Raw genomic sequence first — 142,803 nt, 5'->3', positions numbered from 1 at the left:
CACATAATTTTTTGCACTGTTCATGTATTCCCTTAGCTGTCTTTTTCTAAAGGAAAAAAGTATGTACAATATGCTTTATCCTTTCCCTATAGGGAAGACGGTCCACTCACTCAATCATTTAAACTGCTCTTTTCCATTAAAAATGAGATGACCAGAGCTGTTACGAAGATGGGCATGGTCTCATCCAGAAAAGTTCTTGGTTTTTTTTCATCATTAGTCTATAATTCTTGGCAAAATTCTCTGCACTGTAATTCAAAGCACCGCCAAAACAATTGTTGAAAGTATGGGTGGTGGATTTTCTAAATTTCCAGTCAGAAAACAAGTTGCAACAGAATTAATCAGGCGTCATCATTAGAGTTGGAGACGGCGACTCAGCATGTCTGGACGTTTGCTAGGGGACTCTAAATCTCTCTTAACTGAGAGAGCAGCAGTGGCGTAGGAGGTTAAGAGCTCATGTATCTAATCTGGAGGAACCGGGTTTGATTCCCCGCTCTGCCGCCTGAGCTGTGGAGGCTTATCTGGGGAATTCAGATTAGCCTCTACACTCCCACACACGCCAGCTGGGTGACCTTGGGCCCCAGATCACAATTCTTGAACTCTCAGCCCACCACCTACCTCACAGGGTGTTTGTTGGCTGAGGGAGGGCAAGGAGATTATGTAAGCCCTTTAGTCTCTAAAGGGGATATAATCCAAACTCCTCCTCCTCTTGTTTAGTTCTTCTTCTTCTTCTTCTTCTTCTTCTTCTTCTTCTTCTTCTTCTTCTTCTTCTTCTTCTTCTTCTTCTTCTTCTTCTTCAGTGTATAAGTGTTTTCTCTTGGGATGTTCCTTTCTTTTCCAGTACCTGGGAGTTGCCCTCTGACCCCTCCTCCTTCTGACTCACACGAGCCATTGCTCTTGTCTTGGTCTTTCTCCACATGGACTTGCACGGAGGCAAATGCTTCTATAGGTCTCTCCTGTAGAAGCAAATGCCCCATACTTTGTTTCTTTAATAATATTTTATTGATTTTCTCATATATAATTGTCTTAACAGAGAAGAAATATAGAAAAGGAAAGAAAGAAAGAAAGAAAGAAAGAAAGAAAGAAAGAAAGAAAGAAAGAAAGAAAGAAAGAAAGAAAGAAAGAAAGAAGGAAGGGAAGGGAAGGGAAGGAAGGAAGGAAGGAAGGAAGGAAGGAAGGAAGGAAGGAAGGAAGGAAGGAAGGAAGGAAGGAAATCAAGAAATCAAGAAAGAAATCAAGAAAGAAATCAAGAAAGAAAGAAAACACAGCTACCCATAAACTCTACATGTATTGCAGGGGGGTATGGGGGGGAGGGAATGGAGCCTGGAGACAACTCCTTCTCTGGGTGCCCCTTCCCACCTGGGGTGGGACTCGGTGGCCTCCATGCTCTTAAAAGCACATCCATTTTAAAAGCTCGGCTCCTGCTCTCTCCAGGCTCTGGGGAGGGCAGAAGCCTGACTGCAGGGGGTAGGGGGCAGAGTACTGCCCCCCTTGTGTCCTTGGAGGCCGGCTTCTCTCCCCAGGGCTTGGGGAGAGCAGAAGCCGGGAGGCCAAGAGGGGGAAGGGTGCCGCAGCATGGAGGGGGCGCACACCATTTTGTCACGTGGGGGGCATCCGGCGCCCCCTCGAGTGACCGAAAGGTGTGCGCCCAGGGACATGGGTTTCCCCACGTCGCTTGGCCAGTACCCCCCTGATGTATTGACTTTGACACATTGGATCTCAAAGTTACAACACCAATATGCATTCAGAGAGAACATTACATCGTTTTAAAAAACAACAATAGTAAGCAGTTTCTTATATCTTAATCATTAAGAAATTAGTATTCTTATTCTTATTCTTACATAATTGACTCTGCTTCAAATAAGTACAATTCCCATTTATCATCAATCTCTCGTTCTGGTGGTCTGTTTACAAGGTTTGTTAATTTAGCCATTGTAGAATATTCTCTAACTTTGTCTTCCCAGAGTTCTGTGTTAAGCTTTCTTTCAGTTTTCCAACAGGATGCAGCTATGACCCTTACAGCTGTTAATAAGTGCCATCATAGTTCCATTACATATACCCCATATTTTGCACTCACATGATGCCACAATAGGGGGCTTCTCGTACAGGAAAGTATGTTCTTCAGATTAGCATTTCTATCTTTCTTTCAACTGCAACAAGAATGTGAACAGAATAGGAGCCAGCGTGGTGTAGCGATTAAGAGCAGGTGCGCTCTAATCTGGAGAACCGGCCTTGATCCCCTGCTCTGCCACTTGAGCTGTGGAGGCTTATCTGGTGAACCAGATCAGCTTGTGCACTCCAACACCTGCCAGCTTGGTGACCTTGGGCTAGTCACAGTTCCTCGCAGCTCTCTCAGCCCCACCCACCGCACAGGGTGTGTGTTGTGCGGGAGGGGGAAGGGAAAGGCGATTGTAAGCCCCTTTGAGTCTCCTTACAGGAGAGGAAGGGGGGACATAAATCCAAGCTCTTCTTCTACTACTACTATTTGAATATTTTTGCAATTTACTTCTTGGGAAGATTGATTTTGCTGCACTCGGCAACATGCTTCCAGGAGTGGGCGAAACTCTGCTATATGAACCAATATACCAGTGGTGGCGAACCTACAGCACGGGTGCCAGAGGCGGCACTCAGAGCCATCTCTGTGGGCACGCGCACATCTATGCTGGCCCGGGCCACTGGGCTCGATTATTAGCATTAAACCTAAGACCTAGTTTTGGGGAAGCAGTGTAGGTAACCCTGTTAAGCGCTGTTAAACCCCACTGATTTTCATGCGAAGAACTAAAGCACGATCCTTTACCTCGGAGTAAGCTTGGTTGCTGGCAATGGGGCTTGCTTCTGAGTAAACCCTCCTAGGGTTGTGATTCACCCGTTGGAAGAGTTGCACGGTTGCTTCAAAGCAAAGCCACCGACTACCACCAAGCTTACTCCTGAGTAACACACGCCTCAGAGCCAACCATTTTTTCTAAACTAAAACTTCAGTATTCAGGTTAAATAGCCGTGTTGGCATTTTGCGATAAATAAGTGGGTTTGGGGTTGCAATTTGGGCACTCAGTCTCAAAAAGGTTCGCCATCACTGCAATATACCCAACAGGGTTATGGTGACCCAAGATGAAGTTCAAATGGATTTTGACTATTTGTTTGCATTTTTTCCCCTCTTGTTTGAACAACTACAAAGGCTTTGCGGCCTGAAAGCAGCAGGATTTTGCCCAACAGCTACTCCCAACCTCTGAAAGCAGAAAGGTATTTTTCCCTCTCCTTCTTTTGGAATGCAAATACGGCCCAGAGAAAAAACCATCCTTGAGAATCTAACCAGCAATAATTTTAATGCACGGCTTTTCAGAATTGCGCGTCAGTTCAAAGAGGAAACAGCTAATTTTTCATTAATTGCTCCACGACCTTCAAGTCCTGAAAATGAGGTCACGAGATGGGAGAATTCAGATGGGGATGCACAACATTTAATTATTAGCACTCTCGCTAATTCCCAATCAGTCTGCACAAAAGGACAAGAAACAGCAAAAGGCATGATCCACACAAAGTATTTGGCACACCAGATCACGGGAGCAAGGCACAAACGATATATATTTCGGGAACTTTTCACCATCAGGCTACAGGAAAACAGGTATGCAGAAATCCATTTAGAAAAATTATTACATCTAATAACAGTGGCGTAGGAGGTTAAGAGCTCATGTATCTAATCTGGAGGAACCAGGTTTGATTCCCGGCTCTGCCGCCTGAGCTGTGGAGGCTTATCTGGGGAATTCAGATTAGCCTCTACACTCCCACACACGCCAGCTGGGTGACCTTGGGCTAGTCACAGTTCTTCGGAGCTCTCTCAGCCCCACCTACCTCACAGGGTGTTTGTTGTGAGGGGGGAAGGGCAAGGAGATTGTAAGCCCCTTTGAGTCTCCTGAAGGAGAAAGGGGGGATATAAATCCAAAACTACTCTTCTTCTTCTTCTCCTCCTCCTCCTCCTCCTCCTCCTCCTCCTCCTCCTTCTTCTTAATTGACAAGCTTGCAATTTCTGGTACAGCTAGAGGAGGAATTAAAGCTCTCTACCTGTTTTTAAGCTCTCTCCCTGAATCTTTGGCTGATTCTGCACAGGCAACATTAATGGGTTAAATGAACCGGTGATGCCTGTGCCACCATTTGCCGGCAGGTCCAGGGGCCCACTGGGATCCTGATGGCAGGAGGCAGCATGGTTTGCATGGGAAACGCTGTGTTTCCCTGTGAACCATGCACCCAAGCATCTTCCCACTCAAGAATCCCCCCCCCCAACTGAGAATCCTCCCCCACCCCCCTTACTGGCACAGTACAACAACCGCCTAGAGAATCCACTCTAATGGCGACCACCTGGGAAATCCACCATAATGGTGGATGGAGGCGAGGTTGGGGGGGGGGGGAATAGAACACTTCCTGCTTGCCATAGTTTATACAGGCAAGCTCAAAGGATCTGAAACCAGGGTTGAAGGGAAAAAAGTCACTAATTTAGCAACTTTCATTTAACCCAGGTACAGGCAAATATATCGGGTTAGAAGCATTTGGGGGGCAAGTTCTGTGGGAACTTCTCCCCCATAAAAGAGGCCTGGACCTGTTATATTTGGTCTGTGTAGATAGAATCACCTTTACTGTGCATTCATTTCCACACTTAATGGAAAAGATTTAAGGCGATTTTAGGACTTATAAACAAAAAGACTTTCGTGAGCAGAACAAGCGCAAGAATGACTCAAGTTACATGGTCTGAGAGGTCAGGTCAGTGGGAACTAAGCCAATTTTACCACAGAAAGCCCAACTCCAGAGACAAAAGAAATATCCCTCTTTGTTTCAATTGCAAAAAGCCAACACACATTCACAGGGAGAGTTTGCTCAATAAAGATGCAAGTGCCAGCAAGCAGTCTCATGCTGCATCACAAAGACAATAGGATTTTTCCTCAAGAAAGCAATTTAATTATTGTGTATCTCATGCAACACAAAGTGATAAAAATCATAACGCTTGGCTAATTGATAGTGGTGCTTCCATACATAGGACATCAGATATTAATTTATTGAATGAATTGGACACAGATGCTGCAGCGAGAGTCCCTTAACAAATAGAGACCAAGTCGAGATAAAAGAAAAAGGGGAAACTACTTTACATTGCCAGATGGGTGACAGTGCAACTGATATTGTTGCAATAAGGTCTTATATATTCCTGACTTGAAAGCAAATTTGCTAAGCATGCCCATGCTTTCAGAGAAAGCATGCTTTCAGAGAGAAAGGATTTGCTGTACACTTTGAGAATAACATTTGTACTGTCTCATGCCAAGGTGAGCTGATCTTCCACAGGTGCTCTCAGAAATGGAGTCTTTGACCTGGATTTCCAGGAACCAAAGATTTGTACAGCCAAGACAACCTCTGACCAGAGGCCTCTGGAGCTTTGGCACAGGAGATTTGCTCATCATGATGCAGAAGTCATCATAAAACTACAAACAGGAATTAATATCAAAGGCTGTTCCAGTAATAAACAATTGTGTGAAAGGTAACTTGGCCTACAATTCTCAAGCAAAGTCAGAGATGCTCCAAGCAACTCCGTGAATTAATTCACACTGACTTCTGTGGGCCTATCAAGCCAGCATCAATGATAATAACATTTATCTGTTATCTTTTTTTTAATGATTTTTCAAGATATACAGCGTGTTATTTGCTGGAAGAAAAACCGCAAACTGAGCAAAAACAGACTACATTGCCATGGTTTCCAACAAGTTTAACATAAACCACCAATTTATCCAGTCTGACCACTACGGTGAGTACACATTTGGATCAGTGCAGGCATTCCTAAGGGAATATGGGATCCAACACAGACTTATTGTACCCCACATGATGGAACACAATGGAACTGCTGAACTCAAGAATTGCTGTATAATGGACATGGTCAAGGTGACCAGACGTCATGCTTTTGGCGGGACAGTCACACTTTTGAGCAATTTGTCCCGCATCCCACGGGGTTTTTTAATTCTCCCAATTTTTGGAAGGCTGCTGCACTGCCTTCTGGGGCGCTCCCCTTTTCAGCCCTGTCACAGGGCGGGAAACAGGGGAGAACCCCAGAAGGCAGTGCGGCAGCTTCCCGCGCACGCGGCCGCAGGAGCGCACTGCCTTTTGGGGCCCTCCCTGTTTTCCCGCCCTGTCACAGGAGGCTGCCGCGGGAGGCTGCCACACTGCTTCTGGGGTGCTTCCCTGTTTCCCACCCTGTGACAGGGCGGGAAACCGGGGAGCGCCTCAAAAGGCAGTGCGCTCCTGCGGCCATGTGCGCGCACGCGCGCACGTCCCGCATTAAAAAGGTGAAAATCTGGTCACCTTAGACATGGTCAAATGCATGCTAATTGACTCGGGGGTCCCTATAGACCAGTGGTGGCGAACCTATGGCCTGCGTGCCAGAGGTGGCACTCAGAACCCTTTCTGTGGGTATGCATGCACAGAGTTCATCATGTTGGGGGGGCGAGAAAAACTAAAGTGCGATCCTTTACCTGGGAGTAAGCTCAGTTGCTGGCAATGGGGCTGGCTTCTGAGTAAACCCTCCTAGGGTCGTGATTCACCCATTCGAAGCATTGGACGGTTGCTTCACTAAGCTTACTCCCGAGTAACGTGCGCCTCAGAGCCAACTGTTTTTTCTAAACTAAAACCTCAGTATTCAGGTTAAATTGCCGTGTTGGCACTTTGCAATAAATAAGTGGGTTTGGGGTTGCAATTTGGGCACTCGGTCTCAAAAAGGTTCGCCATCACTGCTATAGACACTGGGGAGAAGAAGTGACGACCACCACAGTTTACTTGCAAAACAGATTACCAACCAAAGCCCTGTTTCCTTTATAGCATCTGATTTATTGTTAATATCGTTGCCTGAACCACCTACCAGGTGGGGTGTGCTATGTGAAGATGTGTTTTATGGTTGCCATTGGTAAAGTACTATATTTTTTAGAACTTGTACAGTTTATTATTATTTTAATTTGTTCTATTTATTGATGTTTTAAAGTGTTTTAGCACTGTACACCGCCCAGAGCCCTTCAGGTGTGGGCGGTTTAGCAAATCAAATCAAACCAAACCAAACCAAATTAATTAATTTAAGTAAATAAATAAAACTCCTTATGAGTTATGGCATAGCAGAAAGCCAAGCGTTGAAAACATTAGGCTATTTGGATCCAAGGCCTATGCCCATATACCAAAAGAAAAGGAATCCAAACTCGAACCCTTAGCTCAAGAAGGCATACTTGTAGGCTGTTCTCCAGAGAGTAAGGGATACAGAATTCGAAACCCAAGTACTAACCAAATTACTACACGCACACTGGTATAGTTTGATGAGCAGCTAACCAGACTCCTGCAACAGATGACCATCCAGAGTGAGACGGCGACAACGACCAACTGCTGGTGCGTCAACCAGAGCCCATGGATGAAATCATTACTCAGATGCAACTGAGATGCTCAACCAGAAGAGGAGGTGAAGGAAAAAATTCCCGAACTGGCAGGTGAGCCAGAGGAACCAGAGATGGCTGCAGATGGGACTCTGGGCCTCAGCAGTGGCGTAGTGGTTAAGAGCAGGTGCATTCTAATCTGGAGGAACCAGGTTTGATTCCCCGCTCTGCCGCTTGAACTGTGGAGGCTTATCTGGGGAACTCAGATTAGCCTGTGCACTCCCACACACGCCAGCTGGGTGACCTTGGGCTGGTCACAGCTTTTCAGAGCTCTCTCAGCCCCACCCACATCACAGGGTGTTTGTTGTGAGGGGGGAAGGGCAAGGAGATTGTCAGCCCCTTTGAGTCTCCTACAGGAGAGAAAGGGGGATATCACCCCAAACTCATCGTCGTCGCCTTCTTCTTCTTCTTGTTCTTGTTCTTCTTCTTCTTCTTCTTAAGAACATAAGAACATAAGAACAAGCCAGCTGGATCAGACCAAAGTCCATCTAGTCCAGCTCTCTGCTACTCACAGTGGCCCACCAGGTGCCTTTGGGAGCTCACATGTAGGATGTGAACTGGGTGGGGGGGGGGGGGGGTGGGGGGGGGGGGGGGTGGGGGGGGGGGGGGGTGGGGGGGGGGGGGGGTGGGGGGGGGGGGGGGTGGGGGGGGGGGGGGGTGGGGGGGGGGGGGGGTGGGGGGGGGGGGGGGTGGGGGGGGGGGGGGGTGGGGGGGGGGGGGGGTGGGGGGGGGGGGGGGTGGGGGGGGGGGGGGGTGGGGGGGGGGGGGGGTGGGGGGGGGGGGGGGTGGGGGGGGGGGGGGGTGGGGGGGGGGGGGGGTGGGGGGGGGGGGGGGTGGGGGGGGGGGGGGGTGGGGGGGGGGGGGGGTGGGGGGGGGGGGGGGTGGGGGGGGGGGGGGGTGGGGGGGGGGGGGGGTGGGGGGGGGGGGGGGTGGGGGGGGGGGGGGGTGGGGGGGGGGGGGGGTGGGGGGGGGGGGGGGTGGGGGGGGGGGGGGGTGGGGGGGGGGGGGGGTGGGGGGGGGGGGGGGTGGGGGGGGGGGGGGGTGGGGGGGGGGGGGGGTGGGGGGGGGGGGGGGTGGGGGGGGGGGGGGGTGGGGGGGGGGGGGGGTGGGGGGGGGGGGGGGTGGGGGGGGGGGGGGGTGGGGGGGGGGGGGGGTGGGGGGGGGGGGGGGTGGGGGGGGGGGGGGGTGGGGGGGGGGGGGGGTGGGGGGGGGGGGGGGTGGGGGGGGGGGGGGGTGGGGGGGGGGGGGGGTGGGGGGGGGGGGGGGTGGGGGGGGGGGGGGGTGGGGGGGGGGGGGGGTGGGGGGGGGGGGGGGTGGGGGGGGGGGGGGGTGGGGGGGGGGGGGGGTGGGGGGGGGGGGGGGTGGGGGGGGGGGGGGGTGGGGGGGGGGGGGGGTGGGGGGGGGGGGGGGTGGGGGGGGGGGGGGGTGGGGGGGGGGGGGGGTGGGGGGGGGGGGGGGTGGGGGGGGGGGGGGGTGGGGGGGGGGGGGGGTGGGGGGGGGGGGGGGTGGGGGGGGGGGGGGGTGGGGGGGGGGGGGGGTGGGGGGGGGGGGGGGTGGGGGGGGGGGGGGGTGGGGGGGGGGGGGGGTGGGGGGGGGGGGGGGTGGGGGGGGGGGGGGGTGGGGGGGGGGGGGGGTGGGGGGGGGGGGGGGTGGGGGGGGGGGGGGGTGGGGGGGGGGGGGGGTGGGGGGGGGGGGGGGTGGGGGGGGGGGGGGGTGGGGGGGGGGGGGGGTGGGGGGGGGGGGGGGTGGGGGGGGGGGGGGGTGGGGGGGGGGGGGGGTGGGGGGGGGGGGGGGTGGGGGGGGGGGGGGGTGGGGGGGGGGGGGGGTGGGGGGGGGGGGGGGTGGGGGGGGGGGGGGGTGGGGGGGGGGGGGGGTGGGGGGGGGGGGGGGTGGGGGGGGGGGGGGGTGGGGGGGGGGGGGGGTGGGGGGGGGGGGGGGTGGGGGGGGGGGGGGGTGGGGGGGGGGGGGGGTGGGGGGGGGGGGGGGTGGGGGGGGGGGGGGGTGGGGGGGGGGGGGGGTGGGGGGGGGGGGGGGTGGGGGGGGGGGGGGGTGGGGGGGGGGGGGGGTGGGGGGGGGGGGGGGTGGGGGGGGGGGGGGGTGGGGGGGGGGGGGGGTGGGGGGGGGGGGGGGTGGGGGGGGGGGGGGGTGGGGGGGGGGGGGGGTGGGGGGGGGGGGGGGTGGGGGGGGGGGGGGGTGGGGGGGGGGGGGGGTGGGGGGGGGGGGGGGTGGGGGGGGGGGGGGGTGGGGGGGGGGGGGGGTGGGGGGGGGGGGGGGTGGGGGGGGGGGGGGGTGGGGGGGGGGGGGGGTGGGGGGGGGGGGGGGTGGGGGGGGGGGGGGGTGGGGGGGGGGGGGGGTGGGGGGGGGGGGGGGTGGGGGGGGGGGGGGGTGGGGGGGGGGGGGGGTGGGGGGGGGGGGGGGTGGGGGGGGGGGGGGGTGGGGGGGGGGGGGGGTGGGGGGGGGGGGGGGTGGGGGGGGGGGGGGGTGGGGGGGGGGGGGGGTGGGGGGGGGGGGGGGTGGGGGGGGGGGGGGGTGGGGGGGGGGGGGGGTGGGGGGGGGGGGGGGTGGGGGGGGGGGGGGGTGGGGGGGGGGGGGGGTGGGGGGGGGGGGGGGTGGGGGGGGGGGGGGGTGGGGGGGGGGGGGGGTGGGGGGGGGGGGGGGTGGGGGGGGGGGGGGGTGGGGGGGGGGGGGGGTGGGGGGGGGGGGGGGTGGGGGGGGGGGGGGGTGGGGGGGGGGGGGGGTGGGGGGGGGGGGGGGTGGGGGGGGGGGGGGGTGGGGGGGGGGGGGGGTGGGGGGGGGGGGGGGTGGGGGGGGGGGGGGGTGGGGGGGGGGGGGGGTGGGGGGGGGGGGGGGTGGGGGGGGGGGGGGGTGGGGGGGGGGGGGGGTGGGGGGGGGGGGGGGTGGGGGGGGGGGGGGGTGGGGGGGGGGGGGGGTGGGGGGGGGGGGGGGTGGGGGGGGGGGGGGGTGGGGGGGGGGGGGGGTGGGGGGGGGGGGGGGTGGGGGGGGGGGGGGGTGGGGGGGGGGGGGGGTGGGGGGGGGGGGGGGTGGGGGGGGGGGGGGGTGGGGGGGGGGGGGGGTGGGGGGGGGGGGGGGTGGGGGGGGGGGGGGGTGGGGGGGGGGGGGGGTGGGGGGGGGGGGGGGTGGGGGGGGGGGGGGGTGGGGGGGGGGGGGGGTGGGGGGGGGGGGGGGTGGGGGGGGGGGGGGGTGGGGGGGGGGGGGGGTGGGGGGGGGGGGGGGTGGGGGGGGGGGGGGGTGGGGGGGGGGGGGGGTGGGGGGGGGGGGGGGTGGGGGGGGGGGGGGGTGGGGGGGGGGGGGGGTGGGGGGGGGGGGGGGTGGGGGGGGGGGGGGGTGGGGGGGGGGGGGGGTGGGGGGGGGGGGGGGGGGGGGGGGGGGGGGGGGGGGGGGGGGGGGGGGGGGGGGGGGGGGAGGTGGGGGGGGGAGGGGGTTGGGGAGGGGGGGGGTGCGGGGAGGGTGGGGGGGTGGGGGGGGGGGGGGGAGGGGGGGGGGGGGGGGGGGGGGGGGGGGGGGGGGGGGGGGGGGGGGGGGGGGGGGGGGGGGGGTGGGAAAAAAAAAAAAAAAAAAAAAAAAAAAAAAAAAAAAAAAAATTATGCTTCTTTTTGTGAAGGGGGTGCTTTCTGGTGGTTTTTCTCTGTTGATGACCTGTTAAAATGGCAGATCCCCTTGCCCCCTTTTCCCTGCAGTTTCTCACCTTCTTTACAGCGGGGCAGACTGGTGGGCTTAAGAGGGCAAGGGGATCTGCCATTTTAACAGGTCATCAACAGAGAAAAACCACCAGAAAGCACCCCCTTCACAAAAAGAAGCATAATTTTTCCATTGGCATGCCCCATTTATATTGATATATTGATATAAAAAATGTTTGAACGAGGGATCAGTGTTTGTTCAGCGCCATATTCTTCTAAGGGAGGGGGGAGTAATGGTGGAGCGCCAAATGCAAGGGAGGGGGGAGGGGAGGGGGGAGTAATGGTGGAGCGCCAAATGCAAAGGGATCATGTGAGCTGCCTTTTCCCAAGCTCACTAGATTCCTGATCATCTCTTCCACAATGTGCCAGAGAAGCCATGGCATTTAATATAGTTAAAAGGAAGGAGTCAGCAACTGGGAGGGGGCTGAAAGGAAAGGCGAAAAGGACAGCACAAGGGATTGGGAGGGGTGAAGTTAGGTAAGTTGGCTGTGGGCGAAGGAAAGATGTGTAAGACAAAGCTAGGCTCTCTGGCACATCTGCCTCACTCTGGCCACGAAGGACATTAAAGTCATGCTTGCCGCGTGGAGAATGGAGAGTGAAAGTGGGGCTTGGGAAAATACATCCATACAAGAAATCTTGCCGTGACAGACATTCACTCCTTTCACACGGCAAAGACTTTGTGCGTAATGTGCTCATGTGTGGCAAATGCTAAGAAGGATAGCAGCTAAAATAATGATACTGTGACTGTCTTCTGAGTATCTTTTCTGTTCTGCATTACTCTGGTAATCAACGTCATGCTGTTCACCACAATAATAAAATGTATGAGAAATCATGTGAACCAGATGGAGGAGGACCGCAGATGCTGGCATAAATTACGTTCTAATTTGCTCTTCCACCCAGAACTCTCTTACTCAAACTTCATTTTCCGAATGCAGAGTTCAGTAACTTTGTAATACATTTCTAGGCCAGATCGAATTGACAATACTTTTGTTTTCCAAGTTGTTTCCATGGCTGTTTCTAAACTGGTCCAATCCTAGTCCTTAAAAAATGCCAAGAAGCTGTTTATGCAAATGGAGAGGGGAGGGTTTCAATTCTTTAATCTCTGCTGTTTCATATTCAAATCCCAGTTTTGATTTCATTTCTCCTTTATGCAAATTTAATCTGGGGGGTTGGGGGTTGGGGGGGCTGGGGCTTCATTCTGTTCTGTTCCTTCATATGTAACTTTTTTTTAATAAAATGCCCAACATTTTCCAATATTGATTGTATCTCAATAAATCAGTAGTACACTTTCTGTACATGCAGCATAGATGGTGATTTGAATCCAAAAATCTGCAGCGTGAGAACACAATACAGAAGGAATCTATAAGATCAACAGTGAAAATTAAAGACTTGAAAGTGTAGACAAAAAAAATATAAACAAATTAAATACAGGACATGTTCTCATCGCTAAAATTGAACCGGTGTATAAATACAAATGGATCCCACGATCGAAACTCCCCTCATGATGAATGCAAAATTGAAGCAAAGATTGGGGTGCTGTGTGGTTTCCGGGCTGTATGGCCGTGCTCTAGCAGCATTCTCTCCTGACGTTTTGCCTGCATTTGTGGAAGATGCCAGCCACAGATGCAGGCGGAACGTCAGGAGAGAATGCTGCTAGAACACGGCCATACAGCCCCGGAAACCACACAGCACCCAAGTGATTCCTGCCGAGAAAGCCTTCGACAATACATTGAAGCAAAGATTCATTTGCATCCGTGGCATCTAGCCATGTCCTGATAGATGGAAATGCAAGCTATCAAAGTATCCGAGTCTGTTTCTCATATTTCTAAATAACGTGTGGGAGTTTGGAAAACGTCAGATTATTTATAGGTTCGTGGTTATTTTCTTTTATGTGTGTGATCTGTGACTGGATGGGCATGAAAGGGATTTTGAAATCACCTCAGCTTTGCCCTATCGGAGAGCCAAAGGGAGTGGAAATTTCTGCATCAAACACATTCCTGCTATCATTTACAACGCCATGACTAGCACTGATCACAGAAAACATGCTCTTTGACTATAGAAGAACCAGAGCTTTCCAGATTTTTACATGCCTCCATTATGGATGAAGTATATTATTTGCTAGGTGACTTCTATTTTACATTAGAGAAATGTGATGGAGAGAAAGAACAAGAAAATGTCCGGTACTTAATATATTATCGGAGAAAAAGGAGAGGTCACTGGCCAGCTACAAAATAATATATTTTGTACACAATCCCGAACACTGCAAAATCACATTTAATTTACACCTCCCCAGAGACTTCTGGGGTTTGATTGTGTTGTTCTTGTTTCTTTTTTTTTAAATTCCAGTTCTGAAATGGGAAGAGGAGAAAGAGGGCTTTGACCATGCCACAAAGGAGATGCAGAAGGGGAAAACTGCTTTTTAAGTCACAGCGGAACCTCGGTTTTCATTGCCTTCGGTTTTCAACGGTTTTGGTATCATCGATTTTTTCAGTGAAAAATTTGTCTTGGTTTTCATTGATTTGCCTCGGTTTTCATCGATTTGCAGTAAGGTGCAGGGGTTTGTGGAGAAAAATCACCCTGACAAATCTGTTGCAGGCCGTGTCTGCAACTTGTTTAATGACAATGTCTTGCCCCATTTCAGACAAATCTTAAACAGGCGTCAGAAACAGACCTCTTTGGACAGCTTTCTGGTGCAGAATCCACTGGCTCTGAAGCTGGTCCCAGTGTTGTTGTTTGTTACTGTTTTCAGCATTAAACACTATGTTTATTCACCAAAAAATGTGTTTTGGGTATGTTTTTTGGAGTGCCTAGAACGGATTGATTGGATTTACATTGATTCCTATGGAAAAGTTTGCCTCGGTTTTCATCAGTTTCAGTTTTCATCGATTCTTTTCGGACGGATTACCAACAAAAACCGAAATTCCACTGTAGTGGCTTTTCTTATCAGAGGCTAAGAAAACAGAATTTTTGGCTGCGGCTCCACTGTGCTGAAGGTTGAAGCTGCGTGGCTCCACATGGCATGGTTGCAAGCAGAAACTGCTCGTCCTGGGAGGCACAAAACTCCTATCTCTCATCTGATACAAAGTTGTTTAGTTGTCCATCAATATACGCATGGAGATGATTAAAACTCACCCTGGTCTTATGTACTAAGACTCTTTCAGGCATTGTGACACCCTATGCCCGTGGTGGCGAACCTGTGGCACGGGTGCCAGAGATGGCACTCAGAGCCCTCTCTGTGGGCACGCGCAAACAGAGTTTGTCATGTGGGGGGGAATCACTCCCCCCCCCAACACATCTAGGCTGGCCTGGGCCGCTGGGCTTGATTATTAGCATTAAACCTAAGACCTAGTTTTGGGGAAGCAGTGTAGGTAACCCTGTTAAGCGCTGTTAAACCCCACTGATTTTCATGCGAAGAACTAAAGAACGATCTTTACCTGGGAGTAAGCTCGGTTGCTGGCAATGGGGCTTGCTTCTGAGTAAACCCTCCTAGGGTTGTGATTCACCCGTTGGAAGAGTTGCACAGTTGCTTCACAGCAAAGCTAATGACTACCACCAAGCGTACTCCTGAGTAATGCACGCCTCAGAGCCAACCGTTTTTTTCTAAATTAAAACCTCAGTATTCAGGTTAAATTGCCGTGTTGGCACTTTGCAATAAATAAGTGGGTTTTGGGTTGCAGTTTGGGCACTCAGTCTCGAAAAGGTTCACCATCACTGCCCTATGCATTGCATCCTGCCATCTAAAGCAGTTTAGTAAAAACCCACTGTCTTTCTGGACTTGCCAGTTTTCTTTGTGTTGGCTATTGTTCACCCAGCTGTGCACCTCGTATAATGCAAATGCTATTTTATCTCACATGATTCTATGGGGATCTATTAATGTTTTATATCATGGTCTGTGTTCAGTTAACTTGAGAGAGTCATCTGTTAGAAGTTACATACTTGCACACTGTAAAGGATACAGATCAAAGATACCAAAGGTTTTATCGGAATCCATGCTCTGATGATCTCCAGATTAGGTCCTTGTAATGAGCTTTATGGGACTCAATTTGGGGGATGAAGAAGGCTTGGAAACTACAGCTGGACTCACGGCTGAAACCCCCTGTTAAGAGGAGAAGGCTCTGAAGACACAGAAGCGGGTGAGACTTGCTACATGAACTATCTCAGGAGACCACTATGGAGCAATGAAAGCTCACCAGAACCATATGGCTTCCCCCTTTCCTCCCAGAGGAATCATTCTCAAAACTATGGGGATTCATTCTCAAAACCATGGCTTATGAAGTAGAAGCAAATACCCTGAAAACCCCAGGAATTCTTTGAGCACCACCAGAATACATCTCTCAGGTTGCCAGGTCCCCTCGGCAACCAGCAGGGGACGGGAGAGGACGTAACTAGCTGAGGAGCAAGACTGGTGCCGATGTCCCTTCTGGACATCAAATCAGTAATGGTGGAGGAGATCCTCTGGTATTTGGGCAAAAACTCTATGGACAAGACTATTTTACCATAGAGTTTTGACTAAATACCAGAGTGTCTCCCTTGACATTGCCAATAAAATGATACCACTTTCAGAAGTCATGTCAGAGGGGCTGGATCAGAGGTGGGATCCAGCAGGTTCTCACCAGTTCCCGAGAGTGGGTTACTAATTATTTGTGTGTGCCGAGAGGGGGTTACTAATTGGGTCTGCTTTTCCGTTAGAAATTCCATTAGGTCCCAAAATCATAAAGTCCTGTTGTTTCCTATGTGGCTGCTGGTTAGCGAAGGTAGAAAACGGGATAATTCTCCCTGTTGGGCTGTTTTAAAAACATGTTTTAGAAATATGGTAAAATCCCTTGTTTAAGGAAAGTATCCTTCTTTTGATTTCTAGAAACAAAATTAAGTATTTGAATTAAGTATTTGACAGGCAGTCAATTCGAGGAGAAGTAGTTGCTTCTGTTGGCAGTAGACGATAGGACTTGCTAGAATGAGTTTAAATTATGGACAGAAAGATACCAGCTGGAAATTAGGAACTTTTTTTTACAGTAAGAGTTTTTTACAGTAACAGAGAAATTATTAATGCCCCGCCCCGTAATGCCTGGCCATGCCCCCGTCATGCCCCGCCCATCCCCATTGGTGCTATGCCACTGTTTGAATCCCACCACCATGGGAACCTGTTACTAAAATCTTTGGATCCCACCACTGGGCTGGATCCTCATTTTAAGCCTGTTAAGATTCTTGCCAGCCAGCTGTGAACCCTGCCAGCCAGCTGGGGGGGAGGGAGTCCAAACTGGGGGACCCCTGCTCCCACGGGGGGGGGGGGTGTCTGTCAATCTTACATCCTATCCAGAATCAGTCATTGCCTACCTCCAACTGTGGCAGGGTTGATGGTGGCCGTCTGGAACTGACCAATTGATGAGGCTCCAGGAGTCCTCACAGCCTGAATATGCACCAAAGGTTGGTACTGTCACCTGCGGCAGCAGGCAGGTAGACCAAAGAGAGGCCAGGCAACTTTGTGAACCAACTCCACACACCGATGGCACCTTCATGAAGTTTGGAGGTCTGGGAATGTGGAAACTGCTGGGAGCTATATAAGCTTCCATGGCTGAGAAGGACAAGAGAGCTGGCTCCTCTCTTGTGACTGAAGAGAGAGAGGAAAGGGACTCCTACGAAGGGAAGTTTCAGAAGATAGCTGCATTGGTTACAGTAGATCAGACTGATTCAAATCCAACAGCACCTTGAAGACCAAAACAATTTTCAGGGTATAAGCTTTCTAGATACTGGCCCTTTCTCCACAACACAAACAAAACGTTCTTGGGCAGGAAATAAAATGCTTTCTCCATGGAATTCTGCATAGTTTTTAACCCAAAAACGTTTTATTTCTAGCCTGGAAACATTGGCTGTTTCCGCACGGGCGGAATACAGCAACCCAGGGACACTAAAAACAGCGTCCCTGGGGAGGGGTTCGCACGGCTGCCACCGCATCGCAGCAGCGGCGGTCTCGCAATCCCTGAGCGGCGTGAAGCCGCTGTTTCCGAACCTCGCTCCCTGGGCGAGGTATTTCAGAACCAGCGGCTTCCAACAGCGACTGGAAGGCACCATTCCCCCCCCTTTCCCGAACGCCTACCTTGTCTCCTGGCTTCCGGCTTGTCGCAGAGGCCAGGGGACACGCCCCCCTGGCCTGCGACTCCAGAGCCGTCGCTCCAGGCTGCGGGGGCGTGTCCCCTGGCTTCTGCGACGAGCTGGAAGCCAGGAGACAAGGTAGGCGTTCGGCGACGGCGCAGCCTGTGCGAAGGCTGTGCCGCCGCCTGCCGCCCTCCTGGGACCGTCCATGCGAACGGTCCCAGGGGGGTGCATCAGCATTGTTTATGCCGACGCACCCCCGCACCGTTGCAGTGCGGAATTTGCATGCTGCTCCCTAGCAATTCTTTTTGTAACATCTTGAAAATGCTTTCACTAGCTGTGTGATCTCTTTAAAATGTTTCCCACGCCTCTTTGCAGTCCCGGGACTTTCTCCACCATAGCCTTTCCAGAGGAGAGGGTTACCTGATGTTATTAAAGAGTGTCTTCCCTTGGAACTTTCTATCTTGTCGAATTGCTGCTATCTGTCTCATCATATAGATTTTAGTGTTATGCAAACTGCTTTTGATCCTGATGGGTCAAAAGAACAGGCTAAACAAACAAGTCATGTTTGCAAAGCCGATGCTCGTTCTCAGACAGATAATAAAGACTCTCAATTTGTATTTACTAGCCGGCTAAAGATTTATGGGCCTGCCACTACACATGAGATGCTACTGAGACTACTAAAAAAATAAAAACACCCAAGCATGTGTAATGAGTTCAATGAAGACTCTGAGCAATTAAAACAAGTTGGAAGCCTGCAATACATCACCACCACCCCAATTCCTTTTTGGAATACTCCAAGGTCTGAAGAGTGCAGTGGCTAAGGTGTTTTGGACATGGACTTGGGAAACCCGGGTTCAAATTCCACTCATGCCTTGGGCCACCAAGACACTCTCAAACTCGACTTTGGCTACTAATTGGATAGGAAGAGAGGAGGAGGAGGAGGAGGAGGAGGAGGAGATGATGATGATGATGATGATGATGATGATGATGATGATGATGATGATGATGATGATGATGATGATGATGATGATGATGATGATGATGATGATGATGATGATGATTTGGGTTTATACCCTACCTTTCTCTCCTGTAAGGAGACTCAAGGTGGCCTACAAACTCCTTCCCTTCCTCTCCCCACAACAGACAGCTTATGAGTAGGTGGGGCTGAGAGAGTTCTGAGAGAGCTGGGACTGGTCCAAGGTCATCCAGCAGGAATGTAGGAGTGCAGAAAAACATCTCTTTCACCAGATAAGCCTCTGCCACTCAGGTGGAGGAGTGGGGAATGAAACCCGGTTCTCCAGATTAGAATCCACCTGCTCTTAACCACTACACCACGCTGGCCCTCCAAGTAATACTGGGGGCACGATGTAGAGGCAAGCAATGGCAAATCACCTTCTAATCTCTCTTGTTTTGAAAACTCTAAGGGATTGACATGGGGTCAATTGTGACATGATGGCCAAAAAAGTGGGAAGGGCTTAAGCAGGCACCTCTCCCTCTCCCTCTGTTTTTCTTTCACTGATGCTCACCTGCTTTCAACATTCCTGGAGGGCAATACCCAGGTTATTGTTTATTTCCTCATTCTTTTAAAAACAAATATGTTCTCCTTGGAGAATCCCCAGCCTTTTCTGCAGGGGCCCCAGCTTTAATGTATTGTCGAAAGCTTTCATGGCCGAACTCAACGGGCTGTTGTGAGGTTTTCAGGCTGTGTGGCCTTGGTCTGGTAATTTTCGCTCCTAACATTTCACCTGCATCTGTGACTGGCATCTTCAGGGGTATGCCACAGCTTCTCTTCACATTGTCATGGAAACAACACATCATACTGCGACATACTCCTGAAGTTGCCAGCCACGGATGCAGGCAAAACGTTAGAATCAAACATTTCCAGACCAGGGCCATACTGCCTGGAAAACCCATCCCTGCTTTATTTTATTGGTAATCCTGGAACTGTTAAGGTTGGGGGAAAGGCAGAATAAATATATTGTTAGTCATTAATGCTGCCATGACCTAGATGACCAAGAAGCAAAGCAGATTTTGCCCTGGCTAGTATTTGGATGGTAGATTAACAAGGAAATGTAGGGTTACTACACAGAGGCAGCCAATGGCAAATCACCTCTGAACATCTCGTATTTTGGAAAACCCCACAGGGCTGCCGTAAGTCAGCTGCAATTTGACACCAAATTGGTTGGGAATCAGCTTTTCTATTTTGTCCGTTCAAGAACTTTGCTGTTTTCCAAATAGCCATGCCATTTCCCCTCCCTTTTCCGTCAAACGTCAAGCCGTAGCACCGAGGCTTCCGATGCAAGTATCTGAATTGCCCATGCATCCCACGGACACAGTCTTCTGAAAATTCTGCCAGAATTAAGGTGGCAGAGAGGATGCCAGCATGACTACAAAGTCACAGCGCCTTTGTAACTGAACAGAGGAATGCCAGATTCTTCCGAAGAAGACGGAAGTTTCAGAAGTCATTAGGAAAAAATGGATCTGACAGTTCTTGGGATTTCGTGCTGCCACTCAAAGTTGCTGAAAACCAAACCGAGCAAATAGTTAGGGTAAGGTATGTCGGCCCATAATTTGGGCTGATTCTATAGGAGGGGCAACCATGTTGCCAGGGAAACCGTTCCTCAATTTACACTTGCCACAGAGATTCTCCAGTGTACACAAAAATCTGTTTCTTGACTCCCAACAGCCATTGTTTCCCTTTCACACCAGACGTGACTTCCACCCCCTCTCCATTGTTGTGCTGCTGTGATTATTTTTCCACCCACCTTTTTTAAAAAGTTCAACACTAATTCAAGGGCTTGATGTTGACGTACAAAGCCCTAAACAGCTTGGGCCCTGCCTACCTGAAGAAGCATCTATTCCCATATGTACCTGCCTGGGCACTGGGGTCATAGGAGGAGGCACGCCTGGGGGTACCTCCCCCCATCGAGGTGCGGAGGACAGGTGCGTGTGGGAGGCCTTTCTCTGTGATTGCCCCCAGCAGTGGCGTAGGAGGTTAAGAGCTCGTGTATCTAATCTGGAGGAAGCGGGTTTGATTCCCAGCTCTGCCGCCTGAGCTGTGGAGGCTTATCTGGGGAATTCAGATTAGCCTGTGCACTCCCACACACGCCAGCTGGGTGACCTTGGGCTAGTCACAGCTTCTCGGAGCTCTCTCAGCCCCCCCCCACCTCACAGGGGGGAAGGGCAAGGAGATTGTCAGCCCCTTTGAGTCTCCTGCAGGAGAGAAAGGGGGGATATAAATCCAAACTCTTCTTCTTCTTCTTCTCTTGGAGAATCACCATGCGCCTACCCTTTATGGGTTTAGGTGCATGGCAAAGACTTCCTCTTCACCCAGGCTTTTGGTTAGCCTCCCTGGAAGCCGCCTTCCACAGCTGCTGGTCTTGGGAGTGGGAGAGTCAGGATTGGGATCATTTTTAGGCTATTTTTATTGTAGTTTTAATTGTTATGTTTTATTGATGATGTTTTTATTGTGGTTTTTAATTGTTTTAACTTACATAAGATACTTGGAGATGCTGTGATGAGGTGGGGAAATAACTACTTATAAACAAACAAACAAACAAATAAAAGTCGTTCATGCATAATGATGCTTGAGAGCAGCACAATACTGGCATCCTTTGGCAATGCTATTTGCTGGAAGAAACCAAGTGTCCCGTTGTGGCCATCTTCATTGAAAAGACTAATTGGCCTTACTACTACTTGAGAGAGAGCATAGAAAAAACACTTGCTACTTTTATTGTTGTAATATAGCAATAGTGGCGAACCTTTGGCACTCCAGATGTTATGGACTACAATTCCCATCAGCCCCTGCCAGCATGGCCAATTGGCCCATTAGCAGGCGAGGCTTTAATCAGAAATTAACAATCTATAACGTAGAGTGCCAATAATCCAACCTAACATCTGGAGTGCCAAAGGTTCGCCACCACGGTAATATAGTAACGTTGCTACAACATTGTGTGTGTGTGTGTGTTGTGTGTGTGATGTCAAGTCACAGGCGATTCACGGCCCATAAGGGTTTCAAGGCAAGGAATTTTCAGGGGTGTTTTGCCATTGCCTGGCTCTGAGTGAGCTGAGAGAACAGTGACTGGTCCAAAGTCACCCAGCAGAGTTCATGTGGAGGAGTGGAGAATCAAACCCAGTTAACCACAACACCACACTAGCTTACTTCAACCTTACTCGACGTCTTCCTCCAAAATCCTAATTTTGTTGGTGTCATCAATGACACCAAGGCAGTTCACTCTGAAAAGACAGAGAAAGGGGACCATTTCATTCAAGCACAAGGTGTATCTTCCCTTCCTGACACATTGTCCAGGTACGACCTCACCCTCTGCCCCAGATTAACCCACTAACCCGAGTTCAGCTGCCTGCCTAGACCAACCTGCCGCCCACTGCCTACTGCCCAAATCTTGGCTGCTGTAGGTGGGAACTCCTCCACCCCAACCCAATTCATCCAGGAGCGTGAGACAGTGGGATAGGAGAGGCCAGCTGGCCATGACGTTGAAGTGGTGCTGCAGCTGGCTGGAGACAGGAAGCATCCCGCAGGTCGTCCAGTACTATCTCTACCAGCAGGATCAACTACCATGGGGGACCTGGCTGATGGGAGAACCCTCAGAGTGACTATCGGAGTCCCCTTGTTCCACAGGGTGGTGGAGGCACACCCAATGCTGCTGCCAACAGGCAACGTTGTCCCCTCCCTTCCCTAGCATAAAGGAGGAGGTGGGCCTGCAGACAGGAATCCCAAACACTGGAGCCGGGCTGGAGCCTTAGAGAGGTGCAGGAGCTACCAGGGGAAGAGGTGTGTGCCACGCACTTTTGCAGGCATACGCATGGTTTTGGGTCACGTGGGGGGTGCAAAATTCCCCCCGACATCTCAGAGGGAAAGAACTCCAAGTCATGCAAGTGGCTATTAAGCATGTAAATCTGTCATAAATCACCCCCAGCAAAACATTTACCAAACAAATGTCAGCATCATCTCTCACAAAACACCTCCAGTGGAATCCACCCCCAAACAGCACCACTTTCAATGGTGTTTTTTTTAAAGCTGTATATCCACCTCGGCAACCAACCCATGAGAATGGTCTCTAGTTGAAATAACATTGAAAGTGATGCTGTTCTAGTGGATTATCCCCACCCTGAAACAGCATCGCTTCAGAAGAGTCCAAATTAGAGAGCTCACCCTTTTAAATCCATGCCGAAGGGTGGGTTAGTAAGGAAGGAGAATCTGGGGAAATTGGGGGAGTGCCTGCTGTCAGGGAGTGCAATTGTTAAACTAGCAGCGCCAAACTTTCAGGGTATCTTTAGGAGATTCTTCTGGATGATACCACCCAGGTTTGGTGAAGTTTGGTTCAGGGGGTCCAAAGTTATGGACCCTCAAAGGTGTAGCCCAATCTCCTATTAGCTCCCACTGGAAACGATGGGGGATTGGGGCACCCCCTTTGGTGGTATCATCAGGAGAATTTCCCAAAAAATCCCTGAAATTTTGGTGCTGCTAGCCCACAAGCTAAGCCCCTGCAGACCAAAAACTGAAAAAAACAGTAAAAAAAAAAAAAACACACAAATGAACCCGAATTTTTTACACCCCCCCTCACTCGTGACCAAATGGGGGCGACTTTACGAGGGACTATTTGACTCCCCGTGTCCCATGGCAAGATACACCCCTGGGTAGTACATTTTTATTTCATAGAATAGGGTAGGTGTGGCAGGGCACTGTAACTACTTCACATAAGAAAGATGGAGTGAAGTTTCTCTATTTTATCTGTTTCAGAATTTTGTGTAAATGAAGAAATGGGGCCCTTCAACAGAGGTTCCCTTCTTACTTAGAATACATTTTTTATTCTCTTGGCCAGCAATATAGCAGTTGTTTACATACTTTAGATGAGATCTGTATGGCCTAAAAGCATTAAGCAAAGTAAGAATGACAATTGTTGCCAAACCCACTTTTATCATGCCCTTTTCTTGGAGGATTATATCTATAAACATGTATTAATATCCAGCTCCTAATCATAACAAGGCTAACTCCTTTAAAACATTCATTATAAGACAATAAGCTGAAAGATATATTGTACCTTCATGCTGCCAATGTTGAAATGGAAAGTCTTAATTTGTGCTTACAAGGACTCAGTCCCAGAGCCTGTTTTCATTGAAGAAAATGAGAATAAATAATAATGGCATGTATCCAACCATCTGTGGACTTCATATAACAGGACTTTCTGGCATCTCCTTCTGCAGCTCGCTGAGCCCCTCTGAATTTTATTCTTGGAGGTCACTGGACCTTCAAGAACAGCATATGGACAAAGTAGGGGGCTGTATTGGCAGGAGAAAATCAACAGGCCCCCTTCCGAAAATTCAAATAAGGGACCTTTCCGCACAAACTTTACAAAAAAAATTGAGGCAGGAAATAAAATCTTTCCTCCATGGCATTCCACATTGTTTTTACTCCCACACATTTTATTCCTAGCCTCAAAACGTTTTAAATGAATCCTTTTAAAAAAAAACAACTCATGCTGAAACATTTTGAAGATGTCTTCAGTTGCTGTGCAGTCTATTGACTACATTTTCCGCACTTCTGAACTTCCTCCTCGGTGCCATTTTCTGAGCTCACTCTGTTCTCTCTTGCCTGCTTATTTCAACAATCTCCACTGCTTTGGTTTTTTTTTAAAAAAAAAAAAAAAAAAATCGAGAGGGGCCTGACACTTTGATGGTTAGGAGGTGTACTTGAGGGAATACAGAATCGCTGCAAGAACCTGTTAGGCATTGAAGTAATGAGTCAACACAGACCTCAAAAAAAAGGAAGGAAGGAAGGAAGGAAGGAAGGAAGGAAGGAAGGAAGGAAGGAAGGAAGGAAGGAAGGAAGGAAGGAAGGAAGGAAGGAAGGAGGGGGGGAGGGAGGGAGGGAGGGAAGGAAGGAGGAGGGAGGGAGGGAGGGAGGAAGGAAGGAAGGGGGAGGGAGGGAAGGAAGGAAGGAAGGAAAGGGGAGGGAGGGAGGCAAGGAAGGAAGGAGGGAAGGAAGGAAGGAAGGAAGGGGGGAGGGATGGAAGGAAGGAAGGAAGGAAGGAAGGAAGGAAGGAAGGAGGGAGGGAGGGAGGGAGGAGGAAGGGAGGGAGGAGGGAGGGAAGGAAGGAAGAAGGGAGGGAGGAGGGAGGGGGAGGGAGGAGGAGGGAGGAGGAGGAGGAGGAGGAAGAAGGGAGGAGGGAGGGAGGGAGGGAGGGAGGGAGGAGGAGGAGGAAGAAGGGAGGGAGGGAGGGAGGGAGGGAGGGAGGGAGGGAGGGAGGGAGGAAGGAAGGAAGGAAGGAAGGAAGGAAGGAAGGAAGGAAGGAAGGAAGGAAGGAAGGAAGGAAGGAAGGAAGGAAGGAAGGAAGGAAGGAAGGAAAAATCATATAATGGCAGCTAGGAATCATTTCAAGGTGGTGAGTGCAGAAGTTCATTGTGGTAAAGGGGGGGTTGGAAATGTTTTCCAAACATTTTCCGTGATTTGTGCAGAAAGGGCCATGGTTCTGTTGAAGAGACTGTGTGGTTGGACACCTGACAACGAATCCAAGCATATATACAGTATCGTTTATTTATTATTTTTATCGCACCAGTCGTCCAAGGAGCTGAGGACAGTGCTCTATGGTTGGGAACTGTTCTCTGTCTTCTGCTAAAATAATTTTCTCATTAAGTTATTTGTTTGGCAGTGCTCAATTTGAGGCGCTGACAATGATAGACCTACTTTGCATGCGCCAGTGCTCTCAAATCATAACCCACTTATGGTGACTCCAATCCAACAAAGGACTCACAAGGTGAGTGAGAAGCAGAGGTGGTTTGCCATTGCCTTCCTCTGCATAGTTTTCCAAGTACTAGCCCTGCTTAGCTACTGAGATCTGACGAGATCAGACTATAACGTGGTGCCTTCCCTCCCTGATGTAATTTAGCTGGGCCCGGGCCCAAAGGAGAAATGATCGTCCACTGTGTATATGTAACCTACTTATCCTTGGCCACATCAATCTCCATTGGAGACTTAGGAAATAATATATGACAGCACCCTGTGGCTTAACAAACAAATATGAAATTGCTTGAACAAATCAACAAAACTTTTAATCTTAACTCAACTTTCTATCACTTAAGGATAAAAAATCGTGAATAGATAGTGAGTATATATATACAGCGCAACTCAATCGTACAAAATCTTCAGTGCTGTTTTAAGAAAAAGCACTCAGAACAGTGTCCAGTAATGAAAGAATAGCAATAAAGTCCAAACTATGAATCAAGCAGGGCTTCTTTCTCCCATCTGGCCTTCTGCGTCTGATGTAGCTGCTGCAGGTCTTCCCTCAATTTGGGCCTGTAAAAAAATAAGTCATTCTCTCAATTAACCTGTAGGCCTTCCTTCTCCTGCTGCGGGCCAGATCAATTGAGGAGGGTGGGGCTCTTGCAGTTGGTAATAAGTAAGCAAGCTTACCAACTGCACATGCTCAGTGAGCTTTTATCCCCTGGGCCCTAAGATCCAACAAAACCAAAAAATACTAAAATGGCATGGGTTACATATATATGGAACTGACCCGCCCAGTGCAAGTTGATGGTACATGGAAGGAGTGTGTGCAAACTGTGAACAAGACTGGTTATCAGACCCCTACAGCTCTCTTTTTTGAAAACCTGTGTTGACATTTACATGGGTCAATACTGACCGATTATCAAAAGCCTTTGCAATGACTTCTGGGTTTTTTTTAAAAAACCCATAATCAACTGGTAAAAAGCAAACACTTAATCACTGCCTTTCAACCCCATTAAATCCATTTCTTTCCATTTAATCCATATGACTCTAATCTGGTGAACCGGATTTGTTTCCCCACTTCTCCACATGAGGCTTACTGGGTGACCTTGGGCTAGTCACAGTTCTCTCCGAACTCTCTCAGCCTTGTCAAGGGGTCTGTTGTGAGCAGAGAAGGGAAAGGAGTTTGTAAGTCACTTTGAGACTCTTTGCTATTGAGAAAAGTGAGGTATAAATCCAAACTCTTCTTCATCTATCATGTCCTGATGGATATTGGATTTAATGGTACAAATGGAATCACTGGAGTGTAACCTCGAAACTCCTACTTCTGAACTGAAACACGCTGGGAAAACTGGACGAAAGACAGTTTCCACAATTTCCTACTGGGTACCGAATGAACATATTATACATTTGTTGGCTTAGGACAAATGGAGTTTGTGGACCAGTTGTTAGAAGCTTCTAGGTGGTCTGTGTAGCCGCACAGTTTTGAAAACATCTTTTCACATTCATGAACTATTTTATGGGGGAGATAAAGGACTTCGTTCTCTCACTCTGGCAACTTTGCACAATGAATTTCATTCCTAAACCTGTCACGCCGATATGTACCTAACAAAATAACACTGCTGTAATTTCCCTTCTAGAACTGAAAGTAATCTGATAGAACTGTCCCAGACTCGAAAATAATGTAGGGTGTGTGCCTTTGGTAGTCCTGGGAAGAACATAAAATGTAATCTGCCAAGTGTGGGAGATCCATGTTGCTTGCTTTGGTATGCATAGCTCTAAACATCAAGCCACACACGCTGTTGCAAATCAAACTCAGAACAGCTAATGGGAAAAGCAAAAGACAGATGTCAGAGTAGGGCTGAATTATGGATGATACGGAAAAAAATATTTTTGTGGCTCTGAAGGATTTATACTAGGTGGCACTCATAAGCAAAATGATGCAGGAAGCCCCTTTTATAGCTTTTGCTTGATTTAAGAATTATTCATCACAGAACATTTCCCGAGTCTAGGGCCATAACGAACAGCAATAAAAGGAGGGAAATGGCGTCTGAAAAAAAAAGAAAATGATTGGGCTATTCAGCAAACTAAGTCTAGACCAGAGAAAATAGATACAATGAACCAGTGGAATGTAGGGAATGTGTGCATTTGGCGAATGGCTCGTGAGCGAAGAGGATCTGAAGAGCGTAGCGCATACAGAAGATGGAATTCCAACGACTGGAAAGTAAGGAGAGTTGGTGCTAAGCAGGTCGACTTGGAAGTTTCATTTCACAATGGGGCCTACTCAATGGTGGGATTCAAATAATTTAACAACTGTTTGTTTACAAGGACCATTTTAACAACCGGTTCTGCCAAAGTGGTGCGAACCTGCTGAATTCCACCACTGGCCGCCTACTCCAAAGGAAGTAGGATTGTAGGCTATTGCCTGATTGTGCACTGGTGGCTTCAGATGGATAAAATTCTGGTCCCTAGGCAGGGCTCAGCAGGGTGAAACAGCAACAGCCATACATTATAACAAGGCCAACAGAGCACAGTCCAGAATCCAAGGCTGTCCCAAGCACAAAGCAGAAACTGGAAGTGCCTGTTAAACAGCCCAGCCTACAAGTCAAATCACATCTACATCCCACCAACATGAAGCATCCTATTAGGGACTTAGGTGCCTAGAACATTCTAAGAAATCATTCACCCAGGTGGGAAATATGGAGACTGAAAGCTTCAAAACAGGGAACTCAAACCCCACATAACATTCAGAATATTCAAGAAAGCAAGCCAATACTCTAATGGAGGATTATCTAGGGAATTCAGTGTGTGTACTCCCACACACGCCAGCTGGGTGACCTTGGGCTAGTCACAGCTTTTTGGAGCTCTCTCAGCCCCACCCACCTCACAGGGTGTTTGTTGTGAGGGGGGAAGGGCAAGGAGATTGTAAGCCCCTTTGAGTCTCCTACAGGAGAGAAAGGGGGGATATAAATCCAAACTCTTCTTCTTCTTCTTCTTCTTCTTCTTCTTCTTCTTCTTCTTCTTCTTCTTCTTCTTCTTCTTCTTAATGCATATACACATATTCTTCTTGATTTATAGTAATTTCGTATTTCAATCCTGCTTTCCTATGCATTGAAAACACAAAGTAACAACAAAAAACCAAAAAAAAAGGAAGGAAGGAAGGAAGGAAGGAAGGAAGGAAGGAAGGAAGGAAGGAAGGAAGGAAGGAAGGAAGGAAGGAAGGAAGGAAGGAAGGAAGGAAGGAAGGAAGGAAGGAAGGAAGGAAGGAAGGAAGGAAGGAAGGAAGGAAGGAAGGAAGGAAGGAAGGAAGGAAGGAAGACAGAAAATATGCAATTCCTGGGCTACTCCTGCATTCACTGGCCTGGCTCACTCAGGGCTATGACCTGTAAGACCAGTAAGCCATGGTGAAGAATCAAAGGCCAAGACTCTTTTTGGTCTTGCCCTTCAGCACACACCAAAAGACTCATACCTGTAAACAGAAGAGATACAGAATCTCAGTCCAGCTCTCAGCCCAGATGGTAAAGCAGAGATGTCAGCCTACAGGAAGGACTGGGCAATCCCTCAGAACTACAACTCATCTCCAAACTACAGAGATCTGTTCTCCTGGACAAAATAAATGCTTTGGGAGGTGTCTATGGCATTGTACCTTACTGAGGTCCCTGTTCTTTCAAGTCTCCATTCCCAAATCGTCAGGAGATTCCCAACCTGGATCTGGCAACCGTACCCCCCATCCCCCACCAGTGGCCGGGGGGGACCTGCTAATCCTATGGCAGAGTAATGTGTCCAGCCTTCCTCAACTGAAGTCAAATTCATCCACTTTGTCTCAATTTCTGTCTCTCGTTTACTCAGTCACTTATAGTCTTAACTTCTAAGTCTTTCTTTTATTTCAAGAGGTCTCTCATGTACACTCGCTCATAGACCCAAACTCAAACATTTACCCAACAAGTTCCCACCTCCCACCCTTTCTCTCATGCAGAGGCGAATCTAGGCAAACTGGAGCCCGGGGACAAAACCTGAGCTGGCGCCCCCCCCCCCCGCCCCGGTATGGGCGGCAACCCTCCCCCACCATGACCAAACAAGATTTTTTTTGCACCAGCTCACAAAACACCTCCCACCCCCAGCAAAACATACATGGCTCTCTCCCCACCAACTCTCTTTCCTAATTTTGTCCTCTATCTTCAAAAATGTGCAGCCTGCTCACACACTCAGAAATTCCCCATTGGCTACAATGAAGCCAAGGCATTGCAAAACAAAGAATCTTGGGCAAATTTATTGGGGTGCCTGTCAGAGGTGTATTTTTAAATCTAGTGACACCAAAATTTCAGAGTATCACCTGTTAACTATTCTTATGATACCACCCAAGTTTGGTGAAGTTAGGTTCAGGGGGGGCAAAGTTATGGACTCTCAAATGGGTCGCCCCATCTCCTGTTATCTCCCATTGGAAACAATGGGGGATGGGGCACCCCCTTTAGGGTTCCATAACTTTGGTCCCCCCAAACCAATCCTCACCAAGCTTGGGTGGTATCATCAGGACAGTCTCCGGATGATACCCTGAAATTTTGATGCCGCTATCTTTAAAAATGCACCCCCTGCAGGCCAAAATGCAAAAACACTAAAAAATGGAAAAAAACACAAATGACCCTGAAATTTTGGCGCCCCATGTGACAAAATGGGGGCGCCCGGGGACATGGGGCCTTGTCCCTAGGCAAATACGCCACTGCTCTCATGCACACATGCACATACATACAGATATGTAAATATATACATGTATACACACACACATATACAATAATGTCTACCATAATGTCTACCACCAGAGGAAATCTGAATCAAGACAGGCCAGCTTTCAAGGCACAGAGAACCTTCAATTCGTCGTCAATTAGATTTAATTCTGCAGGTTAGAAAGAAAATTGAAAATAATTTTAACAGGCAGCATCTTTTCCTCCAGAATGACCTTCATTAATATACATGATGATGCTCTGCAGATAAAAACGAAAACAGATTGCTTGACGGAATAATTGCATCTGTCTCGTGCCAGCTCCTCTCAGAGGCCTCACTGCAAATTCAGGAGCAGGATTTGACCTGGAGCCAGCAGCAAAACCCAGTTACCAAACCTTTCCCAGCCTTTGATAGCCCTGCCAAGGAAAATATAGTTAGGCATGTGAATCTGGACCCGTTTCTGTTTTCCTTTGGACTGAAGCAGAACTAACTCCGTGCAGGTTTTGTTTACGTGGCCCAAGATGTTGAGGTTATTCTTTCTCCAGCTTAAACAGGCAGAGAATCTTGTGGGTTTCACAGCAGACTTTAAGGATACTTTCGTGTCAGCTTAGGGTCACTTTAAGGCCATGCAACTTGCACCACGCAACTGACAGCCAATGGGTCACTGATGTCCCGCGAGGTGCTTTTTCCCAGAAACATCTTCCAAGTTTTAATCTGGTACTCTGTTGTACTCATATGTTGGACTACATGTGAGGAGCAGCAGTGGCGTAGGAGGTTAAGAGCTCGCGTATTCAATCTGGAGGAACCGGGTTTGATTCCCAGCTCTGCCGCCTGAGCTGTGGAGGCTTATCTGGGGAATTCAGATTAGCCTGTACACTCCCACACACGCCAGCTGGGTGACCTTGGGCTAGTCACAGTTCTTCTCTCTCAGCCTCACCTGCCTCACAGGGTGTTTGTTGTGAGGGGGGAAGGGCAAGGAGATTGTAAGCTAAGGTGACCAGATTTTTACTCCTGTAACGCGGGGAGCACACTGCCTTTTGCGGCGCTCCCCGGTCAGGAAACAGGGAAGCGCCCCAGAAGGCGCTGCCGCACTGCCTTCTGGGGCGCTTCCCTGTTTCCCGCCCTGTCACAGGAGTGGATTGCCTAATCGGGACAATTTTAAAAACCCCGCGGGACGCGGGACACATTGCGGAAAAGCATGAGGGTCCCGCCAAAAGCGGGACGGCTGGTCACCTTATTGTAAGCCCCTTTGAGTCTCCTGCAGGAGAGAAAGGGGGGATATAAATCCAAACTCTTCTTCTTCTTCAACATGGAATGTAAGTGACCTCTTCAGACAATCTTAATTAATGAATAATAATAGTAGCAGCAGCAGCAGCAGCATTTACAAAGTAGAATTTCCAAAAAAATTGACCCACTAGTATAATAATAATTTGTACATGAAGACAGTGAAGGTCAAACAAATTGAAACTTAATCCAGACAAAACAAAACTGATATGGATTGGGGGTAAAACTGATCCTGGCAAAAAAGTGTTCAACCCCCTGCTCCAGGTGGGGTTGTACTTCGCTTGAAATAGGAAGCTCGCAGTTTTGGAGTGTTTCTGGATTCTTTCTTCATCGACTCTGGGTATTAAGCTGAAGGAAGTGGCTAAGGTGGTTTTTCATTAACTCACCCTGATTTGTCAACTGTTGTCGTTTCTGAACAACATGAATTATTTTTGCCATGCCCCAAAATAATTACAGGAGAGCAAGCTCTATTTAACAGTAACTATAGATCACCTGATGAAGATCAGGAAATGAAAGATTCTGCCCAAGGCACACACTCATAAGGGTCCACATGCCTGGCTAGACTGCTGTAACACACTCTGCAGGGGCTACCCTTGCCTGGCTAGACTGCTGTAACACACTCTGCAGGGGCTACCCTTGAAGATAAGATTAGTAACTATAGCTTGGGAAAAATCCTGGCTGTTTGGGGGCACTGCTTGGTTCTGGACAGCAAAAGTGTCAGAGCAGGCAAGAGGTTTTCCTCACCTGACTGTTTTGCTCTCTGGTCAGTTTCACCCTTTGCTTGTGCCCGACATTTTGTGCTGGTGGAGGAATTCTCCCTGTCTCCATCATTGGGCAATGCTTCTCAATGGGTGGTAGACCTGTCCTCTGCAGTCTCAATGCTTTTCAATGGGAGTCCTCCAAGTGGTGAAGATTCTTCTATGCGTGTCTGCATATCTTCAAAGATAGATCCTCCAATATTTTTTTTTAATTAAAACTATACATTGCCGGAATTGCAGGAAGAGCTGAGTACAACCATGTTGCTGAAAAGGCAACCAGGATCGGAGCCTGCAGAGCAAACTTCCTGAAGCAACCTTCTGCAAGCGGAGGCAGGGAGAACCCCTTCACCAGCATACAAAATGTCAGGTGGAAGCGGCAGGGGAGAAACTGACCAGAAAGCAAAACAACTGGGCAAGAAAAATAAGACACTTCCTGAGCTCTGCATTCCGTACAGCCAGGCAGGGGACGTCTTGCAGGTGTCTTAAGCCTTAAGGGAAAAAAGGCACACTTCAAAGCGTTTTCAAAAAAAGATGCCCTGAGCTGAAATAAGACATCTTGAGGACATCTTGGGAAGAAAGTTTTGCGGAGTGCCTTCCCAGGATGCCTTTTTAGCATCACCAGGACACCTTAGGCTGTGTGGAACGGACCCTTGTGAGATAGGGGGGCTAAGCGTTCTGAGAGAACTGTGACAAGCCCAAGGTCATCCAGCAGACTTCATGTAAAAGAGTGAGGGATTAAACTTGGTTCACCAGATTAGACTCCGCCCCTCTTAATCACGATACTACGTTGGCTCCTGCTAGAAGAACAACTAACGAAGTCTATAAAATTATGCATGAGGTAGAAAATGTCGACAGAGAGAAATTTTTCTCTCTTTCTCACAATAGTAGAACCAGGGGGCATTCATTGAAAATGCTGGGGGGAAGAATAAGGACTAATAAAAGGAAACACTTTTTCACGCAACGTGTGATTGGTGTTTGGAATATGCTGTCACAGGAGGTGGTGATGGCCACTCACCTGGATAGCTTTAAAAGGGGCTTGGACAGATTTATGGAGGAGAAGTCGATCTATGGCTACCAATCTTGATCCTCCTTGATCATAGATTGCAAATGCCTTAGCAGACCAGGTGCTCGGGAGCAGCAGCAGCAGAAGGCCATTGCTTTCACATCCTGCACGTGAGCTCCCAAAGTTATCTGGTGGGCCACTGCGAGTAGCAGAGTGCTGGACTAGATTGACTCTGGTCTGATCCAGCAGGCTGTTTCTTATGTTCTTATGTTCTTACCGGGGAAGACAGTCTATGTGCATGAACCAAGTATCTGAGATCAGATTCGAACACTCCCACAAATTATCATTGAGTCAGCCCAATGGTCAAATCTAGATTAGAAAGACAGGCAAGATCTCCCTCAGGCTAGTCCACAGGGTGGTCTCTAAACCTGGGCCTCTTCTTATGTTTCCTTCATCAAATATGTATGCGTGCCTTCCTCCGCTGAGAAAGCAGAGCCGCATGGATTGACATGACTTTAAGCTTTTGAGGAACAACAGCCCGAGCTCCGCATTTGCATGCCTTTGACACGGCCGCATTAGCAAAGAGCCCTGTCAGTTCAATGGAGTGTTATGAATTAAAAGAGCCACTTGACTTGAAAATGCTGAGAGCACTTGTTTCCTTTCCAACGCAGCCAGTAAAATACAATTGCACTGCTGAATTAAAATGGGTCTTCTCGGGGAACAACGGAAACCTACATTTTTCCTAATGAGAGTCGCTATTCAACTCCTTCTAAAGATCTTGCTCGACCCTTTTTATTGCCCCTGCTAACCGCCGGTAGTATCGAAGTCACTCAGAGCACTCGAGAGGCAAAACTGAACGTAAGAACGCAACGTGCATCATCCAATCCATGCAAAGTAAGTTGCAGCCAACACCTATCCAAGGCGCCGCACATATTTATTTATTTATTTATTTATTTATTTATTTATTTATTACAACATTTATATCCCCTTTCCCAGTACATTTATTAAAACATCAAGCAATAATAAACCCTCAAACTTCACCCCAGCCTACTAAAATGTAATACAATCTTACACAATGCACTACAATGACTGTAATGTCCATGTTGGAATTCCAGGATCTTGGTCCCTTAAGAACTAGTCAGAGTCTTGATTCAGTAATTTAGCAGAGTGCAGAAGGGTTTTGTCCATGCAGCAGAATCCCATCCAACCTGGGCGTTTGCCAGGTACAAAATCACGTACAGCCTTTTGTCTGTTCAAATTAATACCCTATGTTTATTGTAAGAACTCCATTTCTAGATGAGCTTGAGTAAATATAGTTTCTGAATCTAGTCTAACTAGGATGGAGCGAGATAGAGGACCTATGTCCTGAGCCCATGGTTTCAAGATGGAGAAGTGTGCATGAATGTGAGCGGAGGTGTGAAGAGAAGCAGGAAGGAAGTGTCCCTGAGAGTACCCATCTACACCTCACAGGGATAGTGTCTGAGCAGTAGAGAAGGGATGCCCGGTGTCTGGACCTCTCTATCTGTCTGACTAGTCATATCCCTCTCGGAAGTGTGAGGTTAAGAGGCAGCACAAAGTCCTGTGCTTCCAACACTTCATTGCCCTATCCTGGATGGCCTAGGCTATAATTCAGAAGCTAAGCAAGATAGGCCCTGGTTAATAATTGGATGTTCAGAGTTGGTACTCCGAGGAAAGCAACTGCAAACTTTTGCCTCGGAATCCCTATGGGATTACCATAGATCAGGGGTCTGCAACCTGCGGCTCTGGAGCCACATGCGGCTCTTTCAGCCTTATACTGCGGCTCCGTGTGGCCTGGAGGTCACAGGGTAGCATGGGTTTGTCCCTCCAGCCCTCCAGAGCAGCACTGGAAGATCTCCAGCTCGGTAGATCTTCGGGCCCGTGGAAAACGGATCCAAATGGCTCTTTGGGTGGTAAAGGTTGCCGACCCCTGCCATAGATCAACTGAAGAATCTCCACTGAAGAAAACAGCCCTCACAGGGCCTCCTCAACATTTCCAAACTTGCTACTGAAGAGAAACAGACTGCAGGTGTTACACTTGCCTGAACTACAATGAAGGTTGTCAGTTCTGGGTTGGGAAATAGAAGGGGATTGGGGGGGGGGAGCCTGGGGAGGGGAGGGTTTGGGGAGGGACCTCAATGGGGTACAATACCATAGAGTCCACCTTCCAAAGCAGCCATTTTCTTCATGTGAACTGGTCTCTGTTGCCTCGAGATCAGTTGTAATCTCGGGAAATCTCCAACAACCACCTGGAAGCTGGGAATCCTACCTATAACATAACCTGTTTTTTCCATGTTGCTACACTGGGCAGGACATCCTTAATGAAGGAACGGCTAGAAGGTGGCCAGCTGAAGACCATACTTGGCGAAAGGAGGCATATGGAGAAAGAGGAACTCCATGTGGGACCTGGACCATGAAGAGCATTAAAGACATTACCAGCACCTCCAACTGGACTCAGAAATTAACTGTCAGAAATTCAAGCTGTTTTAAAATACGCAAGATTGTAAAACAGTACACCCCCTGTAAGATAATATACCCTCTGGTGTGACCCTGGCTATAGTATCAGCAGAGTTTAAAGCGGAGTCACTCTGGTAAGATGAGAAGATCTATAGTCTTCTTGCACTCACTGCAACCTTCTAACACACTTGGAAAAGAATACTCTTCACACAAGATGTTCTTTCCATAGGAAGGTTTTACTTTAGCAGTTGCAAGGTTACACAAGTCTATTCTATACTAAACTATAAAACTATACAGAACTCTTCAGCAATAACAAAGTTCAACATACACAGAACTTAAACTCAGACTCAACTCTATCTATCTCAACTTAGCATACCATATACAATACATACATCAAGGATACTTTTCCCTGCCCATGCAACAGCCTCTCATTGGTCTAGAATTACAGTTGAATTCACCAATCATGTTAAAGGTCAATCTTTGCTACTTTTGCCCCTAGACTGACTGTCTCCGTCCTCTGGGTTTTGCAAACCTCTGCTAACTTAGAAGATGACCTTTTTATGAACCTTTACTTTCTTTTTTATATGTCATGACATATAGTCCCTTATTTGCACACAGGGAATCAACTACCAAGTGGCATCTACAGATCTCCTGCTGTTACGTTTGCTATTACATCCAGACAACCTAGGTCAGATCCCTTGGAGAAAATGAGTGCTTTGGAGGGTGGAGTTTATGACATTGTACCCTGCTGAGGTCCCTCCCTTCCCCAGAACTTACTCCCAGACACACAGACACCAAATCTCCAAGTATTTCCCAACTCTGGGATGACAACCATAAAACTGATCTCTGCAGAAATACAAACGTGCACATTTCTTTACTGTGTTTATGTCACACGTTTATCCCCAATGGAGATCCAAATGGTTTACGATGTTCTCCCCTCTTCCATTTTATATTTGAGGTAGGTGAGGCTGTGTGTGTGTGTTGTGTGTGAGAGAGAGACTGGTCCAAGGTCATCCAACAATCTCCCATGGTAGAGCAGGGATTCGAATGTGAGTGTCCCAAGTCCTAGCCCGGTGGTGGCGAACCTTTGGCACTCCAGATGTTATGGACTACAATTCCCATCAGCCCCTGCCAGCATGGCCAATTGGCCATGCTGGCGGGGAAGCTTGATAGTATGAGCCAATAGTCCATAACTTTATCTGGAGTCCCAAAGGTCTCCTGCTAACCAAGCCCAATAACCTAATCAATATACCAAATTATACATCTAGTTCACACCTCTACAGATCAGATCTAGTATTTATAGCACTTGTTCCTAATAACTCCCAGATGTAGCTAGAAGCCCCAGGTCTGTCCCCTACTCTTTCATTCCAGTGGAGACCTTCCAGAATACAAAAGACGGAAGAGTGGGAGTAAATATACTAACGCTTGAGGAAGTATGCCAATTTGAACTCCAACCTGTTTTGAAATATAGCTACCAGTGCTGCCTTTGCTGTACATATTCTTAGGATTTTCTTGAGGTAATGTGCTAATACTTAATTGTTCACCCAATTAAGATAAACTTTGCCAGAGCAAAACTGCTTTAACAAAGCAAGAGCCATCCCTTGACCAGCTCTCGGCAAGTTAAGAGCGAGGAGGTTAGCCTTATTAGATGAACGCCTATCCAATAAGAATTCCGTTTTCTCTGCAGGTTAATTAAAAGAAGAGTGATGTTTGAGAGAGGTCATCTACAAGTTAAATCAGGTTCTAATTTAGAGAGGGGAGCAAGAACACTTTCATCTGTGGCTGCGAGAAAAATAGGGCAGCATGAACAAACGATAATCCCATTTATAAAACAGGATTTGAAAGAGTGCATTTGGGAATGTCCACTTTTGTGCTTGTAACTCCTCGGGATAAATCAAAACAGAAAGAGGCTTTGGGTTTGACTGTATAATCAGCAGCTACCCAGGGGCTTGCTATTCCTGGGCAAGCAATCCGCGAGTTGTTTCAACTCAGCACCAAAAAATGGATTGGCATCCACTTTTAGTCACTATTTACAGCTTAGAAACCATCTTTGATTGCATTTTTTGCAAGCCGCTAAATATGCCTCATACTGAGTCAAAGTCCTTAAACCTATAAAGATCTGTATTCTGGCTGGCAACGGCTCTCCAGGGTCTCGGGCAAAGTTCTTTCACAACACCCATACCCTGTTCTACATAAAGACCTAAGTAAAATTGCAACTTCATCGGCCATGTGCTCCACATGGAAGGGGGGCAGGTGGAAATGGCCGATGAAGTTACAATTTTATTTAGGCCTTTATGTGGAACAGTGTTTTCCATCTAATCCTTTTAACTGTGGATGATGGGAAATGAACCTGGGTTGCTCTTCCCCTGAGCCACAACCCCAAGCCACCCCTTGACAACCTGGGCCCCTTTTGTACGCACCTGGGGGAGAGCCAGCATGGTGTAGTGGTTAAGAGTAGGTGCACTCTAATCTGGACAGCCGGGTTTGATTCCCTGCTCTGCCACTTGAGCTGTGGAGGCTTATCTGGTGAACTAGATTAGCTTGTGCACTCCAACACATGCCAGCTAGGTGACCATGGGTTAGTCACACAGTTCTTCGGAGCTCTCCCAGTCAGTGGCAAAGCCACCAGGGGGCGAGGGGGCGCGATGCACCAGGCACACCATTTCTAGTCATGTGGGGAGCGGAAAAATCCCCCTCCCCCCCGAGGCGCCCCCTGCAGTGCACCCACCCACTCATTGGCAGACCTCTTTCACCCCTCTACTTACTTTTAGAATGGGAGCAGGCCAAGCCTGCTCTGCGTTAGCCTGGGCCTGAGTGGAGAGCCCCATTTCCCAGGGGCTCCTTGGAAACGGTCCGTTCCCACCAGGCCAAGTGAAACACAGGCAGACTTCCGGGCCTTCTCCATTCCTAAAAGTGAGGTGAAGAATGCCACTGAGAAACACCATGGAGGAACCAAGTCCAAGTGGGGGATGAGGTGCCCGGGGCTGGAGTGCGATGGTGAAAAAGCCAGGAGTGTGCAACTGGTTGGTCTAGCCATGCCTGTAAGCCACGGTCCCACCCACCTCACTGGGTGTTTTAGTTGTGTGGGGGAAGGGAAGAAGGAGGATTGTGGGCAAAGGGCCTCGTCTATCTGGCATGTCTGTGGAATACAAACAAAGATACATCTGGCGTGCCTGCAAAAGTGCCAGCAATGGTTGACAAGGAACATAAAAGAAAACGGGGAGGGAGAATGCCCAAGTAACCAGAGCTTTAAAAAAAAAATAACATTAAAATCCCCTCAAGGTATGGTCAATTCATCTTTTCAAAGCTGCAGAGGCAAAAGGTTTCGTGGCCCCTTCTGCGGGCAAGGAAGAGCTGGCTAGTGGTGAGAACATGAGAATATTTTATCACTGGAAGACAAAGATGTGCTCTGAGAGTCGTCCAAGACTTAAATCAAAGCTCCGAGCTATTGGCAGCACACACTTTATGTCAATATCCTCAATGGACAGACATCCAGAGGCAAGGACGGGACACCTGGTAAGGATGGACCAAGAGAAGGGTTTTTTTTTGTTTCCACTAAAGCGCTGGGAGGCAGCTAAGCTTCTGCTGCTGCAACTTCCTCTTCCCAAGGCTTAAACCGAGCAAGGGGTGGGGGGACTGTGCAAGTTTTACCAGCTGGTTCAGATGCTGTTGCACGGTCACTGGATCTGTAGATATCATGTGTTCCTGATTACACATATGCAGGCCTTTGAACATTTGGTGCAGGAAAGACCTTTCCGGCCATGCTTCCCTTTGACTACGCCCCCATAAGACTTTGGGGTGCAGGGGGGGAGCTTCAAATCTCTGAGTCCCTGCTAATGCATGTATGCCTAGCAGAGCTTTGCAGTGACCCATGCAGCCACCCTTCAGTTGGTTGACCCGTCAATGTTTATCTGACACCACAGAAATAATGTCCTCTGATGGGTTTCACAGGGGTGTACAGAAGATGCTTTCTCCAAGGCGGCAGCTTGTTGGGAGAAATGCATAGGCAGAGCCACCCCATGGCAACCTTTAAAGCCCAGGGGAGCTGCCCTTGATCTGAGCGCCTCACACCCTCCTTCTGCTGCCCACGAGCTGGGATGGCACTCCTTGGCTCCCAGTTCTGCCTTACTCCAAGCCAGGACCCAATGCTGAGTGTCCAACCCAGCCTCATGGGACACAGGATTACGCTCTGGGACCTGACGGGTTCCGTGGTGGAATGGAAAGAGGGTTGCTTATACTCAAAAACCAAGACAGCACCATCTATAATAAATGTGAATTGAAAGGGAAGAGGGATTCCTAATTTGACCACCCCCCAAAGAAAATGAAGTAAGAAGAAGTAGCTAAAGAAGAAGAAGCAAGAAGAAGAAGAAGAAGAAGAAATAAAGCAAAGAAGCAAGAAGAAGAAGAAGTTGTAGGCTAAATTAAAGAAGAAGAAGAAGAAGAAGAAGAAGAAGAAGAAGAAGAAGAAGAAGCAGCCAGCAGCGAAACTGGCTTAGCAGGTGAGTGGTGAGTGGTAGTGGTTGTTGGGATTTATATCACCTTTCTCTCCTCCTGTGGGAGACTCAAGGGGCTGCAGCCTCCTTTATTCCCTTCACCCCTCACAACAAAACACCCTGTGAGGTGGGTGGGGATGAGAGAGCTCCGAAAAAGCTGTGACTGCCCAAAGGGCACACACAGCTGGTGTCTGTGAGAAATGCACGGGCTAATCTGAATTCCCCAGATAGGCTCTCCACAACTCAAGCTGCAGAGCTGGGAATCTCAAACCCGGGTTCCTACAAGAACAGAGTGCACCTGCTCTTAGCCACTCACACATGCACTGCTGCTCCCAAAGCACTATGCTGGGGACTATCATTGGACCTGCATGGGCTGACATCTGTGTGGGTTGGGACTGTGATGAGAAGGACAATTGCCACAGCAACACGTGGCCGGGCCCCGCTAGTTTTTAATAAATACTTTCAAACCTTAGATGAGGAGAACAGTTTTCTGTACCACGAATGTCCCACCGTCTTGGATGTGCTATCTAAATAGGAGGGGGGAAGGCTGGCAGCTGGCGAGCAAGCTTCTTCCCTCCGGGACCTCCAACTCTGCCCTGTGGAATCCAGGAGAGGGGGAACCAAGGGAAACTGAGGCTAGGGCCTCACGATTGGAAAGGAAGTTGGGGGAACCTCGACCTTCCTTCCCCAGTGGGCAGTTCCCTCAAAAGCTCAGGGGTGGTGGCAGCTGGGTTTACCGCAGAGCTTAAAAGCCCCAGCCCCTCCCCAGGAAAGTTGGCAACCCCTGGAGAGCAGGCTTGGGAGCTGGAATAGAGCCTGCCAGGCAAAGAAGTAATCCCATTCCGCCACAAAACTCTATTAATACATTGACCTTCCCCCCCCACCCCACAGTATAAGTTTCCTATTCAAACAGTCTCCTTGTTTGAATGACCACATTCTTATTATCTGTCTATTCCTTGTGCTGAATGTACTCAAGAATATCTATATAGATATGAGCACCGCCCATACTCACCAAGCACACATAGAGGTAGGAGGATTCCCCCACTTCTGGGGACCCCTCTCCTGGCATTACTCTGCTAGTCAACAGACACAGCAGAAGCAAACTGAGGCCTAGTGTGTCATGTCAATGTCACTTCCAGTGCACACAAGAAGAAGAAGAAGAGTTTGGATTTATATCCCCCCTTTCTCTGCTGCAGGAGACTCGAAGGGGCTTACAATCTCCTTGCCCTTCCCTCCCTCAAGCAACAAAGCACCCTGTAGGGCAGGTGGTGGAGGGGCTGAGAAGAGCTCTGGGAGAAGCTGTGGACTAGCTCCAAGGTCACCCAGCTGGCACGTGTGGGAGTGTGCAGGTGTAAACTCCCCATGCCCAGGAATGGGTTGGGTCCCAGAATGGGTTGACCCAGTGCAAGGCAAGTGGAGACTTCGAGGCAACGAGAGAGGCTGCAAGAGCTCCTTTTACCCAGAAGAAGCAAAGGCTACCAAGGACTTGGACCTTGATTTCCTATATAAGCCCACAACACCTTACTGTTAAGAGTAATTTCAATATTGCTTGGGAACTACTGGGAAGGTAGTTGTTGTTTTGCTATCTTGTAAAATGTTGGAGTTTATTGTTTCAGGGTTTCTTGTGTGGTTGGCTTGTAATGGGGTGAGAGTTCCTCCTGAAACCTTCATCATGTTGCAACCTTGTTCATCAAGCCCTTAGAGTCTTCAGGAGCCAAACTCCACTTTTGCAAAGAAAGAATTGGACTCTAGCAGTAACACTCAGTAGACTGTAAATAGAAGGACTTGAAAATGCAAACCTTGAACATGGACCTTGATTTGTAACGTTAAATGTTGATGTCTTTTACAAGTGTTAATTGTAAAGAAAAGTAAACCATTTTGTTGTTGTTAAAAATTGGGTTGGTCTTTTGCAACTCCTTCCAAGTACTGCCCCACAGAACCCACAAGCTGAGGTTACACAGGCTAATCTGAATTCCCCAGGTAAGCCTCCACAGCTCAGGCAGCAGAGCTGGGAATCAAACCCGGTTCCTCCAGATTAGATACCATCGAGCTCTTAACCTCCCACGCCCACTGCTGCTCACAAGAAGTAATCATCATACTATTCACTGGGCAACTATCTGACGGATGTTCTTGTATTTGGGCAAAAACTTCCAGAGCATCCCCACGTCACCAGTGACATCACTTCTGGTGCACTTCTGATGACACAGGCCTAGGCCTCAGTTAACTGCTGGTTGGCAGGGTGTATCTGGCAACCCTACAAGTTCCTAGACAAGTGAGCAACGGATAAAATGGATAAAACGTGGTTTATCTTATGCTCACTCTCCTTGGGACGGGTCCCCCAAAGAGAGTAGTGATGTATTAAAGAGTTATCTCTCCGAATGAAATCACGGCCACAATCTTCAATGACAGAGATTCACTTCAGAGCTAGAGTTATCCTGGACGCTTTGGTTGCAGTTGTTTATCTTGCTGCACAGGCCGGCCAACTTCAAGGGAATATGCACAGCTGGCTGAACAGCTGGAAGAGAAACTTGGAGAACATCTTCAGCTGTGTATATGTATACTTGTGCTTTCCGCTGTGAAGGACTGTGGTCCCCATGATCACGGCTGTGAATGTTTATACTGCAGTAATCATACTATTGAGTGGAAGGTCTTCCATAACAAAGCTACGGGTGAGCTGGTGCATGGTGAATTTCATTTTGCAAGGGCCCAGAGTGTACACTGTAGGAATCGTAACACGAGCCATCCGTTATGATGGCAGTCGCTGTTGAGAAGCAAAGGAATAAAACGGCTCAGCTGTGCAACTCATTTACTTTTGGAAAGTAGTCCTGGCATGAGTAGAAGTTTGGACCTACATTGTGGGAGTAGGGAACGGAGGCCATGGAGATGGGTAAATGCATACCCGTGCACAATGATGGAATGACAAGAAATAACTCCAGTTGCCAGCGGGAAGATTGTGCCAGGGTGTGCAGTGTCAGTGGAGAATTTTTTAATACAAAAAATACAGCCCAACCCCTGAGGTCCCATGTTCTCACCACAGCCCAAGCAGCGAGCAAAGAAAAAATCGGAAGTGGGGAGAGAGCCTTTGTGTACTTTACAGGAACTTCTTTACAGAATGTAGCAAAGGTAGCCTCTAGGAAATCATTGGAAATTCTCCCATGGCTTTTACCCATAGAGCAGTGGGTGGCGAATCCCATGGCACGAGGTGCCAGAGGTGTGGCACTCAGAGCCCTCTCTGTGGGCATTAGCCACAGAGTGCCCCCCCACCACACATCCTAGGGCTGGCTTTGGGCCACTGGGCTCTGATTATTAGCATTATTATTAGCATTTCAGCCAAATTGATTATTAGCATTATCATAGCATTAAAACCTAAGACCTAGTCCTTTTTGGGAAGCGGTGTAGGTAACCCTGTTGGCCATGTTAGCAACCCCACTGATTTTCATACCTGTAATCCAAAGCGCTGCCATCCTTTACCTGGGGAGTAAGCTCAGTTGCTGGCAATGGGGCTTTGCTTCTGAGTAAACCCCTCCTTAGGGTCGTGATTCACCCGTTGGAGAAGAGTTAACGCGGCTGCTTCAAAGCAAAGCCACAGACTACTCACCAAGCTTACTCCCCAAAGTAACGCTTAGCGCTTACCGGAGCCAACCCTTTTTTCTAAGCTAAAACCTCAGGTATTCAGGTTAGAAATTGCCGTGTTAGTACTTTAAGCGATAAATAAGCTGGTTTTGGGTTGCAAATTTGGGCACTTCGACACACCGAAAAGGTTCGGGCCATCACTGCCATAGACATAGGTATCAAAGTGTTGCGGCCCTCCAGATAAGTTATGGACTACAGTTCCACATCATCCCCTGCCAGCATACATGGGCTGGCGGGGATGATGGGAACCAGAGTCCATAACATCTGAGGGTCATTGAAGCCTTGAGCACCTGTGCCATAGAGGTTCCAGCAATTCCTAGAGCTACATTTATGACTTCCTAAAAAAAATGTCTAGTTAAGTACACAAGGACTCCCCCCCCACCCCCCATTTTCTCCCACTGCTGTGGTGAGCAAAGAGACCTGGGGGTAGGGATTCCCTGCCCACCCTTGGGGCTTGGAAGCCCTAAAATAACAATCTCCATTTGTAATTCCATACACTTGCAATGCCCTCCAGAGCAGTTTAATGAAAAACATGTGCGAGTGTGTAAAGTGCTGTTAAGTCTCACCCCACTTATGGCAACCCAGTAGGGTTTTCAAGAGACTGACAGAGGTGGTTTGCCATCGTGTCCTCCCCTGGTAATTCTCTTAGCGGTTCTCTCCATCCAGAAGTGTGGGGACAGATGAGTACTTGTCTGTTTCCTTTGAGAAAGAGGAGGTAGCAATATCTCCTTTGGGATTGTCTGACAGAAAACTTGGTCAGAGAGAGGCAAGGGCTAGTAGCTAAAATGCTTACATTGCAAATGCAATGCTGCGTAAAGCGTCTGGTGGCTTCTATCAGCCCAAATAGATGAGCTTTTTGCAGTGAACAGGGTCTGTGTTCTTTGTCTATTTAGACCAGGGGTAGGGAACCTGCGGCTCCAGATGTTCAGGAACTACAATTCCCATCAGCCTCTGTCAGCATGGCCAATTGGCCATGCTGGTAGGGGCTGATGGGAATTGTAGTTTCTGAACATCTGGAGAGCCGCAGGTTCCCTACCCCTGATTTAGACCAATTATTTATCTTGTTAGAAATATTGCCTTATATGGAGCAACCAATCAGTATGAGCCTCGACCTTCTGGGTTGCAGGAAAATGAAGGAGTGTTTTGGTTCACTCTCATTTGCAAGACACATGCTTTGGGCATTGCCCTGGTGTCTCCACTATTATTGCAATAAAGCTATTGTTACTTCATGTCTAACGCAAGTACTAACCAGGGCCACATTTGCTCAGCTTTTGAGATCTGATGAGATCAGGTTAGCCTGGACAATGAAAAACATACGTTGGGACAAACCATCACGTTTCCAGCTTGTATGGATGTAGACGCTAGTAGCTGCTGGTACACATTGGGGCGGTAGGGCAGGGCAGACAACGGTAGGCAGAGCTGACTAATTCTGGTATTTTCCCCATCTCTCTTTCTTGCAAAGATACTAGGAAACATCTCAGCACTGGTCCCGTCCCAACCTCATGCAACTTCTCCCTTTGCTCCTGTGATGGAAATCTTCAAAATGATTGACGCAGGAAAGAAATCCTCTAAGAATTCATCCCCCACTTAATTCAGCTATGAACACTAATCAGAAGAGAAAGGCAGAACCTATGAGTATTGCAGGTCTCAGTTTGACGCAGAACACTCCATGTCCCTAGCTCAAGGCCTCGTTTTCCATGTTGTAAAGTAACGCAAAGCAAGGAGGCCTTTAGCCATATGAATTAATCCAAAGCATAGCCTATCTATCACTGGGTGATTAAGTCCAGACAACTAACCCTAACTAGAAAGGCTTGCTGGTTCCAGTGAAACAGCCTTAAAGTCAGAGGCATACCAGGGGTAAATGGCACCTAGAGACAAATTGTCTCCAGACGCCCCCCCCCCCTCACTGCTGCCAGGTGCCCTGGACCCTGCCCTTGACACATGGGCAGGGGTGAGGGCGCTGGAAGACGACGAGGCAGCAGGACTGCTGCTTCATCGGCTCCAAGCACCATCGACCCCGCCCATGTCACCATTGACATGGGCAAGGCCTAGGGTGCCCGACTCCCCCCCACTCTACCCTGCTCCCCACCCCCAGCCTCAGTGCAGGTCTCTGAGGCCGGGGACTGCAGTCTCTTCTGGCCTGCCTGGAGGGGAGGTCAGAAGGGACTGCAGGCGTCCAGCTGGAGGGACAGGGGAGGGAGGGGGAGCGCCAATCTTGCCCATGTCCATGACGACATGGGTGGGGTTGAGGGTGCTCAGAGGCAGCAGGAAGTCCTACTGTCTTGTCATTTTCACTCGCTCCCGCCCATGTGTCATTGGCTGCCCTCGAGCAACGAGCCTGATATGGTTAGCCAACAAAATGGATGAGGGAATTTACCTGTTGCTTTACTGTCTACACAGGGCCGCAAGGAAGCGGACCCAGATATGGATCATCGGGCATAGTAACGTCCACTGGGCCGGCATTTATGCACGAGCAACTTGGGGCGCAGACCTGGCCCTTGGCAAGGGCGTGGATATCATCTGGCTCGGCCAGTGGGGTATGCGCTGGGAGGCCTTGTTGCCAGCCATACAGGAGGTGCTTCAGCGGTTTGGTGCACCTCAAGGGCTTGCAATTCACTTGGGCGAGAATGACTTCCCAGCTTTGCGGATGGTGGCCGGCCTCTGTGAAGTCCTGGAATTGCTTCCGGACTGTAAACTGTTTTGGTCCCAACTGCTCCCACGCCTATGCTGGAGGGATGCTTGGGAGCTGAAGAAAGTGGATGTGGCACGCCGCAAAGTGTGTAGAGCAGCAGCGCGGGTGGCCTGGGAGCTCTGTGGTAGCGTTATCCCGTACCCTGCAATAACCACCCAGGAGCGTACTCTCTTTTGTTCAGATGGTGTGCACCTGATTGAACGGGGACTGGAAGTTTGGCTGCGTGCTATGCGGCAGGCGCTCTTGGACTGGTTGGACGGCTTGCAAAGCTGTGGCGGGAGCTGAAGGATCAGCTCGGTGGCGGTTTGGGCAGAGGAGCGCATCTTTAGGGGAGGCTGAGCTTGCGCGCCGGTCCTCCCCGTGGTTGGGGGCCTCCATAAGGGGCTTGGAGTGGGACAGACTCATGGCGCATGCCGCGGAGGCCTCTGCAATTTGAGCCTGACACCCCAGCAGAAAGGGGGCCACAGTGGGCAGGCACCCAGGTGGTTCAGTACCTCTGTCCTCCCCAATATGGATCGGGGTGTGGTGCTGGGGTCAGCCAGGGGTGCTGACCGGCCACAAAAACAGATGCGCTCCTCTTGCTTGCCCAGCTTCTGCCTCAATAAAGGGGTGCGGTCCTTTTCAATTCCAAGACGTGTCCTGAGGTTATTCACCAGATGGAACCTTTGCACATCTGGGCACAAGTGAAGTTTATATTTTCACATTATGACCATATTACTTAATCCATTCATTTATCTCCCTTTTTCACACAAGATAAAATGCATTCTTCTTTGATCATGCCTGTGGTTTCAACCGACAGTTCTTCTGGTTCCCCTTCACTTGAATGCAGTATTGCCAATATATTCTATCCAAGGCCTTTAAAGCAGTGATGGCGAACCTTTTAGAGATGGAGTGCCCAAACTGCAACCCAAAATCCACTTATTTAATCGCAAAGTGCCAACACGGCAATTTAACCTGAATACTGAGGTTCTAGTTTAGAAAAAACGGTTTGCTCTGAGGCACGCATTGCTTGGGAGTAAGCTTGGTGAAGCAACCATGCAATGCTTTGAACAGGTGAATCACGATCCTAGGAGGGTTTACTCAGAAGCAAGGCCAGTCTAGATGTGTGTGTAGGGGTGATTTTCCGCTCCCCCCATGATGAACTCTGTACACGCATGCCCACAGAGAGGGCTCTAAGTGCCACCTCTGGCACGCGTGCCATAGGTTCGCCAACACTGCTTTAAAGTCTTCAGCAATGCTATTTCTATTGTGTTTTGGCACTGTGGGTATTTTGGTTTTTTCTTCAGCTTTATTCAGCTTTTCAGTGTTAACAATTCATGGTACGTACCACAATCAACTTCTAGTCTTGTTTCAGTTGAAAGAATAGAGCTTCTCTACTTTCTGCTTCTAATTTTCCTGTGTATGGGTTCTTAGGTGTTGCACCAGATTGCTAGACTGACTAAATCTCTTTCCATATATTTTTTTGAATTTTATTTTTAAACAATGAAATACAATTTAACATTAACATTAGAAAAAATAATAAGCAGAAAATTTTGTTACAATTCAATGCATAACCATTTCTTACACGTATCTATCAATGTATTAAAAAAGGAGAAAACGTGAAACAATTTCTGACTCAATAGTGAAAAAAAAGAAATGTTTTCTCTAAAAAAGGGAAAGAAAGAAAAAAGGGAAAGAGAAATCACTATGACTGAATCTTTTTCCACACTCCAAGCATTCAAAAGGTCTCTCATTTGTGTGAGTTCTCTGATGCTCTTGAAGATTGCTACTCTGACTGAATCTCTTACCACACACTGAGCATTCAAGAGGTCTCTCATTTGTGTGAGTTCTTTGATGCTGTTGAAGATGGTTACTCCGATTGAATCTCTTTCCACACCCTAGGCATTCAAAAGGTCTCTCATTTGTGTGAGTTCTCTGATGCTGTTGAGGATGGTTTCTCCGATTGAATCTCTTTCCACACTCTTGGTATTCAAAAGGTCTCTCATTTGTGTCAGTTCTTTGATGCTGTTGAGGATGGTTACTCCGATTGAATCCCTTTCCACACTCTGCTCATTGAAAATGTCTCTCATTTGTGTGAGTTTTCTGATGCTGTTGAAGAGTGCTACTCTGACTGAATCTCTTTCCACACACTGAGCACTCAAAAGGTCTCTCATTTGTGTGAGTTCTCTGATGCTGTTGAAGATGGTAACTCCGATTGAATCTCTTTCCACACTCTGGGCATTCAAAAGGTCTCTCATTTGTGTGAGTTCTCTGATGCTGTTGAAGATGGTAACTCCGACTGAATCCCTTTCCACACACTGAGCACTCAAAAGGTCTCTCCGTGTGAGTTTTCTGATGCATTTGAAGAGTGCTACCCTGACAGAATTTCTTTCCACGCTCTGAGCATTCAAAAGGTTTCTCATTTGTGTGAGTTCTCTGATGCCGTTGAAGATTGCTTCTCCGACTGAATCTCTTTCCACACTCTGCGCATTCAAAAGGTCTCTCATTTGTGTGAGTTATCTGATGCTGTTGAACGCTGGCACTCTGACTGAATCTCTTTCCACACTCTGGGCATTCAAAAGGTCTCTCATTTGTGTGAGTTCTCTGATGCTGTTGAAGGTTGCCACTCTGACGGAATCTCTTTCCACAATCTGAGCATTCGAAAGGTCTCTCATTTGTGTGAGTTCTGTGATGCACCTGAAGATTGCTACTGTACCTGAATCTCTTTCCACACTCTGGGCATTCAAAAGGTCTCTCATTTGTGTGAGTTCTCTGATGCTGTTGAAAGTTGCCACTCTGACGGAATCTCTTTCCACAATCTGAGCATTCAAAAGGTCTCTCCTTTGTGTGAGTTCTCTGATGCCGTTGAAGATTGCTACTCTGACCGAATCTCTTTCCACACTCTGGGCATTCAAAAGGTCTCTCATTTGTGTGAGTTCTCTGATGCTCTTGAAGAGTGCTACCCCAATTGAATCCCTTTCCACAGTCTGTGGATTCAAAAGGTCTCTCCATGTGAGTTTTCTGATGCTGTTGAAGATTGCTACTCTGACTGAATCTCTTTCCACACACTGGGCATTCAAAAGGTTTCTTTCCTGTATGGATTCTTTGGTGCACAAGGAGCCTTGATCTACAGCTGAAGAACTTTCCGCATTGAAAGCATTTTTGTGGTCTCATTATACTGTGTTTTGGAATATGTACATTACCTTTTCTTCTACCAGAAAAAGTCATTGTCCTCTCTATGCAGATTAATATCATCTTTCCTGAATGAGTCCTTTGGTGTTGACAACCTGATTTTTGTGAGAAGTTCTTGCCACAGTCTGTGGAACTAGAAGGTTTCTCTCCTTGATGTGTTCTTTGATGCCTCAGGAGCTTTGATCTGCAAAGGAAAGTCATGCCACACTCCAAACATTGATTGGTCTTCTTTCCACTGTGTATTTGCAAATGGATTTCATACTGGTTGTGATCTGAGAAATTCATTCTACATTCCAAGCACTTATACGTTTCCTCTAGTGTCTGGATTACTTCATGGCAATCCCGTCCTTGGCCAGAAATGGGTTCATCCCTCTTCTCAGCCATGTGACTTCCTGTTTGCTTTTCCGGTTTCCTTTGATGCCTGAAGTTTCCTTTCAAATCTCCCTTCTTCACTTTCTCTGGCAATAGCTCATGCACTTGCTCATCGCCCTCAGTCAATTGCTCATCTCTTGCTGGAATAAAAACAGGGATCCTGTTAGTACCCAAATAAGGAAATCTGATCTTTTCTTAAAGTTCCATCCACAGACAAAACACTTCAGTGGCTTTTTTGCTGCTGTACATTAAAGTGTACATTAATATACAATTTTAAAGGACATGAAAACCGCTGAATCAGAACGGCTTGGTTTGCAAACTAGCGATTTATACGCTTCCTGACCTGAGGGAATTCTTAGAAGTGAAGAAAGGGCTGGTTTCTGACTGCAGGTCTTTGCGCACTTCATGCAATCATATAGTTTCTCTCCAGAGGGAATTTGCCTCTTGGAAATAAGACGGATGTTTCTACTGAAGGTCCTTCTAAAGGCACCCCCTCCCTTCCCAATCGGCAAATCCCCCCCCCCCCGTTGCCTTCCCTGCCCCCAGCTGCTCTGGGGGGTGCTTGGCCCGCTCGGCAGGCGGCAGCGGCTTCCACAGGGCTTTCCCTCCTGTAGCAAAGCTGGGAGACTTTCTACCAGCTCTCCTACAGGAGGGAAAGCCCTGCAGAAGACACCGGCACCCAGGCACCCCCTCCCTTCCCAATCGGTGGATCGGGGGCCCCCTGTGCCTGCCCTGCCCCCAGCTGCTCTGGGAGATGTTTGGCCCGCTTGGCAGGCACGAGGCAAGAAGACAACCCACCCATCAGGGACTGCTCATTAATGAGTGAATGTTTCCTTTATCAGAACTTTTCCTCACAACTGAGCTGCTGGACAAACCTTATCCCAGAGGGCAAAGTGGCAAGGAATCCTTCCTCCACCCCAATCCCATATGGAGGATAAGTGTTTCCTTATGGTTGTCCACTGAGAACTTAGGATGTGGCTTCCTTCAGAGTCTTCCCAAGGGCCTTGGAGTCCCACATTGGCCTCCGGCCAGGACACACTCTCTGGCTTGGGTGATGACCACAACACTTCCCTCAGTTCTCCTGGGAAAACCAGGTGGCTTGGGTCACTCTACCTGGCCATGCTGAATCTTGCATTTGCTGCCATCTCGCCACCCAAAAGGGAGCAAGTAGTGGAACAAACCTCAACACAATGTACTGCTGTTCAGGATTTTGATTCATGCCTCATCCCAAAGGGAGAAATGTACACCTATGAAAGTTCCTTACCCAGAGAGGCCACATTCTCGTAGTTCTCCAGCATGATGCCCTCGTAGAGAGCTCTTTGGTCTGGATCCAGTAATGCCCATTCTTCCTCTCTGAAAAACACTGCCACCTCCCCAAAGGAAACCAGAGACTGAAAGAAAAAGCAGATTCCCTCATCAGAGACGGTATGCTGAAAGGGGGTATTCTGGGAGGTTGCATTATGGAGAGCTCAGATTAAGCATCAGGAGTGGCATTTACAGCCTCTTGCCCCTCAGCACCAAAGGAAGGAGAAAAGCTTGCCTGGGAAAGGGAGGCGGAACCCGGCTGTCCCCTGCTCATTTCCCCTACCTGGATTGAAGGTGCAGCAGCTGTTTTCACACCTCCACAAAGAGAAGGGATTCTTGCTTCACTGCCTGTGAGGGAGGGAGAAATGGAAGAAAAAGTACTAGTTTCCACATCCTGTTCTATTTGGTGCATAAATCATTCTTCATGCACTCCGCTCCCAGAGCTGTGAAACCTTGCCCTATGCACACTCAAAAAGATCCGTAAAGCTTTCTGGTCAGCTGTGGGAGAGGCTCTGCTTATTCACAAGACTGAAGAGCTTGCCTGAGATATTTCTGCTTTTTCTGCTGAGCCACCTTCAGTCCCTCTAGGAACGATGTGAATATTGTAACCCTTGTGTGGAACTGCTTCCATGAATGTGTCTAATCCCCTTTTATGAGCATCACAAGTGCTGAACAGTGAGTGTCACCAGTTGGTGAGGAATAATTTCACTTTTTTCCTGACCAGAACTCTCTACACAACAAATTCACTGTGTGTTTCAATTCCACCCGGGAACAATGAGTCCTTACCGCTTGAGAGGGCATTTGGGGGGAGTTCCTGGTCATGCTGCTCTTTCTCCATTGGAGCTCTTTCCCTCTCAGAGAACGTAGCTTTGATCTTCAGGGATGGACCCCACCTCTGAAATAACAGCGAGGGAGACAGGTAAGTGACAGAATGGAAGACACTAAGGAATGCATCCTGCCCCATTCCCAGACTCTGCGCCTATCTATTAGAAGACCTAGTAGGGTTTTCCTTCAACCCTGGGGAATTATCTGGAGGGATGAGAAATTCCCTAGAAGTGGCAAGAAAAACCCTCACCTGTTCTGCCTGCCTCTTCTCCTCGGCTTGACTCAGAAGGAAGCCCTCTGCCAGGGCCACCGCTTGGGAACTGGGTCTCCTCGGGCCAGCACTCTCTAACCCAATGCTGCATTCCTCTTGAGGCAGGATGGTCAGGAACTGCTCCAGGATCACCAGGTCCAGGATCTGCTTCTTGGAGTGCCTCTCTGGCTTCAGCCAGCGGTTGCAAAGTCCATGCAGCTGGCTGCAAACTTCTCGGGGCACATCAGCATCATGGTAGCTGAATTGTCGGAAGCGTTGGCAAAGTTCTTCCACATTCAGGGGCTCTTGGTGCCAGATTTCTGGCACTGCTCTCTCCCAGAATTCAACACCTTTCCCAGCTTGGATGGGACGGGGCCCTTTCCTTACTCGGCTCTTAAGCCACGTCTCACTACCCTCTCTGGTCTCCTGTCTCCTTCCATCTCCCCTTCTTTTGCTCTTGGCTCATCGTCGATCTTCTTGAAAGAAAAGATGTATTTCTCAGATGGCTGTGAAAAAAGGCTTCTCCCGGGCAGATGTGGGGCAGAGAGATACAAAAGAAAGAGACTGGTGATGCTGATGAACACTGAATCAAAACAGAAGTGCTCCAAGGAACTTGTATTTCTAGTTCTTGAAAGATGTTACTTGAGTTCAGTTTTAGGGCCTGTCTTAGGGCTTTGGATGTATCAAGAGGTATGCCCACCCAAATCCACACTGGTCTCCTGCTACTATAGGGCACATGTAAATCTAACACTGGCACAGAGTGAGAGTTTGACAGGGGTGTGGTTTGTACGTAGAATGGGGCGCAACGGCTGCTGGGATGAACAGGAGGTAAGGTGGCAATGGACCCTTCTGAATAGACAAGAATGCACACTTTAGGCTGGAAATTTGGGATGGAACCAGGGGAAGGCAGGGTACAAAGGCTTCAAGTCCACCTCCCAAAGGAGCTACTTTATATATGGCAGTGATGGCGAGCCTATGGCACGGGTGCCAGAGGTGGCACTCAGAGCCCTCTCTGTGGGCACGTGCAAACAGAGTCTCCCACTCTCACACATCTAGGTTGGCCTGGGCTGCTGGGCTCGATTATTAGCATCAAACCTAAGACCTAGTTTTGGGGAAGCAGTGTAGGTAACCCTATTAAGTGCTGTTAAACCCCACTGAATTTCATGCGAAGAACTAAAGCGCGATCCTTTACCTGGGAGTAAGCTCGGTTGCTGGCAATGGGGCTTGCGTCTGAGTAAACCCTCCTAGGGTTGTGATTCACCCGTTGGAAGAGTTGCACGGTTGCTTCAAAGCAAAGCCATCGACTACCACCAAGCTTACTCCTGAGTAACGCACGCCTTGGAGCCAACCATTTTTTCTAAACAAAAACCTCCGTTTTCAGGTTGAATTACTGTGTTGGCACCTTGCGATAAATAAGTGGGTTTTGGGTTGCAATTTGGGCACTCGGTCTCGAAAAGGTTCGCCATCACTGATATATGAAAACTATTCCATCGTAATTCCAGGCTATCTCCAGGTCCTACCTGGATATTGGCAATGCCACATAAGGAACATGATAGATGAGGCGGAGCATAAACCAAAAAAATTACTAGGGCCGTGGTGGCAAATCTATGGCACTTCAGATGTTCATGGACTACAATTCCCATCAGCCCCTGCCAGCACGGCCAATTTGGCCGTGCTGGCAGGGGCTGATGGGAATTGTAGTCCATGAACATCTGGAGTGCCATAGGTTTGCCACCACTGTACTAGGGCCTTACTAGGACCTGAGGCCAGGCCTCCTGTGACTGCCCTTGTGTTTCTCTCTGTTGAGTTGCTTGGGGATCTATAACTCACCCGCCTGGAAAACAGATGTTCCTCCCACTCAAACCCCAGTGCTGGAGGGAGAATTTGGCCTTCTGGGTGTGGTGGGCAGGAGGCTGATACCAGGAGGCGTGGCCTCACCAGCGTGCTCTGCCCCTCTCTTCCTGTCACAGGGGAGTCACCTTGTGTGATGATTGGTGGGTGTCGGTGGTGTTTCCATGGATACTGGGGGTGCTGCTGGGCAGCATGAACCCTGGCAACATGTTTCAGGCAATTTTCTTCTCCTGTACTGGGAAGGCCTTGGACACCAGTTCATACTCCACAAGCATCAGGGTTTTGGGGTGGGGCTGTGGATGACTCTAATGCAGGAAGTAGTTCCCTTCCCCCGTGCCCATTTTTACTCATCAAAGCAAAAAAAAAAAAAAAAAAAAGGCCTGCATCTCACGGTTTGCTCAGCTGGGCCCCTTTCTCCAATAGTAAACAGTAGGTTATGTGGTTTTAAAACTCATCTTTCTACACACGTTCCTAATGTCCCGACAACGACCCCTAAGAAATTGTGTACATTTGTGGTGTTAAAACATAAAATATGTTGCAATAATGCAATATTATGCAACACAACACACAACAACTCGAAATGAGTCGGAGCGGGTGGCAGTGAGTCCTTCTCACCCACCTCTCCTGCATTCCTTCCTTCCTTCCATCCTTCCCTCACCTTTCCCTCAGGGGTTCTCCACACCCATCTCCTTTCCTCCTGGTTGACATCGCGTTCTTTCGCTCTCTTTCTGGAACTCCTCCTACACACCGCGACTCCCCTCTTTCTCCCCCCTTCTGGTTCCCGGGCTCTGGGACCAGGCACTGGGGGGCCCTCCCTTCCTCCCCGCCACCACACCCTTTTGCAGTTCTCGGCTCTCTCCCCTCCCCCTATATGGTTCTTCTCTCTATTTCCTCTTACAACAACCCTGTGAGGTACAACCCTGTGAGGTACAGAATGAGTGAATGGTCCATCCAGCACAAGTATGGAAGCAAGGATTTGAACTGGGGTTGCTAGACCCCCCCCCCCCCAGTCACTGGCAGGGGATGAGGGGTAGGGTTCCCAGATGCAGGTTGGGAAACTCCCATAGATTTGGAGATGGAGGCTGGGGAGGACCTCATTGGGGTAGTCTGAAGATGAGCTGTAATGATGGGAGGCTGGCGTCCCTGAGAGCCGATGTGGTGTGGTGGTGAAGAGCGACAGACTCTAATACGGAGAACTTAGTTTGATTTCCACTCCTCCACATGAGCAGTGGTCTCTAATCTGGGTTTGTTTCCCCGTTCCTGCACATGAAGCCTGCTAAGTGACCTTGGGTGAGTCAAGTTCTTCCCAAACCATCTCAGTCCCATCTACCTCACAAGGTGTGGGGAGGGGAAGGCGATTGTAAACCACTTTGAGGCGCCCCCAAAATAGAGAAAAAGTGAGCTGTAGAAACTAACTCTTCTTCTCATTTGAACCAAGCTTTCCCAGGCCCTCATCCTGTACTCTACCCATTAATCAACACTGGCTCTTATCAGCTGTTCAGGAGGACACTGAACTGGTTCTTTTTCTTTTAATTTTTTAATTGTATCATTTGAATTTTACAGTTTATAATAATATCCTTCATACATTTTCAAACAATACACTTTCCCCCCCCCCCCCCCGGTTCATCTTCTTCATAGTTTTGTCACACAAACAGCCGTAAGTTCATTCTCTGTAGCCTCTTCTCCCATATTTCTTCATTGACTCGAACTTCTTTCACTGAACTGGTTCTGAGGTGGCCGGTATCAACAGATGAACACCTGCTTGGGCTAATTTGGAGAGGGATGTGCTGGAGGACACCTTCAGAGGTGAGCAGCGGTTATTGGCAAAGGCTCACCCACCACACTGAAACCAACAGTGCTTGTTTGCAAAAGAGTGTGTGGAGGGTTGCAGGGCCTTTTTTGAGGCGTCTGTGGATGCAGGCTTTTTAGTTTCAACTGGATGCATGTGCTTCCGTTTCAGTCTCTCATTAATGAAGAAGAAGAGTTTGGATTTATATCCTCCCTTTCTTTCCTGTAAGGAGACTCAGGGGGGCTTACAAAGTCCTTGTTCTTCCCTCCTCACAACAAACACCCTGTGAGGTAGGTGGGGCTGAGAGAGCTCCAAAGAACTGTGACTAGCCCAAGGACACCCAGCTGGCATGTGCTGAACTGCACAAGCTAATCTAGTTCACCAGATAAGCCTCCACAGCTCAAGTGGCAGAGCAGGGAATCAAACCCGGTTCTCCAGATTAGAGTACGCCTGCTCTTAACCACTACACTATGCTGCCTCTAATGAGGCAACCTATGTAATTAAAAGCAGCAAAAGGAGTGTGCCGAAGTGCTGCATCCATACATCTAGGTCAGGACAAAGGTTTTTTTTAAAGCTCCGATAAAATGATTGAGAGCATCTGTGCGCCACGTCTTTAATTTACCACTAATGATCCAATACTATGCCTGTTTAATCAGAAGCAAGTACTTCTGTATTCAGCAGGATTCAGTCTCAAGCAAGCATGTTTAGAATTGCAGACGAGCCTGGGAAAAAGTTTTGTTCTTCTAGAGTTCCAGCTTTCAGTTCAGCGACTTGGCTACTGAAGCGTTGCCTGCGCTCAGCCTGCCTTTTTTTCTTCAGCTTCTCAGAACCAGGGAATAAGGCGGCAAAATTTCACTTTCTGATACATACCTTGGCAGAGGTTTATCTAAGGTGGGGCAGCCAGGGCATATACCCTGGGCGACACTTAATATTGCATACCTGCCTAGCTGCCAAGCAATGTAATTTCATCGTCCCCTCAAGACTCTGCCTCCCAGGAGCGAGTCAAGATGCAGAGGAGTCGAACTGGCCAGGAAAGCTTGAAAGGGTTCCTGCCAATTGAATGCTGCACCCAATGTCACCCTTTTTAAAAAAATAATTATCACTTTATTAAATAAATTAAAGTGTATTACAACAATGGGTCATATATGTTATACATAGATTTTTTAAAAAGTTTATATGTGTTGTACATACTTCTCTCTTACAATCGGCATACTTTCTATAACCTTTTGCTTTGGTTCTCCCTAAATGGGAGTATATAATTGCCAAATAATTAAATAAGGCTTCTCTTCCTAAATACCCTACCTATCCTATAAACATATTTGCAGAAAGTTTAACAGACAGAGCTTCACTTGAATGGCATTACGCTACTAACTTTGTAACATTAAATAATAAGTTTATCTATCTCAGTTCCATCTTCTTAAAAAAAAAAATTTAGAGGTGTCCAAATGTTTTCTCTCTTCTTCGTATCTTCTTCCTGTAAAGATAATGTAATACAATCCATATCCATAAGAATATAATTTTTTTTCCAACCAGTCTTCTAAAGCTGGGACCTTTTTTGACTTCCAATTGGCGGCAATTAATATCCTTGCTGCCGCCGTAAGGTAAGTAATCAGTTTAGTATGTAGTTGCAGTTCTTTTATGTTATATAGTCCCAATAAATACAGCCCTGGTTTCAATGTCACCCTTTAGAAGGAGATGCAAGCCAGCCCCATTGCCTGGTGTTGCTTGAGGCACACTTCTTTCATTCATTCATTCATTCATTCATTCATTCATTCATTCATTCATTCATTCATTCATTCATTTACCGCCCCTCCCTCGAAGGGCTTTGGGTGGTGCACAACAAAATTACACAACAAAATTACACAACAAACACTAAAACACACACAAAATACAGAATATAAAATAAATTATTATCGATAAAATAAAACTTTTTTTAAAACATTAGGCTAGTATAGCAATAGTGTTGGGAATATCGGGTCCATTAAAATCCATAACTATTGAGTTCCCTCCCAAGGAGGGGGAACGGTCCCTAACATCTTGGGACCCACCGTTCCCCCTCCTTGGGGGGGCTTGAATGTGGATTTTAATGGACCCCGATAATTTTGTACTGAACGCTGTATTTTTATTAAAATAAAATATTAAAACAGTACGCTGTATTATTACTAAAATAATAATAATTGTATTATAGGAGAATCAAACGTAACAATCTTGAGAGACTCGTATATATTCATCCACTTTTCCAACAACATAACATTCAGATTTTTTTCTGAGTGTACACTTGGAAGTGGCCTCCCCACCTCCAGAGGGCAGCAGACCTGCCAACATAAGCTGGCAAAAGACCCAGGAAGACGGGCCCTGCAGAAGGACACCAGAGGGGTGGGAGTGCTGAGAATCAGTCAGGAAGACCAGACCATTGGAGAGGGGGCACAGTCTCCCTAGGTTCTGTACTATGCTCCAAAAGTTCATTTTTGTGACCGGGGTGGCCCTCTCTTGAGTTGTCTTGCCCCCATCTCCACGAGGTCAGCAGAGATCAGGCAGCCTCGTATGGGTCGGAAGCAGGTAGGCTTGGTTGTGAACTGAGCATGATCTGGCTAGGTCCAGTGGCCAACTGTGGGCCCCACCTCACCTGGAGTTCCACAGCAGTGCATTAGTTCATTGGTGGGGTTGCTAACCTCTAGGTCACAGGTGTCAAACTCATGGCCCTCCAGATGTTATGGGCTATACTTCCTATCATCCCCTGCCAGAACCTGTGCTCTAGGTGGTGGCTGCGGCAGCCAAGCTGGTGGGTGGTTAACAAATAACATTAAGCAATTCTGGCAGATCATAAATAGAAGGGCCCAAACGTGCAGTATCCAGTTGCCCCATATTTCACTAGACCGATGGTTCAGTTATTTTTCTAATCTGTTCAATGCTAGCCTAACTGAATACCCTGATTCCACTTCAATACCAGAGGAGCTACCAGATTGGCCTGAGGTTAATCCTCAAGAAGTGAGTAAACGGGCTGATACTTGGAGGCATGTTAATGGATCAGATAAAACTTTCACTTTTTATTCTACTCGTCATGGATCTGGTTCAAGAATCGACATGATATGGGCTACTTCAAATCTCATAAAAGATATATCTAAAGTTGAAATTTTGTCAGATTCTATAACAGATCATAGACCGGTGATTGCCTGTTTTAGACAGAAAAACCGGAAATTAGAATATAGATGGGTTTTGAATAAACTGCTACTACAAGATACAGAGGTAGTTGAACAAACCAGGAAGGAAATAGCAGAATTTTTTAAGTTTAATATCCACAAGGAGATGAAATGGGGGATCATATGGGACGCATTTAAGGCATACATCAGAGGACACTTCATACAACAAAATTCTATTAAAAAGAAAGCAAAAGAAGAAAATAAACTAAAATTGATTAAACAAATACAATATATAGAACAAGAATTAATAAATAAGCCAAACAATACAGGGAATGTACATCAATTAAAAATTCTGAAAGCACAACTAGATTTAATGGTGACAGAAGAAATTAGTTTACAAATATTGAAATGTAAACAAACAAATTTTGAATACGATAACAAAATTTCCAAAGTTTTAGCATGGAAATTAAGGCAAAGGAATCAGGATAGATACATTACAAAAATTAAACAAGGTCAAAAAATGATTTCAGAACAAAAAAAAATAAAACAACTTTTTGTCGACTTCTTTCAAAATTTATACAAATCTGTAAAAAGTGATCAAAAAATATTAATTGACTATATTGCAGAAGCTAACTTAAAGGTGATAGATCAAGAAGACAACTTAAGGTTAAACTTACCAATTACAAGAGAAGAAATATTGATAGCAATTCAGAAATTAAAACTTAATAAAACCCCAGGTCCTGATGGACTAACAAATTTTTTTTACAAAACATTCACAAATGACTTAGTAGAAATTTTGTTACAATTATTTAACAACATTGAGAAGGAAGGTGTCCCAGAATCATGGAACATTGCTAATGTCTCACTGATTCCAAAGCAAGGAAAAGACAGATTGGATATAGAAAATTATAGGCCGATCTCATTGTTAGATTCGGACTATAAAATTTTTGCTTCAATTATGGCAGATAGGCTAAAATCAGTTCTTTCCAAAATCATTCATACTGATCAAAATGGTTTCCTACCCGACAGATACCTTAAAGATAATGTTAGAATAATTATTGACGTGATTGAAATATTCGAACAAAAACCCGATAGACAATTGGCCCTATTCTTTATAGACTTCCGTAAGGCTTTTGATTCTATTGAGTGGCAATTCATAACATCTATTTTAGAAAAAAGAGGATTTGGTAAAAGATTCTGCACATGGATTAGTCATATTTATAAGAAGCAATGTGCAAGATTTATAATTAACAATGAGCTTTCTAATGTATGTCAGATCAATAAAGGAACGCGTCAAGGTTGCCCACTTTCCCCTCTTCTTTTTATTTTAGCAATCGAAGTTCTTCTAGAAAAAATCAGAAACCACACAGGCATAAAAGGTGTTAGAATTAAAAAGAATACATTTAAAGTTAGGGCATATGCCGATGATGTAGTGGTCTTATTAGAAGAACCATTAGAATCATCAATACACTTACAAAATACATTAAAAAATTTTGCTGCAGTTTCTGGTTTAATGGTAAATAAAGACAAATCACAACTGTTAACTAAAAATATGTGTGAGATAGATAAGAAAAAGTTGACGGAAAATATAGAATGCCTAATTACACAGAAAGTTAAGTATTTAGGTATTATACTGACTAAATCAAATTTGGATTTATATGTAAATAATTATGAGAAGCTGTGGAGATCAACCCTGAATAACATTAAGAATTGGGAAAAATTAAATTTATCATTGCTTGGACGCATTGCCACAATTAAAATGAATTTATTACCTAAATTTATATTTTTATTTCAAACCATACCAATTATTAAAACAGACAAACCATTTAAAGAATGGCAACAGCAACTTAACAAATTCTTGTGGGGAGGACGAAAACCACGTATTAAATATAAGATTATGACTGAACTTAAAGCGAAAGGCGGCTTAGCTTTACCCAATCTTAAGTTATATTTTGAAGCTGCGTGTTTATCATGGTTGAAAGAATGGATCTGTCTTTCAAACCCCAAATTGTTGGCACTAGAATTAGATGGTTTAAAATTCGGAATTCACGCGTTTTTACACTATAACAAAATCACAGCCAACAAACAATTTTATAATCACATAATCAGGTGTTCTTTATTTAAAGTATGGAACAAATACAAATATAAACTTTATAATTATTTACCACTCTGGACATCACCCCAAGAAGCCTTCTTTGGAAGATTTCATAATATCGAAAAATGGATAACTTACGCAGACCTTCTCAACATCAAGTTGATTGAAGGTAAATATACATATGAATTAAAATCGATACAAACCTTGAATGAACATAACATGAAGATAGACTGGTGGCTATATATGCAGTTACAAAACTGTTTTTCTAAAGACAAAAGTAGATTTCAAACTAACCTGCAACCTGATCAACTATACTTGATACAAAAATCCCCCAAAAAACTAATTGGTAACCTCTACAAATTCTGTTTAGAACTAGACTTGGAAGCAGAATATATAAAAGATTACATGATTCAATGGGCCAAAGATCTTGGCCACAACATAATGTTAGAGGCATGGGAAAGACTTTGGAAAAAAACATTGAATTTCACAAAAAGTAACTATATTAAAGAAAATTATTACAAAATGATGATGCGTTGGTATATTACACCAATAAAATTATCTAAAATATATCATACATCAGACAAATGCTGGAAATGTTCCAAAAAATCTGGGACTTTTATCCATCAATGGTGGTTTTGTGAGAAGGCCACTCAATTTTGGAAGATGATACATAAAGAAATTAATATCATCTTAAACATAAAGATCTCCTTAAAACCAGAAAGATACTTGCTGGGTATGATAGATTTAAAAATGAGTAAAAGTCAAGCGTCATTGTTTCAATATCTAACAGTTGCAGCCAGAATTGTATGGGCTTAAATATTGGAAATCTAATAAAAATCCATCCAAACTTGGATCGGCAAAGTAAAGTATTAGAATTGGCAAAGTTAGCAAAAATAGTAGAGGAAGCTGATTATACGCTAGAACAAAACTTTCAAACAAAATGGGAAAAATGGATGCAATATATCCAAAAACAAGGTTATAATAGTTAGAATTACGTATTAGATAAATAAAAATAGAGATATTTGGAAGTCTGTTCATATATATGTATGCTTTATACTTACTGTAATCTCTTTGTGTGTGTTGTTGTTGATGTTGTTGTTGTTGTTTTTTGTTGGTTTTTTTTGTGTGTGTGTGTTTCTTTTATAGATGTGTATGTAAGGATGTGTGGTGTTGGAAATTTAAGATTAAGGTGAAAGATATCCAAGCTTTGTTAAACTTCTGTCTCATGTCTATGTAATATGTTTACGTTGGATATGGTGCTTGTTACACACTTATGTATGGCGGCTTCACGGTATCTACTGCACCTGCAGAAGCGAGTAAACTAATCCAGTGGTTTGAAAAGCGGTAAGGCACCCCAGGTCCCGATGCAAATAATACCAGAAATACTTTAAACTCCTCACCCGAAAGTGGTGGGCTACAACTCTGGCTTCCTTATTTTACTCCATGTATAATAATCACGGGCCGTGATCCCAAAGATGTGGGTTGGGGTCTATAGATGTCCCAATCTACATAAAAAAAGGGTGGATATATTACAAATCCTTCAAAGTTCTTATCGCCATTCCTATGTTTCCATTATCTGTCCAATTGGTAAAACTATATGCAAAATCTACTCCTTAGGAGAGTGGAAGATTGGGTCAATGGCGTACAAGCAGAAGTGATAGGACCGGAGCAAATTGGATTCACTAAAAATAAATCAACACTGATCATGTAACAGTTTTAGCAATAACTTCAGCTAACAAAAGTATAACTCATAATAACCTGTGAAAACTGTTTGCAGCCTTCCTGGATTCTAAAAGGGGCATTTGACTCCATATCTAGAGCTCCCAACTGTGAGAAAATTGACGGGCGCTACACATAAGGACCCCAGACTACTGTTTCTTATAAAGCAGCTACACACTTGCAATCTTAGCTGGGCAGAATAAGAGTCAAGAATAACAAAAGGACTGCCACAGAAAATATCATTACCACAACCAGGAGGGTCAAACAAGGCTGTACATTGGCCCCCACTTTGTTCAATATGCATTCCTTAGTGATCTAGTGCCAACCCTCCAGAAGGCTGCCAATGGGCATATGTTCCTCAACTAAGCACTAAACACGTGCGTCTCGCTACATCGTATGTGCTGACGACATATCTCGCTCTTCTTTCCCACACTAAAAGTTGGTCTCTACTCGCCTCTTAAATTGCTGTGCTGAATATTGTAAGAGGAACGAACTGGTAATTAACTATGAAAAAACCAAAATAATGGTCTTCGGCTTAGAAGACCCCCCCAGGTCAAGTACATGGGACCATCACACAGACCGTATAGAACAAGCAATCCAGTTCAAATATTTGGGCATAACTCTTACTAGCAACCTTAATTGGGCAGTACATGGTGGAAATTGTGCACTCGGCCATGCAGCTAAATAACAGTGCCCCAGGCAATTCAGCGCTTCTTTTTCACTGTGGGCCACCTGGTATATACCATCCCGTGATTGAAGGTGTGTTCAATGCTAAATGCGGCTCTTCAGCTCCTCTATGGAGTAACCTATTCTGATCGGAGCTTATAAACAAAAAAATATAAATACAGCCCAGTCCCGCCTTCCACAAAATTATGGGCTTACCAAATCAGGCTCTATATGCAGCTCCTAAGGTTTAGAACTCGGGCAAATATCATATGCCACGATGGTCTTTCGTTTGAGAACTGTCTGATACTGGCTACTGCATCCACTATCTGCAGGATCACTCCAGCTCTTGTTACACCTCATGCTGCTTCCGACTCATGCAGTAAATTCTAGGTGGCTGGAAACGAAGTTGAGGGAAAAAAATCAACACTCTTTAGCTTTTCATTAGAGTCATTAGTCCCTCTTTCCCTATCAGCTTGCATATAGCCGCTTTCTGAAAACTGGGCTATTAGAACAAGAGTATCGGGATATGGAGCAACAGCTGCGAGGAAAAACGTGGTTCCCCCCTGACCCTGCTTATTCCAATTGAACAAGGACACATGGCCACCATTTACAGTGGATCACCAACCCTAAATTAAGAAGAGCTTCAACACTGGCCAGATTCAATCTAATGCCTTCTATGCTGCCTCTATGGTAGATACTGCCAAATTGGATGTCAGGAGGAGGCTGCGTCCATGCACATGTAAGTCAGGTGGAGACACTCCGATCATACCCTCTTTCTTACTGTAAGGTTTGGTAAAAATCAGAATGTCAGCAATCTGCACTTCTATCCTACTTCTGGTATAAATAATCTATAACTGATGCTCTTAAGATACCTATGCTTTTGAAATGCATGGATCCCACAGTGTGAGGAAATCGTAGCAAAATTTCAAGCTAATAATAATAGACGCGTCTAGATGAATACTCAACCAATGTCTATGTATTATGACCACATATAGCCAGCAGTAATTTTGCTAGCTTCTGCCAGTAACTGGCGACGCTTAACTGAGTTAACTTAGCTGAAGGAACAAGTCCCATAGTTACAGAAGGACCATGTATATATTTTAGTATTTAGGGCATTTTAGTACCAGTGTCTATAATTGTGAGCAATAATGGGCAAATTTTGTATGCTGATTTTGTATGTTTATTTTATGCCAATAAAGGCTTGTGACTTGAGTCTACTTTGTATATAACCTCTAGGTCAAGCAGGTAGCTTCAAACCTAAGGGCCCCTCCAGATGTTATGGGCTATACTTCCTATCATCCCCTGCCAGAACCTGTGCTCTAGGTGGTGGCTGCGGCAGCCAAGCTGGTGGGGTAATGCCCCTTTTCACCTTAATGAATCAGCCTCCTCTGGTAGATGCACGTTTGAAAAAAAAGTGCCAACCTGGCGAATTCTCGTGCCCCTGCCTCCACCCCTCTTCCTATTTCCGCGTCCCTTTGTAAATAACAGGAGGATCTCCAGACTCTCACCTGGAGATTACGGTAAATCCACCATTGTTAAACCAACTCATGGTGATCCCCCCCTCCATCCTTGAGACATTCCAGGTGAGAAATAAGCAGAGGTGGTTTGCCATTGCCTTTCTCCACATAGCAACTGCAATCCTTGGTGGTCTCCCATTCAAGTACTTACCCCGGCTGATCTTGCTCCGCAGCCCAGCTCTGACAAGCTTGGCCTTTGCTGGGCTATTCTGGGTATACTTGGCAAGTATAACGATGGAATGAAAAGTTTGTTGGTTTTAAAGATGCCACAAGGCCAGTTTCGCAACAGTCCCCGCCTGTTTCACGGAGGGAATGTTTGGTTTTAAATTGTTCCACTCAGTTCGGAGTTTTAAGGTATCATAATGTACACCAAAGCATATTTTATTGATAATTACTGTTGGAAGCCGCTCCTGAGCCCACTCTTGAGCAGGAAAAGCAGGAGCAGAAATAAAGCAGGCAGGCAGGCAGGGTGGTGCAGGTAGGTGGCAGGTGGCAGTGGTGGCAGGTGGTAGGTAGGTAGGTAGGTAGGTAGGTAGGTAGGTAGGTAGGTAGGTAGGTACAACAGTGTGCCTGAACAATTTGGAGAGACTGTTTTCCAATGATAAATAATTTGCAGTGGTGTAGTTAGGGGGTAAGGGGATGGAGCCCCGGGCATGACTTCTAAGCAGAGGCGGGATCCAGCAGGTTCTCACAGGTTCCCGAGAGTAGGTTACTAATTATTTGTGTGTGCCGAGAGGGGGTTACTAATTGGTGATTTTGCTGCGTGATTTTTGCCTTAGTTACACCCTCCTCTCCCAGCAGTAGTTTACAGAACTCTGAAGTAGTTCAGCAGGAGGTGCATGGTATTGAGGCAGTCCCATGCCTGTGCGTATCTGCTTCCCACCTGGCCTTGCTCCGATGAGTATGTCCCCGCCACAGCCCCACTCCATGAATGTCTGGCCACGCCTCTGCACCGCAGTCTCCGCCCATCCCCATTGGCGCTATGCCACAGTTTGAATCCCACCACCATGGGAAATTACTAAAAATTTTGGATCCCACCACTGCTTCTAAGGGTGCACTGCAGGGCCGTATCCCTCCCTTGCAACTACACCCCGATCCCAAACTCTCGCCAGGGCGCAACTGTGTGTGTTTGTATGTGGGGGTACTGCACCCGGGATAAGCCCCAGGTACTGTTTTTAAAGCTCTACCCCTGCATGGGCCACACATGATTCCTGTAGTGGGCACTGCAGACCCTTGCAACCAATATTTTCCATGCGCATTTCCAGCCACCGCTGTTTTCTGGAAGAGCGGTCTATTCTGGGCACGCTCACTTCACTCCTGCATTTCCTAATGTGGGGGGGGGTGGGGGGGGGGGGGGGTGGGGGGGGGGGGGGGTGGGGGGGGGGGGGGGTGGGGGGGGGGGGGGGTGGGGGGGGGGGGGGGTGGGGGGGGGGGGGGGTGGGGGGGGGGGGGGGTGGGGGGGGGGGGGGGTGGGGGGGGGGGGGGGTGGGGGGGGGGGGGGGTGGGGGGGGGGGGGGGTGGGGGGGGGGGGGGGTGGGGGGGGGGGGGGGTGGGGGGGGGGGGGGGTGGGGGGGGGGGGGGGTGGGGGGGGGGGGGGGTGGGGGGGGGGGGGGGTGGGGGGGGGGGGGGGTGGGGGGGGGGGGGGGTGGGGGGGGGGGGGGGTGGGGGGGGGGGGGGGTGGGGGGGGGGGGGGGTGGGGGGGGGGGGGGGTGGGGGGGGGGGGGGGTGGGGGGGGGGGGGGGTGGGGGGGGGGGGGGGTGGGGGGGGGGGGGGGTGGGGGGGGGGGGGGGTGGGGGGGGGGGGGGGTGGGGGGGGGGGGGGGTGGGGGGGGGGGGGGGTGGGGGGGGGGGGGGGTGGGGGGGGGGGGGGGTGGGGGGGGGGGGGGGTGGGGGGGGGGGGGGGTGGGGGGGGGGGGGGGTGGGGGGGGGGGGGGGTGGGGGGGGGGGGGGGTGGGGGGGGGGGGGGGTGGGGGGGGGGGGGGGTGGGGGGGGGGGGGGGTGGGGGGGGGGGGGGGTGGGGGGGGGGGGGGGTGGGGGGGGGGGGGGGTGGGGGGGGGGGGGGGTGGGGGGGGGGGGGGGTGGGGGGGGGGGGGGGTGGGGGGGGGGGGGGGTGGGGGGGGGGGGGGGTGGGGGGGGGGGGGGGTGGGGGGGGGGGGGGGTGGGGGGGGGGGGGGGTGGGGGGGGGGGGGGGTGGGGGGGGGGGGGGGTGGGGGGGGGGGGGGGTGGGGGGGGGGGGGGGTGGGGGGGGGGGGGGGTGGGGGGGGGGGGGGGTGGGGGGGGGGGGGGGTGGGGGGGGGGGGGGGTGGGGGGGGGGGGGGGTGGGGGGGGGGGGGGGTGGGGGGGGGGGGGGGTGGGGGGGGGGGGGGGTGGGGGGGGGGGGGGGTGGGGGGGGGGGGGGGTGGGGGGGGGGGGGGGTGGGGGGGGGGGGGGGTGGGGGGGGGGGGGGGTGGGGGGGGGGGGGGGTGGGGGGGGGGGGGGGTGGGGGGGGGGGGGGGTGGGGGGGGGGGGGGGTGGGGGGGGGGGGGGGTGGGGGGGGGGGGGGGTGGGGGGGGGGGGGGGTGGGGGGGGGGGGGGGTGGGGGGGGGGGGGGGTGGGGGGGGGGGGGGGTGGGGGGGGGGGGGGGTGGGGGGGGGGGGGGGTGGGGGGGGGGGGGGGTGGGGGGGGGGGGGGGTGGGGGGGGGGGGGGGTGGGGGGGGGGGGGGGTGGGGGGGGGGGGGGGTGGGGGGGGGGGGGGGTGGGGGGGGGGGGGGGTGGGGGGGGGGGGGGGTGGGGGGGGGGGGGGGTGGGGGGGGGGGGGGGTGGGGGGGGGGGGGGGTGGGGGGGGGGGGGGGTGGGGGGGGGGGGGGGTGGGGGGGGGGGGGGGTGGGGGGGGGGGGGGGTGGGGGGGGGGGGGGGTGGGGGGGGGGGGGGGTGGGGGGGGGGGGGGGTGGGGGGGGGGGGGGGTGGGGGGGGGGGGGGGTGGGGGGGGGGGGGGGTGGGGGGGGGGGGGGGTGGGGGGGGGGGGGGGTGGGGGGGGGGGGGGGTGGGGGGGGGGGGGGGTGGGGGGGGGGGGGGGTGGGGGGGGGGGGGGGTGGGGGGGGGGGGGGGTGGGGGGGGGGGGGGGTGGGGGGGGGGGGGGGTGGGGGGGGGGGGGGGTGGGGGGGGGGGGGGGTGGGGGGGGGGGGGGGTGGGGGGGGGGGGGGGTGGGGGGGGGGGGGGGTGGGGGGGGGGGGGGGTGGGGGGGGGGGGGGGTGGGGGGGGGGGGGGGTGGGGGGGGGGGGGGGTGGGGGGGGGGGGGGGTGGGGGGGGGGGGGGGTGGGGGGGGGGGGGGGTGGGGGGGGGGGGGGGTGGGGGGGGGGGGGGGTGGGGGGGGGGGGGGGTGGGGGGGGGGGGGGGTGGGGGGGGGGGGGGGTGGGGGGGGGGGGGGGTGGGGGGGGGGGGGGGTGGGGGGGGGGGGGGGTGGGGGGGGGGGGGGGTGGGGGGGGGGGGGGGTGGGGGGGGGGGGGGGTGGGGGGGGGGGGGGGTGGGGGGGGGGGGGGGTGGGGGGGGGGGGGGGTGGGGGGGGGGGGGGGTGGGGGGGGGGGGGGGTGGGGGGGGGGGGGGGTGGGGGGGGGGGGGGGTGGGGGGGGGGGGGGGTGGGGGGGGGGGGGGGTGGGGGGGGGGGGGGGTGGGGGGGGGGGGGGGTGGGGGGGGGGGGGGGTGGGGGGGGGGGGGGGTGGGGGGGGGGGGGGGTGGGGGGGGGGGGGGGTGGGGGGGGGGGGGGGTGGGGGGGGGGGGGGGTGGGGGGGGGGGGGGGTGGGGGGGGGGGGGGGTGGGGGGGGGGGGGGGTGGGGGGGGGGGGGGGTGGGGGGGGGGGGGGGTGGGGGGGGGGGGGGGTGGGGGGGGGGGGGGGTGGGGGGGGGGGGGGGTGGGGGGGGGGGGGGGTGGGGGGGGGGGGGGGTGGGGGGGGGGGGGGGTGGGGGGGGGGGGGGGTGGGGGGGGGGGGGGGTGGGGGGGGGGGGGGGTGGGGGGGGGGGGGGGTGGGGGGGGGGGGGGGTGGGGGGGGGGGGGGGTGGGGGGGGGGGGGGGTGGGGGGGGGGGGGGGTGGGGGGGGGGGGGGGTGGGGGGGGGGGGGGGTGGGGGGGGGGGGGGGTGGGGGGGGGGGGGGGTGGGGGGGGGGGGGGGTGGGGGGGGGGGGGGGTGGGGGGGGGGGGGGGTGGGGGGGGGGGGGGGTGGGGGGGGGGGGGGGTGGGGGGGGGGGGGGGTGGGGGGGGGGGGGGGTGGGGGGGGGGGGGGGTGGGGGGGGGGGGGGGTGGGGGGGGGGGGGGGTGGGGGGGGGGGGGGGTGGGGGGGGGGGGGGGTGGGGGGGGGGGGGGGTGGGGGGGGGGGGGGGTGGGGGGGGGGGGGGGTGGGGGGGGGGGGGGGTGGGGGGGGGGGGGGGTGGGGGGGGGGGGGGGTGGGGGGGGGGGGGGGTGGGGGGGGGGGGGGGTGGGGGGGGGGGGGGGTGGGGGGGGGGGGGGGTGGGGGGGGGGGGGGGTGGGGGGGGGGGGGGGTGGGGGGGGGGGGGGGTGGGGGGGGGGGGGGGTGGGGGGGGGGGGGGGTGGGGGGGGGGGGGGGTGGGGGGGGGGGGGGGTGGGGGGGGGGGGGGGTGGGGGGGGGGGGGGGTGGGGGGGGGGGGGGGTGGGGGGGGGGGGGGGTGGGGGGGGGGGGGGGTGGGGGGGGGGGGGGGTGGGGGGGGGGGGGGGTGGGGGGGGGGGGGGGTGGGGGGGGGGGGGGGTGGGGGGGGGGGGGGGTGGGGGGGGGGGGGGGTGGGGGGGGGGGGGGGTGGGGGGGGGGGGGGGTGGGGGGGGGGGGGGGTGGGGGGGGGGGGGGGTGGGGGGGGGGGGGGGTGGGGGGGGGGGGGGGTGGGGGGGGGGGGGGGTGGGGGGGGGGGGGGGTGGGGGGGGGGGGGGGTGGGGGGGGGGGGGGGTGGGGGGGGGGGGGGGTGGGGGGGGGGGGGGGTGGGGGGGGGGGGGGGTGGGGGGGGGGGGGGGTGGGGGGGGGGGGGGGTGGGGGGGGGGGGGGGTGGGGGGGGGGGGGGGTGGGGGGGGGGGGGGGTGGGGGGGGGGGGGGGTGGGGGGGGGGGGGGGTGGGGGGGGGGGGGGGTGGGGGGGGGGGGGGGTGGGGGGGGGGGGGGGTGGGGGGGGGGGGGGGTGGGGGGGGGGGGGGGTGGGGGGGGGGGGGGGTGGGGGGGGGGGGGGGTGGGGGGGGGGGGGGGTGGGGGGGGGGGGGGGTGGGGGGGGGGGGGGGTGGGGGGGGGGGGGGGTGGGGGGGGGGGGGGGTGGGGGGGGGGGGGGGTGGGGGGGGGGGGGGGTGGGGGGGGGGGGGGGTGGGGGGGGGGGGGGGTGGGGGGGGGGGGGGGTGGGGGGGGGGGGGGGTGGGGGGGGGGGGGGGTGGGGGGGGGGGGGGGTGGGGGGGGGGGGGGGTGGGGGGGGGGGGGGGTGGGGGGGGGGGGGGGTGGGGGGGGGGGGGGGTGGGGGGGGGGGGGGGTGGGGGGGGGGGGGGGTGGGGGGGGGGGGGGGTGGGGGGGGGGGGGGGTGGGGGGGGGGGGGGGTGGGGGGGGGGGGGGGTGGGGGGGGGGGGGGGTGGGGGGGGGGGGGGGTGGGGGGGGGGGGGGGTGGGGGGGGGGGGGGGTGGGGGGGGGGGGGGGTGGGGGGGGGGGGGGGTGGGGGGGGGGGGGGGTGGGGGGGGGGGGGGGTGGGGGGGGGGGGGGGTGGGGGGGGGGGGGGGTGGGGGGGGGGGGGGGTGGGGGGGGGGGGGGGTGGGGGGGGGGGGGGGTGGGGGGGGGGGGGGGTGGGGGGGGGGGGGGGTGGGGGGGGGGGGGGGTGGGGGGGGGGGGGGGTGGGGGGGGGGGGGGGTGGGGGGGGGGGGGGGTGGGGGGGGGGGGGGGTGGGGGGGGGGGGGGGTGGGGGGGGGGGGGGGTGGGGGGGGGGGGGGGTGGGGGGGGGGGGGGGTGGGGGGGGGGGGGGGTGGGGGGGGGGGGGGGTGGGGGGGGGGGGGGGTGGGGGGGGGGGGGGGTGGGGGGGGGGGGGGGTGGGGGGGGGGGGGGGTGGGGGGGGGGGGGGGTGGGGGGGGGGGGGGGTGGGGGGGGGGGGGGGTGGGGGGGGGGGGGGGTGGGGGGGGGGGGGGGTGGGGGGGGGGGGGGGTGGGGGGGGGGGGGGGTGGGGGGGGGGGGGGGTGGGGGGGGGGGGGGGTGGGGGGGGGGGGGGGTGGGGGGGGGGGGGGGTGGGGGGGGGGGGGGGTGGGGGGGGGGGGGGGTGGGGGGGGGGGGGGGTGGGGGGGGGGGGGGGTGGGGGGGGGGGGGGGTGGGGGGGGGGGGGGGTGGGGGGGGGGGGGGGTGGGGGGGGGGGGGGGTGGGGGGGGGGGGGGGTGGGGGGGGGGGGGGGTGGGGGGGGGGGGGGGTGGGGGGGGGGGGGGGTGGGGGGGGGGGGGGGTGGGGGGGGGGGGGGGTGGGGGGGGGGGGGGGTGGGGGGGGGGGGGGGTGGGGGGGGGGGGGGGTGGGGGGGGGGGGGGGTGGGGGGGGGGGGGGGTGGGGGGGGGGGGGGGTGGGGGGGGGGGGGGGTGGGGGGGGGGGGGGGTGGGGGGGGGGGGGGGTGGGGGGGGGGGGGGGTGGGGGGGGGGGGGGGTGGGGGGGGGGGGGGGTGGGGGGGGGGGGGGGTGGGGGGGGGGGGGGGTGGGGGGGGGGGGGGGTGGGGGGGGGGGGGGGTGGGGGGGGGGGGGGGTGGGGGGGGGGGGGGGTGGGGGGGGGGGGGGGTGGGGGGGGGGGGGGGTGGGGGGGGGGGGGGGTGGGGGGGGGGGGGGGTGGGGGGGGGGGGGGGTGGGGGGGGGGGGGGGTGGGGGGGGGGGGGGGTGGGGGGGGGGGGGGGTGGGGGGGGGGGGGGGTGGGGGGGGGGGGGGGTGGGGGGGGGGGGGGGTGGGGGGGGGGGGGGGTGGGGGGGGGGGGGGGTGGGGGGGGGGGGGGGTGGGGGGGGGGGGGGGTGGGGGGGGGGGGGGGTGGGGGGGGGGGGGGGTGGGGGGGGGGGGGGGTGGGGGGGGGGGGGGGTGGGGGGGGGGGGGGGTGGGGGGGGGGGGGGGTGGGGGGGGGGGGGGGTGGGGGGGGGGGGGGGTGGGGGGGGGGGGGGGTGGGGGGGGGGGGGGGTGGGGGGGGGGGGGGGTGGGGGGGGGGGGGGGTGGGGGGGGGGGGGGGTGGGGGGGGGGGGGGGTGGGGGGGGGGGGGGGTGGGGGGGGGGGGGGGTGGGGGGGGGGGGGGGTGGGGGGGGGGGGGGGTGGGGGGGGGGGGGGGTGGGGGGGGGGGGGGGTGGGGGGGGGGGGGGGTGGGGGGGGGGGGGGGTGGGGGGGGGGGGGGGTGGGGGGGGGGGGGGGTGGGGGGGGGGGGGGGTGGGGGGGGGGGGGGGTGGGGGGGGGGGGGGGTGGGGGGGGGGGGGGGTGGGGGGGGGGGGGGGTGGGGGGGGGGGGGGGTGGGGGGGGGGGGGGGTGGGGGGGGGGGGGGGTGGGGGGGGGGGGGGGTGGGGGGGGGGGGGGGTGGGGGGGGGGGGGGGTGGGGGGGGGGGGGGGTGGGGGGGGGGGGGGGTGGGGGGGGGGGGGGGTGGGGGGGGGGGGGGGTGGGGGGGGGGGGGGGTGGGGGGGGGGGGGGGTGGGGGGGGGGGGGGGTGGGGGGGGGGGGGGGTGGGGGGGGGGGGGGGTGGGGGGGGGGGGGGGTGGGGGGGGGGGGGGGTGGGGGGGGGGGGGGGTGGGGGGGGGGGGGGGTGGGGGGGGGGGGGGGTGGGGGGGGGGGGGGGTGGGGGGGGGGGGGGGTGGGGGGGGGGGGGGGTGGGGGGGGGGGGGGGTGGGGGGGGGGGGGGGTGGGGGGGGGGGGGGGTGGGGGGGGGGGGGGGTGGGGGGGGGGGGGGGTGGGGGGGGGGGGGGGTGGGGGGGGGGGGGGGTGGGGGGGGGGGGGGGTGGGGGGGGGGGGGGGTGGGGGGGGGGGGGGGTGGGGGGGGGGGGGGGTGGGGGGGGGGGGGGGTGGGGGGGGGGGGGGGTGGGGGGGGGGGGGGGTGGGGGGGGGGGGGGGTGGGGGGGGGGGGGGGTGGGGGGGGGGGGGGGTGGGGGGGGGGGGGGGTGGGGGGGGGGGGGGGTGGGGGGGGGGGGGGGTGGGGGGGGGGGGGGGTGGGGGGGGGGGGGGGTGGGGGGGGGGGGGGGTGGGGGGGGGGGGGGGTGGGGGGGGGGGGGGGTGGGGGGGGGGGGGGGTGGGGGGGGGGGGGGGTGGGGGGGGGGGGGGGTGGGGGGGGGGGGGGGTGGGGGGGGGGGGGGGTGGGGGGGGGGGGGGGTGGGGGGGGGGGGGGGTGGGGGGGGGGGGGGGTGGGGGGGGGGGGGGGTGGGGGGGGGGGGGGGTGGGGGGGGGGGGGGGTGGGGGGGGGGGGGGGTGGGGGGGGGGGGGGGTGGGGGGGGGGGGGGGTGGGGGGGGGGGGGGGTGGGGGGGGGGGGGGGTGGGGGGGGGGGGGGGTGGGGGGGGGGGGGGGTGGGGGGGGGGGGGGGTGGGGGGGGGGGGGGGTGGGGGGGGGGGGGGGTGGGGGGGGGGGGGGGTGGGGGGGGGGGGGGGTGGGGGGGGGGGGGGGTGGGGGGGGGGGGGGGTGGGGGGGGGGGGGGGTGGGGGGGGGGGGGGGTGGGGGGGGGGGGGGGTGGGGGGGGGGGGGGGTGGGGGGGGGGGGGGGTGGGGGGGGGGGGGGGTGGGGGGGGGGGGGGGTGGGGGGGGGGGGGGGTGGGGGGGGGGGGGGGTGGGGGGGGGGGGGGGTGGGGGGGGGGGGGGGTGGGGGGGGGGGGGGGTGGGGGGGGGGGGGGGTGGGGGGGGGGGGGGGTGGGGGGGGGGGGGGGTGGGGGGGGGGGGGGGTGGGGGGGGGGGGGGGTGGGGGGGGGGGGGGGTGGGGGGGGGGGGGGGTGGGGGGGGGGGGGGGTGGGGGGGGGGGGGGGTGGGGGGGGGGGGGGGTGGGGGGGGGGGGGGGTGGGGGGGGGGGGGGGTGGGGGGGGGGGGGGGTGGGGGGGGGGGGGGGTGGGGGGGGGGGGGGGTGGGGGGGGGGGGGGGTGGGGGGGGGGGGGGGTGGGGGGGGGGGGGGGTGGGGGGGGGGGGGGGTGGGGGGGGGGGGGGGTGGGGGGGGGGGGGGGTGGGGGGGGGGGGGGGTGGGGGGGGGGGGGGGTGGGGGGGGGGGGGGGTGGGGGGGGGGGGGGGTGGGGGGGGGGGGGGGTGGGGGGGGGGGGGGGTGGGGGGGGGGGGGGGTGGGGGGGGGGGGGGGTGGGGGGGGGGGGGGGTGGGGGGGGGGGGGGGTGGGGGGGGGGGGGGGTGGGGGGGGGGGGGGGTGGGGGGGGGGGGGGGTGGGGGGGGGGGGGGGTGGGGGGGGGGGGGGGTGGGGGGGGGGGGGGGTGGGGGGGGGGGGGGGTGGGGGGGGGGGGGGGTGGGGGGGGGGGGGGGTGGGGGGGGGGGGGGGTGGGGGGGGGGGGGGGTGGGGGGGGGGGGGGGTGGGGGGGGGGGGGGGTGGGGGGGGGGGGGGGTGGGGGGGGGGGGGGGTGGGGGGGGGGGGGGGTGGGGGGGGGGGGGGGTGGGGGGGGGGGGGGGTGGGGGGGGGGGGGGGTGGGGGGGGGGGGGGGTGGGGGGGGGGGGGGGTGGGGGGGGGGGGGGGTGGGGGGGGGGGGGGGTGGGGGGGGGGGGGGGTGGGGGGGGGGGGGGGTGGGGGGGGGGGGGGGTGGGGGGGGGGGGGGGTGGGGGGGGGGGGGGGTGGGGGGGGGGGGGGGTGGGGGGGGGGGGGGGTGGGGGGGGGGGGGGGTGGGGGGGGGGGGGGGTGGGGGGGGGGGGGGGTGGGGGGGGGGGGGGGTGGGGGGGGGGGGGGGTGGGGGGGGGGGGGGGTGGGGGGGGGGGGGGGTGGGGGGGGGGGGGGGTGGGGGGGGGGGGGGGTGGGGGGGGGGGGGGGTGGGGGGGGGGGGGGGTGGGGGGGGGGGGGGGTGGGGGGGGGGGGGGGTGGGGGGGGGGGGGGGTGGGGGGGGGGGGGGGTGGGGGGGGGGGGGGGTGGGGGGGGGGGGGGGTGGGGGGGGGGGGGGGTGGGGGGGGGGGGGGGTGGGGGGGGGGGGGGGTGGGGGGGGGGGGGGGTGGGGGGGGGGGGGGGTGGGGGGGGGGGGGGGTGGGGGGGGGGGGGGGTGGGGGGGGGGGGGGGTGGGGGGGGGGGGGGGTGGGGGGGGGGGGGGGTGGGGGGGGGGGGGGGTGGGGGGGGGGGGGGGTGGGGGGGGGGGGGGGTGGGGGGGGGGGGGGGTGGGGGGGGGGGGGGGTGGGGGGGGGGGGGGGTGGGGGGGGGGGGGGGTGGGGGGGGGGGGGGGTGGGGGGGGGGGGGGGTGGGGGGGGGGGGGGGTGGGGGGGGGGGGGGGTGGGGGGGGGGGGGGGTGGGGGGGGGGGGGGGTGGGGGGGGGGGGGGGTGGGGGGGGGGGGGGGTGGGGGGGGGGGGGGGTGGGGGGGGGGGGGGGTGGGGGGGGGGGGGGGTGGGGGGGGGGGGGGGTGGGGGGGGGGGGGGGTGGGGGGGGGGGGGGGTGGGGGGGGGGGGGGGTGGGGGGGGGGGGGGGTGGGGGGGGGGGGGGGTGGGGGGGGGGGGGGGTGGGGGGGGGGGGGGGTGGGGGGGGGGGGGGGTGGGGGGGGGGGGGGGTGGGGGGGGGGGGGGGTGGGGGGGGGGGGGGGTGGGGGGGGGGGGGGGTGGGGGGGGGGGGGGGTGGGGGGGGGGGGGGGTGGGGGGGGGGGGGGGTGGGGGGGGGGGGGGGTGGGGGGGGGGGGGGGTGGGGGGGGGGGGGGGTGGGGGGGGGGGGGGGTGGGGGGGGGGGGGGGTGGGGGGGGGGGGGGGTGGGGGGGGGGGGGGGTGGGGGGGGGGGGGGGTGGGGGGGGGGGGGGGTGGGGGGGGGGGGGGGTGGGGGGGGGGGGGGGTGGGGGGGGGGGGGGGTGGGGGGGGGGGGGGGTGGGGGGGGGGGGGGGTGGGGGGGGGGGGGGGTGGGGGGGGGGGGGGGTGGGGGGGGGGGGGGGTGGGGGGGGGGGGGGGTGGGGGGGGGGGGGGGTGGGGGGGGGGGGGGGTGGGGGGGGGGGGGGGTGGGGGGGGGGGGGGGTGGGGGGGGGGGGGGGTGGGGGGGGGGGGGGGTGGGGGGGGGGGGGGGTGGGGGGGGGGGGGGGTGGGGGGGGGGGGGGGTGGGGGGGGGGGGGGGTGGGGGGGGGGGGGGGTGGGGGGGGGGGGGGGTGGGGGGGGGGGGGGGTGGGGGGGGGGGGGGGTGGGGGGGGGGGGGGGTGGGGGGGGGGGGGGGTGGGGGGGGGGGGGGGTGGGGGGGGGGGGGGGTGGGGGGGGGGGGGGGTGGGGGGGGGGGGGGGTGGGGGGGGGGGGGGGTGGGGGGGGGGGGGGGTGGGGGGGGGGGGGGGTGGGGGGGGGGGGGGGTGGGGGGGGGGGGGGGTGGGGGGGGGGGGGGGTGGGGGGGGGGGGGGGTGGGGGGGGGGGGGGGTGGGGGGGGGGGGGGGTGGGGGGGGGGGGGGGTGGGGGGGGGGGGGGGTGGGGGGGGGGGGGGGTGGGGGGGGGGGGGGGTGGGGGGGGGGGGGGGTGGGGGGGGGGGGGGGTGGGGGGGGGGGGGGGTGGGGGGGGGGGGGGGTGGGGGGGGGGGGGGGTGGGGGGGGGGGGGGGTGGGGGGGGGGGGGGGTGGGGGGGGGGGGGGGTGGGGGGGGGGGGGGGTGGGGGGGGGGGGGGGTGGGGGGGGGGGGGGGTGGGGGGGGGGGGGGGTGGGGGGGGGGGGGGGTGGGGGGGGGGGGGGGTGGGGGGGGGGGGGGGTGGGGGGGGGGGGGGGTGGGGGGGGGGGGGGGTGGGGGGGGGGGGGGGTGGGGGGGGGGGGGGGTGGGGGGGGGGGGGGGTGGGGGGGGGGGGGGGTGGGGGGGGGGGGGGGTGGGGGGGGGGGGGGGTGGGGGGGGGGGGGGGTGGGGGGGGGGGGGGGTGGGGGGGGGGGGGGGTGGGGGGGGGGGGGGGTGGGGGGGGGGGGGGGTGGGGGGGGGGGGGGGTGGGGGGGGGGGGGGGTGGGGGGGGGGGGGGGTGGGGGGGGGGGGGGGTGGGGGGGGGGGGGGGTGGGGGGGGGGGGGGGTGGGGGGGGGGGGGGGTGGGGGGGGGGGGGGGTGGGGGGGGGGGGGGGTGGGGGGGGGGGGGGGTGGGGGGGGGGGGGGGTGGGGGGGGGGGGGGGTGGGGGGGGGGGGGGGTGGGGGGGGGGGGGGGTGGGGGGGGGGGGGGGTGGGGGGGGGGGGGGGTGGGGGGGGGGGGGGGTGGGGGGGGGGGGGGGTGGGGGGGGGGGGGGGTGGGGGGGGGGGGGGGTGGGGGGGGGGGGGGGTGGGGGGGGGGGGGGGTGGGGGGGGGGGGGGGTGGGGGGGGGGGGGGGTGGGGGGGGGGGGGGGTGGGGGGGGGGGGGGGTGGGGGGGGGGGGGGGTGGGGGGGGGGGGGGGTGGGGGGGGGGGGGGGTGGGGGGGGGGGGGGGTGGGGGGGGGGGGGGGTGGGGGGGGGGGGGGGTGGGGGGGGGGGGGGGTGGGGGGGGGGGGGGGTGGGGGGGGGGGGGGGTGGGGGGGGGGGGGGGTGGGGGGGGGGGGGGGTGGGGGGGGGGGGGGGTGGGGGGGGGGGGGGGTGGGGGGGGGGGGGGGTGGGGGGGGGGGGGGGTGGGGGGGGGGGGGGGTGGGGGGGGGGGGGGGTGGGGGGGGGGGGGGGTGGGGGGGGGGGGGGGTGGGGGGGGGGGGGGGTGGGGGGGGGGGGGGGTGGGGGGGGGGGGGGGTGGGGGGGGGGGGGGGTGGGGGGGGGGGGGGGTGGGGGGGGGGGGGGGTGGGGGGGGGGGGGGGTGGGGGGGGGGGGGGGTGGGGGGGGGGGGGGGTGGGGGGGGGGGGGGGTGGGGGGGGGGGGGGGTGGGGGGGGGGGGGGGTGGGGGGGGGGGGGGGTGGGGGGGGGGGGGGGTGGGGGGGGGGGGGGGTGGGGGGGGGGGGGGGTGGGGGGGGGGGGGGGTGGGGGGGGGGGGGGGTGGGGGGGGGGGGGGGTGGGGGGGGGGGGGGGTGGGGGGGGGGGGGGGTGGGGGGGGGGGGGGGTGGGGGGGGGGGGGGGTGGGGGGGGGGGGGGGTGGGGGGGGGGGGGGGTGGGGGGGGGGGGGGGTGGGGGGGGGGGGGGGTGGGGGGGGGGGGGGGTGGGGGGGGGGGGGGGTGGGGGGGGGGGGGGGTGGGGGGGGGGGGGGGTGGGGGGGGGGGGGGGTGGGGGGGGGGGGGGGTGGGGGGGGGGGGGGGTGGGGGGGGGGGGGGGTGGGGGGGGGGGGGGGTGGGGGGGGGGGGGGGTGGGGGGGGGGGGGGGTGGGGGGGGGGGGGGGTGGGGGGGGGGGGGGGTGGGGGGGGGGGGGGGTGGGGGGGGGGGGGGGTGGGGGGGGGGGGGGGTGGGGGGGGGGGGGGGTGGGGGGGGGGGGGGGTGGGGGGGGGGGGGGGTGGGGGGGGGGGGGGGTGGGGGGGGGGGGGGGTGGGGGGGGGGGGGGGTGGGGGGGGGGGGGGGTGGGGGGGGGGGGGGGTGGGGGGGGGGGGGGGTGGGGGGGGGGGGGGGTGGGGGGGGGGGGGGGTGGGGGGGGGGGGGGGTGGGGGGGGGGGGGGGTGGGGGGGGGGGGGGGTGGGGGGGGGGGGGGGTGGGGGGGGGGGGGGGTGGGGGGGGGGGGGGGTGGGGGGGGGGGGGGGTGGGGGGGGGGGGGGGTGGGGGGGGGGGGGGGTGGGGGGGGGGGGGGGTGGGGGGGGGGGGGGGTGGGGGGGGGGGGGGGTGGGGGGGGGGGGGGGTGGGGGGGGGGGGGGGTGGGGGGGGGGGGGGGTGGGGGGGGGGGGGGGTGGGGGGGGGGGGGGGTGGGGGGGGGGGGGGGTGGGGGGGGGGGGGGGTGGGGGGGGGGGGGGGTGGGGGGGGGGGGGGGTGGGGGGGGGGGGGGGTGGGGGGGGGGGGGGGTGGGGGGGGGGGGGGGTGGGGGGGGGGGGGGGTGGGGGGGGGGGGGGGTGGGGGGGGGGGGGGGTGGGGGGGGGGGGGGGTGGGGGGGGGGGGGGGTGGGGGGGGGGGGGGGTGGGGGGGGGGGGGGGTGGGGGGGGGGGGGGGTGGGGGGGGGGGGGGGTGGGGGGGGGGGGGGGTGGGGGGGGGGGGGGGTGGGGGGGGGGGGGGGTGGGGGGGGGGGGGGGTGGGGGGGGGGGGGGGTGGGGGGGGGGGGGGGTGGGGGGGGGGGGGGGTGGGGGGGGGGGGGGGTGGGGGGGGGGGGGGGTGGGGGGGGGGGGGGGTGGGGGGGGGGGGGGGTGGGGGGGGGGGGGGGTGGGGGGGGGGGGGGGTGGGGGGGGGGGGGGGTGGGGGGGGGGGGGGGTGGGGGGGGGGGGGGGTGGGGGGGGGGGGGGGTGGGGGGGGGGGGGGGTGGGGGGGGGGGGGGGTGGGGGGGGGGGGGGGTGGGGGGGGGGGGGGGTGGGGGGGGGGGGGGGTGGGGGGGGGGGGGGGTGGGGGGGGGGGGGGGTGGGGGGGGGGGGGGGTGGGGGGGGGGGGGGGTGGGGGGGGGGGGGGGTGGGGGGGGGGGGGGGTGGGGGGGGGGGGGGGTGGGGGGGGGGGGGGGTGGGGGGGGGGGGGGGTGGGGGGGGGGGGGGGTGGGGGGGGGGGGGGGTGGGGGGGGGGGGGGGTGGGGGGGGGGGGGGGTGGGGGGGGGGGGGGGTGGGGGGGGGGGGGGGTGGGGGGGGGGGGGGGTGGGGGGGGGGGGGGGTGGGGGGGGGGGGGGGTGGGGGGGGGGGGGGGTGGGGGGGGGGGGGGGTGGGGGGGGGGGGGGGTGGGGGGGGGGGGGGGTGGGGGGGGGGGGGGGTGGGGGGGGGGGGGGGTGGGGGGGGGGGGGGGTGGGGGGGGGGGGGGGTGGGGGGGGGGGGGGGTGGGGGGGGGGGGGGGTGGGGGGGGGGGGGGGTGGGGGGGGGGGGGGGTGGGGGGGGGGGGGGGTGGGGGGGGGGGGGGGTGGGGGGGGGGGGGGGTGGGGGGGGGGGGGGGTGGGGGGGGGGGGGGGTGGGGGGGGGGGGGGGTGGGGGGGGGGGGGGGTGGGGGGGGGGGGGGGTGGGGGGGGGGGGGGGTGGGGGGGGGGGGGGGTGGGGGGGGGGGGGGGTGGGGGGGGGGGGGGGTGGGGGGGGGGGGGGGTGGGGGGGGGGGGGGGTGGGGGGGGGGGGGGGTGGGGGGGGGGGGGGGTGGGGGGGGGGGGGGGTGGGGGGGGGGGGGGGTGGGGGGGGGGGGGGGTGGGGGGGGGGGGGGGTGGGGGGGGGGGGGGGTGGGGGGGGGGGGGGGTGGGGGGGGGGGGGGGTGGGGGGGGGGGGGGGTGGGGGGGGGGGGGGGTGGGGGGGGGGGGGGGTGGGGGGGGGGGGGGGTGGGGGGGGGGGGGGGTGGGGGGGGGGGGGGGTGGGGGGGGGGGGGGGTGGGGGGGGGGGGGGGTGGGGGGGGGGGGGGGTGGGGGGGGGGGGGGGTGGGGGGGGGGGGGGGTGGGGGGGGGGGGGGGTGGGGGGGGGGGGGGGTGGGGGGGGGGGGGGGTGGGGGGGGGGGGGGGTGGGGGGGGGGGGGGGTGGGGGGGGGGGGGGGTGGGGGGGGGGGGGGGTGGGGGGGGGGGGGGGTGGGGGGGGGGGGGGGTGGGGGGGGGGGGGGGTGGGGGGGGGGGGGGGTGGGGGGGGGGGGGGGTGGGGGGGGGGGGGGGTGGGGGGGGGGGGGGGTGGGGGGGGGGGGGGGTGGGGGGGGGGGGGGGTGGGGGGGGGGGGGGGTGGGGGGGGGGGGGGGTGGGGGGGGGGGGGGGTGGGGGGGGGGGGGGGTGGGGGGGGGGGGGGGTGGGGGGGGGGGGGGGTGGGGGGGGGGGGGGGTGGGGGGGGGGGGGGGTGGGGGGGGGGGGGGGTGGGGGGGGGGGGGGGTGGGGGGGGGGGGGGGTGGGGGGGGGGGGGGGTGGGGGGGGGGGGGGGTGGGGGGGGGGGGGGGTGGGGGGGGGGGGGGGTGGGGGGGGGGGGGGGTGGGGGGGGGGGGGGGTGGGGGGGGGGGGGGGTGGGGGGGGGGGGGGGTGGGGGGGGGGGGGGGTGGGGGGGGGGGGGGGTGGGGGGGGGGGGGGGTGGGGGGGGGGGGGGGTGGGGAGGGGTGGGGGTGGAGGGGGGGGGGACGGGAGGGGGGCGGGGGGGGAAGGGGGGGGGGGGGGAGGGGGGGGGGGGGGGCGGGGGGGGGGGGGGGTGGGGAGGGGGGGGGGGGGGAGGGGGGGGGGGGGGGGGGGGGGGGGGGGGGGGGGGGGGGGGGGGGGGGGGGGGGGGGGAGGGGGGGGGGGGGGGGTGGGGGGGGGGGGGGGGGGGAAGGGGGGCCGTGGGGGAGGGGGGATTTTTCCACCACCCCACGTGACCAGAAATAGTGCGCCCAGTGTGTTGCGCGCACCCCCTACCCCCTGGTGGCTTCGCCACTGGTAATTAGCAAAATGGAAGGCGGGTCTTAGGTACAGCTCACTTCCCCCTCAGGGAAAAAATGCTTTCTTTCCCCTGCCTTTCTCCAGTTATGCAACGTATCGGCACGGTGGTGACAAAGTTTAATAGAAATCAGGATTTTCCTTTAAACCGTGATCTGAACCTGTGGGTCAAATCCGGAGAGCCTTGTTTAAGAGGAAAGGGATTTATAAACCGCTTCATCATAACAAAAGGCGTTGTGGAACAATTTGTTCCTGGGACGAGAATGGCTGGAGGAAAACATGCACTTCTCTGGCCACTAACCACATTTAACCAGAAACTGGCATTGTGTCTGCACTGGCCAAATAAAATCCACTCTTTTCAAGTTGTAAACTAACCATATAACTCTAGCCAGGGTCGTACTTGGGACTGAAAGGGATTTCCACATCATGCTGTATCTCTTACAGTGTATTGCAGAGGTGGCAAACTCTGGCGACTTCAATTGGCCATGCCAGCAGGGGCTGATGGGAATTGTAGCCCATGAACATCTGAAGCACCAGAATTGGACACCCCTGGTGTATTGGTTTGCCAGTCTTTGCTCTACCATGTTTCCCCCCCCCCCCCCCAGTTTTCCCTGTATCTTTTTTTCAAACTAGACTTTAAAAAGCATGACAAAAATTCAAAGGCGACCCAGGAGAGAAACCATCATCTGTTGCCAGGGAGAGAGAAAACCAACGCAGTTGAGAAGTCAAGCCTCAAAAAATCCCTGTGTAGACAAGTCCAAAATAATGTTATTCCTGCATCAGAGTTCCCAAACATGATAAAACACCTGGATCCCTTTCGGATGTCCCAGGTATAGAATTTTGTTGTGAAAAACCTAATACAAAGATGGAAAGCCACCCAACACGAGAGTTTATAACGTGAAAAAAAGATGTAGTTATAAAACCAGAGGCAGAAGACTCTAGTAACACCCTGAATGCATAGAGCTGGTTCACAGAACTCTCATTTCTGGCAAACATAAAAATCCCACCGAAAACTCCCCTTAAGCAAATACCCCTTTTAATTTTTTTATCGAAAAAGGCTGTCTGGCAATCATGGCATTTTCTGTCATTTTAACAGTGCTCGTCGTCACTGGATTGAGAGAAGAAATATTTTAAAGGAACGACAACATGATATCAGAGTGAGCCTCGTCATAGACAACTTAATGTGGTTTGGTTATTTGTACAAATAGTGGGCGCAACGTAAGTCCCGACTAAGAAAGCACGTTTCCACAATACATTCTATCACCCCCTCAACTACTTTTCTCTATTAAAAAAACAACAAAAAACAAAAACCCGTAACCTACGTACAATATACACATTCATATATCACACATACAGTTTCCCCTCCCCAAATGCATATTTTTGTGTGTGTATAGTATACATACATGCACACAAGATACCTAAGTTCTATTTATAAGTCACAGTGGGAATTCCTTTGTGAGGAAAGGAGGAGAGAAAATTCCTGAATAAGACACCGTGAATCCCTAGATTTAACTTTTTTTGTCATTTTGAACTTACAACTTGCTGAGATAACTGGGAATAAATATATTTAAGGAAGGGGGGTGGGGGAGGGAAAGACTTACACATTGGTTCACAATTCTCAGCTGCAGTAATTAAGATTTCAAATTTCATCTAGTCACCCTGTAACTAAAAACCTCTAACCATCATAGGTACATACCACAGATAAATTATTGCATTTAAACAAGTCCTCAAGAGTGGAAATATATGGGTCGAGAAGAGTTTTGTCTTTTTTTTTTTGTCCATACAAGATACCATTTGTTTTTACCGTATATATTTTATACTTTTATTTATATATTTATATCTGCAAGGTAGCAAAGAATAGCTGTACACCTTGACACGGCACAGATCCAGTGTTAAAAAGGTGCTTTTACTATAAGGGGACGGGGGTCTTCTGTTGTCATTTAAAAACAAAACAAAAAAGATCGTGTATAGTTTTATAGCTATTAAAACACATATGCAACATAATTCATTACACTCAATACAGCTTTTAGTATAAAACTTATAATTTTTGAGGTGATGTTCATAGCATAAATTAATATACCTTTTCTCTTAAAAAATCTACAATAAGTATTCTGAACGCTCATGGTGTGGGCAGGGCAGGAAACGTATCTTTAAATAAAAGCTTAAAGCTAAGCATAATAGAGAGGGGGGGGGGAGGAGGAGATTTTTGTATGTGGGACATGAGCACAGTTTTAAGAAGAGAAAGAAGCCCCCACACAACACGCTACCGGCTACAAAAGAGGAACAGGGCCTTTTCTCTTTCACGCGCTCACGCTTCCGATGACGTTCTACCTTAAAAACTAGTCACTCGATTAAAACTACCTTTCACTGCCCTTATTTCCACAAGGGATCCCTGAGACATGCCCCAAACTGGACAGTGACCGACGTCACCATTCAGAGAAACTGGTTCAGCCCCCCCACCCCCAAATGGGCATAGACACACCCAAGTCTAATTCCAGTGTCCATCTTTTCCGACTGGACCCTTTCCTAGTCCATCTTTTTCTTTTCTGTGTTAAGATAAAGGTTAGTCATTTCAGGGTAAATCAGCCTTCCCCGTAATATATGAAACGGCGTAAAGCAGGGGGCTGTTTAGAAGCCAACTGCACCGAAATTTCGTTAGTGCACATTCGGGGATGTGACCTATGTCATTTCAGCAAAATGGGGCCCCGAGACACAGCCGTACACCAAGCACGTATTAATCCGATTCACCCATTTACGGACTGCGTATGCGTGCAGATGAGAAGGATAAAGATGTTGAGAGCAGCTGCACGGAATATTTTCTCATTTTTCCACTTCGACTTTTGTCTAACTCACCAACGAAAAAGAACGGGAAGCCAGAGGCCGCGATTTCAGCCTGCCTAGATCAGGAGAACCTATCCAACTACTGCCCCCTGGTGACCATACAACGCAATTTTGGTTTCTTTGGCAGTTGTGTGCACACACTCTTGATTCCGAGAAGGCAAGGAAGCTCCAATCTTTACTGCCAGGAAAAGAATGAGGAAAGAAAATTTGACCTTTGCTTGGTGTTACAGAGCAACTGCAATGCTGGGCAAAAATTCACTGGGACCAATTAATTGTTTTTCACATGCAGACATGGGTACCTACGTAAGAACGGCTGATTCTATGAAATTTTGCTTTCATTTGAACATGACCTTATCAAAGAGCACGTGTGGCAAACAAACTCTCTCTGTGTTTGTTATGAACCAACAACCAGAACAAAGAATTGGAATTTTCACATAGGTACCAAACATAAGCCTTCCAACGGAGCTATTCTATTCAATGTGCTGAAAGGAAATAAACGCTCCCCTGCTTCACAACCGGCTGGAAATTTTCTGCGGGATTTACGTTACCAGGAAAGAAATTTGTGGAAAAGCCACTCTTGCGCACAAACTTCCTTTTGCCGCAAGACACAAAAACCATGTTCTGCATCACGCTAGCGGATGATATCACAATTTAAAAAAGGATCATGCACAAAAACAAAAGACGTGGCACGAGACGAAACCAAAAGCCTCCTTCCTGAACGGGACTTTCAAAGCGATTTGAGATCACATACGCGCAACTTAATTGGACCCCCAAACCAAGCAACTTGCCCATGTGTGCCGTGCGGTCCAACGCCTGGGGGAGATTAACTTCCCACGTTTATCTCATGGTGACACGTGCGTGGGCTGCTACCATGTCCCCAGGCAAGTCGTCACGTGGCACAGAAATGGGGCCAATTTCTTTTTTTAATTGAAAAGGGGGAGGCTGTGGACATAGGTGTAAACTAGCAGAAAGGGTTGCCATGACATTTGCAACTGGCCAATTTCTACTCACAACTTTGCTGGCTTTCCATTCAGGCAGCCATTCCCTTCAGCTCACAGAACCCTGTTCTGGAAGGTCCAGTTCTTTCCGGGGGGGGGGGGTGGGGGGAAAGGGGGGGGGAGTAAAAGAAGGCCTCTGGTCACATGCAGGGGTCTATGGGTGGGTTCTTTGGGTCCCAGCTGTTAAGCTGCCTTTTTGGAGACTGGGATTAAATGATGTTTCCTGAAACTCGCTGCAAAATTACTCGGGTCCAAGCCTATTGAAATCAGTGGGCTTAGAGCAGAACGACTCTGAGTGGGACTGCACTGTAAATCGCCAAAGCTTGCTCATTCAAAATATACGGAAACAAAAAAGGCAGAGGGAGAGCTCAGAGCGAAGGATAAAATAAAATAACCCACTTGAGCAGGTGGTGGAGAATAAGGAAACGCCTGGGGGAGATTCACTTAAAGCTCTTGACCTGGCTTAGAGCACTTCCATTAAAACACAGTTTGGGCTGTTTTGTTGTTAATGGGACTGTTTAATCTAAAATATTTTTTCGGGGCACTAATGGGACTTCGTAAGGCTCAAAGCACAAAAACGTCTTCCATTAATATAAGCCTGCAGCTTCGATCCTATCTCCTCTGATCCCTTTGAAAGAATACGCAGTGAAGATTGAGAAATGGCTCGAACTCTGGGGGCTGGCGGGAGGCTTGAGGCCCGAACCACCACGGCATCCTCCCAGACTTTAGGACAGAAACCTCTGATCAGAATTACGCTTCAGCACCATTGTGAAGGATGGTAGGAAATAATCGACTGTCTCTCTGATCCTAAAGGAGCTTCCCAGCTCTCCAACTCTCGAACCAAATAAAACAGCCTGCCTTCTCTCCGCAACGTTCCGAAAAGACACAAATCAGGCGAAACGGCACGCAGTCCAAATTGTTCCCCGTAAAGGATAACAAAGAATTTTCTGGGGAAGATGTGGGAAAGTTTGGCCCTGAAACTAAGAGCAGGGAATTCTGATTATTTCCGCTGAGTAGAGTTTGACTTCTTGAGGGGAAAAAAATAATCTTAATTGGGGGAACGGGGGGGAAGAATTAAAATCACCAGAAGAAGCAATCCTATTTTGAGGGAAATTTTGGAGGGGTGGGGGAGCAGAAGAGAGAGAAATAGCTTATCCGTGCGTTGCTTCGCAAACAACATTTTTCCCCCCTCTGTGGGGAAAAAAAGCCACAAGGGCAGCAGGCCTCATTTTGACAAATGCTTCACAAATTGATTATTGCGGTCCTTCAGAGAGCAAGAAGGGGGACAAATGGAATCTCTTGCATTTCTAACTTATTTATTAGCAAGGTCAGCGAGCGGAGAGTGCCTGTCACGCTTCCAGAACCTTCTTTTCCAGTTAGAAAGTCAGTTAGCTTCCTTTCATGCTTGACTTGCCACTGAAGTTTACTAACATATTATGGAGCGCCACAGTGCAAGAATTTTCAGAAGACCCAGATACAGAGACTGTGACAACCTTCTAAAGTCAAGATGTTCTGACTTCTATTGGTTTGAACCGAAATGGGATTCAAAACCCACTTCTGACTTATTCCGTTAAAATGTGATCCAGATGGGTAGTTCTAGATAATGATCAAGACCAAATCAACGCTACTGTAATAATGAATCAGCTTCTGGAAAAGATGTCTTTCAATACTTATAGCTTCCTTCTCTCTGGGGTGTTGTGTGGTTTCCGGGCTGCATAGTCGTGTTCTAGTAGCATTTTCTCCTGACATTTCGCCTGCATCTGTGGCTGACATCTGCAGAGGATCTTCAGGTGAAACGTCAGGAAAAAATGCTACTGGAACACGGCCATACAGCCCGGAAACCACAAAACATGCCAGCGATTCCGGCCGTGAAAGCCTTCGACAATACATTCCTTCTCTCTCTTCCCTCCTCCCATTCTAATCTTTTTAATAGCAAGCTTATACAGCCTCAACCCAAAACCTGATGTTCTCCCAATCCAATTCTCTACCAGTTTATTAGATTCTGTTGTAAGAAATGACTTAGTATGCAGTTGGAACAGTCACTGGTTTCAGAGGAACTCTTCCGAGGAAAAGAAAAAGAACAGAATTGTAAGGTGCCCACCAAATACACGCACATACACACCCCTTACGCTTGAGGAAGCCAGAAGCCCACCGTCGACAGAATAACTCAACAACGGTCTTGGCGTCATTCTACAGTGCCCAATGACCAAATCGGAAGGATGGTCTTCCATCCCATCTGCGCCTTTAAATATGTAATAAAGCGATTCCCTGCCCCCCCCCCCCCCCGTCTCCCTAAATGCGAGTGGGACTGAAAGCTCTGATCTGAACTTTAGGGAAACAAGAACTTGCATTAGTTTTATCTGAGGTATCTTCTCCTTTCTCGATCTAAGGTCAATTACATCCAGCAACTGTGCTGCGTATTCCTTAGGGGGTATTTAAACTGGGGCATAGTGAACCTGCCAGAAGTAAATGAGCACCAATACATAAACAGCACAAAAGATCGTTAGAGCAGAGCCGAGCAACGGGGGGACCCTGGTCTGTACTGAATCAGGACTTTTATTCTTAGCCCCCTCTTTTTTTTATTTAATAAAAAAATTGTCTCGTAAAAAAAGGGGGATGACAAAAACGAGGAAAGAGAAGACAGGAGCGGAAGGGGGGGCACGCGGGGTCCCCGGTCGTCTGAAATTCACACAGACGAGCTCAACTGGAGGTGGGGAAGGGAGCAGATCCGTTATTGGTACTAGTAGCTGTGGCACCTGTTACTGTGAATCCTGTTGGGGGCGCTATAGAGCTGTGGCTGGGCTGCAGGTCCTTGGGAATGCCACTGTGTGAGCTTAGTTGGTGGCCGAAGGCGGCGCTGAACTGCGGAAGCTGCTGCTTGGGGGAGGTGGAGGCCAAGAGTTCAGAAGACGCAGCCCCCATGCCACTGAAACTGGTCTGCGGTAACCCGGGGAGCACGCTGGAGCTGTTGGGGGTCACAGTGGCGAAGGCAGGCTGCGTGGTCTCTGAGTGCGACGTGGTAGGCGGCGTGGACAAGGAGGTGGAAAGGAGGTGTCCGTCTGCGCCGAGGAGATTGCTGAACGGAGAAGGGTCGCCGAGGTTGACGGGGAGGCTCCCCCAGTGAGTCCTGGGGTTCACCACCCCGCCGAGCGGCACCTCGAGCGGCGACGGTAGCAAGTGCTGTGCTATGATGGGCATCTCCGTGGAAAAAGTAGCTGCCAAGTTGTCGCCGGAGTAGGAGGCGGTGTGGGGGGACGTGATGTGGTCGCTGTAGGGAGACGGCACGTGCTCGCTGTCGTAATGGCTTCCGTGGGGTGAGGAGTGTGAATGGTCGCTGCTGTATTGCTGTCGTGAGGTGTTTGGGTCGTCTGCCTTGCTTAGCAGCTGGGCAGGGTGTGGCCTCTGGGAGGCATGGCTGCCGTCGTGAAGTCCTTGGAACTGTCCGGGGAAGGCTCTCTCCCCGAGCCCACTCTGGCTGATCAGAGTGGCAGAAGTAAGGCCAACGTTGGCTGGGGCAGAGAACTGCCCCTGAATCTGCCCTGACAGGGGCGTCGGTGGATTGGATAAGGTAGCGGAACGGAGCAAGCTCTCGTCCAGGTCCAGGCTCGAGAAATTGTCATTGTGGACGATGCGCCCGTTCAGCAGCTCGCCAAGTTCCGCGTTGACCTCTCGGCTCAAGGACTGCATCCCAGGAGTCCCCGGCCCTGTGGAGAACACCCCTATCCCTCTGTCCGAGAGCTCCTGAACCGGCACGCCGTCGGTCTGTGTGAGCACTCCAATCGTACTCAGGCACTCTAGAGAAGTTACTGCCTGCAGGGCCCGCTCCAGCTCCTCGGCCTCTTCAGTAGTTGGAAGGAGATCTCCATTTTTACCTAGGTTAAATAAAAGTGCACAAAAGAGAATGCTGTTTAACAATCAGGCGAGCAACGACTCTCCAGTGTCTCCAAGGGGCGCTTTCACATCCCACACTACACTCTGTTTCTGATAAATATGTTAGCAGCGTCTGCTGAGGTGCAGCGGTCAAGAAAATCGCATGCTTCCGTATTAGAATATAGTCCAGAACACGTGTGAGAATTATCATTCATTTTTATGTGCTGCCTTCGTCAAAACCATTATTTTGTGCATTACTGAGCATAGTACTTTGATACAAGAACATTTACAGTTCATTGAATGACCATCATCAAACGTTCAAACGGATGGGCTAGGTAGGCACTAGGACCCAGGGGGAGCATCCTACAACAACTGAGAAAGTCCGGCATGTTGAGCTCTGTTTGTTCTTTAATCTGCAAACACAATAAGAGACTGTAGGGGTGAGCCAGCGAACCCAGCAGAGCCTCAGACAGTGCACAGGAACGCCTGCACCATCTGTTGCCCTCTGGGCGAGCACACTCACCTGTCACAAGACCCCCATGACTCACGGGTCACAAGATGTCCTGGACAAAGGGACAAAAGGTGCATACCCCCAGGTATGGATTAGGCCCAGACAGGAACGTTTCCTCCCGCACGTACGCAGTCCCTATGAGTCATGTATTGTGCAACATTCTCCCGCTCTCCCCGAAACCCTTAATAAAAGGTGCCAGGGACCCCAGCTCGGCAGATTAGCCAGATCCATCGATCATGCTATATCGCCACTGGCTTCTCTCCACCGGATGATATCGCTGAGTCTCGTCTCTTCATTGCGTCGCCCGTAATGACTTCAAGAGAGAACTGCCGGCTGAATAGTTAAGGGAGGGAAAGACTGAACAAATTGTGATCCCTAGATGATACGGTCGGAGGCCGGAGTTTTTTTAGTAATGTCACTATAGGTTTTAGCAAGACTGCACAGGCACTTTACAAGTGTAGCGATACTAACTTTTTAATCTTTTGTCATAATCAAATGTATTTTACCTACTACTTGCTTTTTCGCGAGTTGACCTTTTAGTAAACAGTCACCGACTGGGTATATAAGTACAATAGTAATTATATTAGTGTCGCAAATATTCCTTCTTGTAAATACCATAGACTATGTAATATTTCGTATAGTGCTTCTAGTACTCATGGGGAACCCCGAGAGCGCGCCAGGAATGACGCGCGCTGAGGGGGCGCGAGAGTGGCGCGCAGCAGAAGCTGAGTGGGGAAAGCCTCATAATCTACTGACATCTTTTTGTGAGTATATCTAACATTTTTAACTGAGGATGCCAGGAATGGAACCTGGGATCTTCTGAATGCCACTGAGTGATTGAAAAAGAAAACAGTGGTAAGTCAGCCCTGGAGAGCTCCTCGTGCTCTGGCTGATCAGTTCTTTCCCATTTTTATATCAGAACTGAAAGCTGTCTGCAAAACAGCCACGAACAGCCATGCAAAAAGTACCGGTATTTGCTTTTTAGTCGCAAGGAAAACATAAGATGCAAATTCTAGCTTTCCCTCGAAAGTCTCTATTAATTGACCACAGTGGATCACAACGGGCACGGGAGAGGGGGAATAAATTAATTGAAGGTTTGCAGAGCAGGTAATTCCCTTTTACAGCAGATGCCTATTTTGCAATTTAATGACGCTAGATAGAACGTCTGCATAAGACAGTTCCAATTCTGGGAAAGACTGATAGGAGTAAATGGGTCAGAGAGAGAGAGAGAGAGGAGAGAGAGAGGGGGAAGAGAGTGAGAGAGAGAGGGGGGAGAGAGGGGGGAGAGAGAGAGAGGGAGAGAGAGGGGGGAGAGTGAGAGAGAGGGGGGGAGAGAGAGAGAGGGGGAGAGAGAGAGGGGGAGAGAGAGGGGAGAGAGGGAGAGAGAGGGAGATTCAGTCAGTTCTCAGCTATACCTAAAATCATGCAGTCTCTCTCTCTCTCTCTCTCTCTCTCTCTCTCTCTCTCTCTCTCTCTCTCTCTTTGACCTCATTATGTATAATTATCCCAGGCTATGTTTTCATTTTCAAGCAGCAGAATGTCTTGGGAACACACTCCCAGCGTACGTGATGTCAGACACGTGGCCCCTTCAAAGCTAACCGAAAAAAAGGATTTTTTACGCTCCACATTTCAAAAGTTGTCCTGCCCTAACGACAAACTGGAAGCTGTTTTTTCCTAAGCAGCCCCCAGGGCTTCTGAAAAAATTTGTTACGGCATGGCTAATTTGTCCCCCCCCCAGCCAGCCCCCCCCCACTCCCATCAAGTCACATCTGACTTATGATGACCCCGCAGGGTTTTCACGGCAAGAGGGGTTCAGAAGCGGTTTGCTGTTGCCTACCTCTGCGTGACAACCGCAGGATTTCTTGTAGGTCTCCCCTCCAAATGCTGGCCAGGTTCGCCTCTGAGATAAGACAAGGATCAGGCCAGCCTGGGCTATCCGGATCAGAGCAGTTTGGAAATAAGGTTGCGCCGCCCCCCCCCCCCCCTTTAACTAGAGCAAAAATAGAAGAGTTTTGGGAAGCAATTTTTTGGGGAAACCGTTTTTGCCACCTTTCCTGCCGGAAGGGTTGCCCAAATAACTTGCCACGTCTGCAAGAATCTGACCTGCCAAAATCGTATGCATGCCCTCTTTGCAAACAGAGCCAGATCTGTGAATGGAGCAAAAGCTTGTATTGGGGCGGGGGGGAGGGGATTGCGTCAATTCCCCCTTTCTCCTACAGCAGTGGTGGCGAACCTATGGCACGGGTGCCAGAGGTGGCACTCAGAGCCCTCTCTGTGGGCACGCATGTACAGAGTTCGTCATGTGATAATAGTGTAATTATTTCAGGGAGATTCTTAGCATTAAACCTAAGACCTAGTTTTGGGGAAGCAGTGTAGGTAACCCTGTTAAGCGCTGTTAAACGCCACTGATTTTCATGTGAAGAACTAAAGCGCAATCCTTTACCTGGGAGTATGCTCAGTTGCTGGCAATGGGGCTTGCTTCTGAGTAAACCCTCCTAGGGTCGTGATTCACCCATTAGAAGTGTTGCACAGTTGCTTCAAAGCAAAGTCATTGACTACCACCAAGCTTACTCCTGAGTAATGTGCACCTTGGAGCCAACCGTTTTTTATATACTAAAACCTCAGTATTCAGGTTAAATTGCCATGTTGGCACTCTGCAATAAATAAGTGGGTTTTGGGTTGCAGTTTGGGCACTCGGTCTCAAAAAGGTTCACCATCACTGTCCTACAGCCAGCCCTCCCCACCCCCTGCCCGTTCAATGGCATGTTGCTCTACTCTCCACAGCGGCTTCTGGGAGCACCCTAGGGGCTGCTCACGCAAGGCAGTAAAAATTACTTCTGCAATTTTCACTCTGCTAATGGGAGCCCTGGACACAGCCCAAATGTCCCTTTAAATCAGGGGTAGGGAACCTGCGGCTCTCCAGATGTTCAGGAACTACAATTCCCATCAGCCCTTACCAGCATGGCCAATTGGCCATGCTGACAGAGGCTGATGGGAATTGTAGTTTCTGAACATCTGGAGAGCCGCAGGTTCCCTACCCCTGCTTTAAATCCACGACATTCAAAATTCCACTTCAGATGACGATGAAAAAATAACCTGAGCGCAAGACCTAAGCGCCCCTCTGAAAATCCACCAAAAATCACATTTACCATGATGCAAATCAAAGGCATTTCTTGCAAAATGTAAATAAAGTATAAAAAGGTTCACTGTTGTGGGTTTTCCAAGGGTGTTTGTTGTGGGGCGGGGGGGGGGGGGGGGGGAGGGCAAGGAGATTGTTAAGTCCCTTTGGTCTCCTTACAGAAGAGAAAGGGGGGTACAAATCCAAACTCTTCTTCTCCCCCCCCCCTCCTCGACTGGTTATCTTGTCGTCGTTACCAATGTTTCAAGGCACCATCTAGAAATTTCTTTTTAAAAATATTTAGAATTTTAAATAAGGATTTTAAGCATAGGAAACAACGAAGGAGATGACCTTGAGGAAACGCCGCCGATCAAATCTGAGCTCTAATACCTCGAACCAAAAACCTCCTAAACAAAGTAAAATAGATTTTAAGCATAATTTATATTATCTTCGTCAAGATGCCTTATGCTATTTAGTTTGTTGTATTTTTGGTTGTGACGCTGGCCAGGAACGGGCAGGACAGAAATCAAACAATTAAAAAACATCCCAAGACCCAAATCAGAACTGATTTCCTTCCATTTACTGTCTGCCGAACAGGAGTTGAAAGGGGGGAAAGTTACCTTCAAAAAAATCGAAATCTTGCAAGTCATCAGGCAGTCTCGGAAGGACGTCGGAAAAGTCCTCCTGGTTCAGCTCGAGGTCGTGTGGAATGTCTGTGATTTCGTTGGCGATGTCATCGGGCAGCTCGTCCGTACTCAGCTCTGGCGTGGAAGGGCTCCTAGAAATGCCACAAAGCCAGTCTGACAACTTGCCTAGATTCTGGGCAATGGCCTGCAAGTGCATGCATGCTTCTTCTGTCTCCTCTCTCTCTCATGCTTCAACACCCACCCCCCAAAACTAGAAACTGGAGCCACAGAAAGCACACACTTGTGATGCAACAGCACCTGCAGTGCTCCTGTTAAAACGCTCTTGGGTGGCATCAGCTTGCAACTAAGACCCAGCGCACAAAGACTAGTGGCCACTCTCTCTTTCCCCACTTCTTTTGAATCGGCAAAACTGGTGCATGAAGTCTTTGTTTCCCCGAAAATAAGACAGTGTCTTATATTAATTTTTGCTCCCAAAGATGCGCTATGTCTTATTTTCAGGGGATGTCTTATTTTTCCGTGTTCTGTTCGTCGGGCATGCTTCCAAACAAAAACTTTGCTACGTCATACCTTTGGGGGATGCCTTATATTTAGCACTTCAGCAAAACCTCTACTATGTCTTATTTTCCAGGGATGTCTTATATTCGGGGAAACAGGGTAGCAATGCTTTGCACTGAAGTGCCCGGCAAAATTTGAACTCCTGAAATCTAGGATTTGAGAGGATCTTCCCAGCATGCTGAGAAATAATTAAGACTAGGCTGCATCCAGAATTTTGCGGCCCTTAAGGAGAAGAGAGATGACTACGTCGGCACGCGCGCACACCACCTTTCTGCCAACACACGGGCATGAGGTAAAAGATGCACCACAGCTCCCTGGCACTAGGGGGCAACAAGTGCATGGGGAATCCCGGAAGCATCTGCCTGACTGCAGGAAAAGGAATAAAGAAAGCCAGACAAATGGGGGTTTCCTGAAACTGCAATTAGAATGCCTGTCCTTTGCTCTGTGAAGTGATCGAGAAACTATGAACGCATCTCTGAATTAAGAAAGAAGCGTACCTCCAATTTTAGACCAGAAAAATAAACCAATTGTGCCCTTCATATCAAAAATCTGGGAAGTGCCAAGTCGCATGCTGCTTGGTCTGTTTCGTTGCTGTTAGGATTGGCTTGTTCAAAGCTGCTAGAATGAAGCCACTGAAATAGCGTTCTTCTCTTTTTAAAAAGTCAATCTTGGGAGACATTTGTTCCACAAAAGGCCTTTTTCCAGCCCCGAAAACACAAGGCGCCTTTTTTTCAACAGGCTGAAACGTTTAGTCTTAAGGGCCACGAACATTTACAAGAGCAAATCGAAGTGTTTCCTGCTGGACCCGGTACATTTATTAAGCAAGAAAAGCAAGCTTCGGGGCAAGAAAAGATGGTTAAATTTGTAGCAAAGACCAGTGTGGCCAGTGCTAAAAACTGACTGAAATGGCCCCTGGATTAGCTTAATAAATGGGATCCTGGCCATCTAAACAACACCTGGTTAAGATGGCAACGCAATGACGGACAGGAACGCAACCACTCTGCAAGGGTGAGAAGCGATAGGCGGCTCACAGGTGGGCTTTTCTCTACTGTCCGTAAGATGCCTATGCCCTAAACCAGAGGTGTCAAACTCCTTCGTTACGACCGTCAGATATGACATGTCACTTGGTCAGACTGGGCTTCGAGGGAGGGGGTGACTGCCTTGGCTGGCCCCAGAACAGCACTGGGCTGGCAAGCCTGTGGGGAGTGGCTGTCTTGAGGAGGCTCATGAGCCAGCTGAGGCAACCCCCTCTCTTGATCTGCCACTCTGGGAGCAAGGGGGCGTTGCCTCAGCTGGCTCGTGGTCCTGATAAGGACTTCTCAAGGGGCCGGATCTGGCCCCCAGGTCACATGTTTGCCACCCCTGCGCTAGATATTCCCAGACATAACTAGCTCAGATTGCAGAATCTGACACCGTGTGAAAGTACAAAATTTCAGGCCAATCCCAGGCGCACTTACTAAGACATCCTTCTGTGTCCTACAGCAGTGGTGGCGAACCTTTTGCACTCCAGATGTTATGGACGACAATTCCCATCAGCCCCTGCCAGCATGGCCAGGGCTGATGGGAATTGTAGTCCATAACATCTGGAGTGCCAAAGGTTCGCCACCACGGTCCTACAGTATTCAAGACTTGAAGGAAACATGCGCAGGATTGCAGCCCGCTCCATGCACCTAGCATTTCGCATTCTCTCCGCCTACTCTCTTTGCCTACCCCGGCTGAAGAGCTGAAAAAGAAGAGCCCGCCGGCTGCTTACCGTATATGGGAGATCTCCATTGGCAGTGAGACGCTGGTGGGCATACTGAGGTTTCCTTGGGGTACAGCAGGAGGAATCGGTTTTTGGGGTCGCCGTGGCCCCCGCCTTCTCTTCTTCTTGTGTTTTTTGGTGAGTGCAGGTGGTTTTGTTTTTTTCCTGGGCTTCCTCTGCTGCTGGTGCTGAACTCTGCGGGAGCTGTCTCCGCGCAAGAAGCTATCCTTTTGGAGACAGAACGCAAAGGACATGAAGAGCAAGCTCTTTTGGGCCTTCCTTGCCACACCAAAATATTCCTGTATCACATACAGGTCAGACTGGAAGACCTGGCGATCGCATATAGCAAACTATGAATCACAAAGCCGGTTGGTTTTAGAGGGACGAGGGACCCGGTTAAAGCCAAACTGTTTACAAACTGATTCATACCACTCTGCATTTTAGACTAACATTGAATCTGTCGGTTTAGAAACATTGCCAAATACAAAATAATGGTTTGGAGACTCCAAGGAACCGACTCCGATAGAGACCACAGCCCATCAGTGTATATCAGGATGTTATTCCTTTCCAGAACAAAATGGCAGACACAAACACAAAATACCCCCTAACTCCGTGGTGGCGAACCTTTGGCACTCCAGATGTTATGGACTACAATTCCCATCAGCCCCTTCCAGCATGGCCAATTGGGAATTGTAGTCCATAACATCTGGGAATTGTAGTCCATAACATCAGGAGTGCCAAAGGTTCGCCACCACTGCGCCCAACTCATGACGTACTGATTGATGTCCTACACCCTTTAGACACTTTTGGCATGGGTGTGGACAAAAGGATATACTTCTTTACACAACAGTTGATTCAAATAGAGAACTTGCTGCCAGGGGAGGCAAGAATGTTCACAGGCATAGACATTTTTGAAAGGGAGTTAGATCCATGGAGAAGAAGTCTATCTGTAGCTACTAATCAAGATGACTGAAGGAAATCTCCACATTCGGAGGCAGTAAACCTTTGACTACCAGAGCCAGGAGGCAACATCAGGGAAGGCCTCGGCCTCTATGCCCAGTTGTTAAGACAGGATACTGGACTCAATGGACATCTAGTCTGATCCAACACGGCTCTTCTTATGTTCTAATGCTTGTAATTGTGTTACAAGTGCTCCGTTGTGCTCAATAATGTGTTGTGCTGTAAACCGCCTAGAGCCCTCCGAGGATGAGGCAGTCTATGAAATCCAAATAGATAGGATAGGATAGGATAGGATAGGATAGGATAGGATAGGATAGGATAGGATAGGATAGGATAGGATAGGATAGGATAGGATAGGGCTGGGCTGGGCTGGGCTGGGCTGGGCTGGGCTGGATGGTTGGTGGATGGATGATGGGGGGATGGATGGTTGGTGGATGGATGGATGGATGGATGGATGGATGGATGGATGGATGGATGGATGGATGGATGGATGGATGGATGGATGGATGGCGGCTAGGTGGCTAGATGGCGGCTAGGTGGCTGGATGGCGGCTAGATGGCGGCTAGGTGGCTAGATGGCGGCTAGGTGGCTGGATGGCGGCTAGGTGGCTGGATGGCGGCTAGATGGTGGCTAGGTGGCGGCTAGGTGGCTAGATGGTGGCTAGGTGGCTAGAGGATGGATGGATGGATGGATAGATGGATGGATAGATAGATAGATAGATCATCAGTTGGAATGGAAAGTACAAATGACTTTTCTCAGAGCTGGGCAGAGCAAGCAACAACCAACCAGTGACAATGTGTAATCTTGAAATTAGCCAAATTCAATGTTCAATTGTTACCATGAAATTTGTGAAATGCAACCAGTGGTGGGATTCAAATAATTTAACAACTGGTTGTTTACAAGCACCATTTTAACAACCGGTTCTGCCGAAGTAGAGTGAACCTGCTGAATCCCACCACTGCATGCAACCCTTTTGTATTTGACAAAGGAAACAAGCGGGGGGGAAATCCTCAAGTGTAAAAGGAATTAACTGAGAATAAATTCTGAGCTGAAACTACAGAGAAGCATGAGAACAGCCCTGCTGGATCAGACAGGTGGTCCTTGAAGTCCAGTAACCTATTTCACATTGAGCCAAAAAACCCAAAATAAAACACCGCAGCAGCCTCGATGTTGCCTCTCAGTACTGGGCTTCAGGGGTTAACTGCCTCTGAATGTAGAAGTTCCCTTTACTCACTCTCCGCCATGAATGAATCTAACCCCCTTTAAAAGTCATCTGTGCTACTCCGTCCATTGGCCAATTATTTGTTGGATTATTAAGTTTTTCCCTTCGTCTATTGTCCAATTTCACTGATGCCCCCATGTTCTAGTTTTGTAGAAAACAGCAAAAAGCTACCTGATCCACTATCCGCCAACCCATGCATAATGTTATTAGCCTTTACCATGTCCACTATTATTCAGGTAAGAGTTGTGAAGGTGAGAAGCATTTTGGGGAACAGAGAACGAAGCTCCAGTGAAATACATCCCCTTCTGAAACGATTGGAATGTTTTAAGGCAAACTTTCAGTCATTCAGAATTGTGTACCATGAAGATTTTTATATAAAATAGCATAAGAGAATTCCCTGTGCGCACTGTACAATATTTTCAAAGATCTGCTGATTGTTTCAATGTGAATAATTTTTCCTACAGTTAATTGGTTGCAATGAATACAATTAAATCGCCACCACTGGGCTTTCAATATCAACAGCTTAACTCAACATTCAAGCAATCCATTAGCTCGGCTATGACTGTTGAGACTGTTGCAATTTCACACTGCCTATTGCTGGATCCTTTAACTGGACATGCCGGGAATTGAACCAGGGACCTTCCGCAGGGAAACCAGATGCTCTATCACTGAGACACAACCCATCCCTTGTTACCCTGACTTTGCTGGGCAAACAGTTGTTCATTTGGCTCTCCCACATATGCCTTACCATTTTTTTGGCGTGTTCTTCACACAGGGGCGTCTGATGCGTAATGTCAAAAACTGGCACCGAGCATTGCTGTCCATCAGCAAACTTGGCTGTGCAGCTTGAGAAAAGCTGCTGTGAACGGTTCAAGAGGATATCTGGACACATCTGGGTCAGGAATAATATGCAGCAATATATACATATGTGTGTGTGGGGAAGGGGAATCCCAAGACCATTTGATTCGTATGGTAAGTAGAAGAAGAAGAAGAGTTTGGATTTATATCCCCCCCTTTCTCTCCTGCAGGAGACTCAAAGGGGCTTACAATCTCCTTGCCCTTCCCCCCTCACAACAAACACCCTGTGAGGTAGGTGGGGCTGAGAGAGCTCCGAGAAGCTGTGACTAGCTCAAAGTCACCCAGCTGGCGTGTGGGGGAATGCACAGGCTAATCTGAATTCCCCAGATAAGCCTCTACAGCTCAGGCAGCAGAGCTGGGAATCAAACCCGGTTCCTCCAGATTAGATACACGAGCTCTTAACCTCCTACGCCACTGCTGCTCAGAAGTCCTACTTTGTCAAGACCCAACTTAAAAATTTCCCTTGCATCCCGGGAAGATGCAAAGTCAAGTTACAGAGGAAAATCGCCACCTGCAAAATTGCTGATGCCTTTAAAAAAATAATTTATCAAGATGAGTTTATTGAACTGGCTATTTGGCTAAAGAGTTTGTGCATCTGTTTTCCTTGAAACTGTTTAAAATCAATCCAGTCACGGGGGAGGGGGGGGGATGAACGATGCAATCAATTGCTTTGCTCTCTAACCGGCTAACAGCAATCCATACTCGAAATATTAAAAAGAGGGCTTCTGCCACCCACCTATGGGAAGTCGTAACATTTGCAAGACTATTCCTGCCTTTCTGAAAGATGTCATACAGAGAAAGGTCAATAAATCGAATCCTGAAACTGAAATCACATTGCTGAGAAAAAGATAGATTGACACATTTTAGGCGAACGCTGGACTGCATGAGATCTCCTTGTTCCTCCAGACTTATCTGCAAGGAACATTGTTCCAAGTTAATGCCTTCATTTGTTTTAATCTTACACTCGTTTACACTCTGAAATGGTTGCTCAGTGGCATGCGGAAAACAGCTTCCAAAACAGGAGCAATCATTTTGTCTTCAAAACATGAACGTGAACTATAGCATGATACTTATTTTAGATAAAGGTTAAGAACAAGCGTCTGTTGTAACGGATCCTGGATCTCCCTGATGACAGTAAAGGGGCAGGGGCTTGCTTTCAGAACAGGACACATGATGAGGGCATCTGGGACTCATGGTACCAGTGAATGCAACGGAGCTTCTGGTTTATACACGAGGCATTTCCACGTGAGCGACCCCTAGCTGTGAATACAACATTTGCCTATGGTGGTCAAACAGACTTCCTATGACCTTCTGGACATAAGGACAGATGTAGTGTGGTTGTAGTGGTTAAAAGCGGTGCACTCTAATTTGGAGAACCGGGTTTGATCCCCACTCCTCCACATGAAGCCTGCTGGGTGATCTTGACCTAGTTCTCTCAGAACTCTCAGCTTCACCGACCTCACAAAGGAACTGTTGTGTTCGTTTGGAGGAGAGGTGATTGTAAGCTGCTTTGATACTCCTTATGGCAGAGAAAAGCAGGGTACACAAACCAACTCCTCCTCCTCCTCTTCAGGAGCAGCAGTGGCGTAGGAGGTTAAGAGCTCGTGTATCTAATCTGGAGGAACCGGGTTTGATTCCCAGCTCTGCCGCTTGGACTGTGGAGGCTTATCTGGGGAATTCAGATTAGCCTGTACACTCCCACACACGCCAGCTGGGTGACCTTGGGCTAGTCACAGCTTCTCGGAGCTCTCTCAGCCCCACCTACCTCACAGGGTGTTTGTTGTGCGGGGGGATGGGCAAGGAGATTGTAAGCCCCTTTGAGTCTCCTGCAGGAGAGAAAGGGGGGATATAAATCCAAACTCCTCCTCCTCTTCTTCTTCTATATTTACTTGGTTAACAGAGGTCTGTAAAGAACGGCAACAAATTTCCCAACATCCTATTTTCTCCCAGATATATTGTTCCCATCTGATCTACAAAAAGCCCTTCTCTGTACTTCACCATCTTTGCCTTCACAATTCCCTTTGTAATTCCCAGCTCTATTTCAGTGCTTAGAGTGACTTTAAAACCAAGACAAGATTTGTGATTCAGAAGGGTCAGGAGAGCGGGGCAGCCATCAGGGACCCCGGTGAATTTAGAAGCGAAGGAGAAGACTCATCAAAATTCTGAGCAAGGTGAACTTAGCGACTTTTATTTTCCTCTCCTTCCCCTCCCCACCCCCCTGCAATTCCACATACTGGTGTTTGGGTTCCTCTTTCGTAGAGGGCTCCGATCAAAGGACTTTCTTTGTCCCTGACCTCTGCCTCTTACAATGAAACAGCAGGATTATAGGACTTTCATCCCTTATTTATTCCAGACCATTTCACTGTCTTGCGCGCCTCGCACCTGCAGAACCTGCTGAAACTTTTAAGGGTATAAAACAGTGATGGCGAACCTTTTTGAGAAAGAGTGCCCAAATTGCAACCGAAAACCCACTTATTTATCGCAAAGTGCCAACACGGAAATTTAGCCTGAGGTCTTAGTTTAGAAAAAAACGCTTGGCTCCGAGGGGTGCGTTACTCGGGAGTAAGCTTGATGGTAGTCGTTGGCTTTGCTTTGAAGCAACTATGCAACTCTTCGAACGGGTGAATCATGACCCTAGGAGGCAAGCCCCATTGCCAGCAACCAAGCTTACTCCCAGGTAAAGGATCACACTTTAGTTCTTTGAATGAAAATCAGTGGGGTTTAACAGCACTTAACAGGGTTGCCTACACTGCTTCCCCAAAACTAGGCCTTAGGTTTAATGCTAATAATCGAGCCCAGCGGCCCAGGCCAGCCTACGGGGGGCATCCCCCCCACATGATGAACTCTGCGCGTGCCCACAAAGAGGGCTTTGAGTGCCACCTCTGGCACCCGTGCCATAGGTTCGCCATCACTGGTATAAAAGGTACAAGTGAAACAAATTAGGCCTCAGTGTTGATTTTAGGGTAGTTTAGATATTACAATTACACTGGGAATTACAAGGTTGAGAGTGTGTATAGAATTTGTTGATCCTTGACTGTAATTTGCTGTATAGAATTTGTCGGTCCCTGGCTGTAATTTGCTGGTCTTTGACTGTAATAAATTGAAATTGAAAAATTGAAAGGTACAAGATCATTCTGCTTCTCAGTGGAAAAACCTACCAGTTAACTCCATTTGTATGCTGGGACAGGACAACCTCAATCACGTTTCCATATATGAATGCTAACCATGCCATTCAGACTAGCAACTAATAACTTTAACTGGGAAAGATTTACAAGGATGTACCTTTAATTGGCACAAGCACCGCACCAGTCCTTGTTTCTGGACTTCTCTGCTGACCCAAATTCCAGAGTGGAAGCAATTTGCATAGATCTCATAGTGAATTCCTTGGATTTTGATCATCGCAATAAGTTCCTGCAGAAAATCACTCAACGTTTGAGTATTCCCAGGACTGATAGATCATAGGCTGGTGCAACCGGGCAGAGTTGAAAAACAGAAACCGGGGTGCATCAAAATATGGCCTACTGCCTTTGCTGCTGCTATACCAGAGAAGGCAAGCTGAGACTAAAGACCAAATTAATAGTCTGTTAACAACCTGAGAATAGTCCTTGTTAGAATGGTATAGTGGTTAAGAGCAGGTGGATTCTAATCTGGAGAACCGGGTTTGATTCCCCACTCCTCCACACAAGTGGCAGAGGCTTATCTGGAGAACCAGATGTGTTTCTGCACTCCTACATTCCTGCTGGGTGACCTTGGGCTAGTCACAGTTCTTCGGAACTCTCTCAGCCCCACCTACCTCACAAGGTGTCTGTTGTCGGGAGAGGAAGGGAAAGGAGCTTGTAAGCCACCTTGAGTCTCCTTACAGGAGAGAAAAGTGGGGTATAAATCCAAACTCCTCCTCTTCTTGGCGTCCTGAGTCCAAGAACCAAGGAATAAGCACACGTATTGTCACAGTCCCAATCCTTCCTATCAGGGTTCAGAGCTGGTGGAGGGGGGTTGTGTACAGTATTTTAATCAGTGGAACACATAACTGTTTTTCACAGGGTAGCCGCTATATCTATCCTCAAACACAAACTATTTCTACCAGCAACACCGATATCAAACTAATCATGTTTTGTCATACTAAATCTCTTATCAGCAGGAAGTCAAAAGCCCTGGTGCAAACCAGCTGGTCTAGCAAAAAATAATTTATCACTGCAGGGAAGACATTCCTAATGAGTCAACTAAAGGGACTCAGTCGCCTCGGTGTCTTGAGAAACGATGTGGAGAAGATACACACATAAGGGAGGAAACGTACACTGTCCATTCTGAGCACTTTGGGTTTTGTCCCACAGGCTGTTTCGTTAGAGTGTACAGACGGCTAAAAGACAGGAATTCCAGGAGAGAAGATCCACTTGCTAAAATATCCAATCTGCCACATACGTTTTTGGTAACCTATCAGCTATCAAAGGAGTTTGATTGCTAATAGCTGAAATTCTATACATTCCAAGAGTATTGTTACATTAACTAAATAATTTTCCTGATCCATACACATATTACAAGAATTAGATGACGTCCGTTGAATATCACTTTGTGGCAAGACAAGGATACGAAGCAGATTTGCAAAAGAAAAAAAAAAGAATTCGGATTTATCCTCCGCTTTTCTGAACTGCGAGGAATTTCAAAAGTGGCTTACAAACTCCTTTCCCTTCCTTTCCCCACAGCAAACACCTTGTGAGGTAGGTGGGGCTATGAGAGTTCTGAGAAAACTGTGACTAACCCCAGGTCACCCAGCAGGCTTCATGTGTAGGAGCGGGGAAACAAACTTGATTCACTAGGTTAGAGTCTGCCGCTCTTAACCACTACACCTCGCTGGCTTTATATTGGTATTACCGTGAGAGGTTCAGCAGAATCCTGTTATTTCTCTGGCCTCAGCTCTACTTACAGACCCCCACCCCCACCAAGGAATGCGTGGAAGCATAAGGGCATTACTAGTAAGCAAATGGGAAGTGGACCACAGTAACTAAGTACATTTTCAACATGAATATAAAAACACAATGAAAAAAGATACGCTGAAAACAATGTTTCGTGAACGGGAGGGCATTGTTGATGCATGGTTCACCCTTCGTGGTTCCACTACACGGCGACGCGTCCCTCTGCTTCACTTCTCTTGTGCTGAAACAAAAGGATAACAAGAACTATAATATTGTTATGCCAATAAAGGTTCTTTGTGGTGGTGTTGTTGTTGTTGATAACAAGAACATAAAAGGCCTAAGATTGTCCAAGATGGATTAAGGCCTTGTTTATCACCATCACATACAGCTATGTTCTTTCCCAGAAAAAGATCCTAGTATGGTCAATTGAGGTGCAGCAATCTAGAAAACTGTATGCTTCCGCATTAGAATATAGTCCTGAACAAATATGAGAATTATTATTCATTTTTATGCATTGCCTTTGTCAAAAGCCAGCTGGGAGTAAAGGTGTGCAACTGAGTTGTATAATTAAACTGAAGGCCAACATTTATTTTTACTTTCAAATGGGGGGGGGGGGGGGGGGAACAGGGCTAGGTAGGCGCTACGACCCAGGGGGAGTATTCTACCACAAAGAAGGACCAACATATTGAGTTCTGTGGCAGAGGAATATACAATCCTACTAACATCTTTTTCTGAGACAGACTATAGGGCTGTCAGACTCTCAGTTCATAGAACAACTCACTTGAAGTTTCAAGGACTTTACTCAGGACAGTAGAACAGAGAAATAGAAAAGACAGTTCTGACCCATTGGTCCTGTTTTGCTCATGGTTGGCTTCCTGGAATGTCTTCCTAGAAAATTAGGATTTTAAAAAACATTTTGCTCCTTGTACAAAAACCTTGATCCATGGTTCTGAAACCACTGGGAAATCTGTGCGCAAGCTCATGTGTTCATGACCGCCGTGTCGCGCAGCTGTATGGGCGCGCAAGGTGGTTTCTCACCTGGTCCGACCACACGAAGCTCTCTGGAGTTCTCGTATCAACTGTCCAGCGCATTCCGGCTCTCTGCTGGCTGCCCGCAGCAACGCTTTCCGGAACGTGTGTTGGCATTTCCTCTGGCGTGATTCTGCTCGCTCCAGGCGGCAGAGGTGCTTGTATTTCTGCTGGAAGTAAGTGCAAAGTTGGGAAATGCGGGAACGCCGGCCGCTGGCATCGTCGTTGTCATCCAACCTGGGAGTTTGGGGGGAGGGAGGGGAGGAGAGGGAGAGAAGTGGGGGAGGGGTTGATATTCAAAGGTCACATTATTATGAAATGAGCATGTGAGCAGAATTATTTTTAGCTTTTCCATAGGCTCGGTCTGAACATAGAGAGAAATGTTTCCCACTGAGGATTTTCACCACAAGAAGGTCAGTCATTTGTATTACTTGAGAGGTCACACATTTAACACCACAATCACATTTTCCGGGGACACGGCCATATGTTATATATCAGTGGTGGCGAACCTTTGGCATTCCAGATGTTATTGACTACAATTCCCATCAGCCCCTGCCAACTGGCCATGCTGGCAGGGGCTGATGGGAATTGTAGTCCATAACATCTGGAGTGCCAAAGGTTCGCCACCACAGTTACATGTGCTGATTTCAATGCTAATGGCAGGCGTTGTAGAACCACAAATAACCTATGAAGATGGCGTCCCTGGACCTGTATACAGGCTCCTGCACTTGGTGGCCCCTCTGCACACTTGCTGGTGGATCTCGTGATCAGTTGGCAGAAAATGCTGATGCCTGCAGGTCTTCCTTTCCCCCAGCAATTCCTGACTCAGGGAACATTTATTTCTCGTGTTGGGGGATCTGTGTTGAGTAACAGCTTTGCGAGCCAGAAGGCTGCAGTGGGGAGGGGAAGGAAGACAACGTTTCTGTCTCTTGCATGAGAGCCATACAGGTCCCACAAAAACCAGAAATAAATTCTCTGGAGTCAGAAACGACCGCTGCGAAATTGGTGTTGGATCCAACCCTCAATCTGCACACAGGCATAGCCTCAATCTGCATAGCCGAAAAACAGTGCCCTAGGGATGGTAAAAACATTGTCCCGGGGGGCGCTGTTCGCACAGCGATGCAGCAGCACCATGCTCACCCCTCCCAACTGGCGCAAAAACGCCGCTTTTGAAACTCACTCCCTGAGCGAGGTTTTTCAAAATCAGCATCTTCCCACCAGTGCGCAGTGTGAAGCGCACCAGCATGAGGGTGCCGCTTTTGGCCCCTGTGGTGTTCTGGTCACTTACCTCTCCTCCCTGCGCAGCTCTGGACGGCGGGAGGGACACGCCCACGCTGCCCTCCAACCCCCGGAGGTTGAAGGGCAATGTGCATGTGTCCCTCCAGCCGTCCAGAGCCGCTCAGGGAGGAGAGGTAGGTGAACTGGACGAACCCGAGTTCACTGCAGCTTCAGGCTGCCCACACAATACCGTGTGAGCGGTCCCGAGCCTCATCGACAGTAATTATGATGTGGAGAGCCGTTTCTGCTGCTGTGCAGAAATGGCCACAGTTTACAAACATCCAGGTTAGGCTACTGTAATGTGCTCTGAGTGGGAATGACCTTGATGATTGGAATTTTTCAACCAATCCCAGACTGTGGAACTCCCTCCTTTTAGAAGTGGAAAAAACATCAGCAACGACCCTGTGATGACCAACAGTACTTTTATAGCCTAAGTCAGAGATCCCCAACCATTTGGAGACTGCAGATCCATTTGAAATTTTGACACAGCACGGCACAAAATGGCAGCTGCAAGAGGCAGAGGCTGCCACCAAATGCTTGACCCAGTTTAGCTTGGTCAGCACAGGGTATATGTGTGTATGTTTCAGTCTTCCTCCATCCACTGTGAGGCCCAGGTAGCTGGATAGGTCTGACCAGCAGAAAGTACCAAATGGCCATTTTGGGATTAAGGGGAAGAAACAGGACAAAGGGAAAAACTGGAGGTATGGACTAGAATGGGGTGTCCCTTCCCTGCAAATATCACCAGTTCCCCACTATTCATATTTTACTATCAATATGACCTCAAACTGCATTTCGTCTCAAGTTTCTTTTCAAATTCCGAAGGTAAAGTATATTATCAGGCATAAAGGTAAAGGCAAAATTTCCCCTTCAGTCGTATCCGACCCTGGGGTACCACTGCAAGCAGTGATTTTATAGGCAAGCTGTTTTTGTGGGGTAGTTTGCCATTGCTTTCCCCGAACAGGCATATAAATATATAAATAAAAGACCCCCCCAAAATTAAGAAAGCTTAAGCTTTCACATATAACCAATCGTGCCAATAAACTGATTTCAAGAGCATTCCTCAGACCTCTGCCGAGCAGAATTCCAGCAGAAAAGTGCTTTGTCACATAAGGGTTAATCGGAATGCCATGACCGAAATATCAGCATCTATTAGGTGAGATTGAATCATTCGGTGCCGCTAACAGCACCTTCCCCAGTATCAGAGAATCATCAGCTAGTGGAAAGGGGACCTGGGCCAGCGAAAGGCACTACTGGTAGCAGAATGGACCTGCGGGACACAACAGTTCTGAAGGGCTGCTCATGGAGTACAGGATTAAAACTTACGTGATAAAAAGACTTAATTTCTTCCTCTTGATCTAGCAGTGTCTCCTTTCCCCTGACTCCCTTCCAGAACAGCATGAGAGGTTAGAGCAGTGATGGCGAACCTTTTCGAGACAGAGTGCCCAAATTGCAACCCAAAACCCAGTTATTTATCGCAAAGTGCCAACACGGCAATTTAACCTGAATACTGAGGTTTTCGTTTAGAAAAAACGGTTGGCTCCGAGGCGTGCGTTACTCGGGAGTAAGCTTGGTGAAGCAGCCGTGCAATGCTTCGAATGGGTGAATCACGACCCTAGGAGGGTTTACTCAGAAGCAAGCCCCATTGCCAGCAACCAAGCTTACTCCCAGGTAAAGGATCGTGCCCAGGCCAGCCTAGATGTGTGTGTGGGGGGGGCATGATTTTCTGCCCCCTCCCCACATGACAAACTCTGTGCACACGTGCCCACAGAAAGGGCTCTGAGTGCCACCTCTGGCACCCGTGCCATAGGTTCGCCACCACTGGGTTAGAGGTTGCTACTTACAATCCCATCATTCCTCATTCTTGTACAACGCAGCCATATGTACTTACTGACTCCTTTCATATCTGAGGGCTTCTCGGATAGACCAGGCAACCTGGTACGGTGAACTTTGCTCCCATTCTTCCCATTCTTCGCCACTGTCTTCAGACCAGTCCAACCCTGGGAAACATGAAATTAAAAGCACACTCTCAGCTGTTCCCAAACATCCACGGATTTCTTGGGGGGCAGTTCACACAAAATAGGTAAAGGCTGCCTTCACTGGATAAACTTTATTCGACTTCAAATGCTTTCTGGAGAGCCAGCTTGGGGTAGTGGTTAAGAGAGGGCGGATTCTAATCTGGAGGTTTGATTCCCCACTCCTCCACTTGAGTGGCACAAGTCTTATCTGGTGAACCAGATGTGTTTCCCCACTCCTATGTTCTTTCTGGGTGACCTTGGCCTAGATCACAGTTCTCTCAGAACTCTCTCAGCCCTACCTACCTCACAAGGTGTCTGTTGTGGGGAGAAGAAGGGAAAAGAGCTTGTAAGCCACCTCAAGTCTCCTTACAGGAGAGAAAAGTGGGGTATAAATCCAACCTCCTCCTCCTCTTCTTCTTCTTCTTCTTGTATTGCTGTAGTGACACGCAGAAAAGGTCTCGAGATGTTCTGGAAACTCCAGCTCTGCCATGTTGACCTCAGAAGTACTGATCTATTTTGTCAGTTTGGAGGGATATATGATCTGTCTCTGAATGGAAGAGGGAAATGTACCAGACAGCATGTTTTTGGCCGTTCCTATGTTGATAAGCTGAGGGGGGGGGGGTGAGGGTTTGTGGGTTCTGAGAGAACTGTGACTGACTCAGAGTCACTCAGAAGGCTTCATGTGGAGTGGTAGAGGACTGAACACTGTTCTCCAGATTAGAGTCTGCCACTTTTAAACACTACGCCATGCTGGCTCTCCAGAGCTGAGTCCAGGAAGAGAGATAAATCCAAGGAAAGTCCAGGAAGAGAGATAAAAGTCCAGGAAGAGAGATAAAAGTCCAGGAAGAGAGATAAATTCAAGGAAAGGGGATGCTTGTCTGCATGTTGCTTTTTTGCATGTTGTGGAGCAACTCTGTCCATCTCGACGTGATGGAGCCTTCCAACCATTTTCATGCAAGCAAGGAGAGGGGCCATTTCCTCCAATTCTCTGCTCCCACCATAAACCTCGAACTCCCTCCTCATGCTTCTCCTAGAGGGGGCCCCCAGTGTCCCAGGGCTGCAGTAGGAGAAGAGAAGCAGTGAAGCCCAAGCCTATGGCTCCAAGGGCCCTTTACTGTGGATTATATAAATGGATACGTGGCCGTACAATGTCTCTTTGGGATGTGCAAAATTCCACAGACTGGAGTTTTGAGCACTAGATGGGAGTCTCTCAGAACATAGGTCAAATCTTGCGCACTGAAACACAACAATTTTTGTGTTTGTGTGAACCGCCCCCTCATTTGTTGTGTGAACTGCCCCCTCATACCTTCGGGACCGCATTACCCCATATGTCCCTACTAGCCCTCTGCGTTCAGCAGAGGCCAATTTGCTGACAGTCCCTGGCCCCTCAATGATGCGGCTGGCCTCCACCCGGGCCAGGGCCTTTACAGCTCTGGCCCCTGCCTGGTGGTGGAACGCTCTACCTCCAGCTACGCGGGCCCTGCGGGATCTTAATGAATTTCGCAGGGCCTGCAAGACTGAGCTGTTCCACCGGGCCTTTGGGGAGACCGGCCGCTGATGCCCCCCCCCCTTTTATAACATCTGTGGATCCTGCCGCCCCCCCCCCTTTTCTTAGGGGATTTGTTAGTAGGATGCCATCTGTATATCTGATATTAGGACGCTGCATTTTAATGGGGTTTGGTTTTTAACATGCATAGAGCCACTACTTAATGATTTATTTAATTAATTTTGATATTATTGATTTTATGTTGTGCTCGATCTATATGTTCTGTTCACTGCCCTGAGCCCTCCGGGGGAGGGCGGTTTATAAATATTAATATTAATAATAACATTAACAATAACATTAATATTAATATTAATATCAATATTAACAATAACATTAATATTAACATTAATATTAACAATATTATTAATAATAATATTAATATTAATATTAATAATAATAATAGTATTAATATTAATATTAATATTAATAATAATAGTAATAATAGTAATAATAGTAATAATAGTAATAATAATAATAATAATAATAATAATAATAATAATAATAATAATAATAATAATAATAATAATAATAATAATATGTTAACCATAAACATACGAATGAGAACTGGAAACAAACCAACCAACAAAACGCGGGGGGGGGGGGGCAGTTGCAAGGAATTCTCCACCTACCTAAATGTGGAAACAGATCAGCATCCAGCTGCTGTTTCTGAGTGCACAGTTTCACCAGTCTCTGTAGCCGGCTCATGCAGGACGAGTGCGGAGAGAAGGCGGTGGCTTTCATGAGGATCCTGTCGGCCCTAGGCGGGTCTGGGGCCGGAGCCCTGATGGGTTCCGGGAGAGGCAGGGGTCTCTTGTTTGACAGCTGCCTGGCTTGTGCTATAGTGTGTGTGGTGGGCGCCACTCCCTGCATTGGTAGGCTGGTGTTCTGAGGTTGAGGTGACTTGCAGACCAAGCCCTGCGGTAGCCCTGCTGGCTTTAAAGCAGTCGGTAAAGGTGAGAGATGAGAGAGCGGCGGCGGCGGCTGCAGAGGCTGCTGGGAAGGTGCAGGAAGGGGGCTAAAGTGCTCTTGGCGAACTCTCAGAATCTCCGTCTCTTTCTGGCGCTGTCGGTTTTGGGCTAGCTTGCTCTGCAGCTTCTTCTTCACGGTCGCCCCTTTCTTGAGATCCTCGTCTTCCTCGTTGAAAGCAAAGGGGTCTTCTAAATCTGCGTCCAGGTAATGCAGAGGAAGCCGAGCCCCCGGCGGAGAGAGGGACATCCCGTCCAATCCGTTGGGCATCTTCAAGGCCAGCGGGGGAACCGTCAAACTAAAAGCCATGGAATCCATCTGATGTCGGACTTTCACCTCTTCTGCTGGATCATTCTTTTTCTTCCTTTCTTTTTTCGGGATAAACCCGAGAACCTGTAGATGACTGTTGCAATACCTTTGAAAAGCAGAAAGAGGAACATTATTTCTCTCTCCCCCTCAAAATGCGCACGAATGGGTTGGGGGGGGACAGAGGCGCTAAGAAAGCAAAAATGAAAGGATAAAATTAATCAACACAATTTAAAGGAAGATGAATTTATTGGGGGGGGGCATGCTTGTTTAGGCGAAATACGGATGAAGTAAATTTAAATAAGTTATCTCCCAATTAGTTATCTCCAAAGTTATCTCCCACTGCGTAGGAGGTGAAAATGAAGGTGGTCTGTCTTTTCCAGGACCCTGGCTGGCAAGCAATGAAGGAAGGAACGAATGTGAAAAGGCCATATTTGTTAACTGGAGGTTGAGGAATGCCGTTTGGGGGATAGATTAATTCGAACTGGGGACTGAGATTTGCAGTTGGAAGAAGAAGAGTTTGGATTTATATCCCACCTTTCTCTCCTGTAAGGAGACTCGAGGTGGCTTACAAGCTCCTTTCCCCACAACAGACGCCTGCCTTGTGAGGTAGGTGGGGCTGAGAGAGTTCCAAAGAACTGTGACTAGCCCAAGGTCACTAGAGCCAGAAAGGTTCTTTTCCCTTCTGTAAACTAGCCCAAGGTCACCCAGCAAGAATGTAGGAGTGCGGAAACACATCTGGTTCACCAGAAAAGCCTCTGCCACTCAAGTGGAGGAGTGGGGAATCAAACCCGGTTCTCCAGATTAAATCCACCTTAACCTACACTGGCTCTATGCTGGCTCTCAAGCTACTGTTTGTTGTCTAAATGGCTACAAGTCATCAGCCACTGTGTTTTATTGTTAAATGGCCCAGAACAGCCATCTGTATTTTACTGCTTAGGATTCATCTTGATTTGAAGGCTACTGCTTGTCCCCTTTTTTGGATGGGGGACTTTGTATCTTTCGTTGCCCGGAACTGGATTGCATATTGGAAGCTAAAAGAGAAGACGACTTTGGATTTATACCCCACTTTCTTCAACTTGCAGCCACTTTGAGACTCCTCACAGAAGTGGTTTACAAACTCCTTTTCTGCAACAGACACCTTGTAAGGTGTGTGGGGCTGAGAGAATTCGGAGAGAACTGTGGCTGGCCCAAAGTCATCCAGCAGGAATGTAGGAGTGGGGAAACAAATCCAGTTCATTGGATCCACCGCCAGAGGCAGAGCTACCATAGGGAGGCGCACGCAAATATTTTTGTTTTTGTGCGTTTTTTAGTGTTTTTTCAGTTTTGGCCTGCAGGGGGCGCAGTTTTTAGGCTAGCGGCTAGCAGCACCAAAATTTCAGGGATTTTTTGGGAGACACTCCTGATGATACCAGGTGATGTTTGGTTAGGTGACGTTTGGTTCAGGGGGTCCAAAGTTATGGATTCCCCAAGGGTGACCCCATCCCCCATTGTTTCCAATGGGAGCTAATAGGAGATGGGGGCTACACATTTGAGGGTCCATAACTTTGCACCCTCTGAACCAAACTTCATCAAACCTGGGTGGTATCATCAGGAGAGTCTCCTAAACATACTCTGAAATTTTGGTGCTGCTAGCTTAACAATTGCACCCCTGACAGCAGGCACACACACCCCCCCCAAATTTCCCCAGATTCTCCTTTTAAATCCACCCTCTTCGGCATGGATTTAAAGGGAGAATCTGGGCTCCCTAGTTTAAACACCATTGAAAATGATGCTGTTTGGGGGTAGATTCCAGCATCACTTTCAATGTTGTTTAAACTAGGGCCCCCAGATTCTCCTTTTAAATCCACCTTAAAGGGAGAATCTGGGGTCCCCAGTTTAAACAACATTGAAAGTGATGCTGTTTTTTTGGAGGGGGGAGAGAATCCACTCCCAAACAGCATCACTTTCGATGGTGGTTAAACTAGAGACTCCAGATTCTCCCTTTAAGGTGGGCGCCACAGTCGAGGGAATTGCCCCTTCCAGCCTTCCCAAGAAGTAGACCTGGCCCCCTTGCTGCCTGCCCAAGTGGTAGACCTGGGCCCCTTGCTGCCTGCCCAGCGGTAGACCTGGGCACTCCTCTGTGAGATTGGCAGATGGCTTGATTTCTCTCCCCCCCTCTACTGTATCTAGGGAAACTGGAGCACGGGGGTCGGAAAACTCGGATTTTGCCCCAGGCTCCATTTTCCCTAGCTATGCCTCTGTCCACCACCCATGTGGAGAAGTGGGGAATCAAACCCAGTTCTTCATAGTCTGCCACTTCTAACCACTACACCACAGTGGCCCTGGTTAATACTTGTATGGGAGACTAACAACAAAGTCCAAGGTTCGCTGCAGAGGCAGGCAATGGCAAACAACCTCTATTTGTCTCTTGCCTTAAAAACCCTATGGCCATGGTGGTGAACCTTTGGCACTCCAGATGTTATGGACTACAATTCCCATGCTGGCAGGGACTGATGGGAATTGTAGTCCATAACATCTGGAGTGCCAAAGGTTCGCCACCACTGCCATATGGGGTCACCATAAATTGGCTGCAACCTGACTTCACTTTCCACCACCATTTTTGGCTAGGAGAACGAGAAAATCATCCTTTGTTTAAATATATTTTGCCTCCCCTCTTCTTCTCTGAAGCTCATTAATGCCTTGCTGGGAAGGTGTATATGAAGGCTAAAATATCCCACTGGGACCATCACCTGGGAATAACACATGTGAAAATATTTACACGCACGAATCCCCATGCTTCCCATCGCTCACCTGCGGTCCTCAGATTTGGGGATGGGGTTGGTGCAACGTTGGCTGTTGTACTTGGCCACATATTCACATTGCTTGAAAGGGGCGGTCTTGTCTTCCAAAACATGCCGGATACAGAAGGCGTAGCCGTTGAGTCGCCGCTGCTTGCACAGTTTGGGACTGTACGAGCACAGTGGCTTATTGTCAACCTCAGAAAAGTGTATGTGTTTGCCTTCATACATCACGTGACTCTTTTCCTTGTGAACATCAGCTGAAAGAGCAGAACAGAAAATTTAGGGTCAATAAACACGGGTCAATAAGCAGGACACTAAAACAACTATTTTTGGTGGGCACAATACTGCTCCCAAAATGAGTTTGCCCTGTGTTATTTCTCCCCAACCCAGGTCTTCTGAAAATTGGCAAACTAGCGAGTCTTTTCAAAAATCCCGGGCTGCAGCTGCTTACAAGCGAACAGCCGGGCAGGAGGCGCTTTATTTGCCTGCCTTTTCCTTTTTAAAATTTTGCAGCTTGCATCTGCGTAGCTACACAGGTGCAGATGATCGTATCATGGGACATCGGCATGGCTGTGGGGGTTCATTTGCGCATGCCTGCGTAGCGACACATGTGGTGACTAAAAAAAAAGATGCGTCTCCGTGCAAAGGCGCAACAGCAACCCAGATTGTTTCCGTGGGCTCCGATCACTTCCAGCACGGATGCATGTGAGTGCAAAAGCAGGAAAACAGGTTCCTTTATCCCGACTGCAACCCGTTGTACATTTGCTGTGCGGAAGGGGCCTAGGACAACTTTTCAAAGCGGGGAGAAAAGCAGAAGAACGTTTCAGTTGTAATCCGTCTGCGAGGAACCAATTACCTGATTTTAAATCTTCTGTACCATGTCACTGTTAGCAGAGAGAGCCCCGGGGATACCGCTTTCCTGGAATGATGACAAGATGAGATGAAGCAGATTGTCTGAGGCAAAAAACACACACAAAGAGGTCCAGTTAATGACAGCGTACGAGAAAGGACCATGCTCCCTAATGGGATACAACTGAATTAATTCAACCACCCCAGTTCTATTATTAACAGGAATGCTAGCCTAAATCTTCACAAGCAGAACATCTTGCTGAAGATGATATCTGAGGACATCCATCATTCAGAGATACTCTAGTGCCGTGGTGGCGAACCTTTGGCACTCCAGATGTTATGGACTATAATTCCCATCAGCCCCCGTCAGCATGGCCAATTGGCCATGCTGGCAAAAATGAAGTGTAGTCCATAACATATGGAGTACCAAAGGACTCCGCCTACTGCATAGGTGTCAAGCTTCATGGCCCTCCAGATGTTATGGACTACAGTCCCCATCATCCCCTGTCAGCATGATGCTGGCAGGGGATGATAGAACATGAATCCATAACTGGAGAAACGGCCTATAATCTAGTGAATTAATACTAGCCAAGAAGGGGAGAAGCTGATGTCCTCTGCTCAATAAAAGTTGTTCTTTTTAAAGAAAGTTTTATTTATTTTGCATATATAGACAACCTATACAGAAAGAGAAAAAGAAAAAGTCCAAATCTGGTCTCCTCTCCCTGCCAACAGTAATAATAATAGAAGAAAACACACACACTTTGGCCAATTGGCCATGCTGGCAGAGGCTGATGTGAATTGTAGTCCATGAACATCTGGAGTGCCACAGGTTGGCCACCCCTGAATTAGTCCAACACCCTGTCTCACACAGTAGCCAACCAGTTTCTCTGGTGGCCCAACCACAGGGCACAGAGGCCGAAGCCTTCTCTGATGTTCAGTTCAGTTGCATTTATTTACAGACACTGGACCAGTGGTTTATCTTCAGATTGTATAAATCTTTCACCTTCCCTGGTTTTGCCTCCTAGCGATGGTGTCCGGAAGTTTACTGCCTCTGAAAAGGGATGTTCTCTTCAGCCACCATGGCTAGATAACCACAGAGAGACCCATCCTCTATCCTCTTATCAGGGAAGGGTTGCCAAATGTAAAAGTGAACCCACAGCATGATGCTCTAATACTTACTATCTCTCCTAGCAAGTCTGGGATTTTATTTGATTGTTCAGTCACTGAACATTAAACGCTTTCTAGTGGTGCGTATAGTGTAGCGCTTGTATTTTTTGGGGTGAAAAACAATTATGTTTAGGTGATGCAATTGATGATACAGAAAAAAGTCAGACTGATATAGCTGGGGAACAACAACCGGATAGTCAGTCTATATTTAATGAATAGGTGTCAAACCCGTGGCCCTCCAGATGTTATGGACTACAGTTCCCATCATCCCCTGCCAGAATCATGCTGGCATGGGATGATGGGAACTGTAGTCCATAACATCTGGAGGGCCTCGAGTTTGACACCTATGATTTAATGCATAGATTAAAACACATGTTGGGAACCCTGCAGAGGAAGATTCAGCTGTTTGGGGTGAGGAAGCATTTTAGAGTAGAAAAGCCCCCCTTCTGCTTGTCCGTACCAAGTCTGTGCCTTTTGAAGGAGTTTGGGCCAGGGGAGGGGGGCAGCAGAGGCGGCAGTACAGTTTTGGCTTTAGCTGCATACATTTACATGTGATATGTATTTTACATCCTACAGTTTCTGAAGGAACCCTCATCTGACACACAAAGGCCATAACACAAAACAGATCTCAGAACAGCAACTTTTGGAGTTGATGGGGGAGGGTATCCCTGATCAATACAGAACACTTTTTTTTTTAATGTACACCACAACTTCAGCAAGGATTTTATATGCATACAAATGGAGGGACAATAAAATTCCAGCAAAACAAGACTGGATTTTGAAAGTCACAGAATATGCCGAGGTGGCAAGGCTGACGGTGTTTATAAAAGACAAGGATACGGACCATTTCCTTAAAGATTGGAAACCCTTTGCGGACTACTTAGGGAAAACATACAAATAGAGAAATAAGGGTGGGATTCGAGATTTAACTGAAAACAGCATACTGGACTAAAGTAGTTTTATAAGATGGTCTAAAAGTGAAAAAAATGAAGATGTTAACCATAAGTACAGAACTAGATTTGTGTTCGGATCCATAATGAGGTAGCTGATGGGAACTGTTGTCCATGAACATCTGGAGCGCCATAGGTTGGCCACCCCGGACTAGATGGACCACTGGTCTGATCCAGCAGAGCTCTTCCTATAAGGCCAAAGCAACAAAGACAGAGCAGGAGTATGTTGAATACATAAACCTGCTTTTATTGTGGATCACCAGAGAAAGGGGCTGTTCTTTTCCTGACTGAGTTCCCACACATCTGACCACAGCAGGATAGGCAGTGACTGAAACCGTGAAGGGTACACAGCCTCCTCACAAACACATCACCCGCTAAATGTCCGCTTGTCTCGTCACGGCACAGGAGCCCTGCCAAAAAAATTACGATAGCAGCCCAATTGAGTTTTTTTAAGGGTTTTAAAAGCCTCCTTGGGCAGTTTGGGAACTGAAGAACATGACTGCTATTAATGGGATAGATAGACTATATTCCTGGAACTGTCCCTGATGCTGGTTAAATTGATCGATTTAGTGATTGTAATCAGCTTTGGGCACAATCCAAGGCGCTAGTCTTGACAGTCAAAGCCCTGTACGGTTTGGGACCAGCATACCCGAAGGCCTGCCTGATCTTTTATGAACCCACATGACGGTTACAGTAATCTTTGGAGACGCTGCTTTGAGTGTCATGAGATTGCACTACCAGCGAGAGGGCTTTCTCAGTCACGGCACCAAAGCTGTGGAACTATCATCATCATCAACATCATCACCATCATCATCACCATCATCACCATCACCATCATCATATTTAGTTTAATATCGCAGCTACCAGTTCTTTTGCTGGTTGTTGGCCTTTCAATACAATTCGAGCCGCACCCAAAGGCCTAGGAACTTGTAATGCATCACCCTAGTATTTGTGTGGATCCATCAGCATCACCATTATTATTGGTAAATTAAATTTCTAGACTGTCCCTCCCCTTTTGGGTCTCAGAGAGATTCACCTGCCGCTTTGTACTGCCATCTTCTGCCAGCAGGAGAAGACTTTTCTGTTTTATGTATTGTCGAAGGCTTTCACGACCAGAATCACTTGGGTGCTGTGTGGTTTCCGGGCTGTATGGCCGTGTTCTAGCAGCATTCTCTCCTGACGTTTCGCCTGCATCTGTGGCTGGCATCTTCAGAGGATCCTCTGAAGATGCCAGCCACAGATGCAGGCGAAACGTCAGGAGAGAATGCTGCTAGAACACGGCCATACAGCCCGGAAACCACACAGCACCCACTTTTCTGTTTTGTTTGGCATTCCCTCAACAATCCCTCCTTCCTAACCAATGATTTTATGTTTTGTATGTATTTTCACTGTTTTTAACTCTTTATGAAATTGCCCTTGGCTGGCTTCAGCACCACAGGATATTTGTAATTTTATGGGATTTGTAACTTTATGGTATGCTGGCAGCCGCTCAGAACCTGCTGTGGTGGGGAAAAGCAGGCTACACATCAAATAAATAGACCAAAAAAATGGTTTTATAATGTATGTTTTTATTTGAATGGTTTTACAATATAATTTGATCATATATTTTGTACTGGGGAATCCAAAGTGGGGGGAGGGACACTGATGCTGCATTAGAAGTGGGGGAAGGGCTGTACTGACATCCGTGCAATCCGCCAGCACCAGGGGACCTACCCCACCAGCCAGCCACCAAAGCACCCAAACCCGGAAGCTGGCCCTGCAGCAGCTACCCACTGCAGGAAATGCTCACGCTGGCGTGAAGGGGAGCATTCCCAGAGGAGGGCAACCAAAATGGTAAAAGGGCTGGAATCCATGCCCAACGAGGAGAGACTTAGGGAGCGGGGGATGTTTAGTTTGGTGAAGAGAAGGTTAAGAGGTGACATGATAGCCATGTTTAGATATCTGAAGGGATGTCATGTTGGTGAGGGAGCAAGCTTGTTTTCTGCTGCTCCAGAGACTAGGACCAGGAGCAACGGGTTCAAGGTGAAGGAAAAGAGATTCCTCCTAAACATCAGGGAAAACTTCCTGACAGTCAGAGCAGTGGAATGAACCACCTCGGAGTGTGGTGGAGTCTCCTTCTTTGGAGGTTTTTTTAAAGAGAGGCTGGATGGCCATCTGTCAGGAGTGCTTTGATTGTGTGTTCCTGCACTGCAGGGGATTGGATGGTCCTTGGGGTCTCTTCCAACTCTATGATTTTATGATTCTTTCTCCACAATGGGCTATCTCAGGGGTGAAAGGAGTTTCCCCTTCTCCCTGGGTGTCTGCACCACCAATTATCTCTTTGGAGGCAGCACAGGGCTCCACTGCATAGATTGTCAAGCTCCAATTCCTCATTCTCATTACGGCGGTCAGAAAGTGGGTTTTGACACAATGGTGAAATTTAGGCATTTTGCACACCTAAGTGAACTGCTTAATTTTAAAGGCTGCATGTGTAGCCAGTACATCTCCACCTGGCACACCTACTAGCCCACAGAGGATTTAAAAAATAAAGATCGTGAACGGGAAGTCTAAATATTTTCTGGCCAGCTTAGCTTACTCAACAGTCAGTGCAATTCTAGGAACAGTTTCCTGACAGGAAGAACTGCTGAACAAACCGTAGGGCTGTGAGTGAACCTGCTCAGGATGGAACTTTGTTGGCCGCCGGGTGCGCAGTTTTTAGACTAGTGGCACCAAAATTTCAGGGATCTTTCAAGAGACTCTCCTGATGATATCACCCAAGTTTGGTAAAGTTTGGTTCAGGGGGTCCAAAGTTATGGACCTCCAAAGGGGGTGCCCCATCCCCCATTGTTTCCAATGGGAGCTAATAGTAGATGGGGCTACCCTTTTGAGGGTCCATAACTTTGGACCCCCTGAACCAAACTACACCAAACCTGGGTGGTATCATAAGGATAATCTCTTGCTGATACCAGCCAGGTTCGGTGATGTTTGGTTTAGGGAGTCCAAAGTTATGGATCCCCAAAGTGGGTGCTCCATCCCCCATTGTTTCCAATGGGAGCTAATAGATGGGGCTACATTTTGAGGGTCCATAACTTTGGACCCCCTGAACCAAACTTCACCAAACCTGGGTGGCAATCAGGAGGGTCTCCTAAAGATACTCTGAAATGTTGGTACTGCTAACATAAACATTCCTCCCCTGACCAAAAATCCAGTTTTGGTTTTAACTCTTGTGTTTTAGCTTGGCTGCTGGTTGAGCTAAGGTTTTTGTACTTTTAAAGTTATTGTTGAGACTATATTGTTTTTGTTGACTCCCTTTTCCACTTACAGAGCTAGTTTACTGTTTTTCTTTGAAATAAATATTCAAAACCTACTGATGCCTCAATTAATGTAATTTTATTGGTATCTATTTTTATTTTTGAAATTTACCAGTAGCTGCTGCATTTCCCACCCTCGACTTATATGCGAGTCAATACGTTTCCCCAGTTTTTTGTGGTAAAATCAGGTGCCTCGACTTATATGCGGGTCGACTTATACACGAGTATATACGGTACACAAGAAACAAAATTTAATATCACAATTCAGGACTGCTAGTGAGCATAATCAAATGCAGTCCTAAACAAAACTGTCAACAGCCTCCTTAAGATCGAAAGTGAGGGGGGCAGTTTCACCTCTCTGGGAAGGGGGTTCCACAGTCATGGGGCTACCACTGAAAAGGCACTCTCTTGTGTACCCGCCAAACGAGTTTTTTAATTGTCAGGACACTCAGGAAGACCTCTCCCTGCAATCTTAATTCCTGGGCAGGAACCTACCAGAGAAGACAGTCCTTCAGATAACCTGGTTGCAAGCCATGTAGGTCTCTACAGGTCAAAACCAACATTGCCCGGCATTTTCCCCAAGACTAGGGATCAAAGAAGGTGCCCCCAAGGAGTGCTCTGGCCTGGATACCTGTTGCTCTTCTTAAGAACATAAGAACATGCCTGCTGGATCAGACCAGAGTCCATCTAGTCCAGCACTCTGCTACTCGCAGTGGCCCACCACTGGTCTGGTCTGATCCAGCAGGCATGTTCTTATGTTCTTAAGAAGAGCAACTCCTTCTTCCAATACCCTGGTGCTGCAATCCAAAGGGAGGGAAGGTACTGTGCTCCCCTGGGAAGAAGTCTATTTTGACGGTACAACGGGACCTCACTGAAGCTGGACTCACCCGTTTTCGGTGACTCCAGTCATTTGGGATCTGCCTGCTTGCTTCCAGACCACATTTCGATTCTCGGGGTTGGGTTGGTTTTAATTTGAAACACAAACTCCCTTTAACTAGACTGTTTATGAGGACTGTTACAGATTGATCTGCATGGAGGCAGATGCCGGAATTGTTCTAGGCTCTGAAGGTCACAAGGAACATTTTTAGACCTTGACTCAGGCTTATCTCAATTTCTGTGGGTTCTCACTCTCTTTTTTTGCAAGTTACGCACAGGTTATCCCTTCCGGAGTTTACGGTTCAATAGCAGATCCAGGCAAATAACGTCAAAGGAGATCTGCACACTCGTATTGATTTTTTTTACATGAAAATAGCTCAGATTTACTAACTGTTGCAATAACTTTTAGCGTCCGAGTCCCACCTGTACTATTTCGATCTGAGCAGCCAATATCAGAAACGTGGCGGCCTGCTTCGGACTGGCTGAATAAACTCTAGGAAACGGCAAAAAAAATGAACAAGCTGTCTGTTTCTTAGTCACACTTGAATGTTGGGAACTGTTTGTGCGTAGACACAAACACAGATGGCTCAGCATTGTCTCTTGCTTTTAACAGCCAGAAGGAACTGTTTCGGTTCTTAAGAGCTGAGCAAACAGCAAAGAACTCCCCCCCCCCCATCCCATAAATCTGGGGAAACAACTGTATAAAGTAAAGTTTCCCCTTCAGTCGTGTTCGACCCTGGGGTACCACTGCACGCAGTGATTTCATAGGCAAGCCGTTTTTGTGGGGTAGTTTGCCATTGCTTTCCCCGGCTATTCTTTACCCCCTAGCTATGAGCTAGGTACTCATTTACTGACCAAGGAATAGATGGATGGCTAAGTTGACCATGAGCCAGCTGCCAGGATATCTGACCCACAGGGGGCTCGAACTCCTGACCGTGTGAGTGGCAGTGCACGCACTTAACCACTATGCCACACGGCTCCTTAAAAAAACCTGTATAACTGAATGACAATTCAGATTGCCAAATAATCCTTTACCCTAGTTTTTGACCTATGTCAATACATGCACAAATATGCCTGAAAAACCAGTAACATTGATTAATACCCTGTTTCCCCAAATATAAGACATCCCCTAAAAATAAGACATAGTAGAGGTTTTGCTGAATTGCAAAGTATAAGGCATCCCCCAAAAGTAAGACATAGCAAAGTTTTTGTTTGGAAGTATGCCCGACGAACAACACAGAAAAATAAGACATCCCCTGAAAATAAGACATAGCGCATCTTTGGGAGCAAAAATTAATATAAGACACTGTCTTATATTTGGAGAAACATGGTAGTATTGCTTAGTTTTGAACATACATTGGAGCATTAGGGACTATTGCCCATGACTCCAAGCGCCACAACCAGACCCTGAAATGTTCAGACCTAAGAACAGTTTGGATTTATATCTCCCCCCCCCCCTTTTTTTTTTCTCTTCCTCTCTCCACAGTAGACACCTTGTGAGGTAGGTGAGGCTGAAAGAGTTCTGAGAGAACTGTGACTAGCCAAAGGTCACCCAGCAGGATTGTAGGAGTGAGGAGACAAATTTGGTTCACCAGAGAAGACTCTGCCGCTCTTGTGGCAGAGTGGGGAATCGAACCCAGTTCTCCAGATTAGAGACCACTGCTCTTCACCACTACGCCTCACTGGCCCTCAACTTCCTACAGAAACATTTGCATCCTTTGTGGCAGATTTTTATTTTTTTAGTGGCAATTCTGAATACAGCCCCATGCTACTGCTAAGTAATACCGAATCGTTGTTGGTACAAATGAAAAACTAGCACACATCCTCCAAGGAGATTCACTTAAACCCGCTACAAGATTTCCACAGATCTCGTGAGTGATGCCTTATTGGAATACGCCACAATAGTGAAGTACCTCTGAGCAACTGAGATTCACAATACATATTTTTACAGCCCCCCAGTCTCTAAGTGTCTCCACTCGGAAATAAATCACATTGAACTCAGAGTTGCAATTAGAGTAGTGTTACGACTCTGCAATCGGGACGGAGTGGTCTCAAAGAAGCCACACGCGCCCTCTTTACTGGTGATGTGCTTCAAAAGTGAATACCAGTTGTAAAACAACAGCCTACTATCGGGGAAGCCCGGCACAATCCTTTCAGAGGCCCTGGGATTTCCACTCCAAAGTGTGGAACTGCTGAACAAATTCAACAAACCCCACTTACAGGTAAGCAAGGACAGAACTGAAGCTTTAGGGTTGGAGCCAGTGGTGGGATCCAAAAATTTTAGTAACAGGTTCCCATGGTGGTGGGATTCAAACTGTGGTGTAGCGCCAATGGGGCTGGGCGGGGCACAACGGGGGCATGGCCGGGCATTCCTGGACGGGGCTGTGGCAAGGACGCAGCCGCTATGCCGGTCCTTGGGCGGGAAATGAATGCACGTAGGCGCGGGCTGCCACGCACGCCGGTGCACCTCCTACTAGACTGCTTCAAGTTCTGCATGCTACTGCTGAGAGGAGGGGCGTAATTAAGGCAAAAATCACGTGGCAAAATCACCAATTAGTAACCCCCTCTCGGCACACACAAATAATTAGTCACCTACTCTCGGGAACCTGTGAGAACCTGCTGGATTCCCACCTCTGGTTGGAGCCGGTTTGCTTTTTTGTCTTCCCCAGCTTCCCTATTCACTGAGTCCCCGATCCCACAGGGCTACTGTCCGTGATCTCTGGGTAAACGTAGTCCCCTGTGCAAGTGCCAGGTCATTACTGACCCACAGAGTGATGTCACATAGGCAGCCTTTGTTCATCAGGTGATTTGCCAGTGCCTGCCCCAGTCGTCCACGCTTCACTCCTAGCAAGTTGGGCACTAAATTTACCGACCTCAGAAGGATGGAAGACCGAGTCGCCCTTGAGCCGGGTACCGGAAACCGACTCCCATCGGGATCGAACTCAGGTCGTGAGCAGAGCTTCGACTGAAGTTTGCCACTCTGCGCCACAGGGCTCTTTCTCCGTAATCTCTCCCACAGCCAGTTTGGATGGCCAAAGGAGCCCCCCCCCCTCTCCTTTTCACCAGCAGGAAAGCTGGCTGGATCTGACCCCTAGTCTTCACAGCCTTTCCCGTCACATTCCAAACATCAGTCCTGAAATCAATTCCGTAGCTGCAGGTATTAGCGGCTACGCATTTCCGTTTTGGCAACAACTATTTGTTTGTTTACTTTGTTTATACAGGCCCTTTCTCCCTAGTGGGGATCCAAAGCAGTTGATATCTTTCACCTCACCTCCATTTCATCCTCATAAAAACCCTGTGGGATATGTTAGGCTGGAAGTGTGTAATTGATCCAAGGTTGCCCAGCAAGCGAACACGGCAGAGTGGGGATTTAAACCAGAGTCTCTCAGATCCTGGCCCAACACTCTACCTACCGTACTACACCACATGGCTCTCGGACACAGGTGTCAAACTCGCGACCCTCCAGATGTTATGGTCTACAGTTCCCATCATCCCCTGCCAGAATGGTGCTGGCATGGGATGATGGGAACTGTAGTCCATAACATCTGGAGGGCCGCGAGTTTGACACCTATGCTCTAGGACAGCGATTCTCAACCAGGGTTCCGCGGTACCCTGGAGTGCCGTGAGCATGTCCCAGGGATACCGTGGCAACACTACCGCCCCCCCCCCCTCATTTTTGTGGTGTCTCCCACCGGCGCCAGCAAGGACATGAAGCTGGCCCGTGGGGCAGGGCCTGCCACAAGGTCAGCAGCCGCCACCACCCCCATGCTTCCCTTCACCCTGCGAGGGGAAGGTGGGGTGTGTGGCAAGTAGGGGCAATGGGAGGGGAAGGTGGAGGGTGGCGGCAGGGGTACCGTGAGATATGAAGAGTGAGGTCAAGGGTACCCTGACCTCGAAAAGGTTGGGAAACACTGCTCTAGGATCTAAGCTAGGAGTGGCCAACCTATGGTGCTCCAGATGTTCATGGACTACAATTCCCAATCGGCCATGCTGGCAGGGGCGGATGGGAATTGTAGTCCATGAACATCTGGAGCACCATAGGTTGGTCACCCTGATCTAAGCCCACTAGTCATGGTCTCAAAAGGTCTCACACAGATAAGAATCATGTCCACATATACATATGTCCTCTGTCACTCTTCAACACCCAAAGAACCAGGCAAACTGATATTTTTTTCTTGGCTTTTTATGCAACTGAATTACCTAGGAGAAGCTCTTGGGCAGGGGTGTCAAACTGGCGGCCCTCCAGATGTTCATGAACTACAATTCCCATCAGCCCCTCCCAACTTGAACATTGGCTATACTGGCAAGGGCTGATGGGAACTGTAGTTCATTAACATCTGGAGGGCTGCAAGTTTGACACTTGTACTCTTGGAGAAGTCTATACATCAAGCACTGAGTAGAAACAACTCACTTCTGAGAGCCAGCGTGGTGTAGTGGTTGAGAGCAGGTGGACTCTAATCTGGAAACCTGGATTTGATTCCCCACTCCTTCACGTGAGAAGCGGACTCTTCTATGGTGAACTGGATTTGTTTCCCCGTTCCAACACATGAAGCCTGCTAGGTGACCCTGGGCTAGTCACAGCTCTCTCAGAACTCTCTGAGCTCCACCTACCTCACAAGGTGTCTGTTGTGGGGAGAGGAAGGGAAGGAGTTTGTAAGCCACTTTGTAAGCGGGGTAGAAATCCAAACCCTCCTTCTTCTATCACAAGGAGCACGTATGTCAACTGCGTCCAGCAGGCCTACCACCCTGATATGAAAGTTTAAGTTTTGCTCAAATTAATAGGAACTATTTCCACAGTATGTATCTAGAATTAGAACGAAAGTGATTCATGTCATCTTGCGCTCAGTACCAACTCCCACATATCAGAAAGATGTTAATTTAATCCCAGTAACATTTTTCTCATTATCATCTGCAATTCTATATTTGAACACGTCAAGCCATTAAAAAAAAAGAAAGAAACTCCAGAAGCTAGATGAGACAGAACTGCCCCCATTCTGCCTTGCTAAAACTAACGCAGTTTAGTTTGCAGAAAGGGTAGGCTGGTGGGTGCAAAATATTCAATTAAAAAAGTGCGCTACCTCATTGACAAAGATATCCATTACTTGAGACGAGTGTTCCTTTCCCCCACAAAACACAATGACACTCCTTACTTTACGGCAGGGGTGTCCAACTCTGGCCCTCCAGGTTGTTCATGGACTACGATTCCCATCAGCCCATGTTGGCAGGGACTGATGGGAATCGTAGTCCACAAACATCTGGAGGGCCAGAGTTGGACACCTCTGGTTTATGGTGTTCCAGCCTTCATACTACTACCTACAGCAGTGGTGGCGAACCTATGGCACGAGTGCCAGAGGTGGCACTCAGAGCCCTCTCTGTGGGCACATGCACACAGAGTTCGTCATCTGTGGGAGGTGGAAAATCACCCCCCCACTCACACACATCTAGGCTGGCCTTGGCTGCTTGGTACAATGTCCCTCGGCGAGCAGGGAGGACTCCGCTGGCAGGCCTGCTGCCTATCCTCGGGGTGGCTGATGCTCGAGGGGGGGGGGCCAGAGGAAGAGGAGGTGGAGATGCTAGAGAGGCACAGAGCAGTGTGCGCAGGACTTGCTGGAGGCTAGAGCAGGTGGGGTGGAGGCATAGGGGTGGGGTGGAGGTGCTGGAGCAGCGCAGGGCAGAGCAGCGGGTACACACAGAACTAAAACCTCAGTATTCAGGTTAAATTGCCGTGTTGGCACTTTGTGATAAATAAGTGACGTGCTCGCTTCGGCAGCACATATACTAAAAAAAATGGATAAATAAGTGGGTTTTGGGTTGCAATTTGGGCACTTGGTCCCGAAAAGGTACGCCATCACTGACCTACAGAATAGTATTAAAATTAGAGACATTCCTATTTCAGGGGAAAGGGAGGGAAGGCAGTATAGTATAGACCATAGGTGTCAAACTCGCGGCCCTCCAGATGTTATGGACTACAGTTCCCATCATCCCCTGCCAGCATCATGCTGGCAGTGGATGATGGGAACTGTAGTCCATAACATCTGGAGGGTCGCAAGTTTGAAACCTGTGGTATAGACCAATTTGGTTAGGCCTCAGAAGCCAAGTAGAGTTGGTAATTGGATTTGACACCACCAAGGAAGACTCTGCAAAGGAAGGCAATGGCAAACAACCTCTGAATCTCACCTGCCTTAAAAGCCCCCTTATAGTTAGGGGTCACCAAATGTAAATTGCAACCTGATAGCACTTATGTACATACGTAATATGTACACAGTCGCCATGTGCATAAATTTAACTTACTACCATGCACATACAACCAACGGAGAACCATTATTCTGCATTAACATCCACATGATGAGATTTCTTAGCACTCTCCTAGGCTCATTCCGCACCGAATATTTATAACGAATTGCCATCGTTATAAATAAACTTGTTTTCTGTATTGTCGAAGGCTTTCACGGCCGGATTCAATTTGTTGTGGTGGGTTTTCCGGGCTGTGTGGCCGTGGTCTGGTAGATCTTGCTCCTAGCATTTCACCTGCATCTGTGGCTGGCATCTTCAGAGGCGTATCACAGAGAAAAGTCTGTTTCACAGTGAAACAGACTTTTCTCTGTGAAACAGACTTTTCTCTTGTGATACACCTCTGATACAGACTTTGTGATACACGTCTGATACACCTCTGAAGATGCCAGCCACAGATGCAGGCGAAACGCTAGGAACAAGACCTACCAGACCACGGCCACACAGCCCGGAAACCCCCCAACACCAAATTTTGTTTTCCATTTACAAAAAGGGAAAATTAGTTTATTTATAGCTACTGCAACTCGTTATAAATATACTGTGTGGAATGAGCCCTATTTCCTGGATTTCTGATCAGAAGCAGAGACAGGTAAAGTTTCCCAAAAGGTCAGCGCTCAAGGTAACCAGCACCCTATATGATTGATTGCCCACCATAGCAAGTCAGTAACATTCGTCCAAATGCACCCTGAGCCAATACTCATATTAACAGAATGAAGAACCACTACACCTTGTGTTACAAACTAGATTAGACCAAATATTTTCTAATATAATAGTACTGAAATGGGATCAGCAGAACAATCCCTTAGGGGCAAAGAGGAGCTAGTCCACAGCCTAGTTTGTTGATGCTAGTTTTTGAATAGTTGTGTTTTGTGTCTACAACCTGTGCACCATTCTGGTTTCTACCGGCTGATGGAGACCTTGCTCAATTGTGATATCCTGTTCCCACTGTGTATTCTTTTTGCCCACTTCTAATTTATGCAACAGAGTTGAAATTTAATGATTTGTAGCATTCAGAGCATTTTGCCGTGCCAATGCAATACGACAATTCTGGCTGTTGCTCTGAACCAAAAGGTTTTTGTACTGGATCCAATTTTGCTTTTCTAAATCTGGCACACCAAAACCAATGGACTGACCTGCCGAGCAATTGACATCCAAACACTTGTATTACTCTAACCTGAAGATTGGGATGTTAGGCAAAGTGTTTACCCAACAAGGGGTTGATTGACTTTTCCAAAACTGCAGCAGACGGCTCAAACAATTATTGCTTTATTCTATGACCAGATTAATTTCTACATCCTAGAAAACATCTCACTTCAAATGTAGGATGTTAGAAAAATTTGAGCCCCCCGAAACAGCAAAAGTGTCTGTTAATTAAAAGTCTTCAGTGCACACTGTCAATCTGAGAGCAAACAATTTTTGTATCCCTGTAACATACTTATTCTAACAAGGCAAACTTCTACAGGAATGTGGCTGGGATTTCAGACTAGGGAAGCAGGGTAGACATACTTTAAATCAAGCATTGGCCGTTATATACAGGGAAATTTAATATAAGATGGTTACAAAGGTAACTTAATAAAAACATGGTTCTTGACTTAGAAGGGTAGACATGTATAATCTTACCAAAGCCAAATATATCTCCTGAAACATTGATGCTTAAATAATATGGGGAAACCCTGGAAAACAGCAATATTATTTTGAGATTTTTTTCATATAGCTTTGTGACAATATAGTTTGGTTTCAATTCTAGCAGAAAAAGGCTTAGAAAGGTGTAACTCCACTTGAACAAGATTGTGAATCAGTTACAATAAAGTACATTAAAATGCTTTAATTCAGTCCCATATATGTCCAGGAGTCGTAATTTAGGTCTGCCTTCTTAAACCATAACAAACTTCTCGTCTTCCCACTGTCCATAACAGTACTCTCAAAATGTTAAGGTGTACAGAGGTACAGTCTTGAACTAAACTCCTCAGAGAATGCTTGTGTCTGAGCATTTTGCAGTCGTCTTTCAACCCAGCTCCTTGTCAAGACAGAGGAACAAATGAAGAAGACGAGTTTGGATTTATACCTCACCTTTCTCTCCTGTAAGGAGACTCAAGGTGGCTTACAAGTTCCTTTCCGTTCCTCTTCCCACAACACCTTGTGAGGTAGGTGGGGCTGAGAGAGCTCCAAAGAACTGTGACTAGCCCAAGGGTCTGCAACCTGCGGCTCTCCAGATGTTCCTGGCCAATTGGCCATGGTGGCAGGGGCTGATGGGAATTGTAGTCCATGAACATCTGGAGAGCCACAGGTTGCAGACCACTGGACTAGCCCAAGGTCACCCAGGAGGAATGTAGGAGTGCAGAAACACATTTGGCAAACCAGATAAGTCAGGTGGAAGAGTGGGGAATCAAACCTGGTTCTCCAGATTAGAATCCACCTGCTCTTAACCAATATACCACACTGGCTCTCAGCTCAGCTAAGCATTCAACTTCACTCTTCATGATCGAGGCCCAGTTTGCCCAGAAATGACTTCTACTAAACTTTTCAAATATTTCCTAATGAACTTGATTTTTCGCCACGGAAGGAATGCCTGCCCTGCATGCAATCCAAAAGCTGTGACCTAAAGAGCTATACTAGCAGGCACCCACAATCTGACACATCCCCAGCGGGAGTTTTTAACTTTCTTTTCCAGTGAATGACAAGTTCCTAGGCCTCATCACCAACTGCCTCTGAAATTTCAGCAAGTATTTCAGAAGGTATTTCTCATGAGGTTTAGGAAGTTGAAGTCTAAAGGCCAGAGAACTTGCATGGCATAGCTTTGGACTACGATTTGGGATGACCAGGAATCAATCACAATATTGTCATGGAAGTTCACAGGGTGACCTTGTGCCTTCCACTATCTCTCAGTCACCCTACCTTACAAGGTTGTTATTAAAAGGATAAGGTAGAGGCAGGCAGAACTATGTGAAGAGCTGCTTTGGCTCCCAATCAGGGAGAAAAGAAGGAAGAGTTTGGATTTTTACTGTGCTTTTCTCAACTGTAAGAAGTCTCAAAGCAGTTTACAAACTTGGGTGCTGTGTGGTTTCCGGGCTGTATGGCCGTGTTCTAGCAGCATTCTCTCCTGAAGTTTCGCCTGCATCTGTGGCTGGCATCTTCAGAGGATCCTCTGAAGATGCCAGCCACATGATGCCAGATTCAGATCCTCTGAAGATGCCAGCCACAGATGCAGGCGAAACGCCAGGAGAGAATGCTGCTAGAACACGGCCATACAGCCCGGAAACCACACAGCACCCAAGTGATTCCGGCCGTGAAAGGCTTCGACAATACAGTTTACAAACTCTTTCCTTTCCTGGCTTGTCAGCCACCTTGAGAAAGGTGGGCTATAAATCCAAACTCTTCTTCTTCTTCTAGATGGGGCTGAGAGAGTTCTGAGAGAACTATGACTGGTCCAAGGTCACCCAGCAGACTTCATGGGTAGGAGCGGAGAAACAAATCCAGTTCACCACATAAGAGTCCACCACTCAGGCGGAGGAGCGGGGAATCAACCCAGTTCTCCAGATTAGAGTCCGCTGCTCCCAAGCAGCATGTAAAGAAAGAAATAAGCATAACAATAAAATAGGCCATGGCAAATCCACCTGAGTGCTCAGACTCAGCCACACACTTCTTGGGTCCTTACTAAAAGTTCACCTGCGAAGTGGATCCAGTGGACGGCCACAGCTTGAAAACACCACACTTACGTTGACCTCTACAAAACTACAACCCGGCTCTCAAAGCTACAGTACAACCGACGGGGCGTAACAGGTCCAATATATGAATCTGAGTCATGTGCGGGAGCGCACCAGTGCTGACCGTGACACTGATATAATCCTATCCGCAGCCTCAAAGAATATATCTACAGCAGGACACCACCCAAGAGAGGGGAGGGTCTGGACAGTAAATAACTGTTTTCCAGGTCAACCATGGGGGGGGGGGGTCAGCCCCACACATGCATCTCATTCCCCCCACCCAAAAAAGTGGAGTTTGACCCAGGAGCCTGGCACGTGTTTGCATGGCTGGATTCCCACTCTGACAGCACCTCCAAACTAAGTGAGAGGACGATGGGCAACCGAGAAGGGGGGGGTGGGGTGGGGTGGGGTGGGAGGAATGCCTCAAGCCATCCCACACCGCCCCCCCCACCCCAATAATACTCTCAACCAGCCCAGGTTGTGGCTAAGCGGTGCAAAGTCCTTTCCAGTGGGACTCTGCAACCTCTCTGTGCAAAGAAACGATTTGCCGCCCCCCTCCCCCAAGATCGGCAACCTTTTGCAACGAGGGGGTGTCTCGGGGAGTTCCCACGATCCTAACCACCGTGGGTGCAAATTAAAGTGGGGGTTTGGGGGGGGGGGAGAGTTGCTAAGGTGGGGGGGGGTCCCTCGGGGGAGCCGGCTTCGCTCCAGCTGGAGCAGAGCGGCGGCGCGACTCCTACACGCGTGTGGCCCGAATCCCGTGTGAACGCACCCACGGGGCACCAGCGGGCCGGGTTCCGCGCGGAAGGGAGGCGGCGGTGCCTAAAATTAAACTTTCCAGGCCGCCGGCGGCGGCGCTCCCCCGACCCAGCCGAGCGTCCCCCGACCCGCCGCCCGCGGTCTCGGGGCCAAGTTGGGCCTCCGCGTCCAGAACCGGGACGGGACTTATAATAAATATTTTAAGATTTTGCAGACTTTTCGCCCCAGGGCTGAAATCGCCTCTTAGCCGCCGCCGCCGCCCCCCCCCCCTTCCGCCACGGCGCGGCCCGGTCGCCGCTCTCGGGTTTAGGCGCCCCCTTCGCCGACCCCCAAAGCCCCGTGAAGGTGGGAGGCCTTCGCCTGCCTGATATTGGGGCCCAGCCAGCCCCGGGGCAGGACCCCGCGGAGGCGGGGAGATCCTAGGCCTGCGCTCGGCGGAGGCCTCTTCCCCTTCGCGCTTCCCGGTCGACCGTAACCGAGCGCTGCCGTCCCCTTCCCAGCCTGGGAGCCCCCCCTGGGCCGTTTCGACCCCTCTCCAGTTCTGGCAGGCCCCCCCGAACCCCGCCGGCCCCGCTCCGGGCTCCGGGCTCCGCGGCCTAGCCCGCTCTTCCGAATCCCCGGCCTCGCGTAGCGCGCCGGGCCGCCCGCCCTGCCCAGTCGGCGCCGCCCGCCCCTCTACGCGAGCCCGGGGACGCAGGCCGGGCCTGGCTTACCTTTCGAGCTGCCTTTTTTTTTTTCTCGCCGCTCCTCTCTCGCCTCTCCCCCCTTTCCCTCTGTTGGGCGGACGGAGCGGAGTTTCCTCCCCGGCAGAGGAACCGGGGAATGGGCTCGGAGCGGCTTCAGCGCTGCTGCTGCTGCTGTTTTCTCCCCGGGCTCGGAGGGAGGAAGCAAAAAAAAAAAAAAAAAGAGGGGGAGAAAAAAAAAAGAGAGAGAGAGAGAGAGAGAAAGAAGCCCCAACAGATCCCCGCTTGCAAAGAGGAGCCCGCTTATTATTTCTTTCCCAAACTACAAAGTGCTCGGAGGGTTAGGGTGATTATGGAGGGGGATCCCTGAACATATTCTGCAGCAAAGGAGGCAGGGCTGCCGGGGCTGCTCCAGAAGAGAGAGCCTCGCCAGCCTTCCTACAGCACCACTACAGGCACCGCGAGGACATAACACCAGAGAGCCGCTCCTCTGCCCTCCAAAACGACAACTTTCCTACCATCTTGGAGGGAGCAGAGGCAGAAAGGAAGAAGGCTTTAAAGGAGGAGTGGAGGAGCGCGGCAGGAGTGGAGCGCGAGGAGGCTCTGGGCCAAGCGCAACTTTGCAGGCAGGCACCTTGGAGAGAAGTCTGGGGGCTGCAGCTTCTTTCCTCTTTCCTTCAGAGCCAAACGACTTAGCAAATGATGGTTTCTCTTGCAAGCCCTCTTGCAAGTGAGCAAGGTGGGCAGGGGATCTTTTAGTAAGTTTGTCTTCCTCCTTTACTATTATTGCTGTTACTCAGTTTTTTCCTCTTCCTATGTTGTTATTATTTTAGTAAGTTTTTTTTCCCCTTCCTGTATTATTAGTAGTAGTAGTAGTAAGTTTTTTCCTCCCCCCTTTATTATTGTTTTTCTTTGCAAAGCAAGCCTAGTGTTTAATTGCCACTCTTCTCCCGAGTTTAATAACTTTTATTCTGCAATTCTGCAAAGGGAAGTCCGGTGTCTTTGTGCAAGACACCTGGGACTGAAATGGGATGGATGGTTTAGGCAGAATGGAATGTGGCTGTTTTGGAAGGGAAGGTGAGCGTCTGTGGCTTCACTTGTTGGAAAGAGGGGTGCTTGGAGCACAAGGTTCTTCTGCTGCTGCTGCTCCTCCTCCTCCTCCTCCTCCTTCTTCTTCTTCTTCTTCTTCTTATTATTATTATTAAATTAAAAAGCAAGCCCAGTGTTTCCCCCAAGTTTAATCACCTTTATTCTTGTCTGGCAATTCTGCAAAGGTAAGTCTGGTGTCTTTGCAGTGTTGTACAAGACACCTGGAACTGTGGTAGAATGGATGATTTGGGCAGAATGGGATGTGTCTGCTTTGGAAGAGAAAGTGTGTGTATAGGACTTCACTTGTTGGAAAGAGGTGCAAGGTTAAAATGCCAGTCAGTGCAACTCTTGTAAATTTTTCTCCCCTTTCTTTGTTCACAACAGTGCGATTTAAAAAAAAATATATCACTTTATTGGAAGCCAGTATCTGAGTTTTAATATCTTTTCAAATAATTTCTTTTCCAAATGAGATTATTGTTTAGAAATTGCTTTTAATGTATCTGGGTTTGAAATTTGACTAATGAGGTCTGTTTGGGTTTTTAGAGTTGAGAGACTGATCGGAGGTGATCTTTTCACAAATGCTTCCAGTATAAAAACAGATCTGGAAAATGTGGTCTGAATCAGGCGGTTACATCCTATACAACTTAAATGTTGTAGTGGAAACAGTGTGTTAGCTTTGCAGTTTAGCATGAATGGCTGTCTGTTGCTTAATGATCAACTCAAAACGACCTGTATGTGTACTCAGATGGCTCCACTTTAAGCAGTGGTTTCAAAATGTCTCAATTGAGCAGTTGCCATCTTTTCAAAAAAGCATTGTGATCTTTCAGTAGTCTGGTGTTGGTTGCAGTTTCTTTAACATGATCGTGCACATAATTATTGATTCTGGCATCTCAGTCCTAAACATGTATGCTTGATGGTTTTACTTTTTGTTTTTTGTCTTTGCAAGTATTTTAGCTTTGTTTTTAATTGTTTTAATGATGTGTTGTGGGGTTTTACTGTGCTTAAAATGGGATTTGTTAGCCTTGGCGGACGTCGTGAAGGCAGAAAGGCAAGATATCAATGTTGTTCAATGAAAAATAGTTCCACTCAGCCCATGTCACAGTACTCGGATAGCAAATTGTCCCAACTCAGTATATCTAGTACAGAAGCACAGGCGCTTTTTATAGACTCTCTCCACCCCCACCCCAAATAGACAGCACAGTTAGTGCTGGATATGAAAGGAATCTCCAATCTCTCCTTCAGTCCTGCATGTTAGCTAATGAAAGCAGGAACCCACAAGGACTTTCCGGAGGCATCTCATTTCTTCCTTCCCCACTATTTCCCCTTTCCCTTTCCCAAAAGCCGGCGTGGCCTCTTGGCTTTTCCTGTTTCCTTCTCTCTTTGCAAGCAGCCAATCTACTTTTATCTCTCCCCCATCTTGAATTTTCCTCACCACCCCCCACCCCCCGCAACAGCCTCTACCTAAGAAAACTATGTCCCGGTTGTCTGGTCCCAAGGTCTGGCCCAGGCGTACCTGCCTGGTAGGGAGTCCTCAAGGACTTGTTGGGGGTATCTCACCCCCCTCCCCATATTATTTTCCCTTTCCTCCCTCCTAACCAACCTCTCATATCCTCTTCCTTTTATCTGCCTCCAATCAGCTATAGTTATTATTTATTTACATAATTTATACTCTAAGATAAAGTATCTTACATTATTCTCTTTTTATCTTCACAACAACCCTGTGAGGTAGGTTTGATTGACAATGTGACTGGCCCCAAATCACCCAGTGAGCTTTCATGACAAGATGGGAATTCAAACCTGTGTCTCCCAGACCCTACTCTGAAGCTCTAACCACTGTGAAGCACTGTTTTTCATAGGGTGGCTGCTGTTGGAAGAGTAGCAAGCTGCTAGGCCTAGTTGAGTCTGCAAATCAGGTGATTCCAAGTTATGCAGTGGTTGCTGCCAGGGCTAAAGTGCCAATCTCCAGGTGGAGCCGAGAGGTCTCCTGAAATTACAACTGATCTCCAGCAAATGGAGAAACTGCTTTGGAAGGTTGGGCTCTGTGGCATTACATCTGGCGAAGGCCCCTCGCAAATCCCGCCCCTCCCAAGACTCCACCCAAAACTTTCCAGTAATTTTCCAACCTGGGCTGGCAATCCTAGCTCAGGCCTGATCCCAGTGTTTTCCCTTGAAAGCTAAAGGAGGCCTGTCCTCTCACCCTGTCTTTTAACCGAATCTGGAAATGTGTGGTTGCCAGCAATGGCCACTAGGGAAAAATCTGTTTCTTAAAGCTACAGGCACTCATTTTTATCATTTTAGAGTTTTTTTAAACCCACACTTTTAAAGATTTCAAGCTTTTTAGCAAACCTACGCCCTTTTCAGGTTTGTAAAAAGATGCATCTTGTCTGTTCCCAGCCCTAGTCACCAGATTTAAGTATCCTCAGATCTAGCCAACTTCACTATCGGTATGTAGATTTATTGTTTTCCCTGATAGGGGATAGTCATCTACTTTGGACTGTTTGGAAGACACAGTTTTTTTTCTAAAGGGAAGAATGTGTCAGTGGGATTTAGATTATAGTACATAATCCTGATTATTTGTGTGCCGTGCCCATTGGAAGCTTGTGTTTGGATACTAAACCTCTTGAGTTTTGGCTGGCTTCTGGGTATTCTCTGTGGATCATTCCGCACATGCAGAATAATGCACTTTGAAACTGCTTTCAGTGCTCTTTGAAGCTGTGCGGAATGGCAAAATCCACTTGCAAACAATTGTGAAAGTGGTTTGAAAACGCATTATTTTGCGTGTGCGGAAGGGGCCTGTGTTTATGGACTCTGGATATTCTCTGTGTTTATGGAGTTTGAATTGGATTTTTCCAAAGTACCCTTTTCTTTTATGCTACCATGTGGTCTACCCTGACCTGGATAGCATGATCTGATCAGATCTATAAAGCTGAGCAGGATTTACTCTGGTTAGTATTTGGATCGGCAACTTCCAAAAAATACCAGAGTTGTGACAGACATGACATACAATGGGGTTGCCATAAGTCAGCTGTGGCTTGACAGCACGCGCATGCACGCACGCACACACAGAGCACTCTGTCTAAGTAGCTTTCCTGGCTAATGCTGAATTCCACAAAATACACAGCCTCTTGCTGTATTCAAGTACTGTGACTTCTTAGGGTCAAACGGAGGGCAGAATAGCATCTGCAGCATCTTTATAGGCAATTTATTTTGTAATCCTCAGGGGTGGTAAGCAGCATGTGGTCTGTGAAATGCCATCTCTGCCACAGATATGCAGTCTCTTGGCTATGCTGCATCCGCCTCTGTTATTACTGGAGTGGAGTGTAGGATTCCCAACATGTGTAGTCCGCTGCTGGACAGTTATTCATTGCATCCCTCACAGTGTATCATTTTTCGTACTAGGAGTCTAGCCCCATTCCTACAATCATGGAGTGGAAGGTTTGGCTCTATATACTTGACAATGGTAGCAGTGGTTTTCTTAGAAAGTTAAGAGTGCAGTTTACTTGGGAGGGAGCCTGTTGAATTCCCTGGGACTACTCTTCTTTGGCAACAAATTTGCAGGTTTTTTTTAAATAAAAAATTCAAAGACCTGACAAAGAAAAAACAAAAGACCAATACAAACCAAAAATCTTTAAAAATACACGAAAAGTGCATTAAAATTACACACACATTACGAAGGGAAAGGGAAGGCTCATCATTTAATCTGCACCAACTAAGAACGCACACTGAAAAATGCACGCTTGCTCTCTAAATAGTATTATGAAATTATTTCTTTATGATAAGTTTCACACTTTTTCTATTATATCTATTTTCTTGTTCTTCTATTCCTCAAATGCACAATTTTTTTCCTATCTTTCACAAAAATCTATCAGGGGTTTCCAATTGTCAATAAATTTAGATAAGTTCTTGTCTCTAATCCAGGGGTCTTCAAACTATGGCCCTCCAGATGTTCATGGACTACAATTCCCATCAGCCCCTGCCAGCATGGCCAAGTGGTAGGACTCATGGGAATTGTAGTCTATGAACATCTGGAGGGCCATAGTTTGAAGACCCCTGCAAGAAGTAAGTGTTGCCATTTCCACCAATAGAAACAGCCAATAGCACAAGCCATTCTACTGTTATAGATATAGATGCAGTTTTCCATTTTTGCATATATAATACTCTTCTTGTTGATGTTATATGTAAAAATAAAGTTCCTTTTTTTTTCAAGCTATCTGTCCATAAGACCCAAAAGAAAAACCTCTGGCTTCATTTGTATGTTAATCTTCAAAATCTTCTGAATTGTTGAATGTATCTATACTCAACATTTAAAAACTTTATTACAAATCCACCATAAATGAAAAAGGCCCTTCACGTTGTTCATATTTCCCACATACATTCAGAAAATTTGTATACATTTTTGCCAATTTCTCCAGTGACAAACAACCAATACATCATTTTATAAAAGTTGACTTTAAGTGTAGTACGGTAACAACGATAACTACAGTTTGTTCCACCTTGACAAATCTTTTTTAGCTTCGTTCCATGTTTTACATAGCTATTTTGAAATAGAATATAATTCATATTTGTCAATGTAATACCCAGATATTTCACCTTTTTACTCTTAAAACCTGTTTTGCTCATCAACTCCTTTTGATCCTGTAGTTTTCTATTTTTTGTTAAAGCCTTTGTTTAATTTTTATACGCCAAATCCTCTCATTAACTGCGCAGTCCAAAGTGGGGGGGGGGGTGAGCTGAAGCCACATTGGAAGCGGCAGAAGGGTTGTGCCAGCACCAGCCCCAAGCAAGGTGGTACAGACGCCAGAGCAGAGGGACTTACCTCGGTAGTGGTGCACTGCACCGCCAGAACCAAGACATTTCCTTTCACGCTGTCGCTGCCGCACCGCAGAAGGTTGCACTAGTATAGAGGGGAGAGTTTCTAAAATTGGTTCCCAAAGGAGTTTGGGATCGGGAAAGCCGATCGGGAAAGCAGCACAGACTTATGCCACTAAAAAGGGTGGCGTAAGTCATATCCCCCAGAAGAGAAAAAAGATCTTCTCTTCCAGTGTCTGCACCGCCAATTGCCTCTTTGGAAGCAGTGCTGTGTTTTCATGCCCGGCTGCCACTCTCCCACCCCATCCTTTGGATTGCGCTATAAGACTTATATCTCTGTTTAGTACTTTAAGAACTACAGTGTTTCCCCGAAAATAAGACAGTGTCTTATATTAATTTTTGCTCCCAAAGATGCACTATGTCTTATTTTCAGGGGATGTCTTATATTTCTGTGTTCTGTTCGTCAGGCATGCTTCCAAACAAAAACTTTGCTACGTCTTACTTTTGGGGGATGCCTTATATTTCGCACTTCAGCAAAACCTCTATGACGTCTTATTTTCTGGGGATGTCTTATATTTAGGGAAACAGGGTAGTTTAAACAGGAGAGGGGTTAGTGAGCAACCTTGTCTTGTTCCTTTCTGCATCTTACACGGTTTTGTCAAATCTCCACTCACAATTATTTGTGAATGGATTGTGACGTATAATTATTTGTGAAGCGGATTGTGACGTATAAATCAATTTCACCTATTTTATGAAATTCTCTTCAAAATCCATTTTTTCTCATATCTTGAACAAAAAAAAACCCCAGTTCAGATTATCAAATGCTTTCTCTGCATCTAGAAAGATCAAAGCATCTTGTTTTCATTGTTTTCTCCAAATATTCCAAGATGTCCAGTAACGTTCTCGCATTGCCCAGGGACTTTGGTGATAGACAGGAAATAAATTTACAGAAAATAATTAAACAAATGTCTTTTAGGTGAAAATCCGCACTGATCTTCATGGATAAACTCTTGTAATACTATTTTCAATCTATCAGCTAAAGTTATAGTAAACAGCTTATAGTCATTATTCAGTAATGATGTTGGTCTATAATTTCTTGTCAAAGTTAAAGCTTGCCTTTCTTTAGGAGCGCTCACGGGGCATGTGGGGTCACATGCCCCCGGGTGCATGCTAGCAGGTCACCTGGGGGCGAAGAATCCCCCCCCCTACATACATCCTTTCGGCCCCACCCCACCAGACAGCTTCTTCAGCTGGCAGAGCTTCTGCCAGCCGAAGGCGCAGCCTGACTGGGCCACCGCCCAGGTAAGTGGGGCGCAGCGGGGGCAGTGCGGGTGTGCCCAGAGCAGGTGTTGCCCTGGGTGCCATTTTCCCCTCCTACGCCTCTGACCCCAAACCATTCTCAAGTCTGTTGCCTTATTCGAATTAAGTTCAAAAAGGTCTTTTAATTTTTTTCTTACAATCCTGGACAATTGTGTCCCTTTGATGTGATGTTTCATTCAATCTCTATCTAAAAGTATTGCGTTTTCGCTTATAAACCAAAGTTACTGCATTATGATCTGAAAAAGTCTTTGGTAAGATTTCTACCTTAGATGCCAAGTTCCCAGAAATCCAGATCATATCTATTCGTGAAAAAGATCTGTGTCTTTCTGAAAAAAAATGTATTCTCTTGAGTTTCCGTTTTTCTGTCTTCATATTTCAACCACTCCTACCCTGTTTCCCCGAATATAAGACATCCCCAGAAAATAAGATGTAGTAGAGGTTTTGCTGAAGTGTGAAATATAAGGCATCCACCGAAAGTAAGACATAGCAAAGTTTTTGTTTGGAAGCATGCCCGACGAACAAAACACAGAAAAATAAGACATCCTCTGAAAATAAGACATAGTGCAACTTTGGGAGCAAAAATTAATATAAGACACTATCTTATTTTCGGGGAAACACAGTAGGTGGTCCATCAAATTAAAAAAAATTGGACAATTTACCTTGTGTATTTTTTAATGTTATTTTCAGAACACCTATCCACTTGTGGCGAAATTACTCCTTTCCAGTCTCCTAGCAAACACCAACTTTCATAGGAAAAAATCTATAAATTTATGAGATGCTTATAAAATATGTCTCAGCAAGCTCTCATACGGTTAGGGTTAGGAACATGTTGAAGGTCCTCTGATTGTAAGCAAGGACAGTGTGAGCCTAAGAATGTTCCCGTGGAGTAATGTAACCACTTTCCAGTGGCGAGATACTATTTCCACACAGATTTTGAGGGTTTTTTTTTAATTGAAAGCATTTTTGGTCATATTTCTGTCTTGTGGAACTCAAGATGGCGTACAATATAAATGAAACTACAATAAAGAAATACTTAAAGGCAGAGGTGGGATCCAGCAGGTTCTCACCAGTTCCCGAGAGGGGGTGACTAATTGGGTCTGCTTTTCCGTTAGAAACTCCATTAGGTCCAAAAATCATAAAGTCCTGTTGTTTCCTATGTGGCTGGTTAGCGAAGGTAGAAAATGGGATAATCCTCCCTGTTGGGCTGTTTTAAAAACATGTTTTAGAAATATGGTAAAGTTCCTTGTTTAAGGAAAGTATTCTTCTTTTGATTTCTACAAACAAAATTAAGTATTTGAAAGTATTAAGTATTTGACAGGCAGTCAATTCAAGGAGAAGTAGTTGTTTCTGTTGGCAGTAGACGATAGGACTTGCTATAAATTGTTTAAATTATGAACAGAAAGATACCAGCTGGAAATTAGGAACTTTTTTTTACAGTAAGAGTTTTTTACAGTAACAGAGAAATTATTAATGCCTCGCCCCCAGAATGCCCGGCCACGTCCCCCTCGTGCCCCGCTCATCCCCATTGGCGCTACGCCACTGTTTGAATCCCACCACCATGGGAACCTGTTACTAAAATGTTTGGATCCCACCACTGCTTAAAGGACCTAGCGGATGAAGTTGAGAGTAAATGGCAGTGGCCCCCTGAAAGAACAGCACTAGCAAAATAACCTTTTAGATATGGACTGTGGGGGAAAATAAATGCTGTCCTTAAGTAACATTCTCTTGAGTGTTAATGCACGCATGAAAAATTAATGAAAGCCTTTGTTTTGGTGCTGTGACATCATAATTCCTCCCTGAGACATTTGACCTATTTTACATAGCAGAGTGGTTTTTTTTTTTTATTTATTCGCCTTCTATCCCAGCCATTCCCAACCAGTCGGGCTCAGGGTGACCTCCAACAATAACAACACACAATTTAAATACACAAATATGCTAAAATCCCAGTATAAAGCTAAAATTAAAACTAAAAGCTAGATGACGACAGTGCAGCAGGGCCCAATTATAAGGAAAGGACAAAACAATCAAGAGAACGTTACAGATAAATTAAGAAAAAAGGGGATGAGGGAGGGGAGGCCAGTAGGATAGAAACCATTGCTGCTTGCAACTGTAGGCCTGGTGGGACAATGTTGCTGGCCCTGTGAAGGTTGCTCCACATTTCCACCTAGTATTTGGGCACATGGTGGGAGTCACCAATTTCCCCCCCTCCTGTGACAGTCCAAAGCACCCCCAAAATGCTGTTCTTTGGGGATGGGTGACCTCCAGGAACAAGCTTATGAGTGACTGGAGAGAGGGGTGGATTGGCAAATCACACACACACAGCGTGCACCCACAAATATTTTAGGTGGGATCCAACCAATTGAGCATCATCCAACTGTAGGCGCAGAAGAAAGAGAAAGTCAGAGCAAGTAGTAGGAAGTCAGAGAAGGGTTTTGGATCCAACAAGAAAGGTTATTTCTTCTTTCCCTCCATTATTTTTCCTATAATGGAGAGATGGCAACCATCATGCTGCTGACCAAAGAAATCATGCAGGCCTTAAAACTATTCTTTTACTATTGCTAGCCTAGCCAAATAGCTTCCAAATGCCCCTTTGTTCACAGTTATACAAAATGTGCAAGCCAAACTGTTTTCAAGATCCTGTTGTACCCAAAAGATACCTTAAAGTTGCCCTTTGCTTTCCTGAGACAATAGGAAGGCCTATGGGAAAGTTCAGGCTCTGTGTCTAAAACATAAAGCAACTTGAAACATACATGATAAGAGAAACAAGGGTTTTTGATTCATATAACGTCAAAGGGTGAAATACTGACATCTTCCAATAAGGATTTTGGACAACCCCAAAGGGCTGTGGGAACAGGGAAAATCTCCACCTTTTGTGTGATTGATTGATGATGTGGGCATTTGGGGGTGTATTCTCTGCTGCCATTTTGATGTAGCTTGTCATTAATACTATAAAAGTGAGAACACACCGCCATTTTAGGTGTGGCTCCCCTGATTATTGTCTTTGCCCGCAGTTGGCTGAATAAAGATCTCTGATTTTATTCTGTATCGGCTTGAGCTTCTTTGAGCTTCTTTATTTTAATTCGTTACTCCGTTGTGACACAACCAACGTTGAACATGTAACTTTCATTGAGTTTCATGAACCCGGTGAAGTCATTGAGTCTTTTTAAAAACTTACCTTTGGCCCGACCCCACGCATTATTTTTGCCATTGTGACAGCACAATGCATCCTAGTAACCTGAGCGCACACCTACTACTGTATCACGTACGCCCTGTTCTGCAACAGCTACTTTCGCAAGAGTGACAACAAGGCAACCAAAAAACCTCTCGGCGGCACTTACAAGAATATAGCTTTCAACCAACTTGAGGATGGGGCTGGTTTAAAAAAAGAACGTTCAGTTCTTGAGGTGCTGCAGTTGCTCTCCAATTTTGGTCGTTCATTGCGTGTACCTTGATAGCTCAGCCTCAGCAAGCACGAACAGAATGCTGTTCAATGATTAACCTTGTGAACTAACTTCACATTGTGCTCCAAAAGGTTGAAACAATTTCCCATTTTTCTTTACATTTGGAGACTGACCCAACAGAGGGCCAGTCGAAAGGGAGGAATTGTGTCGATCCGTGGTCCAACTAGGCCCCCGAAAGCACTAATGAATGCAGTGGTGGGATCCAAAAATTTTAGAAGAAGAGGT

General features: G+C 51.9%; 1 protein-coding gene across 2 annotated transcripts; it reads right to left on the bottom strand.

Annotated features, from left to right (window-relative positions):
* Positions 1-86,826: 86,826 nt before the first annotated feature.
* Positions 86,827-132,299, bottom strand: INO80D (INO80 complex subunit D). 2 transcript variants are annotated; one of them, XM_048485395.1, is made up of 11 exons: positions 131,930-132,299; positions 114,187-114,284; positions 113,341-113,587; positions 109,905-110,656; positions 107,603-107,711; positions 104,446-104,673; positions 103,545-103,648; positions 98,388-98,521; positions 95,467-95,684; positions 93,132-93,289; positions 86,827-88,884 (listed from the first exon to the last, which is right to left on the bottom strand). In XM_048485395.1, the coding sequence occupies exons 3-11, from the start codon at positions 113,556-113,558 to the stop codon at positions 87,713-87,715; spliced, it is 3,093 nt and encodes a 1,030-aa protein (XP_048341352.1). In that variant the 5' UTR covers positions 113,559-113,587; positions 114,187-114,284; positions 131,930-132,299; the 3' UTR covers positions 86,827-87,712. The 2 variants fall into 2 exon arrangements, with proteins under 2 accessions (XP_048341352.1, XP_048341353.1); XM_048485396.1 differs by having other exon boundaries at positions 114,187-114,249.
* Between the last annotated feature and the right edge of the window lie 10,504 nt (positions 132,300-142,803).

This window comes from Sphaerodactylus townsendi, linkage group LG02 (genome assembly GCF_021028975.2).
Source record: "Sphaerodactylus townsendi isolate TG3544 linkage group LG02, MPM_Stown_v2.3, whole genome shotgun sequence".
NCBI lineage: Eukaryota > Metazoa > Chordata > Lepidosauria > Squamata > Sphaerodactylidae > Sphaerodactylus > Sphaerodactylus townsendi.
This window is presented reverse-complemented; position numbering and strand designations above follow the sequence as displayed.

Excerpts from the sequence above, each read along its gene's own strand:
- INO80D (XM_048485395.1), bottom strand. The coding sequence starts at position 113,558 with ATGTATGAAGGCAAACACATACACTTTTCTGAGGTTGACAATAAGCCA. Across the intron at positions 107,712-109,904 it reads TGATCTGTTTCCACATTTAG|GGTTGGACTGGTCTGAAGAC; the intron begins GTAGGTGGAGAA and ends CATGTTTCCCAG. Across the intron at positions 104,674-107,602 it reads CTCAGATATGAAAGGAGTCA|GTTGGATGACAACGACGATG; the intron begins GTAAGTACATAT and ends CCAAACTCCCAG.